The sequence below is a fragment of the Carassius gibelio genome, chromosome B12 (genome assembly GCF_023724105.1).
Source record: "Carassius gibelio isolate Cgi1373 ecotype wild population from Czech Republic chromosome B12, carGib1.2-hapl.c, whole genome shotgun sequence".
NCBI classification, from domain to species: domain Eukaryota; kingdom Metazoa; phylum Chordata; class Actinopteri; order Cypriniformes; family Cyprinidae; genus Carassius; species Carassius gibelio.
Window position 1 is genome coordinate 7,727,356 of NC_068407.1, and position 108,670 is coordinate 7,836,025.

General features: G+C 36.6%; 7 protein-coding genes across 12 annotated transcripts; 3 read left to right on the top strand and 4 right to left on the bottom strand.

Annotated features, from left to right (window-relative positions):
• Positions 1 to 15,633: 15,633 nt before the first annotated feature.
• On the top strand, positions 15,634 to 16,997 carry LOC127969460 (gamma-crystallin M2-like). Its single transcript, XM_052571460.1, has 3 exons — positions 15,634 to 15,671; positions 15,966 to 16,208; positions 16,673 to 16,997. Exons 1-3 carry the CDS (start codon positions 15,663 to 15,665, stop codon positions 16,949 to 16,951), a joined length of 531 nt encoding a protein of 176 aa, XP_052427420.1. The 5' UTR covers positions 15,634 to 15,662; the 3' UTR covers positions 16,952 to 16,997.
• Positions 16,998 to 17,576: 579 nt separating this feature from the next.
• Positions 17,577 to 19,559, top strand: LOC127969457 (gamma-crystallin S-1-like). The gene is made up of 3 exons (XM_052571455.1): positions 17,577 to 17,641; positions 18,452 to 18,694; positions 19,026 to 19,559. The coding sequence occupies exons 1-3, from the start codon at positions 17,603 to 17,605 to the stop codon at positions 19,299 to 19,301; spliced, it is 558 nt and encodes a 185-aa protein (XP_052427415.1). The 5' UTR covers positions 17,577 to 17,602; the 3' UTR covers positions 19,302 to 19,559.
• Positions 19,560 to 21,535: 1,976 nt separating this feature from the next.
• Positions 21,536 to 30,555, bottom strand: LOC127969450 (delta-1-pyrroline-5-carboxylate synthase). Of its 4 annotated transcripts, none has more exons than XM_052571449.1 (18): positions 30,398 to 30,555; positions 29,718 to 29,827; positions 28,146 to 28,297; positions 27,877 to 28,026; positions 27,301 to 27,405; positions 27,069 to 27,221; positions 26,505 to 26,595; positions 26,160 to 26,284; positions 25,916 to 26,060; positions 25,722 to 25,795; positions 25,454 to 25,553; positions 25,097 to 25,317; positions 24,721 to 24,858; positions 24,114 to 24,309; positions 23,868 to 23,989; positions 23,192 to 23,378; positions 22,828 to 22,923; positions 21,536 to 22,738 (listed from the first exon to the last, which is right to left on the bottom strand). In XM_052571449.1, exons 2-18 carry the CDS (start codon positions 29,806 to 29,808, stop codon positions 22,542 to 22,544), a joined length of 2,343 nt encoding a protein of 780 aa, XP_052427409.1. In that variant the 5' UTR covers positions 29,809 to 29,827; positions 30,398 to 30,555; the 3' UTR covers positions 21,536 to 22,541. The 4 variants fall into 4 exon arrangements, with proteins under 4 accessions (XP_052427409.1, XP_052427408.1, XP_052427407.1 ...); XM_052571448.1 differs by having other exon boundaries at positions 27,063 to 27,221; XM_052571447.1 differs by having other exon boundaries at positions 28,146 to 28,366.
• Positions 30,556 to 33,989: 3,434 nt separating this feature from the next.
• On the top strand, positions 33,990 to 54,237 carry LOC127969316 (ectonucleoside triphosphate diphosphohydrolase 1). The gene is made up of 11 exons (XM_052571176.1): positions 33,990 to 35,113; positions 36,103 to 38,802; positions 49,585 to 49,700; positions 49,791 to 49,908; positions 50,408 to 50,558; positions 51,169 to 51,328; positions 51,523 to 51,741; positions 52,266 to 52,517; positions 52,612 to 52,719; positions 52,828 to 52,965; positions 53,165 to 54,237. Exons 2-11 carry the CDS (start codon positions 38,787 to 38,789, stop codon positions 53,372 to 53,374), a joined length of 1,488 nt encoding a protein of 495 aa, XP_052427136.1. The 5' UTR covers positions 33,990 to 35,113; positions 36,103 to 38,786; the 3' UTR covers positions 53,375 to 54,237.
• Positions 54,238 to 54,625: 388 nt separating this feature from the next.
• Positions 54,626 to 62,779, bottom strand: slc35f3a (solute carrier family 35 member F3a). 2 transcript variants are annotated; one of them, XM_052571178.1, is made up of 8 exons: positions 62,083 to 62,779; positions 58,960 to 59,067; positions 58,722 to 58,878; positions 57,389 to 57,608; positions 57,135 to 57,260; positions 56,792 to 56,984; positions 56,464 to 56,553; positions 54,626 to 55,507 (listed from the first exon to the last, which is right to left on the bottom strand). In XM_052571178.1, the coding sequence occupies exons 1-8, from the start codon at positions 62,285 to 62,287 to the stop codon at positions 55,257 to 55,259; spliced, it is 1,350 nt and encodes a 449-aa protein (XP_052427138.1). In that variant the 5' UTR covers positions 62,288 to 62,779; the 3' UTR covers positions 54,626 to 55,256. The 2 variants fall into 2 exon arrangements, with proteins under 2 accessions (XP_052427138.1, XP_052427137.1); XM_052571177.1 differs by having other exon boundaries at positions 58,722 to 59,067; positions 62,083 to 62,778.
• A 3,486-nt stretch (positions 62,780 to 66,265) lies between these two features.
• Positions 66,266 to 71,031, bottom strand: LOC127968783 (potassium channel subfamily K member 1). The gene is made up of 3 exons (XM_052570118.1): positions 70,351 to 71,031; positions 68,232 to 68,627; positions 66,266 to 67,634 (listed from the first exon to the last, which is right to left on the bottom strand). The coding sequence occupies exons 1-3, from the start codon at positions 70,703 to 70,705 to the stop codon at positions 67,369 to 67,371; spliced, it is 1,017 nt and encodes a 338-aa protein (XP_052426078.1). The 5' UTR covers positions 70,706 to 71,031; the 3' UTR covers positions 66,266 to 67,368.
• Positions 71,032 to 81,407: 10,376 nt separating this feature from the next.
• On the bottom strand, positions 81,408 to 97,371 carry LOC127969458 (thrombospondin-2-like). 2 transcript variants are annotated; one of them, XM_052571456.1, is made up of 21 exons: positions 97,012 to 97,351; positions 96,274 to 96,344; positions 95,127 to 95,683; positions 94,746 to 94,830; positions 92,489 to 92,700; positions 91,811 to 92,045; positions 91,537 to 91,707; positions 91,281 to 91,457; positions 90,138 to 90,311; positions 89,905 to 90,032; positions 88,230 to 88,382; positions 87,855 to 88,073; positions 86,294 to 86,401; positions 86,044 to 86,203; positions 85,829 to 85,947; positions 85,514 to 85,748; positions 83,722 to 83,949; positions 83,362 to 83,633; positions 83,113 to 83,210; positions 82,752 to 82,891; positions 81,408 to 82,628 (listed from the first exon to the last, which is right to left on the bottom strand). In XM_052571456.1, the coding sequence occupies exons 2-21, from the start codon at positions 96,338 to 96,340 to the stop codon at positions 82,621 to 82,623; spliced, it is 3,546 nt and encodes a 1,181-aa protein (XP_052427416.1). In that variant the 5' UTR covers positions 96,341 to 96,344; positions 97,012 to 97,351; the 3' UTR covers positions 81,408 to 82,620. The 2 variants fall into 2 exon arrangements, with proteins under 2 accessions (XP_052427416.1, XP_052427417.1); XM_052571457.1 differs by having other exon boundaries at positions 81,408 to 82,891; positions 97,012 to 97,371.
• Between the last annotated feature and the right edge of the window lie 11,299 nt (positions 97,372 to 108,670).

Sequence of the window (108,670 nt, forward strand, 5' to 3'; positions counted from 1 at the left end):
AATTACCTGTCATGAAATGTGATGTGGAAAGTAAGAGTAGTGGATTGAGTTTTTGATGCAAACAACCCAAGTTTGAATATAGCATTTTCCGAAGCCAGTCTTCTCCCTTTTCCCTTTTCATATTAGCTCAGAGAGGATCTGTTTTAACTAAAAATCAAAAGGAGGTAGTACACAGTGCTAATTTAAACAGTTTAGACATATCCAATTTACATTTCATACATTTGGCATGTACTTTTAAGTGACTTACTCCACATTCAATTTAGGAATTTTATTAGTTCTTACAGTTCTTGGGAATCGAACCCATAACCTTGTCACTGCTAGTGCCAAGCTGTTTCAACCTTTATAACACAGTTTAATGCTTTAACATTTTTTTAAATTATAAAATAAATTGAAATTGATTGTATATAAATATACATTTTCAAATACTGACCATATAAAGTTGCTCTCTTATCATAATCTAAGCATCTTAAAATTAATGAGATTCTGATCTTCAAACTGTCACTCAGACAGTAATGTTTGGCTTGATGGTATTGACCACAATATTAGAGACAGTGATTCTTAGTGATAAAATGTACACATAAATGCCAAATGAAATGAAAATGCAATATGAATTATGATAGAAAGCAACAATAAAAGTGCAGGAATTTAATACTTTTTATACCTGTATTATACAAAAGTTAAAAAGTCTACTTTAGCATTTAAAAAAATACATATTTAAAAAAATAAGAAGCTGTTGTAATCTATTCTTTAAGAAAAGATCTTCTAAAAATCGCATTCACTTATGTCAGTTCGATCTAATAAATGTCAACTAGTCTATTAAAATACGATATTTGTAAACACTCCAGCTGGAATGGATTTCTGAGATAACACCACAGCAACCCTAATGTTTATACGCTGACCCGCATACATTTATTGGCAGATTCGATCCAAGAATATTTCCATGCTGTTGCTCACATGGGACTGTGAGAGAGCGTGAAAGAGTCGGACAGACAAAAAGAATGAGAGACAGAGTTGTTCCTTGCTTAATATGACCGAAGTGTGCCCTCTGCGAGCTTGTGCATGCTCACTCTCTCACTTTGTCTATCTCCAGTGCCCTCAAACTTCCCCAAAGAAAGCACAGCAGAAGAGAGCCTCTGCAGCTTTGATAGGGAGGGGGGCTGTTGTGTAAATATTTTGTGTGAAAGAATGCCTTTTGAGCGTCTTAATCGTGTGTTGGGTGATCTCTCTCGAGCGGCACGGCGGGTGCTGGCTTTCATACCCACTCCCGGCTGGTGATGGGGTCTCTGTACTTCCAGGAGTGCTGGGAGCGAGAGTTCACTACGGGGGCGTTAAGTGTGTCAAGAAGAACGGTTCCCCCCATTGCAAGCCCCAGGCCCTCTCCGCAAACATTAAAAAGCATAAACAGTCAATACCGAGCGTTACAGTCGGGGAAAAAAAGACAGAGTATGAGTTAGGAACATTGGCTTTCTGAAGAGTTACACAACATGGCGAGATCAGAGTGGAGCTTTGGCTCTGCTGCATGGCTTTTTCACCGTGCTCCACACTCTTGGGGAGGGAAAGCGCTTGTTCTCGCAGTGAATCATTCATACCAGGGGGTGTGGAGGGTGGGGGCACTGCAAATAGAGGAAGAGGGGGATCAAGGAAACCCACACCTGGTGCAAAGAAGAGGTCAAAGCATCCAGAGGAAAAAAAAGAATAAAGACGAGGAAGAATTGCTCTGCGTCATTCCTTCAAGTATCGTCCGCTCTCCATCGTACACGGCAGCAACTCGGCAGTATTTAAGCACACACGGTGAATAGACAGGCTGTCTATTATCGAACTGACATCGAAAGCTGCCTTTCATGATAAGTGAGAACAGTGATGATGAAAAAAGAATCACACATCCACGTCTGAGAGTTTCCTTTTGAAATGTGAAGGTTTGTTTATCTGTTGTGTGTTGCGAGCGAGTTCTAAGTGAGAGGCTTTACAAGTGAGGAATAGAAATCTGTCTTCCACACACACACACACACACACACACACGCACATACACTCAAATAATTTCTCAAAAAATTGACACCTGCCTCCTGACTCACGATCTGTAATAAGTGGAAGTCCGGATGTTTTTGTTGGGGGTTGGGGGGGGTTCTGTTCTGACATATTTTTTTGTTTTCGACAGAGGCCCTTTCATATGAAGAAAGAAGGTGCAATTGATGTGAATTCCAGTGAAATCTCTTCAATATTGACTGAGTGCATCAGATTTTAGTTGTGCTCTGTGTTCCTGTGCACTGACTCAGCTGCGCGGCGTAAGCTTGTGCTTCTGCTGAATTGCTGATTAGTGAATAATACTTCTACCACATTTAATATTCTTTGTTCAATGATACAAAAAGTGAATCAAAGATAAGTCTGAAAAGAACATTGTGAAATTGACATCTGAAAAAACAACAACATCAGGGAGGACTCTTTTCTAACTTTAATAAGATAATTAAACATTAAAAGTCAAAATATAAAACATCTACAGCAAGCATTTGGATATTTATTTATTTATTGTATATTAAATGCACGTCCTGATTTTGCCAAGTCCGATGTGTTCCTAGGTCAACATATTTTGTTGACCCTGGAACAACATTTTACTCCAAAAATATATTCTTAACCATATCCCTACACCTAAACCTAACCTTAACCATGAGTAATCCCTAAAATCAGAGGAAATGATAGATGAATGACACTGATGTACAAGCACCAAAAACTGATTTTAAGCATAAACTTCACAAAATCTATAAACTGGTTCTTCAAATCTGATTGGTTAATCACAATGTTGTTCCAGGGTCAACAACGATGTTGTCCCAGTAACATGTCTCACTTGGTAAAATCAGGTTAGGCATATTAAATGCTGTTCTTTTTTAACTATTCCTAACAAAATGGTTATTAAAAAAAATAAAAAAATCATCCTATCAGCATATTAGAATGATGAATCATGTAACACTGAAGAGTGCAGAAATGACTGCCGAAAATTGGTAACTCTGGAATAAATATATTACATTTATTCTCATGGAATTAAAATACTAAAAATAAAATAGTTATTTTAGCAATATGTCACTAGATTCCTTTTTACTGTACTTTTGATCAAACAAATGTATCCTTGGTGAGCATAATTTTTTTTTTTTAATGATCCAAAATTTGGTGGCAACAAAATGCACAGTTCCTGACACATACAATAACATGATTATATGCATAGTAGCAAGATGAACAGGTGTTTTATATAAAAGCTTTTACTATTTTAAGGTGGCCCATTTTAGCTAGGTCTTGACTAGTCATCCAGGACCAGAAATATCAGTTTCTTGATGGTATTTATCATATCATCTAACAACTGTACATACAGGCTTATAGTGTAGCAAAAGAAAAGGAAGGCGCTGGTGACTCTCTGGGATTCAGACACTTTCCTTTTGTTGTCAAACAGAATCATTAAACATGCTCATATCCCATAATACCCTGGTGCAGTGTTATTAATTTATCACTTTGGAGTTAACTGTGCTCTTATACACGTGGCCTTAGATGAATGGCAATGTGTTAAATTTTGTTTGAATTTGGCTGCTATAAATTATGAAACCATGGAGACTGGAAGCTTTGTTGCTTCTTTTAAGAGTAACCCTCACTGGAGAAACTCACATACATAATGCGATCCCTGCTTTACTTTTATAACGAGGGTGCAAGGTGATGACCAGGAAGCGGTTTCATCCTGTTTTCCTGATATTCTGGCTCTGTCGTGACTGACAGAGTGTCACGATCGCTTCCCTCCATCCGTGAGACAAAAACAACCCGCCGCTTCTCTGAGGAAAGTGGGGCACTTCATCCCATCATGGTTTAGCTCTGGTGTTAGCTGTGATGTCTCAACAGGCTGGTTTACAAAATAAATAAATAAAATGAATAAATAAAAAAGGGGGCGGCGGCAGCGCTATCAGAAGTTGATCGTTGTGGCTAAGGCAGTCTTTGATAGGCTTCTGAGGAGTGACAGGACTATTTTTCCCCAATGCTGCTCCTCTAGACGGCTCGAAGAAAAGAAAAGTCTGCTTCATTTGATTGGTCTGAACAGACTGTCAAATGTCAAGACGTTATCAAATGCAAGATGTGTTTCTATTTAAAAAGATCCCAGACAGGGTGCTAGACACTCAGGCATCATGTGTGGCCCCCAAAACTGGTAAAAAGACCCCTTGCATTAAAGTTTAGTCCTACCAATGAAGTTTCAAATATTTAATGTGGAAATAAGATGTGCCATAATTGCAAGAACTTGACCTAAAAGTCTGTTATACCCTTTTAGACATAAAAGTTTTAAATAAATAAATAAATAAATTCATAATTTTATTCAACATGTAATCACATGAAATACATTAAATATTTGAATATATAAAAAAAAATTATAGAAAACAGCTATTTTATATTGTAATATTATTTCGCAGTATTGCTGTTTTTACTGTATTTTTCATAAAAATAAAATGCTTGGTGAGCATAAGCATCTTTCAAAAACATATAAAAATCTAACCAACCGCAAACTATTGAACACATAAAGGAAACAACATAAAACGAAACATAACAAATAGAAATGACCCTGGGAATTTTTTTTATTTTTATTGGAGCCATCATTTTTCTAAAGCCTTGAAGTGACCCATCCCTTTTTTGAAATGTAATAGAATGGAATGTAAGAAGCAATCAGTGACATAGAAATATAAAGAAATACAGCTGGGTGAAAAAAGACATCCACTGTAGTTATTTTTCATAAAAGAATCATTTCAACCAGCATCACAAACCACACTGAATCCACACTGCTCTAAAAGAACCCAACAAAAATGAATTTCAAAAGAGGCAGTAAAAACTATATTCTGTGGCTTTTGGTTTTTGATTAAAATAAGTGAAATGAAATGACTCAAATCCCATGTTGCAAGGACAACTCCATACTGTTAGGATTTTGAGTGCAGTTGTGAACTCCTTGTCCGCTCTTTTCATTCTCAAACAGTTATGACTAGTGTGGATACATGCACAGAGATGAACTGGCTCGCGGCGGTCCTGTCAGAATCCTGACACTCCAAAGACTGTCCTACTCAGTGTTTACATTAGAGGAGCCTCATGTCTTCATCTCACCGGACTGGGAGAGACAAAACAGAGAAATTGATCTGCAAATGAAGAGTTCAGATGAAAAAGCCTCTAAGTGACATCTGAAATGTTCTTCTAAAATTAGCATTTTCTTATCAGGCTCCTATATTTATGTTCAGTTATTTCACTTTAATGGCATAGAAAAGGACCTATACATTGCCATTAAAGTACAATTACTGAACCTAAACATAGGAGCCTGATAAAAATGCAAATTTTAGAAGAACATTTCAGACGGCACTTGCATCTGAACTCTTCAGATACACTTCTAAGATTCTTTCGAGTCTGCAGAAAGACCATCTAAGGCCATGAATATAACTGCTTATGTAAGCACATGATGTATTGTGTCAGCTCGGTTGATGCTCAAATAGCCTCAAGTAGCTACTAATATGGTTTTCATGCTATCTAGATAAATATAGCAAAACATATATCTAGAGGAGTGGATGATATATGTGACCCTGGAGCACAAAACCAGTTTTAAGTCGCTGGGTAATATTTTATAGCAATAGCCAAAAAAAAACAAACAAAAAAAAAAACATTGTATGGGTCAAAATTACGATTTTTCTTTTATGCCAAAACTCATTGGGATATTAAGTAAAGATCATGCTCCATTAGGCTATTTTGTACATTTTCTATCGTAAATATATCAAAACGTAATTTTTGATTAGTAATATGCCTTGCTAAGAACTTCATTTGGACAACTTTTAAGGTGATTGTGTCAGTATTTCTCATATTATATATTGCAAAATAGTATCTCCAACCTATGTTTATCACGTTTTCTTCTCCACTTTTCCAAGAGAGTTATGCTCTGAACTGGATCTCCGTTTTAGAACAAAAGGAAATATTAAGATTCCATTTCCATATATGAAAAAGCTCAATGTTAAGATTGGTTTAATTGAATCTCTTTTGAAAAGTCTAAGTGGGTGTTTTATTTATGTGTGTTTTTTCCTCCTCTTCTCCTTTCTTTGTTGCTTCTCTTCGCTCTCTCTGACAAAAGACGCCAGCCTGCCAAGCAGGGCTGCTCTGGGACGAACCTGTCAATCACAGCTGACGGCACCCTGACAACATGTACGTTAAAAATTAAACTAGCTCTCAAAGCCAGCGCGTGACAGCCGAGCCTTTGAAAGTGGCTGCAGTGCTCAGCGACAGAAAAGGCGGAACGAGAGAAAAACATACTAAGAAAACAACAGTGTGATGGGAGTAGAGAGAGAGAGAGCGAAAGAAGGGGAAAACAAAAGTTAAAAGCAAAAAGAATAAGAACCACGGTATTGATGGTGGGAATTGGTGTTATTTTCCTGCCTTTTTTAATTTGGTGATCTTCTCGGAGGACCCGCAGGCATTTCCAGGGATGCTGCTGCAAGTCGCTCTTGATTCTTCAGGCCTTTCAAACAATCTCAAACTTCTAACCAGTTCACCAACTGAGACTCAGCTTCTGCTTACACACACAGTCATGACCCGGACCAGTGTCAGTCTTTCAAATGACATGAAAGCATTGCAGCTCTTAAAACAATCATAGCAGTTCCATTTATCGAAATAACAGGGATAATGTTTTCATGAAAGCATACCCTAAGATAGGAAACAAATCTGCGGACACACGCCTAATTTTCCAAAGCCATTAGTATGTTAAAGCCAAGACAATCATAGTAGCAAAACCAAAATAATTAGCATGCTAACATAACACTAAAATATGTTCATTTTCTCTATGCTTGGCCTAACCATATCACATATTAACTTTGGCATATATAGCTCTGGCATATAATATACGACATTGCAATGCGTGACACATGAAAACCAGCAGTAATAGTTTTGCTAAAAACCACAAAGTTCATAAAATTAGATTTAAAAAGCAGTGATCTTTTTGGACACCACATTCACTGAATTGCACATGCAATGTTATGAGGTCATTTAACAAATGAAGTGAGTGCAGTGCACTACCTAGTAGCATACTAAAATACAAAAATATATCTTTAAAATGTTAAATGTTAATTAAAAATTGTTACTCAAAACTGATTTGTGTAAAATATTTTGTCTCAACTTTGGAGGTAAAGAATAGACCTTATCAAATTTAATGCTGATGAAAACGAGGCTGTGAGGAACAACAAACTTTACAATGCAACAGCACTGTAAAAAGGTCCTAAATCCCACAACTGTCAAAACTCACAACAATTAAAACTTGGTAAAACAACGAAAAATTGATAGACTATTGTTGGTAAACAACAGTAGGCTAGTATCCATTGAACATACTATAAGGCTTATATTTAATTTCTGTCAAAAAAAATAAATATGCTGCTGTCTTAACTAATGAATATTTTATTCTCTGCATTTAAATAATTATGATATAATTCACTCTGTCAGAATCAGAACTTCTTGTTCATATAAGGTCATATGACTACAATGAACTAGACCACACTGTCGAATATCAAAGGCTACTAACATAGTTTACTATTCTTTCTGACATACAAAGATATAACATTTTTATTATTTGAAATATATGTTAATGTACAATTAAAAAATATACTCAAAACTAGGTTGTGTAAAATATTTTGTCTCAACTTTGGCGGTAAAGACCTTATAGAAAGCTGTCTTTACAATGTAACGCACCTTTAAAAGGTCCCAAATCACGTATGATTTTTACAACTTTCAACTTTTAAAACTCTTCAATAGAGTTTTTGTCTACAAAAAGTTGGTTTGCTGGTTGGTAAACATCACTGACCACACTCTTCACAGCTTCTTTTTAATTTCTGTCAAAAATTAAGCTCTATTGTTATGGAAATATTTAATTTTATTCCTTGTATTTAAATAATTATGACGTGATCTACGCTGTCAGCATCAGCATTCACTGGAAATAAACAGGATTGCTGCGATTGTAATAAGTATTATTTTTAATTATCTATTTATATTTCTCATTAAAGGGTTTTACGTACAGTCTCGTGTCCGCGTATATACTCAGCATGGAACACACTAGAATATTGTAGCACCAAAACAAAAGGCTTTTACATATGTGCACGTGTGCTGTGTGTGCACATATCTTTGTTTGTGTGTGTATGAATGGCCTGTGCTCCAGGTCAGCTCCCTCACAGCTGCTGTTTTAAACGACCTGAGCCCAGCGCAGCACCTGCTGCAGCTGATAGGATTTACAGCACAGAGAGATGACACAGCCAGTAAATACATATCTGCCTGCACACTTCTTCCAGGAATTATCTGACAAATAAAGAGAGAGACCGTGGAGAGAGGGATAGCGGGGAGCACATTTAAAGCTCTACTGCCCTCTAGTGGTGAGAAAGGGAAACGGTTTAAAGTGTTCAAACGATGCAGCAGCAGCAGATTGACGTGACTGATTACATCATTTTAATAATTATTTAGTCATTATGTATTCTTCTTCTAACCTTATAAACTTCATTATGTAATTAGCATTCTTTATTATGTAGTCTAAATTCTCTGCATCTTCACATCAATCTTACATTGCATGCCTCATACAAACACAATAAAAATACAAAGACGTAAATCAATAATTGGCCAGGTCACAATTAGTAATGACTATTGTAGTAATATTTCAGATTAAAAATAAAATAAAAATATACTATATTTAAAAAATAAATAAATAAATCAAGTATACTATTTAAAAATGACATGCTCCAGACTTTTTTTTTTTTCAGTATATCATATTAATTTTTGTTGTTGTGTAGTTAATCTTGTTATCACTTTGTCACACTATGTCATTCTAATTTAACCAGACTGAAGGCATTTACAGAACAGAGTTTAATCTGTGCAGCACCTTTGGGTGTTAAAACGGAGGGGAAGAGTTTCATCAGTACAGTTTCATCATTATCGATATGGGGACGAGCCACACACCCCATTAAGCGTCCTCCTGTGTATTATTAATGTGATGCGTAAGGTTTTTCAAACATTCTTTGAGAGATATGGTGCACCAGCTCGAAGGTGAACAAAACATTTCATTTCAAACGCTACTTCATTTCAAACCACTCAAAAGGAATTTCACACTGCTCTCTATTTTCTTTTATTTCTCCATGCCTTCACTTGCTCCCATATGAATGCCCTATTTTTCTTCAAGCCTTCCGCTGCTCACAAGAACTGCTGCATCCCTTTGAAATAAACAGTGTTATTTTCTGCTGGTTACAAAGCAGAGTGGCTTCTTCCACTACCATCGACTGCATTTTTTACTCAGAAACTCCTAGTGAATGTCACAGTTACAAAGTAAGTTAATTAACACAATGAAACATGATATTTTATAGTAGTATTTTCTTGTAAAATGTACTCCAATAATCTGTTTTATTTTTCCCAAAGTTGTAAATAAAACAGAGATTTTATGCATGCAATGCATCCAGCATTTGTCAGGAGTTTATGCAAGGTGGAAATTATTTAATTAATTTAATACATTTCACATTTTTATTACAGATTATATTACAAGCATAACAACAGTTTGAGTGAAAAGTAACACAAATGTCGTACTTGTGTTTGACGGTAGCAATTGATCTGTATGAACTTCCATTTAAATCTGATGCTCATGTTCTTCAGCATGATTTGAAATGATCCAGAGGACTGAAAGGAGATCACATGATCAATGTCACACTTTGTCCTACAAATAGAATCTGGAATGTGTGAAACATGTTTTGGAAAGACAAGGCTCAGTTTCTCCTGGTTTTGATTAGATTTCGAATCTCTGATTTTCTGATGTCGTATCTGTGGATTTTGGTCCCTACTGTACTTTCCAATTCAGTTTTGTTATTTTAATCAGAGATGATTTCAAAATATTGTTGTTGTGAAACTGAACCAGCTTCTCAGCTTCATTAATTTGACAAAGAAAGCAAGCGTGGAGGAGAGACAGCTTAAAGTTGTGATTATCCTGAGTGGCTTGGTTCGGCAGTGATACCTGCTGGGACACAAGCGCAGGGCTTCTAAATAAATTGCAAGTGGCCTTGGGCAAAGAGAAGAACTCTCTTTTGATCTCCTTTACGAGTGAACGAAGAGAATTTGCAGGCTGTCAATCAAACTCATAAGTCTTCAGAACAATGGGACGACCTTTATCTATTTTTTTTTTTATTTAGTAAAAAATCACACATTTCATTATGACAATGCTCCCTCTCTTTCTTTCAGGTCGAGAGCCGCACGATCAATAATTGATACGGTGTGGTACGGCCGACTTTCCTCTTTTCCTTTGGAGCCCTTGTCACTAACTGTTGTCAGAACACATTTACTTTGATGCCAAATTTGAAGAAGCAAAAAATGGCATCATATGTGATTATATATTTAAGGCTGTAGAAAGGTTGGGGTAGATCGGCAGCTCGGGTGCACCTTTTCCCCGTGTGTTCAAGGCGCTCTATTGAAGTTGCGTGTGTTGTTGCCAGCCTCTGCCTTAAACACACGGATGCATCATAAGGAGATTCCTCCTTCTAGAAGAGGAGATAAAAAGATCTGAGGTTTTTTTTTTTGTCATGTGTCAGTAAACACAGAGACTGTTTTGAGATGAGGGCAGATCACACAAAAGAAACTTACTCTTTAAACTCTAAGCCATGGGACGGTTGGGGGAACGTCACGTGAGAGGGTTGTCTTTACCTGGACCGCTCTGTTTCATCTGAAAAGGAGATGTGAGAAAGACAAACCCAGTAACCCATAATGCATACTCGTGTTTGATTTTGGATCTGAGCATATTAACCTGGGATAAGTTTTGGAGAATAGCTAAAATATGAGGACCACCTGAATTTAGGAAACAATGTGGCTCATTAGAATACATGAGCATAATCAAAGGGTAAAACAAGGTTAAAGACCCCCTTAAGGAAAATTTGATTTATTTATTTACTTTTTTTGTCCTGGTCCCAGAATATGACAATAAAATTATATCTATTTTTTATAAATTAAACAAAATTTATCAATAAATGGTAAAAAAGGCACAATTTCTTAAATTCAATATCAATATATTTTTATTATAACATTTAAGTATTATCTATAATAAAATTTAAATAAATACCAATTTATGTATGTTGGAATATCTCAAAAGCTACTAAAGATTAAAAAAAATATTCTATTATATAAAATGACATCAAAATCAGCTATTTAGTTTTTTTAGGGCTATTTTATTCACAAAAATTTTAACCAGGAAAACTATTTTTAACGATGATAATAATAAAAGAATGTTTCTTAGTCTCATATAAGAATGAGTTCTGAAATATCAAGTGACAAGACTGAAATAATAGCTGCTAAAAATGTATTTGTATCATCACAGGAATATATTATATTTTAAAATATATTAAAAAGAGTTATTTTAAATTGTTAAAACAGTTAAATGTTTCACTGCATTTCATAAATAAATCAAATAAATCCAGCCTGGGTGAACATGAGATAGATATATTTCCCACACACACACACAAAAAAGTGTTAAAAGTGTTCAAACTTATGTAGTGTTAAATGAACAAATTAAATAATGAATGAACAAACGAACGGATGGCTCATATGTTAGGTGAAATCTGGGGCTAAAGTCATCTTTAGACCCTCTAAGGAAAAGTTTTATAAAACTAAAAAAAGGAGAGAGAGAGAGTGAGAGACACAAAATATGTAAACAAATTATAAACTAAATAATAACCACATCCATTATTTGAATGGCTTCAGAAGCGTCCCCAGTTCCTTCCTTCTTCAGTGTATATTCCACAACGATTTCCTCTTTTAATTATCCTCCAAAACAAAAGATGGAGCACATCAGACACATCTTCACAAAGCCGTCCCTGGCACGCTCTCAGAGTGGCCGGCAAGCGTAGGCAGCGTCTGGCGCAGCCGATAGCGAGGCTGGTGCGCTGGCAGGGACAGACAGGGCCCGTCTGCGGCTCTGCACATCAACAGGAGGATGATCTCTCAGTCTTCCTCCCCCTCACACACGAGGCTCTGCCTCACCCAGCCACATCACACTGTCTTCAACAGCAGATTAAGGCCTGTTCTTACAAACTCACAAGGCTAATTGGAGAGAAGCGGCAGCTGCCATTCACTAGGGCAGAGCTTTTGTCCTAGAACCATAAAGTACTTGAAATTACACATTTCCTGTATAAGAACCCACACCAATAGTTTCTTTAAATTCGCATATCTGGGACTGCAAAGTCCACTGCATATTGTCTTCAACCATGAAATAATAAAAATGAATTATGTTTACTTGGGTGCTGTGTGCTGCCTAATTCTAGATTATACATACAATTCCAATTTAATGCCATAATCAAGAAACTAACAGTGTATTTGTTTGCCATTTTGTCTATCAAGCATTAAAAGAGTCTTCTTAGCCTTTCCTGTAATGTCACTAAATTAGACCATTTTCGTTTTTGTCAGTTTCAAAGTCCTTTAAGTTTTTAGATGAGATTAGATTTAAAAAAATAGCCAGGTTCATAGCTACCGAACAAAAGTCTGTGACCAAACTGTTATACATGTTGAAAAAAATAAATATAAATAAATTATATAATATATATAAGATTCTGTACTATTTCTAGGTTACTAACGAAGTAAATAAATAAATAAATAATGATGATAATTAATAAATTAGCTGTTTGTACATAATTTTACCTCATTGTAAATAAATGAAATTAGTGTATCTTCCACATTTGTGACCCTGGAGTACAAAACTTATTATATATTTGTAGCAATAGCCAAAAATACATTGTATGGGTCACAAAAATAAAAAAAAAATTATGCCAAAAACCATTAGGATATTAAGTAAAGATCATGTTCCATGAGGATATTTTTTAATTTCCTATCGTAAATATATAAAAACTTCATTTTCGATTAATAATATGCATTTATAAGAACTTAATTTGGACAACTTTAAAGGCGATTTTCTCAGTATTTTGATTTTTTTTTTTGGCACCCTCAGATTCATGATTTTTAAATAGTTGTATCTTGGCCAAATATTGTACTAAAAAAAACAATCACATCAATGGAAAGCTTATTTTTTCAGATTTCAGGTGATGTATGAATCTAATTATTTTCTTTTTATTCACTGTTATAACTGTTTTTGTGGTCCAGTGTCATGTTTGATCACCTCACAATAAAAATAATTTTATGTGATAACACTGTACTGTTGCGTTCTGTCTCTGTCCAAAGCAACTCTCTCCATTTCTCTCTCTCTCCTCATCTCTCTCAACCGGAGAGGCAGCAAAAGATCTTAAGTGTTGGCTTTTTGTTCTCCGGGGGGAACCAAGAGAGAAAGCTTGGGCTTATTTGAAGTATTTCGCCCCGTGTGGGGATGAAATGTCTTGTAGTGCTTTCAAGATTACTATTTGCAAGCCTGTGATGTGAGAGAACCATTCCTGTAGTGTAGAGTACAGTAATCGCCAAGTAAGCCAAGAAAAAAGCTGAGAAGAGGAGGAGACCGAAAGTTGGATTAAAAGAAAATTTCTCACAAAAGATATAACACAAGTCAATCATTTATACAATTGGGTCTAAAAAGTCTGAGACCACTAGTGGCAATGCTAATTTTATTGTTCTAATTTAATACCCCCCCCCCCCCAACACACACACACACACAAAATATATACAGCACATTGCCAGTCAAAAGTTTCTTATGCTTACAAAAATGTTTTGTAGTCAGACGTCTCTTATGCTTACAGAGGCTGCATTTATTTAATCAGTAAAATGTATTGTGAAATATTATTACAATTTAAAATAACTTTTCTATTTTATCTTAGTTTAAAATTAAAATTATTCCTGTGAGGAGCTAAGATAATGTTTTTACATCCATTATTCCATATGATTACACCACATGTATGATAACAACTATTTTTATTGAGCACTAAATCATTGTATAAGAATGATTTCTGAAGGATTATGTGACACTGAAGACTGGATTAATTGCTGCTAAAAAAAAAAAAAAAAAAAAATCACTTTTGACACTTTTAGCAGGTAGTGTATTTACAAAAGTTTTATTGTAGAAATTACAGCACCAGTATAAAATAACGAGTGGAAATGTTCCACTCAAAAGTTGAAATGAATTTCAGAATTTCTTGAGATATCGGCATTTTGTCCACCTTCTGCTTTAAAACTTTAATTTTGTCTAAAATACATTTAAAAAAATTTTACGTTGTCGATGTCATAAATTTGCTTATTAGTTAAGTGATCTATAAATAGAACAGTATCTTAAATATATCTTCTTTAAATATATCTACTGTATTTACTAATTACTACATTTTAATAATCCATTTGATGTCATAAAGTTTCTTTTTTTTTATTTTTTCAAATCCTAAAACGCTCTGTTTATCTCCAGGTTTAAAATAGATTTTCAGTGTGATCTCTGAAGATCAGTCTTTAGACTTTTTACATATTTGAGATCAGACACGTTTATAATGTTTGTGACTGTCAGCTCAAGCCACTGAAAGATAAAGAAACAAAGCGCTAACTATAACTTCTCTCACTCTCTGAGCTGCGTTTTAAAATGATGCCAGAGTGGCTATCAAAGAACAGCATGGCTATTGTTTTACAAAAGCTGTCTTTCTCTTGAATAAATCCGGCACAAAAAAACAATACAGAAAACAGAGCGTTGCTCCTCATCTTGATGAAAGGAGAGATGTGGAGGGTGAAGCTCAGCTTTGAAAAGAATAGAAACACAAGGCCAACACTCTTTGGCCTTTTGCCTGTCAGCTGAGGGATTTGTTACATGCCAGAGTCGACTGTCCTAGAGTTGAAACAACCATCACACAATAACACAAACACAAACACATGAAATGTATAACCCTCCCCAACACAGCCTTATGAAAACCTTGCATCAGAGCGACTCTTCAGGCTATGGAAGCAAAAGAAGGCAACATATTGTCGGAGGTTATGTCAACACATTGCAGAACAATCAATAGTGTCAGAATCACTTAGATAAGCACCTGAAATGCACATGCCTGGAAAAATAGACACGAGTAGGACTATAATGTGTGCTGTGATGAAACCACTCTCAACTGCTCTGTGATTAGTATTTAAAAATGAATAATTCAATAAAAATCTCCAGACCAACTGGTTGACAAAATCTGGTTTGCCTCAATCTAAACAGAAGGTGACAGTTGTGTTTCAAAACCTTTTCAAACCTGTGATGTACGTTTGCTTTATCGGTCTCGACAGGAATGCAGTTCACATGAACAAACAGAGGACTCACTGTTTTAGGGTTACTTGTGCATACTGTTAAATTTGTTTACATGCCATTTTTACTCCACATTGTGCCATATACAGAAAGGCCTGCTTATAATGCCTCCTGATCCTTTTGTGGCCAGTTATGAAAAGAGCACATCACCAGGTCATGGGTGAACAAGGCTTGGCGTGCTGGTGAGGCTCATGAGGTGAGGGGAATTTGTATAGGTAAACTCTAGCGTTCGGGAATAATGGGAGTGTGGCTTTAGTTGTCTTTAGAGAAATGAATAATGGAAAGGTATGTGACGTTTACAAAGGTAAACTCTAGTTTCTGTGACGTGCCTCTGGCAGTAGTGTGTATACGTCTGATGAAGAGTATAAAAGGTCCACCAGGACCTCGATGGCAGTACGGCAGAACGGCGTGGACATCCTGCTCTGCAGCCATGGGAAAGGTAGGCGTTGTCAGTTGTAGCTTGATTCTTAATGTTTAGAATTGGTATTTTCACAAGACATCATTTGCTACATTAGGGACATGAACTTGGAACAACCTGAAGACCATATAGTCTGAAATAAAGTTCAAAATTCAAACTAGATAGACGAATGGTAGACCATCCATGGATGTTTTGCCATTACAGCTTTCTATGTTACTTTCACATAAGACTGGATAAAATAAGCATATTCATTCACGACTTCCAAAGATTATTTCCTCTGTTCCTTGCTAACATACTCTTTCCTTCTGTCCTCAGATCATCTTCTATGAAGGCTCCAACTTCCAGGGGCGCTCTTATGAGTGCTCTGCTGACTGCACTGACACCTTTAGATACTTTAACTGCTGCAACTCCATTCGGGTCATGGGGGGTCACTGGGTGGGCTATGAGAAGCCCTATTATATGGGATATCAGTACGTCCTGGGCCGTGGGGAGTATCCTAACTTTCACCACTGGATGGGCTTCAACAGTTGTATCAGATCTTGTCAGATGTTCTCCCCAGTAAGTCAATCAAAATGATAGGTTTTATTTCACGCAGTCAGACACCTTTAAAAAAAGCAACGTCAATCAACGAGCCCTTTGAAGTAATTCATATATGCAGGGAAAAACAGGTTCACAGGTCCACCAGGAGGGTTAGTTATTTGAAATGGAGCAAGACGCACTCCGATGACTGCGCAGCTCATCATAATTCCATTCATCTCTGTTTTTGGCAGTGGAAGAATCATGACACTGTCACTAGAGTTTGTTCGAACGAAAATGACTAAACGTCTACTTGAAAATCTTTGAAAGTTGCACGTTTACAGCAGGAAGTCATGTTCAAAGGCTCAGTCTCAACAGCGACATCAAGACTGTTCAAGGTTTTCTCCCAAACGTTCTGACAACTGGTCTCTCAAATGTCTCTGCGTTGCCCTGATTATTGATTCCTCTAAAGCCCTAACTGCAGTTTTTTTCTCCCCACACAACAGTACAGAGGTGCCTACCGCATGAGAATCTACAACAGACCTGAAATGCACGGACACATGATGGAGTTCACAGATGACTGCCCCAATGTCTTCGACCGTTTTGGCTACCACGGCATCTACTCCTGTAACTGTATGGAGGGCTACTGGATCTTTTACGAGCACCCCAATTACAGAGGCCGTCAGTATTTCCTGCGGCCCGGAGAGTACAGAGCCTGCAGCGAATGGGGTTGCATGAATCCCATGATTGGCTCCTTTAGGAGAATGAGGAGCAGTTTAATGTAAACAGTGTCTTTTTTATGACCATTAAAGACATAAAAACTGATTAAAATGGTTCTTCTATGCTATGTTTTCTTCATGACACTTTGAATTATTTGGTAGCGTAGGAAACAGAAAGTTTCTTCAGCTTGCCAGTTGTTTTTTGAATAAGGATCCATTGATGCATTGCCCAGTACACATCAAAATGAAGACAAGCATGTCAGTTTCAAGCCAAACTCAACTTTATAAATCTGATGTGGCTGAAGAATTCATTTTATTCACATTACAAACCATAAAACAAGCTGATAAAAAAGAACTGTGCTTAGGCAGGACAGTTTTAATGAAGTCACTTCATATCCCAGATTCATATTAGCCTTTTAACTTCGTGTATATATCCCTGCCAGTCCATGGCTTTTACATGTAAAGCCCTGAAGCTACTAAAAGCAGAGTTCGCAAATTTTTTTGTCAAGCACTGAAAAGTGCAGTGGTGCTGTCTTTGGAGAGAGAGAGAGAGAGAGAGAGAGAGAAACTTGCAAAGACACAAAAGGGGGCACACACTGGCTGATCTACAGTTGCATCTACTCTATAGAACACATTGTGCTGAGCAGACAGAGTTTTGTGAGTCACACACAAAGCCCTGATCCATGCCGGGTCTATAAAGAGGTCCTGACCTCAGAAATGGTTTTGTCTGCTCAGAGAACAGTCACAATGGCCAAGGTAAGTGACTAAATTGTGTTTGTAAATGATATAGATTGTGGTTCTAGGATATATATGCTTTTAGCTCTTAAAAACAAATATATATATATCTATCTATCTATCTATACATACATATATATATATATATATATATATATATATATATATATATATATATATATATTTTTTTTTTTTTTTTTTTTTTTTTTTTTTTTAATAATACATTTTGAAAAACCATGATAAAAAAATGGTTTATAAATATTTTCTTTGAATGGTAATCCTGTTATATATGCTTTCACTAAGGGAACATTCTCAGAAAAAAATATATATACTCAACCGGGGCGATACCCTTTCAAAAGATACTAATATGTACACTTTAGATATGTATTTTTAAAGTAATAATATTGTCCCCACCCTTAATTGTACAAAAAAAGTGTTCTTGACTGTATCCATCCTATTCTGTTATTAAAAGCCATGGTTCCAAGCATCTTAAGATGATCAATTGCTTTAAATATTCATTCCAACAATGAAGCGAGAGAGAAACAGAGAAACTGCTTTTTGCCCAAAGTTGCTCTGTTGAGTTCAGTTAATATGTTTAAGATTAAATCTGTATAGTGTAGACTTTAGTGTCATACAAAAGACAAATAATAATAATAATAATAAATAATAAAGACAATAAAATATTCACTTTTTAAAATAGTTATATTAAAAAATTATTAGGTTTTCTGAATATAACTTACAAAAAATCTGACGCAGTAAGAAGAATGGTAACTTCAGACTTAAAGTGTACCTGTAATCATGTATTTTTCTTTCTCTACATCCATCCAACAGATTACTTTCTTTGAAGACAAAAAGTTCCAGGGCCGTCACTATGAGTGCACTGGAGACTGCACTGACATGCAGGCCCACTTTTCTCGCTGCAACTCCATTCGAGTAGAAAGTGGAAGCTGGGTGGTCTATGAGAAGCCCAACTATGCTGGATACCAGTACATGCTGTCCAAGGGTGAATACCCTGATTTCCAGCACTGGGCTGGATTTAACGACTGCATTCGCTCCTGCTGCATGGTTCCTCCTGTGAGTCTTTACTCTTCAGTCAGTCAGCAGAAGTAGAAAACAGAATTATGGTGGCTAGGCTATGAGAATCTAGCTCATTGAAAATAATGGCTGTTCTTTGAATATTGTGTAATTGTCTCTTTTTTTTCTGTTGTCTTAAAAGCATAACATACAGATTTCTCAAACACTCACTTCATCTGCCATTGTTCAGCTGAATAGAGAGTCCCACCCCAAACTCACACTATTGGCTCATCCATTGTTGCTATGTTAGGCAACAATGCCTTGTATTTGTACTTTAAAAAAAAAAATATATATATATATATATATATAACACCAATTACTTCTTCCCCAGTACACTGGAAACTACAGGATGAAGATCTTCGAGCGCTCCGATTTTGGTGGTCAGGAAATGGAGCTGAACGAAGATTGCCCTGATCTACGACATCGATTCCACAATGGGGACATCTCTTCAGCCAATGTCATGGAAGGCTACTGGATCCTCCATGAGCACCCCAACTACACTGGCCGCCAGTTTTTCCTGCGCCCTGGTGAATACAGGAGGTACATCGAGTGGGGAAGTCCCAGCCCTACCATGGGCTCTCTGCGACGCGTGACTGACCTCAAATGAAGATCCAAATCACTCAACCACCTCTCCCAATGTGTCAACGGCAATGTCTGTCATTGCAGCGACTACGTCTGACCTTCGGGCTTGTGGATCTGTTATGCTGAATGTATTTGTGATGGTGGCTTTATACTAGCATAATTTAATTAGGGCTATCAGTCTCTTTTAGTAATGTTGACTGAGCAAACTGTATTTTATCAGCACCTTTCCCTTCCCAACTTCAACTGGAAATAAAGAAAAATTTGATTAAACTCAAACATATAGCCTTTTGTATATATATATATATATATATATATATATTTTTTTTTTTTAGTTAATCTTTAAACTAAAATAAGTAACCACTTTTAAGGTTCTTTTACACTGAACAAAAGTCATGCTTTTCCTGATTAGTTTTGTCTTGTTTTCAAATGTCAAAAAAAAAAAAAAAAATCATCATAGATGCAATGATGATATAAATCTTGTTTTCTGAGAAATGCAAATCTGTGATTAAAAAAAGGAAAAATATCTACCAATGGGCTTTGAAGAATCACCATTATTCATAGGTTAAATAACTTTGACACACCATTTCCACCCTATTTGTTCTTGTTATAAGCATAAACTCACTTCATGTTGTGTGTGTATATATATATATATATATATATATATATACATACATATATATATCATATCTTCATTTTGTATCCGAAGCAAAATTATCCTAAATTTAGGATGTTTAGGTTGGAAAAGAAGGCAAAAATACTAACAAAGATATTATTTTTTATATATTGTTTTTTTTTTAAGTTCATGCAACATCTAATGCCATGATTTTACGAATTTATTTATTGTAAATAGGGCAAACTAAGACTTTTAAAGACCATTTTAAACCCCACAAAAATCTAGTATTAAACATGTCAAAATGTTGTTGCATGCAAGGTGTCCATCGGCTTGATAACACATGACGTCATCTCCTGCCTGAGAGACAAAAGAAAATTATTAAGGAAACCGCTTGTTCTTTGAACTTAGTTATTAAAGAACAAAAAAGGGGGTATCTGAGGATGGTAGAGTAGAAGACTTTTATAAGATCACATGATGTCTAGCAGACGCTTTGGGCCCTTGAAAGAGGCCCTATATTAGCAGCACATCATAGGGCAACGCAAACTCAAAGAGGAAAAGTCAAAGTGGCCTGGTCTTAGCCCCGAGCATGCGGCTCTCTCAGAACACAAAACAAAACCAAGTCCATATCTCAGCTCATGTATTTTTCATAAGGTATGGATACCAGTCTCTTTCAGAGATAAATATCAATAATTGAAATTGTTAATTAGAAGCCCATAATTGGCAAAGATACAAATGAATAAATAACTTTGACCATTAATTATTGATTTGAAAAAATTAAGCTCTGCAGGGAGCACATTTGAGTCTCTAAAGATCAAGGAAGCACACGAAATATGAGTTTTGGCCTCAAGTAATGTTCAATCAAAGATGTACTGACTGTGAAAGTCCGACGGCTCTTTTAACTTTCACATCCAAATTTCTTAAACTGTCAGACATGTAAATATCGCGTGCAGGCTGATGTACAGAAGTAACAAAATAAGAATTATTTAGCAGTCATAATTTAAAATAAAACTGCACTGACAAAATACATCTAAAAGCAGAGTTTTAGGGTCGACACTTTGCAACCTCTGTTTCGCGTGTTAGTTATAATTTTGCTTCTTATACAACTGCACCTGTATTTCTGTGTCCTCATTTAAGCATTTTTAACCCCTTTCATCCAAACAGTCATTGATCACAGATCTTAGGCAGTAAAGTTGGATCACAATAAGAGATGAATGAGACTTCGTTTCTCTTCATCTCTGGATCTTTTGAGTTTCTGATGAAGGCTCATTGAGCGTAAACCGCACATTTTGGAGAATAAAAAGAAGTTGCGAGTCAAAAGGCACTGGCACTTTCATGGCAAGCCTCAGTCTTCTCGCAGCCTCTTCTTTCCTAATAGCAACATAATTAATCCTCTGTAGTATTGTTTTCACTCTTCCGCGTCCCACTTAGTGCTTGGCAAGTCTCTCTCTCCCTACAGAACAGCCTCTTGATGTTTTCCACACTGAACTGTACTTAAGAAAGATATTTAATCAAGTTCAAAATGGCCCCAATACTTGTCGGTTTCCTCCCTAAATCCTTCTCCAAACATCTTTCAGGTACAAATTCATTCAACTTTTAGGTCTTTGTCAGAGGCATCGAATGTACCCAGAAGGATTTCAAAAGTAAAAAAAAAAAAAAAAGATTTTTATTCTACATACAAAAAATGTGAACATTTTCAGACTACCTTTCATACTATTAAGCATCATTATTTTGTTGAGCATTACAGCACTTTAAAGTACAGATAACAAGGTATTTTTGAAGCAGTTCAGGTCAAAAGCTAAAGAGAATTCTACAGCAGCAACACAGAAATGTATACAGGTCTGCACATTATTCATGATTAAAAAAAGCAGTGAGCATAAATAAAAAAAATGCAAAATGAGGAAGGTAATGCACGGAAAAATAGTTTTCCGGTTTTCTTTTCAATAATAATAATAATAAAAAACAGACAGAGCAGCTTGAAAATACTAGTTTTCCTTTTCAATTAATTGGTTTTCTTATTTTGGACTGTATATGACTAGCACTATGTAAAATGAAAAATATATTTTTCAGATAAGATGTTGTATATGACAAGCACTATGCCACATAAAAAAAAAGAATTTACCCATTAAAGCTTAAGTTGTTATGTGTACACAAATTATTTTTAATGCTCAAAATAGTGCTCAGAAATGTTCATTTCAGAATCCCTATTGCATTTTCCACACATTAAATATGACAAATATATAACATGGGCAGTTCGGGGAGGCCTCTTTTCATTCACTCCATACTGGAGTGAAGCGGTCATTATTTTTTACCACATTTTTCTACTCAAAATAACAATACAATGCACAAATTACAAAAACAATAAGATGGACCACGGCTTTAAGCAAAATTCCTTGATGTCTCTGTAGTTATACAGCAAGCTCAACAGGTTCTTTCAGAGAACAAGACACACTTGACTAAAATATGTGCATTTGGAAAAATTTAAATGTATGAGCTCACTGAACAGCTCTCGATCCACAGATGATCTTCCTTGTATTCATACTTACTCCAAACACACTGCCTGATGGGAGTTTTGAAACCGGTTTAAAGTGAGTGAGTAAGCTTTTACTTCAGATGGATTTGATTCTTGATTGTAGATGCTTTTATTTCATGACCCTAGCTGGTGGTCCTTCGTCCAGGAAGAACCTGTGCCACTGGAAGATTCTCGTGCAGATACGTCATGCTGCCCTGCTCAGAGAAATCTGCAGCTGTGTGGCCCTCGCCCCGTAAAACCCATTTGGTAGTGAGAAGCCCGTCTAACCCCACAGGCCCACGGGCATGAATACGGGCCGTGCTGATGCCAACCTCCGCACCTACAAAGCACCACAGGGTCATTATGAGATTAAAAGGGAAAAATGTTAAGTTCATGGGTGAAAAAAAGAAGAAGAAAAAAGACACCTACCGAGACCAAACCGATATCCGTCAGCAAACCGTGAGCTGGCGTTCCAAAAGACACAGGCACTATCTAATTGCTGAAGAAACTGCTCTGCTGTGTCCTCTACACACAGTATGTTAAAGATGAATGAATTAATGAAAAAAACAAAATAAAAATGAAGATTCAATGTTTGAAAGCAATATCAATCTTCCCACTAAATGGCACTACAACACTTTGTTCAAAGTAGCATTTAAAGGTAAAGCGTGTCATTTTATTTTTATATTATTAAAGCACCTAAATACTTCAACAAAAACACAGCTTGCAACTAATGTTAACGCAAATTGTCTAGATTTATGATACACGATTGTCCACCACTATAGGGCAGTCTTACCATTTTCAGTGACAATAACATCAGTGTGGGAACTGCCATATTTATGAATGTGATCAACAGCCTCCTGCATACTGTCCACAACCTCGATGCAGCACTCCAGATCCCCATACTCCGTGCGCAGAGACTTCACCTCTGACGGACTAAAGGTCAGGTAAGACGCAAACTTGGGGCCGGCATGGATCTTCACCTACAAAGGTCAAATCACCAATAATTACAAGCACAGAGTATTATTTTAAAATATGCAGAAGTATATGAGGGGATTTTCTTGAGCATCAAAATAGCATAAGCTCTGAAGATTCATGTGACACTGAAGACTGAGTGATGGGTTCTGAAACATGAATTTTATTTAATTTCAAATTTCAAAATATATTAAAATAGGAAAGGAAACCACATTTTTAATGTTTCACTTTATTTTTGTTTAAATAGATACAGCCTTGGTGAGAGAGAGACTTCTTTCAAAAAACATTTTTTATAATCTTCAACCCCAAACTTTTGAAGTAATGGTATGCATTTGCATTTTTTATTTTTATTTTTTTACCCTGAGGCAGAAAGCAGCTTCAACAGAAACACTATATTATTATTTTTTTCTAGACCAAAGACAGATTCGGTTACAGTCCTCAGAGTGTAAGCCTAATTAAGTATGAATGACATACTGTGAATATATATGCGGTCTTACATGTTCGGTCCTCAGCATGTCGATGATCTGATCAAACAATGGGCTTCTGAGAAGTTCTCGATGCACCAGCAGGGTTTCCATGGCATTACAAGCTGCAGGATAGTCGCATTTGGAGTCTCGGACTAGAGAGATAAAACATAACCAGTGTAATTTAAACCATTATAAAGCACAATGGTTGTTCATGGAGTGCACCTATGTGGAAATAAAAAAACATCTACATTCATAAATCTTCACTGGCAGTCTTACTGATCTTGATGGCTTTGTCAACACTGGCCTCATGGTCCACATAAACATGGCAGATCCCCTCACTATGGCCAAGAACAGGGATGCCCTTCGCCGCGCGCTGAATATCTCTGACTAGCTGAGAGGAGCCACGAGGAATGATCAAATCAATCATCTTCTCCAGACGGCACAGATCCTCCACCTCTTCACGCGTGCTCACCTGCCACATATCACATCGGTTAGGTGACTACATATCCACACATGCACAACCAAACAAAAGTTGTTTTTTTTTTGCTTTATTTTAGTTATTAATTTTATACAGCAAGATGCATTCAATTTATCAAAAGTGATAGTAAAAACATGTTATAAAAGATTTCTATTTCAAATATATGCTGCTCTTTGGCACCTTATATTCATCAAAGTATCTTTAAAAAGTGATCCACAAACATATTAAGCATCACAACTTTTCTTCAGCATTGATAACAATAAGAAATCTTTATATGCATCAAACTTCTAAAGGATCATGTGACAATGAAGACTTACAAATTAAATTGTAATAATACTTCACAATATTGCTATTTTTACCTGGAGTTCTGATCAAATAAATGCAGCCTTGGCAAGCTTTATTTACCAGCTGGATGGCGTCTTTGACTCCATGGATGGACAGAGCCTCCTGGGCAAGCTCATGCAGGATGCGATTCGTGTTGGCCGCCTCTTTGCCACCTTTCAACAAAAGTGCATTTCCACTGGCAATGGCTAAAGCAGAAACCTGTTGGGATTTAAAAAATATAAATAAAAAGTAAATAATGTAGACATTTAGCAGATGTTTACACTAAATTACTTGAAGTACACAGACACATTTGAATCAACAACCTTTCAGTTTACAGCCCAGATCATTAACCACCACCCACTGGCCCAAACATAAAAATGCTCACATACAGGAAAACTAAAACAATGAGCTAAAAGTTACACTATTTATGTAGATGCATGCATTTTGTGCACCTGACCTGAGGAAGGCAGTCTGGTCGTGACTCAAAGATGACCAGCAGTACTCCTATGGGGACAGTGATCTGCTCCAGCTCCAGGTTGTTTGCCACACGAGTCCTGCGCAGAACCCTGCCAACGCTGTCCTGAGAGGACACAGCGATCTGACGCAGACCAATGGATAGACTGTTCAGTTTAGATGATGATAAACTGAGTCGCTTCAGCATGGCCGGAGACAGACGACCTGTAACATAACAGATTGAGATTGAGTGCGCCAAAAAAAAAAAAAAACAATAACGCCTTTGTGATACACGGCTTCAGTGGGGGAAAAATGGTCTGGTTTGCACATGGTCTGGAGAGTAGCAATTAATTCCTGATACCCGTGCTGACAGCATGCTCCATGTCCTTTTTGTTGGCAGATAAGATTTCGTCTTTCCTCTCAGTAAGGAGATCAGCCAATGCGCAGATGATGTCACTTCTCTGTGGACAAACAGATTGATATGACACAGACGCTGTCTAAACATGTTAAGATGAAAATAACCCAGAATATTCCTTTTTCTAAATATAATAATTCTACCGTTTCTGGTAAAATATGTGCAGATGATTTCAGAAAGTCATTTAAAATACCGGTTTAAAAGTTCAGCTAACCTGCTCTGGTTCAAGGGAAGCAAGAGTCCTCCCAGCAGAGCGAGCCATTTCTGTCTGCTGCTCGACCGTGGGACCTGTGGATGAAGAAAAGTGGCATCTGAGGTCTTTCAACAAACAGAGGTAAATGAATCACATTAGAAGAAAAGTAATAGAAGAAAAGTAAAACTGAATCAGTAGAACATGTGGTAACTCACCAGCTGGCTTGACCTCTGAGAAGAAGGTTCCTACTTTCTTGCCCTCAACAATGTCAGTGATCACATGACCTGTGACTTTGGGGTGCGTGCCGTTAGCAATGACAACGGACGTCCCACCTTGGAGAGCCCAGAGAGCAGCTTTAACCTAAAGTTTATTAAACACAGACTGTCAGTTTTAGTTAATGATCCTAACAAAAGCTGTATAGTACGAGTGTACATCTCAGATAATCTTTCTGTAATTAACCTTAGCTTCCATTCCTCCAATGCCAACCCTGGACTTTGTGCCATAGGTTATGGAATGCTGGTCCCCAGGGTAAAATGTGTCCAGGAGCTTGGCATCGTCTGACCCTGGTGGGCTGTCGTAAAGGCCTGTAAAGTGTGAGAAAGGTATGTAAAATGGCTTGAGTATAATTATTAGTTTACTCAAATATTAAAAGCATGTTACTATTTACTATGGAAAGCTTTAGACTGCATCAAAAAGAGTGAGAATCAGTCTTTAAACCTTTCCTGTAGTTATTTTTAATATATATTTAGTAACTTATGGTACCTTATGGATTCACTGATTGATATTCAAACTGAAATCTCTCACCTTCTACATCAGAGAGAGCGATGAGAAGATCTGCCCTCATCTCCACGGCAAGCCGCGCTGCAAGACTATCGTTATCCTTGATACTGATAACCTGCAGTATGAAAAAGAGAAAAGAGTCTCAAAAATTACTCAAATGAGAGAAATCGGCCCTTGTCTTTTAAAACCCACAAAGGCAGATATCAGCACTATATTTTATGCTCCCATGAGCATTTATCTCTTAACTATGGCATTAAAATGGGTGTGATGAATGACTCTGTCTAGTCCATGAAAAGGCAGAATTCCACATGAAACCACATTTGAAGCCGCAGCGCGTGCAAAACAGAGCAAGCATAAATGAGCCCAGAAAGTAAGCGACAGAATGTTAATTTCTTTCCAGTTTCTACAGGAATGGAAAGAACCCTCAGGCTGCAACGGTGCAGGAGACAAAGATCAAGCCTCTGCATTGCTCTGACTCCCAGCATGCATCTGTAAAAGCCCCTCCCAGCATGCAGTTCCAAAAGGAAGAGGAAGGGTGGCAAGGCTGCTGGGCAGACTCTCTCTCTCTCTCCCAATACCCACATTTACCCCCTGTAGGTCACTGTTGGGTTCTGGGGGAGGCACCACAGCGTCGTTGGTGTTGATGATGGGCACGATGTTCATACGCAGCAGCTCATGCAGAGTGCTGTTTAAGTTCCGTCTTTTCTGGTCATCGTGGAAGTCCAGGTTTGTTACAAGGATCTGAAGCAACAAAAAAATAAAATATGAATAAGAGTGCATCTTGTAGCTTCAGCATGCATATGCTAGAGCCTGTGTGTACCTGGGCAGTACAGGTGCTGTATTGAGTGAACATAGCCTCATACAGAGCCATAAGTCCACTTTGTCCCGCAGCGGCACACGCTCTCGCCTCTAGAACTGGTAATGACTGACAAAGAAAACACATCCAACTTAAGCTTCGTAATATTTTTTCAAGTTAAAAGATTGGTTTACTCTGCTGAAAAATGCTTGGTTGCTGCACAGGAACCAATAAGGATTGTTTCTCAAATGTCAAGCAAATACAGTAGCTTGTGTTTACCATATTTGATGTGCTCCAGGTATGTGCTTTGATCAATGTTTATATGTGAATTAAAGCCTATATTAAATCGGTTCATAAAAAGTGATTGATAAACAGATGTGTGATGTGCATTCTTTTTGGCTCATTAAAAATGAATCTTTTTGCCACATTCTGGATTAATTGTAAAGGTTTGATAGAACTGGCTTATTGGGAGATATAGAGTGACAACTTATATTTATATACATTTTATGTAAATAGGCTGTTATACCGATATAAAGCTAATGCTGAACTGTTTTTTTTTTTAATGAAAAATACTTTTAACAAATATATATATGCCCTCACCATATCTTTGAGCTGATTCTGGCCTGAGTGGAGGGCTTGTCTGACACTCTGTGAGAGAAGAATTTCGTGCCTCAGCCTTTGTTTTCCGAATGCTACAGCACCACTGGTCACAATCATCATCTCTCTGCCCTGATTCTGAAGCATGGCCACCTTAAACAATCAAAATGCATAAGTTATAATGTTCCATTTTTTAAATTTATTTTTTTACAGCATCACGTTAGTACAATTTTGTATTTATGTGCAAATCGTTAAGTTTTTATCATCTTTACCTGTTCTACAATTGAAGCGAGTCGGCCCAAAGCGAGGCCGCACTCGTCGCCGCGGGTTACAACAGCACTCCCCAACTTGACGAGGATTCTCTTGGCCTGGCGCAGATCACTGCGGTGGGCAAATGACTTACCGTGCGCCCGTGCCAACGGCACTGTAAAAAAAGGCACGTTACTCCACTGACGCACAGCATGGAGTGTGAGAAATGTGGAGGAAGAGGGATCTGCATGGAGAGAGAGCCGGGAAAGCACCCAATGAGGAGCATGCCATGCAGGAAAGCCAGTGAGTGATGGATAAAAAGACTGTGTTAGTGTGCACTGACTGTATCACCGATGAACATTAGGATAATGAGGAGGATGGATATGAAAGGAAATGGTAAAAGACAAGCAGAGAAAACAGGAAGTATGAAGAGCATGTCTATAATGTAACAAATGGCACTGAATAATATAAAAGTACATTAGCTGTGACAAATTGCTTTCATTAATCTCTTATACAGTCAGAATCTTTGAATATGCAAAAATGTAAACAAATTAACCCCATGCTACTGCCCACAAAATTCATCAAATGCATGCTCTTATAATCTATAATGGAATAACTGTTTTTTTTCTACTGATGTAACCAAAGCCACATGGGCAGAATAACAATAATAATAATAATAATATCATCACAGTCCAACTTTCATGATCCAATCACCTTCTAATGAATCCTATTCTAACTATTTATTTTGTAATCAAAAATATCACCATGTTTAAAAGATTATTATAAAAGTTGAACAATAAAATGTATAAATACAAAAAGTGTACAGTAATGTATAGTATGACAATGTGTCTTTTTAAATTAAAAAGTAATTTAAGGTGTTTAACATTTAGTACCTTTTTTGTGTAAAATCTGAATCTGAAATCTCATCCAATACATAAGAGGGAGTAATGCATATGTAAACAAATTAACTTTATGCCAGTGTATATGGGATTCTAGACAATTCAGACCAATTGATTTAAAGTTCAATATTAAATTAAATATTAATTTTTTTATTTTTTTATATTGATTATTTTTACTTATGAAATAGCACTGGTCTTATTATGCAAAATTCATCAATAACTAATGTCAATGCAGACAAAAAGTGATCTGTAAATCAAACAGATGAAGTGAACAGAAATCTGGGACAGGCCATTCACAAAGCTGTGAGCTTATGAAGTTCAGCGCCCACCAAAACCTTGCCACATTCTTTATGAAAGAAAATAACACAGTAAAAGGTGCCAAATCAGCAAAGTCAGACAGCACAGCCAAACGCTGACAGGACAGAACTCAAAGAGGAGCACCGACCCAGTGAATGAGAGAGACACGAGAGAGACAGACATGCTGTGAATTAAGAGCAAACATCATGAATGGAAACAACTTGTTGCATCTCCATATTTAAAGCTCGGCCTTTGATTTTAATAAAAATATACTGTACAGTATCCACTCTGATATAAATCAGTTTCACAATCCATAAACTTTACTTTATAGTACCCTGCATATTTTTCTTTCTTTCACGGGGTATGTGATACAACATATTGAAAAGCATAAAAACTTACTTTTGCCTTGTGAAGCAGCTCTTTTGAATGTTTGCAGAGCATTTGGTCTCGCTAACAGCTGAGAACAGGAGAACATCTTCTGGAGATACATGGTGTCCTGATTTGAACAACTGAAATATAAAGCATATATTTATATCAAAATGCAGTTGATCGAATCAATGTAGTTAGATCTTTCAGGCTAGTTCCCAACATAAATAAATTATGAAAGATATTATGTGAGATCATACATGATAATAGTTTATTTATCTTGGTGTAAATGTAAACAAAAGCTAAATCTACATCCAACTGAGCTCACGTTACATTCAGTTCAGCAAGTCTCATCACTGTGCAAAACGTTTAAGAAAAAAAAGTAGCCAGATTTGGATGTGTTTGTTACATGAATCCATTTAATAATGAGTAGGCATTATTTATATTGTATAAGATGCATGCTCTGCGTAAAAAAAAAAAATATTTAACTATACGCTACTAAAAACATGAAACCAACACTTACCACAGCACCATAACAAACAAATCAATACTAACAGCCATTAAAGATTAAAAAAAAAAATACTTTTTCTCTGTAAACTTTCTTTAGAAACACGTTGGCTGATGCAAGAAGGAAGATTAAATTGGCCTAGCGTGACATTTCTCATGCAAAACAAATGAGTAAAGCGGTATCGTGTAAAAGTCATTTTACATACCTTAATCTACAAAATAAATGTGATTTTATTAAGCTCAAGTTTAATGCCGCCGCTACTCTTCAGTGCCACATCAACTCATCAACTCCGGTTAGCTGCTCTCATGGATTCAGCCATGTTGACGTACATCCACGTAGTTACGCAACGTGCGCACGCACTGATGGTTGTTTTAAGGTTCGTTTGAATCTCAGCTTCCAGCACTAGAGGGCGGTGTGTAATCTGTGACGGATCATCTGCATTCCAAGAACAGAACATAGAGACAACAGTCCATTCTTAATGCTGGTGTTTTGCATAGTTTTCTTAGGTCTTTGTAAAGGCCATTGTAAAATCATTATTCTAAATAGAAAACAGTTTATGAGCAGCGGGCAGCCAATCTAATAGAATGTTTTGTCTTGTTCATTAAAACTGAATATTAGGCCTACTCATTTTCTGTTATCTCTGTAATGCAATTAACAGCTCTTAAATTTATTAAATATTACATTTGTAGACTTTCATATTTATGCTGTGGTCATGCTTTGGCACATAACAGCAAGAAAATGAACAGCATATAAATAAATGCGAGTTATTGAGAGTCAGGTTATCTTACATATACTTTTGGATTTTTTTTTAATCTTTTTTTTTTTTACAGAATTAATTAGGTAAATCCAGCTAAAATTAATACTAGGATGCAAAGTGATATATGCAACATATTTTACATGTCAAAAAACATCCCCTCAAACCAATTTTGTTATCTCAGTGCATACTGCAATTAAATAAATCTTACTTGATTTCCATATTTAATAACTGTGTGTTTGAAACATATGGCAATGTCACAATAATTATATGAACACGTGAAAAAGTACTGCACAACAGCATTGACTCATACAGCCTTATCTAATCTATTCACAATGTTTCATGAATTTGCTAAATTTAAAAAAAAAGCAAGTCATCAACAAGGACACCTTAAACAACACAAGCCAGATGTTCAGACAGGTTTTATTCATTTTCCACATTCCACAGTCTATTAGTTAAAAGCTCTTAACCCATGACTAAATCAAAGACAAGTCCCAGAGTGTTTTTGGCATCGGTAAGAAGATGGTAAGAAACACCTAGCATGTCTCATGTGTTTATCTGTGTAAGCAAAACCCTTTATCTTCTGCTATTGAGACCTGATCTGACAGGTTAAAAATATCATGGTGTTTTTTACATCCATATAATGCAGTTTATAGTATAAAAGTGAATAAATGGTTCCCTTTGTAAAGTGGGGAATGATAGTAGGGTATGCTAAGTCTATAAAAGATGCAAAAGCACTGAACAGCTCTTTAATGTCTTTAAATAACCAGAGAGGAGCCTATCCACTCACGACCCACAGAAAGCATCTCATTCAGCTGAAACATAACATTATGCATGCTTTTATCTTTAGAAATCAAATGAAGTGCTGAGTGTTCTTTAATGAGACTTGACTTCTTATAAGAAATAGAATTATTGCACAAGAATATGAAGAGTTACTTGGATTATCTGCATTTTTACTCATTCTGAAAGACAAAAAAAAAAAAAACTAAAAATGCATTCCATACCATATTTTTCCATATTTTTTGGGAGACACAGAATCCAGCACTCCAGAATGCTTTGAAAGTTGCATTATGAAGCTGTTCTGCAGCATTTGTGATGAGCTCAAAATGTATCAATACATAACTGACTTATTGTTCAAGATGTGTACCACAAAGTTATTGTTCAAGATGTGTACCACAAACATCCTTTTTCATGTGCAGCAGGAAACCTTTTGGAGGGAAATGTTTCTCCAAAAGGGTAGCAGATGGTAGCTATTATAGTGAGACTGCTGGCTTTGAGTCATCATCGGCAAAGTGCAAAGTTCACAAAGTTTACTTTTTTAAGATTGGTTAGTACCATTAGAATCATTGGGGTTGATTTAATAATACTTTGTCAGTTACACTTTTGACCTCATGCTAAAACAACTTATTTCTTACACTCATTTATTTGGCGTCTTGGAAATAATCAATGAGAATTAAAATCAATAATTCAAAATGAGAAACTCCTTTATTAGATAAGCTCATACAAAATAGGCTTTGGGGTGAGACAACCACTGAAATCCACAGGGCATATTTATGGGAAGGTCTCAGACAAAATAAGACAAAGGTTTGTGTTGTCGACCGTAACACTGAATGACTCCATATCCTGAGAACGTAAAATGATTGATATGCTCTCGGTTAAATAACACATGTGTTATTTTTGCTCCATCCAGGAAAAAAATAAATAAATAAAAAATCACACGGAAACAAGACGAGGCACTTGACTATGTTGTTATTATTCAAATACAGGGGATATAAACACGCACCAGGAAACAGCTTTCTGAAGGTTTAATTTAAGGAGTATGCTGTTTAGTTCTGTTTCGGGGGCCCCAGGAAGTTATGCAGACGATGCATTTTCTTGTAAGGAAAGTTCTATAGAGATCAAATGTTCAAAAAAGTTATGTATTATGCATTTGGTATCACAGAGGTCTTTTGTGCGTTCTATATTTAAAAGGGCAACTAGTTTCCACTCAGACTGACCATGGTTCCAATGCATTTCCACTGTTGTGTAATTGCATCAAAGACTTTTATTGTTACACATATGAAATATCTCTCACAAATCTTAAATAAAAGCCCCAAACTGCATATTATAATTATGTGTGCCTTTGATCTTGAGCTTAATCTTTTTAGCAAGCATTACTCACTGTATCTGACAAAGATATTCACTGCAATGCAATAAAAGATTGCAAAGATGAAAGTGACTCTAGATACAACATGAGAATGATAGAATTTTTTGGGGGGTGAACTATCCCTTTGATTAGCAACAGCTGATCTCAGGAAAGCTGTGTATGCACTGCTCTTCCACGAATGCCTAGGACAGACTAGCATCTGTGTTTCTTAGCATTCAAAAGGAAACCATTTATAAATTGCGACATAATTGTTCTCTTGGCCACACACCTACTTTAAAGTGGTTTGTCATTTGGTTTCCCTGGTTGAGGAAGTGAAAATGCTGCAAAATGGTTTTCTTTTCCCATTTTCTTGAAAACAGCAGGCTTGCATGGTTTTTAGTGTCAGCAGATCATAATTACTAACATTAATACTAATATCAGCAAAAGATTACGTATCGAGAGGCATCACAAGATATATGTGCACAACATTATATACATACATATTTACATATACATACATACATATATATATATATATATATATATATATATATATATATATATATATATATATATATATATATACTGTATTTACATTTAGTCACTTAGCAGACGTTTTTTTCCAAAGGGACTTCTATAAAATGGAAGCAATCAATGCAACAAAAGAGCAATGATATACAAGTGCTATAGCAAGTCTCAGTAAGCTTAGCAAAGGCTTTTTAAATAATATAATACATAAAAATAAAACAGACAGAATAGAAAAATAATAGAGCAAGCTAGTGTTAGAGGTCTTTTTTTGCTTTTGTAAATTTTATAATGAATTAAAAGAAAACAGACAGAATGCTAAAATATTAGAAAGCTAGTTCCTTTTTTTGTTAAGAAAACAAGCAGCAAAGTATAATTTTTTTTTTTTTTTAAAGAATATAATTAGAATAGAGAGTGCTAGAGTTAGAGGATCAAATACAGATGGAAAAAATTAGTTTTTAGCCGATTCTTGAAGATGGCTAGGACTCAGCTGCTCGGATTGATTTGGGCAGGTCATTCCACCAGGAGGGAATATTTAATTTAAAAGTCCGTAAAAGTGACTTTTTGCTTCTTTTGGGTGGCACAATTCTGAGTGAAAGCAAACACGTTCCGGGATTGATTCAGGGACAGATCCCGGTTAGGGGACCTAGTAACATTGCACGTTATCGCGCAACTTTTTTACCATGTGTTTTGAAGGAAGATCAACGTTCGAGACAAAAAAATATGTGCAAACTGTAATGAATCAGAGACCATTTAGTTCCTAACGTGTCATCACGGGACCTTTACGGGTTCTGTGTGAAAGCAAGCACATATTCCGGGTAATCACTGGCAGTGTGAAAGTGCAAAATCTAGCGACCCGGGAACAATTGCCAGGACACATTAGCCGTGTTTTTACCGGAATCACAGTGTGAAAGGGGCTCAAGATACTTTGAAGGATCATCTGATAGGTAAGACTCAAACCACTGGAGTCCGGTTCCTGAGATTCCTTTTGCCAGTAGGGTTGACGGGAGGATCTGGGGGTTAACTGTGTCAAAAGCAGCGGACAGATCAAGCATGGAAAATGTGGGAAAGTCGTCAGAGTTCATGCAGGACAAATGAGCGAGGAAAATGTTTTAAAAAGCATGTTAATTTTGTTATGGTACTACAGGTATGTCCTTTAAGCGGTGTAGTGATTAGCAGAGAAGAAAGAGAGGAGCGATGGATACACATTAAAGTCAGTAATACTTTTGGATCTGCACCACAACCTTTCAGCAGCTCTAAGCTTAGAACAATGTTCACGGAGAACCTCAGATAACCAAGGGACTGGAGGGGTGGTATGGGAGACAAGGGGCAAACAGTGTCTAAACAAGATGTAAAAGTGCAGCAGAAAGTATCAGTAGCACTATTAGCATCAAAAGATGATAACAGTTTAGGGGAAGGAAGTGAAGATGAAACCATAGCAGATAGCCAGGAGGGTAAGAGTGAGCGTTGGTTACGCCAAAAGATGGCATCATGTGAAGGGCTATGTGTTGTGTCAGGTAGAGGTGGGCAGATCGATACTTATATCGATAATATCGATACCAACGTTGGTATCGGTATTGATCGATACCAACGGGAAAATATCGATACTTAAGTTTCAGTTTCTCTCGTTTTGCGACCTGGCCGTGTTTGTCAAAATGCTGCTGCTGTCACAGAGCAGAGCAAGCTCTCAAGAGTGCTGCTCGTGCTCGACACTGCTCTCCGCCCCCTCTCCTGTGTTGTACCGTCACGTGACTCACCACTAGCGCTACCACCAGCAGTCAGGCGCGCGCACCGCTCAGCCGCGCATTTCTAACAGCAGTCGGTCAGAGGCAGAGAAAGAGGAGCGTTGTATGGCTGTATTTTCAGGCCGATCTACCCTTTTTGTGTTAGCTGTGAAAGGGATACTAGTTTCTATATTTAAATTTCACCTAGATGTGTACCAGACTTAATTATTTTTATTATTTTTCAATAGCTGATTCTCCAAGAGCAGTGGATATTACAAGGCGCCTATCAGAAATGATTGTGAAGGACCTGCAGCCTCTTTCCATAGTGGAAGATGTCGGCTTCAGGAATTTTGTATAAGGAGAATTTGTTTTATATTGTGAAGTAAAACTTTGTGACTTTAAGAAAAAAATACTGAAAAGAAGTGCACTAAAGAGGAGAAAATTTTTTTTTATTAACATGCTACTTGAAAAGAGAATTTGTTTTTACATTTTTTATATTTGTGAAGTAATCATTTTGTAACTTTGTTTATTTAAATAAATCAGAAGTAACCAAAAGTTGTTTCTGAACAAAAGCTTTTGTAGTACTGATTAATAACCCAAAATGCAAATCACATAAACAAATTAAAAGTCATGAAAATTAATTTAGATTTAGGTTGAAGACACATCCACCTTAATTATTAAAAAGTATCGATATTGGTATCGGTATCGGCGATACTGGCCCTGTATTTACTTGGTATCGGATCGATACCAAATCTAGCGGTATCGCACACCTCTAGTGTCAGGAGGTTGAGGTTAAGAGTGAGGAGGAAGTGTGCAGTGGTGTTACCAGTACATGATCAGTGGAGCAGTGTCGTGTGTAAACAAGGTCCATTTGTTTGCCTGATTTGTGAGTAGCAGAAGTTGGCACTCGGTTGAGATCAAAAGAGGCAAGCAGAGTGTGAAAGTCTGCAGATGGAGGTTTATCTAGGTGGATGTTGAAGTCTCCAAACGTAGCTAGAGGAGTGCCATCCTCAGGAAAGGTTGAGAGCAGCACATGTAATAGGGCTTGGGCGTCGTGACGTCATTACTTGGCGTGGCCGCCACGTTGAATGCTTCCTTTACTGCCACTCGGACTACTGCGCAGTGTTTAGACATACTCCCTCTCATCCGTGTGTCTTAATTTGATGAATTAAAAATCTATTTTAACCATTTTCAACCGTTGCTGTATTGTGGGGTGTAATAGCGCAACACATAATAGCCATGGGGAAAATAAAATGAGAATGGATTAACTTTACACCGCTTTCCTGCTTGGAGGCGTGACTACGGAGACCATAACATCTGAATATTAATTTATATAGCTTGAGTCAACATTGAAAATAAGGGAAATTTCTTGAGTTACTCATCCAAAATACGGGTAATTTCAACATTCATCTTTTTGTTGCTATCCCTCTGCTGACAGCAAAAATTTGTACTATAATAATGCTGCATTAACTAACGTTAAGCGATTTGTGAAGCTAGGTCTCACGTGACTTTAGTTACAGACTGGCGTGAAATCGTGCTCTCACAACAACAACGCTATCTTAAAAAGCCCAACATCACGCTAAGGTTGCTTTCAAGGAATCAAAACGATGCTTTGAAAACATCTGTTTCACTGGAAGGACAAGGAGTAGCAACAGGAAAACAACACAGAGACTTGACAGGTCTGATGGAGGGGCTAACGGGATATTTTACAGGAAAATACTAAAACGGGAAGACAGCGGGAAAACAGCTCAAATACGTGAGAACCCCGGAAAAACGGGAGGGTGGACAGCTACTAACTACACTTTTGAAACACATTGTTAAAACTCCATGTGTGAATGGTTGTTAGCACTAACGGTTACTGAACTAGCAGCTAGGTAACGTTAGAGCGCAGCTCACCGGATTACTGTATACTGTTTTGCCGCTGTTCCGTTTTGCAGCTCCTGAACCCATCCATTTGTGAACTGTACATGAGACTTGACTTGTAGCTTTGGAACTATTCTGAAGTGTAGGCGCTCACAAAACAAACACGGTAGCCGAAGATATCTGTAATGCAAACGTGCGGCAAAAAGTCTCCGTCGGTACTCCACTATTTGTTGAGAATTTCATATGGATCCAAACCGTTAATAGAGCCGATTTTGTCCACATACCGGTCCCTGGCATCCCTATTTAGCCTATCCCTATAAATCCCACAACCTTTTCACGATTTTGACATCTTTTTTTCTTTCTACCAACTCTGCTCTTCTCGTTCAACTGGCTGTATGTTTACATTCGCGAAGCTGGCAACATGGCCGCCACGTCCCAGAATGCAACTTGGCGCCCAAGCCCTATTCATCCAAAAAGTTACCTAATGATCCTGGGGTCGATAACAAATACAAAATGCATTTTAAGAGGGTAGGTAATAGTACAGTAACTGAATGAGATTCAAAGGAGCTGTTGACACCCACAGATGGTAAATGATTACATTTCAAATCATTAGAGATAGGCAGACCAGTACCTCCACCTCTTCCAGTCAAACTGAGAGAGTGCTGCAGGGGTGGCAGTGTCCTCTGGTTTGATCCAGGTCTCTGTCAGGGCCATTAGATTGAGCTTTGAATGACTAATAATAAATGACTTTGTTTACAGCGGACTGGCAATTCCAGAGAGCAATAGGAATAGAGAGAAGTGTATTAAAAGACATGTTAGGCAAAGTATTTAATTAATTACCCTCCTGTCATTCCAAATCTGCATGACAATCTGGAATACAAAATTAGATATTTAGCAGAATGACAGCACATTTACATACTGTAACTATCTCTACTAACATGCTGTACTATCGAAGATAATCCTCAATAAGTTTCATATTTCTCACTTCCTATGTCAATGATATTATTTATTTTCACAAACACCTGTTCCTGCCCCCAGGGCAACACCTGCGTGAAAGACCCAGACACAAACAGAGAGAACAAAAAAAAAAGTAGAGAACAAAACATGACTTTTGTTGTGTGTTGATGTTTTTTATGACAACCGAGAGTGACAGAGCTAGTTGTAACCCAGAGAGAAACAAAAAATGTTGCAAAAGTGGTTAACGGTTAGTCGGAAGTCTCTCTCTCTCTCTCTCCTCTCTCTCTCTCTCTTTTACACACAAACACACACAAACACACACATACACACACACACACACACTCACACACACACACTCTTTTTCATTGTCTTTCTCTCTCTCTTCACACACAGTTGAGAACAGAGAGGTAACAGGCAGATTGTTAACATGGTTGGTGGTGGAGGAAGGGAAGGAGGGAGGGAGGGAGAAAGCTTGGCGTCTGTCCCGCCCACTCATGCCCCCTTATAAAGCCTCATAAAGAACCTCAAGAATGGAAAAGACCCTCTAAGAGAGCTGAGCCAAACACCCTAAACAGCACTTAGAGTTGGTACGAGTCAGAAAGAGGGCGAGAGAGAAAGAGAGAAAGGATTATAGGACGCTGCATTCATGGATGAACAAGGAGGTGAGTCTATGACATCCACTCACATGAACACACACTTCACCATATTGGGTTCACGGCAGGGCAGGATGTAATTTGGAAAGGAGTGCACAAAGGAAGGAAGAAGAAAAAACAATGCAGGATCACTATAAAAACACTCAAAATTATCTGATTTTGTGGAGGTTTCTTCTGCTAAATCAACCTTTCTTAATATTAAGATTAACTTTAAAATATGGTTCTGTGGATATTGATTGTCCTTATCCATGTTTGTGTGTTAACTTTAGACAGACAGTTCAAGAACCATATGGTTTCACAATGTTTTTTAAATTACAGATCTGTTGTGCGCTGCTAAATAATGAACTAATGCAGTATTTCAAAAACATTTGCATTGTTTAAATCAGTGACATGCTCTCTATAAAAATTCCAGATAGACATCATACATTCTCAGTTAAGCCTACACGCTTTAAAGAATCCTTTGAAGCATGCAGTTTGTATTAACCTGATGAACTACCTGTCAAAAAGTTTAAAAGTTCGTGCATCGGATTTATTTACGACCTCGAAGAAACGCTATTGTAGATCAGGAACTGGTAGAAGTGTGCTCGATAATCCAGTATTGTTCGGTACATTCGGTTTAGACATGTAAACAGATTATACGAAACAATGTAAATAAAGGAAAATAAAAAAAATACAGGAATCCACTGTAGGCTATGTGATCATCAGAGGCATCGGGTTTCAGCATCTGGTGTTCATCTAACTGCTTTAGCAGCAGAAGCCTGTGAGAGTTTGTGCAGGACTGAGAGCGCCGAGGCATCGTCAAAAAGAGGAAGAGTGAGAGAAAGATTATTACATAACACCAGAGGATTTCTTCCTGAGATTGGACAGAACATCTGGTAGTAACAAAACATCCCCCAATGTAACCATGTCTAAAATGTATTTAAGTAAGTTGCAGCTGCATTATATCTGGATATATATGGAGTTGTGCATTCTTGCACGAGGCATAGAAATACTGCAATGTTTTCATTAAGAAAAATACTATTCTGTTTTCGCATGCAAAAATTAGAAAACTCATGTAATCCCTGTGCCATCTTCCTTTACCTGCAGTTAGTGCCTTGAGCAAATTAAACTTCCTGTAGCTGGCACAGCAAGGTCAGTGCAGACATTCTTCATTATTCCAGTAATGTGCACTTGAGGAAGTCCCACCCCACCCACACATGGAGTATTTTTTGGAAATCTGCATGAAGGGATTCCCTTTTATTTATAGGGCCATTTCAAGAATCTTAGTTAAATAAAACATGAATTTTCATTGGTAGTTCATGCAATCTTAGGTCCAATAAATCCTATATATTTATCCCTGCTTCAGTAACACTTTAGTAAAGAGACCAGTTAACTGCTTATTGGCATCCCAACTAATAACATATTGGCTGTTTATTACATATAAAGCACATATTCTGTATGACTATATTCTACATCCCAAACCTAATAACCAAAGTTGACCAACTATGTTACTAAATATTAATAAGTGGCAGATTAGGAGTGTACTGAGGCAAAAGTTGCAGTTAATGGTTTGTTAATAGCGAGAACTGGACCGTAAAGTGTGACCAAAATTTTTTTTTTTAAATGTAAATGTTATGTAAATACGTTTTGATGCATAGTTTTAGGACCACAGGTTTTGTGTGTGTGTGTGTCTTTTGGGTTAATGTGCATGAGCTAGCATTAATACATCCTCAAAAAATTTTATGTATGTAGTTGTAAACTAATGTAAATTTTACCAAATATGGTCTGATATTAGTTAAGCATTTACATATTTAAATTAGACTTGAAACAGGGCATATATAGGAAAATATTGCAAAATGCAAATATGCAAAATGGCTTCTTTGTACCCTCATAATGAAGTACAATGCGTGTCATCGTAAATGGCTTGTGTGAGAACAGGGCTCTGCAATCACACCTCACTAAGGTTTTGCACTACATACTGAAGGTCTGTGAGTGGAATGTAGGCTGTGTGAGTCAGACCCCAAACCACAGTCCCAAGTGCTAATTGCCAGAATGTGGTCTACTCATGACAGTATCTGAGAGAACAATTGTCATAGATAAAATGTGCACCTTATCACTTTAAAATCTATTTAGAGGAACATTATTAAATTTTTTATAATATAGTAATATAGAAATTCCTAATAAATGCATGCTGAACTTACCTCAGCTCAGCAATATGATTCCTGAGATAACTGCCCATATGATAGCTGTACCTTTACAAACATGAAATGTGTGAATCATTGTGAGATTTTCGACTGAGTAATACAAGAATCTTTACTGAAAGTTCAAGTTATCTCCAACCACAAACAACTCATCAGAAGCTGACTATCACGCACGTCCTGATTTTGCCAAGTCCGATGTGTTCCTAGGTCAACATATTTTGTTGACCCTGGAACAACATTTTACTCCAAAAATATATTCTTAACCATATCCCTACACCTAAACCTAACCTTAACCATGAGTAATCCTTAAAATCAGAGGAAATTATAGATGAATGACACTGATGTACAAGCACCAAACACTGATTTTAAGCATAAACTTCACAAAATCTATAAACTGGTTCTTCAAATCTGATTGGTTAATCACAATGTTGTTCCAGGGTCAACAACGATGTTGTCCCAGGAACATGTCTCACTTGGTAAAATCAGGTTAGGCGACTATCACCAGGTTTTAGTAGTTAAGACCAAGTCAGCTTCTGGTTATCAGTTAGTTTGCTGCCAAATAAAACAAATTCAGTCAAAGTTTCCTCTTTGAAATATAAAAATGTCCCACACGTGTATTTCAAAAATCTGATGTGTATCTTAATGAATGAATTAATTAATGAATGTATGAAGGAATTAATGAAATTAACTGTGGCATTATATCTGTTGCTGAAGCACCAGCTTTCAAATGAATGACTCTGCGATGAGCAGTTGCAAAAAACTCTTATGAACCTTTCTTGCTTAATCAAACATTTGGCATCAGACCCATCTGACTGCCAGGAAAAAGCCCATTCCATGTGTCCCTGGAGCATCTCTATAGAACGCAGTGCTTCCACTGTTGCTTTAAATAAATCAATCAAAGTCACTGGATTAGCAGTGTTGTTAACATGCTCAAACAGATTGCAAGTGTTAACTTACACAACAGTGAAGAAGGCATGCATTTAAGTGGGTGATTGTGAAGTGGAAATGAATGAGAAAACTATGATAAAACAAAAACAAAATAATTCCGGACTATTCCTAATGCAGGAACTGCAGAGCTGTGTTTGGGCTTGGCTGGTCATGTCTGAGCAAAAGAAAGATGCCACAGTAAAGGAAATATGTTCCTGGTTGTCGAAGATTAATTATAATTCTTTCACAGTTTGTCTTTCTTTGAGCTTATTGGTTGATATATTAGTTACATTGATGAATTCACTTTTGTGTGTCACTCAAAATGTTTTGTTAGTGTTAAGAGATTAAATTGTCTGTGTTCCACACAGGAAAGTCTGTTATTTTCCATATTGATTAATTTGTGATTGACATTATATTTATATACACATATTTTGGATAGATGTATTTAAATTGAAAATCTATTTAAAAAAATGTCCAATAAGTATGGTATAATGGAAGATAATATATCTCTTTAAAGATGGCATAATGGAAGATAATACATCTCTTTAAAAATATATTTATCCAAATATTTGTTAAATGTATCTGTACTTTTAAAAAATAGATACTTTTTGCAGTTTGGACCGTCTAGTCATTAGTCATTTCACAACTCACAGCTCACTTCCTCTAACCTTTAAAATTGCGCACAGCAGTTGAAATAAACATCCTTTTTCTAGTTGAACAAACATTCATTGAAGACCATCCTGAAATATATACATCACACGTGGTCACTTCAGTTCATACACTGCATTGAGAATATTACACATACAGGATGTGTAGTAATAACTCCATATAATATAGTGTCTCCTAAAACAAATAATGCATGTCAACTACGCCTTTCCTGTTAAGATGAAAACAACATTATCTTTGTTTATTTTGAAGTTCAAAGCACAGATCTAAACCACTTTCCCCAAACAATAATTCTAAAGAAGAACACTTAAGACTGAGCTTTTTTTTATTTAATTTTTTTTTTTACATATCTCTCTTTTCTAGAAGTTTAGTTGAAGACAGATTCAAATACATCTGCTGATAATCGTTCCTCTTCGCACATGTGTTTGCGCTGACAAGCCTAAGCTGACCACATGTTTCAAGGGTGTGACAAATGCTGTTCCCTCTGATGGAAAGTATGAGTGCAAATTCTCTAGACCACTAAACCTAATGCTTCTTGGATCATTTCTTGTCTTTATCAGTCTTTAAGACTGAATAAACTACATATTGTGTAACCTAATCCCATTTATCTAAAAAGGCTTCTTGGCTCTAACATAATAAAACGGTCTGATTGCTTTCAAATGGACTTTACACTATAGCAAAGAGGCAAGAAAGGCAGTTTATTTGATTATCTTTCTAAAAAAAAGCATCACAGATGAATGGGAAATGAACAATCAATGGGAAAGCATTTGTTACTGTAAATCTTGAATGACTGCAAGCTAAAAGCCTAAAGCACGTTCAAAATACTTGTCATGATGAAAATATTGTAAAATGTCATCAGTTTGAGTTTTGGATGAGGCATTATTCACGCCCTTCACTTTTGGCTGATGGTGCTGTTTGTGGGATTCACACCTGCCAGCTGAGAATTCGTTTCCAGATATTCTTTAACATTCATTTAAAGCTATCTGTGCAACACACTGAGGACATACCAAAGGGTCAAGCTTTGTCCAGTTAGCCCCTGCTAGTAGATGCAATAATTGACATATCTTGACCATTTCTCCAGGTAATTAGAATAACATTATGGCCACTCCTTTCCTGGTAAAAACTTAATTCCATTAAATAAGTGCAAAGAACTACACAAAAAGCAATTCAAATGTCTCCATCATATTTTATAACACACACACACACACACACACACAAACAGTTCACCCTTAATGCACATTATCACGTCTGTCATGTTGGCCCTCGAGGAGCCTGATTGCAGCCTCTGGCCTAATTATGCATGTTCCTCATTTTCTCCAACATCTCAGTTGTTTAAAAGATTATGGCAATTTTTTAAGTCTGATTTTATATTATTATAGCAAATGTTCTGCAAGCTCATAAGTAAAATTTAAAATCACTAAACCATCTTATACACTACCTCCAGATACTACAGAACTCCTTGAGCAATATGCATATTAACAATCATTGTCTTTGTAATATAATCCATATTTAAAGGAGGGATAGACTTTCATTCTTTCATTTTCTGAAAGGCAAGCTACCGTCAAACACAAAACATCCTGAAGACATACCTTCCTGACACCTTTGATAACACGCTTTCTCGCAAATGTAATTATCATGTTACTTAAATGTATCTTTTATAAAATTAAAATAATAATAAAAATGTTATTTTACATTTAGTTTTAAAATCTTAAAATAAAAAAATGATGGAGAATAGAATTTCTTCCGTCATTGTTTGAAAGAAAAGCTACTGTCTATGTGGACACCCCTGATATCCTGCCTTCTCACGATTGTGTTGCAAGAAACGCTTTCAGAGTTCACTATGTAGGGTGTGAAGTGGCATGTACCATTATTTACCATGTTTCAAGAGTGTCACATTGACTTGGATTACCTCATACAAGCTTACTCAGGCACCTAGGGCATGTTAGCGCAGGTGAGGGTAACAGAGAAGACATTAAACCTGAAGTAACATGCTTAGTCATGGATTTGGACTACAGTGACTCTTCAGGCTGATAAGACTAATAAACTCTGTCAGTGAGATACTATGTTTTCAAAGGATTTAGTAGATGATGACAGTGTCTCAACTTTGGCTGATCTATGCAGAAATCTAGAGGAACACCCCAGGTAGACAGAAAATCTGTTTACTTGGCAGCATGAGTGTGCATTGACGTCTCTGTGGTGTTCCAGTCAATAAAAGATTCACAGCTGAGACATGTAGGTTGCTATGTAAACATCCTTTGAAAGAAGGTCATTTCACAAAGAAAGCTTTTTTTGAGTTTCCCTTTACTCAAGAGGAAACGCAACTTTGTTTCATAATGAAGACTGGTTAAGTAAAGCAAGAGACATGCCACTGATCCTGGAGATAGTTTTTTAGAGAGCGCTGTACAACCTTTTTAGGTTATGAGTTAGATTCTCTAAACATTAGGCCACGACTTTCCCATTTTGCTATTTTTTTCTTTTCATTTTGTCACTGGTATGAAGCATTCCTATGGATTATGGACTCAATTTGCCTTGTTTCTTTGTACAGCTGTTCTCCTTAAACACTGTCTTGATCTGTGCATTGTGCAATATGACATGTAACAAATGTTTAGATTTAAATCTGCTTAGTCTGCTCAGTCTTTACATAAAAAGACCAGCGAGGACTGGATATTTTCATGTTATATCCTATATCTTTCATCTTACATCTTATATCCTTTTCATCTCATATCCTCATAGTATATCTTATGTCTCCATTTTGATGTGGGTTTGGATATTTAGCACGATCTCTTGTTGTTTAAACACTTGGCAGTGTTCCCTTGTAAATACCATTGTATTATAGCTTTAATATACAACAGACAGAAACAGGTAAAAGACCTTCACTTGTATTCAAGAGTTTGTGGTCAGTAATTAATCTTTTTATTCAGCAAGGTCGCATTCAGTACGTGCATTGTAACAAAGGATTTTAAATAAAAGCTGCTCTTTTCAACTTTCTATTGATCACAGAATCTGAAAAAAAATATTTGTTTCCACGAACAAACAATAAGCAGCACAACTGTTTTCAGCCTTGCATATTAGAATAATTTCTGAAGGATTGTGTGACACTGAAGATTTGAGTAATGGCTATATATTTCAGCTTTGTCATCACATGAATAAATTACATTTTAAAATATATTACAATACAAAATGTTTTTGATCAAATGAAATATAAGTGAATATAAGAGAATATAAGAGACTTAAAAAAATTGAAAAACATTTTGAATAATCTTATCTTAAAACCCTCTTATATAACAGAGTGTTTTCATTGTGTCCAGGTTAAACTGCAAATTATCCAAAAGTTATGAACTTCTTCAATTCAGGGAAGGAAACCAAGGAACCTTAAATAACATATGGATAACAAATAGACTGAGACTGATCACCTCAAGTCATCTAAAGACTATTAAGGACCCTGATGCAGCAAGTAAAATATTTGGATGGAATAATGTCTTACAAGGACAACAGACAAAGTTGTCCGAAGAAAGTATCTTCCGTATGTGTCAAAAGAATAATAGTCTGTGTTCATTCAATCACCCCCATGTTTTTCCAAACCTGCATGACCTTCTTCTACAGAACACATAAGGGAACTCATGGCTGTAGCCAGGCTTGAAAAATTTGTATTGTTCGGGAGTGTGTGTTGGTGTTAAAGAATTGTGCTATAATAACTCAAATACATCTCATTATATACACTTTAAACTTTTAAATGAGACAGACATGAAAGTGAGTGAGTGTCCTGACATACAGCCAAGTATTGTGAGCCATACCCAGAATTCGTGCAGACATGTAAGTGTTCGTGAAAGATGTTTTCTTTGTTTTGTAGGGATGATCATTTTTAAATCATATTGCATCAAAGTGTGTTAATAATCTATAGTAAAATATAGTTTTTATTAATGACCATTGTTCTGATAACGTTGTCTAGTGTTCTTATGAATGTTTATGGCATTATTTGTGAAAATGTAACTACTGAATGAATTACATAGCATAGACTTCTTCATGGCTGGTGTGTAACCTACTTGTTCTACAGATCTTTACTAGTGTTAAATGCTACTGTTTTTGACCACTTCTCTGACAGATAATATCAGGATGTTTTTGCGTTTCCTTTATCAGATGTACTATGCTTTCAGCAATAACCTGTGCATGTCGACGATGCAGTATTGCCACCAGACATCGTTATAAAAACAGCCAAAAAAAACAAACTAACAATAGGTCTAAAAATAAACAGTAATGATTTAAACATTTTTGCAAATAAGATAAGATAAATATATTGCTGACCCCAAACTGCAATTTCAAACTGTACTTACTTAGTTTTAAATTTAAAACTAAAAAGTTTTATTATTAATACTATTTATTATAGCATTAACTGATGTAAAACTAGAATGCTGGATTTTTATGAAAGATCCAGAAAAATCCCTTTTCCCATCAAATGGAATGGGGAATTGGGGCTGTCAAGCAATAAAATTACATATAACTGTCATAAAGGTTTCCAAATATCTCATGCTTTTGAGAAACAGAAAATAATTTCTGTCATTTTATTTATTGCTTTGTGAGAACAGCTGCTATTTGTTCTGGAAAATAACATCTGCATGCCTTAAATTCAGTGCATGTTAAATTTAAAAGCGAGTTCATTTCTATACCTCATTTCTGATATATGTGTTTAACTCCTGCATGAACTGGACACATCTTTCATCCATTGTGTCCTCTAATGAAGACTTTTTAATGAAAGAAAAAAATTTAATTCTGAGAAATAAAATGTAAATATTGCATTAAGATGCAGTTTATAGTCTTCAGACCAGAACACTTGAATGCCAAAGACAAAAGCTTCAGTACCAGAGGCTGATCAGTATGCAGCTCACACATGGTTTCCAAAGTGGTGCAGTCCCCAAACGGGTGCACAAGGGAACTCTTCTCCCGCCCGCCTGTAACGTCACTTGGAGCCTGGCTCCACTTGCACAAAGGGTGTTTCCCCAAAATAACACGAAATCACTTGTGCCAAGCAAAGCCAGAACTATGCACACATGTGTGATTGATCGTTACTTAAACAAATCCAAAGTAACTAACTCACAAGACTAGGCTGTAATTCAGCGGGCAGGAATCAATTACAGTAATAATATGTTAAATGGGACTTAACAACATTAACTGAAAAAAAAAAAAACAGTTTTTTCCAGTAAGAGAAGCCAGCGCATGTCCTGATGGGTTGGTAAAAAGCGCAGTGAGGCGCGTTGATTTAAATGTTTCATTGCTGCATATACAGTACTGCTTTACTTACATTAAACTTAATGAAATGTGGCTTGCTTGAGCTTGCAAGAACTAGAAGTAAACTCGATATAAGGGAGATGTGTAATGTGTATGTCTTCTTTACATGTCATAAACACTCAATAATTTCCATATGCTACAAAATAAGGTAGAAAACTAACAATACGTAGAAATATAAATTAGTGAATCACACATAATGCTTGACAAGAGCTGAAATACTAACTGAAAACATTATTTTATTTCTTGTGGTAATCAGATTTACTTGTTCAAATGGATTATGGTAACCCATTATACCCTTATTTTTTTATTTAAAAAAAATATATATTTCAAAAGAGTAGCCTAAATATGCTGGAGAAATTTGTAGAAAGTTTGTGTTAATGTTATATAACATACAGATTTATATTTGACCAGTTCTGTAATTTAATATCAATTGCATGATCAAAAAGTAAATTATTATTATCATTATTTTAATGTGTGAACTTCAGGAGTGTGGTGGTCCTGTTTGATAATGATTTTTTTGATTGGTCGAACTAAAGGTGTTACATCTCACCCATCACTGCACTGGTGTACAATGTTGAGTATGAATTAGATTAACAAACCATCAATTCACGAGTTCACCCTTACATCTAATCTGAAGGCGAATAGTAGGCATATTTTGGCGCGCTGTCCTGGGGGAGGGGTCAGGGCCCGGAGCATAGCCCGAACCCAAATAACTCCCCCTATCCCTAATTTGGGATAAATAGATTAGAAGTGAGGAGTTGGGGTGGAGGAGGGATGCCGAAAAACTGTTGTGGGACAGGAGGTAGGAAGACTGGATATATATATGCTTGTGTGCTAGTTAAGATGATTAGCTAAACGAGATGCACCTGTGCCAAATTGGATGATTATCTGATCGTGCTCCTCCCGAACTTTCTTAATAAAACCACATAATGAGAGCATCTCAATTGTTCCATAAACACGCATTCATAAAACACATAATAAAGCATTTTAAAATAATTTTATACTAAAAATGATTTAATCAGTGACCCTGAACACAAAATTCACATTATTTCACAGGAAGAATGTTCCCTTTAACCACAAGTATTCTTATAAATTCTAATTATACTTATAAAATTAAGCCGAAATTGTCCAATCCATAAATCCATCCATTCTCCAGGCAGCATTTCCAACAGGGACGTGGGAATGCCAGAGCCTATCCCAGCATCTGTGACCACAGAAAACAAAAACTGGATATTTTCCTAAACTCTGAGATATTCACTAAAGTGAAAATTCTCATGATCTGTAAAAATTCTACATCAGACCTGAACACACGAAAGGCCTCTGGCTTTATTGTGGACACCATGGGGAGACAGCTGTAATGCCCAGCAGAATACACCGTGCCATCATGCTTTCAAACTCTGTTTGTTTTTCCGTTAAACTGACATTACATGTTAGTGTCTACTAAATATTTTTTAAACCACAAAAAGCCTCACCACAAGGCAAACAATAGCTAGAATTTGCTTCACAATTATTATTTAGTCTAGTTTAGAGATAACAAACACATGGATTCAGTTTACAGTTTGCATTGAATCCAAACACTCTGTACTGTTGTTAATAATTTAAAATGCTATATTGTTATGGAATATGGAAAGTACATACAGTATATGCTTACACTAGAAACAAAAAGTACAGAAGCATTTAAAAATAGTGCAAGTTTTCAACCTGCTTTCTTTATTTTCTCTTTTTAAAACAAAAGGTAAGAACTCGTGGAACAGGCCAGTGGCCATCTTTCTGGCTGCTATCGCTGCGGTGATCATCATCATGGTGGCCATTTCTGTCGTCCAGAACAAGCCTTTACACCAGAAATACAAAGTATGACTAACATTTTAAGTGAACCAGTTATTGTTATACACTAGATTTGTACAGATTTCACTGATGCAATGGTCCTTGTGCACTTGACAGTATGGAATAGTTCTGGATGCAGGCTCCTCCCACACTTCTGTGTTCATCTATGAATGGCCAGCCGAGAAGGAGAACAACACTGGCATGGTACGACAGAAACACACCTGTAACGTGAAAGGTACGTAATCCCTAATTTGCAGAGAGAAATACTTATAGTTACATGTTTTGGATAGTGTTTTTCCTTGTCCTTTTTTCAGTATGCTAAAGGAATTGTCCACTCAAAATATATAATTATAATCTTTTCTCACTCCTCCATGTATTTAAAATCGAACTTTCCTTCTCTATGGAAGCAAAGCTGCTGTTTTCCATATAGTGACCGCAACTGTCAAGCATGATTTCCATTAAATAAAGAGCTACTGTATGGCTTCAGGGGACTTTAAATGTAGATAATGAAATGTAAGTCATATGGACTACTATTATGATACCTCAGCTCAGACATTCAGATAAAACATAAGAAAGAAAGTAAATCATGACAGACATGTAACTTTTGGGTGAACCCTCTATCCAAAAGTTATGTAAACATACCACATTATTTCCAACAGCATTTACATACTGAAAAAAAGCCTTTAGGCAATAATCTTGAAAAACTTTTTTCTGTTTTTATTACTGCCCTGTAGGCAAAGGCATTTCCAGTTACTCTGCTAATCCACAGGGGGCTGGTGCATCCCTGTATGAGTGCATGGAGGAAGCCAAGCAGAAAATACCAGCACACAGACACCCCGAAACCCCTGTGTACCTGGGAGCCACAGCAGGCATGAGACTGCTCAGGTAATCAATTCTCAATATTCTCATTTCACAAGAATCAAATAGTGAGTATAGAGTGGCCAAGAATAATTTAGAATATAACTCACCTGTCAAAAGTGTGGAATAAGATTTATCAAAATGGTTTTGAAAGAGGTCTCTTATGCTCACATATTGCGAAATATATCAATTTTAAAATAACTATTTTAAAATATTTTAAAACATAATTTATTCCTGTGATGGCAAACTGATTTTTCAGCTTTCATTCTAATATGCTCATTTGATTTTCATTATTTTAATCAATTATTACTGGTGCTCAACTATTAATTATAGTTCTTATTATCAGTGTTAAACATATTGTCAGCATGAATAATGATAAGAAACTTTTCTTGTGCACCAAAGTGTTACTCTCAACTAAGCTAGTGTAACATCACAGGAATAAATAACAACTGGTAGAAAAAAAATTTATTTGAAACTGTAATATAATTTCACAGTGTTTTAAATTAAATAAAAAACATTTAAATCCAACTAAACTAACTTTAAAAAATTGTTTTAAACTGTTTAAGTGGTAAGGCTGTTTAAGGTAACAATCTAATTGTTGAGTGGTAAAAGCTAATCATATTTTATTTTCTTTAAGGATGGAGGATGAAAAAGCTTCAGATAAGGTACTGGCCTCAGTAGCACAATCACTGAAGAGCTACCCCTTCTCCTATCGGGGAGCTCGTATCATCTCAGGCCAAGAAGAGGGAGCTTTCGGATGGATTACAGTCAATTACCTGAGCGAAAACTTGAGAAAGGTATGGTGCTTTTTAACCAGATTTAGCAATGTTTCACATTTTTAATTTTGATTTATAATTTTTTACCTAAAGTCCTTTTTTAAAGAACTGCAGTGCTGAATATATACAGTGTATACTTTATATCTAGTATAAGAATGATTATTGAAAGAGTTTCAGTGTGAAAAGGCCAATTGTCAGATGTGTTTATCATGCAGCCCACAGGGACGCTTGGAGCTCTGGACCTTGGTGGAGCGTCTACTCAGATAACCTTCGTACCTCAACAGAATATTGAATCAAAAGACAATTCTATTGACTTCAGGCTGTACGGAAACGATTATCACCTGTACACCCACAGCTTTCTCTGTTACGGGAAGGACCAAGCTCTCAAGATTTCTATGAGCAAGATATTAGAGTCAGCAGATAAAGCTTCAAAGGTATGCTTGTCATTGCAGTTGACGCTGTACAGACCAGGACTCTATGGAAATTTATACTTATTCTTTACAATAAAGTGGTGCATTGAAGCAATATTGCACTGACAAAAAACTGTGCCGTTTCCACTACTAGTAAATATCACAAATAATTACAAAGAATAAGCAAGTAACACTAAATTAAATGTGTAAATTTAAAGTAGAAAGACTGTAATACTATAATTCTTTGTAAATCCTATTCCTATAATCAGTTTCTTTTTATTTACAACTTTTTGCCTTGTGTGTATAGTAGAATATTAATGCATTTACTACACACACTTTATGAGGCATACTTTTCAAAGCAAATAAAATATTATTATGGCTGTCATTGTTCAATTTGACAAGACATTCTTTGTTAGGAACAAGCTTCTTGTAGCTTTGATTAAATTTAACTATTGTATTTTTATTTAATGCATGTCTAAAGATATAGACCACACTTGACACTTATGCAATTGTATCTTATATTTTTAAATGTTTTTTTCCTCCCTAAGACAGACCCCATTGAGTTAAGAGATCCTTGCTTTCACCCTGGATATAACGACAGCAAGACAGTTTCAAGTTTCTTCAATTCACCCTGTGTGAAAGAAGCGAAACCGGCAAATGAAAACTTCGTCCATGTGGGGCTTGGGAATTGGTCTCAGTGCCAACAATCAATCAGAAAGATTTTTAATACAGGCAATTGTCTTTACACAAGATGCTCTTTTAATGGTGTTTTCCAGCCTTCTGTCTATGGAGATTTTGGGGTAAGAAACGATGTACACAGTTTATTTGAAACATTTTAAATGGCTGGTTGTAAGTCATAACTAGTGCTAATAAGTATGCCATTTGACTCTCTAGGCCTTTTCAGCTTTCTTCTTTGTGATGGACTTTTTAAATCTGACAAGTGGTACTTTAACCACTACAAAGAAGAAGCTAGAAGCGTACTGTTCTACACCATGGGACCAGGTCAAATGCTTTATTAACTCTCTCTGAAGGATGTTCAGAATGGTTGCATTTTTGTTGGAATATGATGTCTAAATTATCTTTTTTGTTGTTTTTGTTTTGCTTTTGTAGATTGTTAAAAATCATCCCCAAGTATATAAGAAGTACCTTTCAGAATACTGCTTCTCAGCAACCTACATTCTCACCCTTCTGGAAGACGGATACAATTTCACCTCCGACAACTGGAAAGACATCAGGTTCATTAAGAAGGTAAGTATGATGTTATTAAAAAACGTTACATTATTCCTCATTAAAAGTATTCAGACAGGTAAGATGTTAGATTTTATGTAGGTTAAAAATAGAGTGATAAAACAATATATATATTGTTCAAAATGAAGTATTGAGAAACTTTTATTTTGGGGCCAGTGAATATGGAAACTGATTGAGATTATTGTGTCAACTGCTGCAGATAGGAGACAGTGATGCAGGCTGGACATTAGGTTACATGCTTAACCTGACCAACATGATCCCCGCTGAAGCTCCAGACACGCCGCTGATGCCTTATGAGGGATATGTCACATTTATTATCCTCTTCTTACTTCTGATACTTTTTCTTCTTGTTCTGGTCTATTTCTATTTCCATCGGTCCACTAGAACAGCTCAGAAAGACATAATTTAAATATGGATATTATTCTTTGGTCTCTGTATATTGAATGTTTGTGTCTGCAGAACAAAATGTCAGTAAATCCAAAAAAGTTTTACATTTCAAATAAATTGGAAATCATACCTCATGTGAAGGATAAACAGGTTTTTGGAGAGAGATGGGTTACAGGTTCCACTGCAGCTGAAGGGACTTCAGACTCTTTTCCAATTCTTCTGTGTTTTTGTGACCACTCAAAGTCTTCTTTAAAAGTCATGAGTACAGGTTTTAGCTTTTGGGAGGCTGGGTTAAAGCTTCCTTAAAAGAAAAAGTGCACTGAGACTCAATATATCATGTGCTTTTAAGTCTTTAATTAACCTTGCCATTTTATGTATAGAAAAGCACATCTTCTTGATGCCAGTATCTTTATTTTTAATTTTTTACTTATTATAAAGAATGTCTGTGAGAGTCAAAATATTCTTCTTTTTTTTTACATTATGGACATATGAAAATCACTGGATATCACTGTATAAAAAGAGCTTTCAGCAATTCAGCATAGCACATTTATTAATAAATTGCTAAATGAAAGTCTGTCATTGCATGCTTTTTTCTTGTTTTGTATTGCAATAATTTTTTAGTAACAAGAGAGTTGAAATAATCATTAAGTAAGTGAAATAATCATTTTTCCTAAAAAAAAACATTCTGTATATGAAATCCCTATGGCTCTGAATTGATGTGTAAAATTATGTGAAATTGTTTTTATATATTTAAACAAAACCTGTAGCAAATTTCTATTAAAATTAGAAATGGCTGATTGTGTATGTTTTATTTATAAATGCATGGCTATTTGAAAGAAGAATGCTCACCAATTTATTTGATTAAAAATACACTAAAAAGAGTAATCATATGGAATAGTATTATCATTTTAAAATGTTTTTGAAATGTAATTTATTTTTCTGATAGCACAACTGAATTCTCAGCAGCCATTATGTCTCATGATCCTTCAGAAATCATAAAATATGCTGATTTATTGCAAGTAACATTTCAACATTTCAAAAATGCAAACTGTTGTGCTGCATAACATTTTTGTGCATACTTTCAGCGTTCTTTGATTAGAAAGTTCAGAATAACAGAATTTATTTTATAATTTATGTAATGTGTCCCTGGTGATTAATAGCTTTTATTTTTAAAATGGTAATTTTTTTAATGTGAGTGTTTGTATCCATCCATCCATCCATCCATCCATCCATGTTTCTAGCTATATTAAGGAATGCGACAATATGCATAGGATATACATTCATTATTTATTATTGCTATTAAGAAGTAACAAATATCCTTACAAAGGATTACATTTAAGCCTTAATTCCACAGGAATATATGAACCAAGTATTGCCACTGAAAGAGATATAATGCTAGATATTATTCTGAGGAATCTGTGGGTTTAGCCTTTCTTTCAGATTATATAAGGCCATAACACTGTCAAAAATGCAGAGTATAGAGAACCAGTATGAGATTACAGTTCATATCAGAAGTATTATGTTATGCTGAAGAGTGTGACAATGTGTCAGCAGTGGGGATACTGGCAATAGCCTATACAAAGGTACTTCATTCAACACACGAAGCTACAATGAAATATACAAATCTACACATTTCCACCACTCTCACACAGTGGCACTTTAAAATGAATCAAAAGCGTGCTCATAATTAACTCAATAACTGTGTAACAGGTGAACCAATTGAATCCTAAAGCTCTGCATAGAATTATCTTCCGATCTTTAGTACCCTCCTTTACAGATCTCTAACAACTTTCATCCATCTAATCAATCAGTAATGATGTGCAGTACATCGAAATTGCCTCATAAATGAGGAAGACAGTCATTTGGTGCCTGTTGGGAGCTTTTGCAATGAATAAAATGCAGAGTCAGTGGATACTGGGAGTAGTTTTGGAGTTGCAGTTCTTGGCCTCTCTCGGCCTGATGTGAAGCGTCTCTGAGTGTTTGTCTCTGACGCTCTCTTGTGGTTCTTCTCGGTTGTACAGCATTGATCGTAACTGTGGCAGACTCTGGTCCCAGTCCTCAGGCAGTAAGAGCAAAAGGAAGCCCAAACAAATGATGGACACCGCAATGATGCGTACACTGTTGAGCTGGATCTCACACATGTAGCGATCTATGACTGGAGTATGAAAGATGTTCAACGTGTTGAAACACCAAGATGCTAATGTAATCAGGGCTATTTGGAACATATGAAATCTGTGATATTTACACTACATTTTTTTATATAGTTTAATACTTAATACTCAGCAAGGATGCATTAAATTGATCAAAAGTGACAACATTTATAATGTTGTAAAAAATATATTTCAAATAAATTCTAATTTATTAGAAAATAGGTTTGTTGGTTTCCACAAAAATATGAGACAGCACAACAGGTTTCTGCACTGTTAATAAGAAGAAATGTTTCATGAGCACTAAATTAGCATATTATAATGATTTTTTTACAGGTCATGTGACACTGAAGACTTGAGTTATGGCTGTAGATTCGAGATCAAAGGAATAAATTATTTTTAATGGTTATCTTAATTGTTAAGAAAATATGAATATTTATACTAATATGAGTAATTAACTGCACTAATATTACTGTTTTTGTATTTATTTGTATTTTGCTATTTGCTGTTTACTGTATTTTTTGATCAAATAAATGCAGCCTTGGTGTGCATAGGAGACATCTCTCATATTACTGAACCCAGACTTGAACAGTAGTTTATATTATGGGGTAAAGGAGTAAAATAATGATTTAAAAAGTCTTTAAGTCAGAAATAATTTATTCCTCCTCATGTTGTTCCAGACCTGTATGGCTTGCTTTCTTCCGTGAAACACAAAAGGAAATGTTTAACAGGATGCTGATGCTGACTTTTTTTTATACAATGGAAATAAATGGTGATCAAGGGCTGTCAAACTCCAAGAATAACACCCACACCCAACATTGACGACCCCTGGTCAACAATTACAGTCAATGTAAAGAAAAGTTAACATAATGCCTAACATCACCTTCTGTGGATTACAGAAGAAAGGCTCATTTCTAACAACATGAATCTTTACAAAAAAACAACTGGCTCTATTATGACTCACCAGCATTGAGAGGCACACTGAGGACGACGCCAAGAGAAATCAGAGTCGGAAGTGTTATCAGAACACCAAAATTCAAGAGGAAGTTGAACACTAAAGGAGCAGCCAAAGAAAAGAGTCAGAAGTGAAACATATTAACGGTGGATTTGTTTCTTACAAACACACAGCTTTTCACTTCAGGAGACGTTAACTGCTAGACTGGAGTCGTGTGGATCACTTGTGGATTATTGTGATATTTTACCAGTTGCTTGAACTCTCATTCTCATGGCACACATTCAATCTGTGTAGATAAGAGAAGTTTGTGTCTGTGTATTTGTGTCCATCCTCTTACCCAGCAGAAGAGCGGACATGCCACAGATGCTTGGCCATGGCAAATCTCGAGGTGAAACAAAGTCCTCAGCCCCCATGAGAAGCAGGATCAAAGGAACAGCGCTAATGAAGACCAAATTTGCTCCACCGAGGACAGTAAGATACACAGCTGCTTCACCCAGTTTTGCACTACCCAGAACAAGCTTGAACAGAACCTGAAGAAATATATTTACACTTATGGATTTCTCTACAGCAAAAGAGAGTATTAAATAATTACATGTTCATTTTAAACATTTCTGAAATAGCAGGTCATTGGTGTATGACAGTCTAAAATGTGTTTGTTGTGCTTTGAAATCCCATCTTACTTTGTATATAGCTGCTGTTGATGCAGAACCAACCACGAGGGAGATGCCTATCACAGAATAGCTGTGGAAACCATCGGCATATGTCATCATAACAATGCCCCCAATGGCTAAGATGGCTGCCACAATCTGTGATTAGATAGAGCAAAGTACATTATGATAAAAAAGTAAAAATCCATTATAGACTTATTTGCAACTAAGCATAATTAAAGCTTTTTATAGATCAATATATATATATATATATATCAAAGACTCACCCGCACTCCCATAAAGCGATCCCGCAGGACTATCCAGGATATTAGGAAGGCAAAGGCACGACTACAGCAGAAAAGGGCACAGGCATCAGTGGCAGGGATTCTGCGAAGGCCTTGCAGGTACAGGTAGCTGGTGAGAGTCCACAGCACTCCAAAAGGAGCTACGCGAGAGAGCAGCATCCTCAGTGACAGCACGTCATCTCCCAGGAACTGACAGCACTCTCTGTCGTGAATCCACACACATGCAAATAATGTATCACACTGTAATTTATCATACCCGCATTTCCAATACACATTTATGTAACAGAGTGCAAAATGTTTAGATTCTATTGATATTAAAGATGTTTGATCTAAAGTCTAGTTCTTAATTTTCTAAATAATTAAATATTCAAGTCAATAATCAAGTCTTATGCAAAATTATTTTGTAGATGCATATCTATAAATGAATCTCTTTACAGTATAAAACTTATATTTTGATAGATTTTTTTGACATTGGAGTGAAAAACAAAACAAAAACAAATGTCTAACACCACCATCTAAAGGTTTAGGTTCAGTAAGCTAAAAAAGAGAAAATAAATAATAATAAAAAAAGAAAAATTATAATTTTATACAGCAAGGACACGATAAACTGATTTAAACAGAGTATAGACATTTGCAGTATAAAGTAAACTAGTTCTTTTGAAAATGATTATTTACATACACAAATATGTTGTGTTATGGTGTTTGGCTTAGCGTCTTAGCATCTGATAAATGACAAATAAATATATATATATATATATATATATATATATATATATATATATATATATATATATATATATATATATATATATATATATATAAACATTTTTTTTCCAAAATTAGCAAAAAATTTTGTATCCTTGTAATTGAAATGATGACTGCAATAAAATGTGCACATTGAAACATGGAACTTATGAAGTAAATAGGTTTTGATTTTATGATGATTCTACAAAGCAGACCAAGTAACTAGATGAACATTACAAGACCAGCTATCCAATTAGGGAAACCCAGCTTTCATTAAATTACACTGACTTACAAAATTCCTGCTCAGTTAAACTTTAAAAATATTTTGTGCTGAACTCACAAAAGGCGAAAAAATGCCATGGGACATTGTTAATGAAATTAGGTTAGTGTCAAGTCCTCTAAGCAGCCTAGCCCCAAGAACCTGCAAAGTCAACAAAAGGTGTTTGCATAAAACCGAACTATTACACAGTGCAAAAATTTTTGCAAAGAGTTCTCATTTTGAAATGCGGTGAAGTTTCATAGGTCACACTGTCAGATCTCCTTGCATGAAATGAAACACAACCCGTCTCACCTGAAGCGCTGTCTGGGAGTCTGTCTGTCCTTGCAACAGCACAGGTGACCCAGGTAGTAAAGAGGGAAGATGGCACAGTTCCAGGAAGTGGAGAACCAAGTGAGGGTGAATGGGACATTCAAGCGTCCGACAGTTATTTTGGCCAACTGAGTGCAGCCTGTCCAAGAAACGCAGATGCAGATCACGACAGCGACACCCCACAGTGCCCTGCGCATGTGGACTGCAGTCATATACATACAGCAGCAAAGTCTCTGCAGTCTGTTCCCACAATCTGATTTGACTGTATCTGAGGCAGAATGGCCATCTATCTTCACTTCCACCTTCTCGCTGTTGGGCTGGTCCTCCCCTTCAGATACAGACAATATAATTGCATAATACAAAGCCATAAGTAGAGCCATCGGCATTTAATCACATCAACCCCTCATTTTTTAGCAATAAATTTCCATGCAGAACATACAGGTGAAATTTGAATAACAAAAATGACACTGACAAATCTGAAATGCAGTACATAAGAGATACGTAATAATATAATTTCAGTACTGTAACTTTAGCAGGACAACTCACAGGAAGCACCTTTGTAATGTTGAAAACATCTGAAATTCAAACAATGCTCTGGAGTCAGTAGACATTAAGCACTTTTTTAGGGCATTGTTTTTTTTATGATAATAAAGTATGTAATTATAGATGCACTATTATTTAAAATGTTGTGGTCGGTAAGAATATGTTAATGTTTATAAAAGAAGTCTCTTACTGTATGTAAAATATAGTTACAACTGTGAGATATATATATGTATATGTATATGTATATATATATATATATATATATATATATATATATATATATATATATATATATATATATATATATATGTATGTATATATATATATATATATATATATATATATATATATATATATATATATACATATACATATACATATATATATACAGTAATATACTTCTTTCAAAAACATTAACAAATTCTATATGTTCTTTTTATTTTATTTAATAAAAATTTAAAAATATATATATTCTTTTTTTATTTTATTTTTTAAGAAATACAGTCAAAGTGTTATTAGGGTGGAAACAGACATCTATATTTGTGGCATAATGTCAGTCATCACAGACCAGATTTCTGACTTGTCCTTACACTTTTTTTGAAGTAAGACATAGTTATACAACATTATCAAGCAAGATACAATAACATTAGTTTGCATGAAGCAATACGCAAGATATATGTAGAGTGTATTGCTGTCCATGGTACTGAAGATGCAACGTAGTTTTCCCTGCTATATATATATATGCATTAATTTGATTACAAATATTCTAATTTCCCTTTTGTATACCATACTTTTGCCCCTTATGGCCTGTAAGAGGACATTTAGCATGTAATGTCAAGAACCTGCCTGATCTGAAGGACAGAACTGTCAGTGCAAAAATGACAAGGAGGCAGACAGACTGTTCCCTAGAAGCAGTCAGTCAACAGAACAAGTGTCTCATAATCATAGTCACACCACTGACCAAAGTTTGGGAAAGTTAATAATGTGATCTGTGTGCCAGCTCAGTGCTGCAAACATCTATCAAGCTATCAGTTTGAAGGTGATGGTGAAGTAGTTAAAGAATTGACTTTTAAATTCAACCCTATACAGTGACAATATGTGAAATAAAACCATACTGACCTGCCCAATTACAATTGTGAAATGAAAATGTATGGGCTAAATGGATTGCACAAATCAATCAAATCCATTTATTTGGCATTTATGGGCAGGTTCAATGAACATCCATCTGACTATCTCTCCATCGACTGCTGTATGATGTTAAACAGCAATGTCAAACCATTGATTTTATTGCACACAAGTGCCAGAGCTGGAGGAATTATTTTCTCACTATTACATTACATAAAGATGCTCTGTTGCATCATCTGAACTCCAACATTGAGAATGGATGATCTACTTACTTCAAATGCTCTAAACAAAAGTCTCAGAATTTTTACTTTACTACTAAGCATTATTTTGGAACAATCTGTTAATACCGAATATTTGTATCTGTTGCAACTGCATTCACAGAAGACTTTTTACTTCATTACAATTTCATGTAGACTAGTATAACATCGGTAAAGTATATGTTATACTGTCACTATGTCATCTTTCCTCATCAATATAAAAATAAAATCAGATTTTTTTTCTTAATCCCAATGTGACTAACTAAATTTAATTTATGCATGAGAGTGCACACAAATCTTATGCTATGATGCAGTCAGTGGAGGAATGGAAATGAGAAATGAGAGAGACCTCATCTGCCCCTGATGACTCAGCAAAAAACTGGGCTCTGACTCAGTTACCTTCTCATGCATAGTAGAATAACTGACAGAGCTGCAAGTCGTAATTCAGGCTACTGTGCTCAGCTCAAATACAACAATAGATACATCAGGGGTCCCATTTGCTAAACGGATATCTTTATCTTATTTTTTTTACTAAAAGGTATCATAATTTTTTTTCCTGTGTAAAGTATTTACATATAGAAATAACTGAAGGGGCTCTTTGTTTACAATGATTTGAAGTTTACATGATCTGACTCAGCTGTTTGTCAAATGGGTGATAGATTTTGTCGGCTATGCCAGTGTCAACAGTATTTTACAAAGAAATATTTGTGCGTGGGGTTGCAGAGGAGCTCAAATTGATGCAGGGGTGTGAAGGTGGTCTTTGATGGATGTGTACATTATAAAGCATAGATTTTCCGCTCAAATATAAAAAAATAAATAAATAACAAATAAAAAAGATCAAAGAATGTATAGATGGGACTAGCAACTTTGATGAAAAGCAAGAAGAAACAATCCTTGCTGTAAGATTTAAGCCACATTTAAATTTTTAATGAAGGAGTTAATCAGATTTTTTCAAGTGTCAAGCAATGCAAAGTACATCTAAGCATCAGACTTACATATGCATGTAAAAGTTAAATAATGCAATATAATGAAATTCATGTAATACTATTTTATTTCTATATACTGTAGTATAATTTAAAAGTGAAAAGTATATCTTAAAATATCATCATTCCGTCACCCTTACTAACCTGTCTACATTTCTTTCTTCTATGGAACACAAGAGAAGATATTTTGAGGAATTTTCATGATCTGGTTACCAAACATTCTTCAATTTATTTTTATGTTTCAAACATGAACATCATACCAGTAAGTTGAGGTGAGTGAACCATGAAATAATTTCCATTTTTGGTTGGATCCCTTTAAGGGGAAAGAACCATATGGGCACCCTTTTAGTTCTATGCCCTAAACTACTTTACTCCTAAACTATTCATTAAATTCTTTACATTTTAACTTATTAAAACAGCATAAATCAAGTGTACCTCTATTAGATGCGTTCCAGGACTCATAGTAACCAGTGATCCTCAGGATCCGCTCTTCTATTGATGCATTGTTGATGTACTCGACCGATCTCGATGACTTCAGTTCTTCACTTAGATCTTCATCAATGACGAGGGCTTTCAGCTGGCTGATCTGAGGACTGATGTCTGACAGGCGGCGCGGACTCATGTCTGAAGTCTTCCTCATTCCTCTGAAGTTAAAGAAGAGACAGCAGAGCACAATGGATCTCTGTGGAAACGTATAGCTTAGAAGAACCAACCTGCGTGTAAACACACCGTCCACAGCGGAAACTAGAGGCACGACACGACGCAACGCGACAAAACGCCGCCAATCAATGTGTACAAAACTATGAGTGTGCGCGCGGCGCGCAAGCGTTTTTAGTTGAACTTGCAGTTGCGTTGAACTGCTGTCCTACTGTGTTAACTTGTTTATGGTACAGCCAACTGCAAGCTAGACGAAGGCATTTAAACAGATTAAAAGGATGCTCACGCGCTCATTTTTATTTATTTATTTATTTGTGGCCATGAAATGCATCCAGAAACTCCATCTGAGGTGTTCTGTTTCTTTCAGCACTCTGATAAGCCCATTTAAATAAGCAGCTATAGAATCATTGTAAAAAGTCAGAAGGAGATCCAGAGCAGCACTGCCGCCGACACGACCACCTGTGCACGCACGGCGCATGCGCAGACACCCTCTCTAAGTTATGAGCTTCAATTCCACCAGTAGTGCTGGAGTTATCCACGTCGACCACCAATAAACTCTTTTTAAAACACACCTTTCACACTAATTTAATTTGGTAAGCAACAATATGTGCATAATTCCTTAGAAAACATTTTAAAGTCATGAGCATTCAGTGGTAGACTCGTGTCTAACTATACAGAATATCTCTAGCTATACATACATATTGCATTATTATACGCAGAAACAAAAACTGTTGGCTCACTAACTGTACTAAGACTAGTTTTTATGATAATTTCTACATACTTCCTGTTTTGCTCTTGTTACACACATTAAAGTTAGCATGCTTGGTATCTTTCTTAGGTGAACAGGTAAATTGCAGCAAACACCGCAGCACAGCCCATCTGTCTGGCACAGCAGAGATTGCAGGGTGTTGCAGGGGAAAAGAAGGAAACTGGCCAAGAGTAGATAAGCAAGGAAGTGGCTTTGTGTGAACAACCCAGGAAGAATGCATCTGTTTTCACTGGGTCTTTCAGTATCTTTAAATTAGCTTTAAATATGTTTTAGACCCATCCTAATACACATATGCAAAATCTAATAATGTAATTGCTCATGATATGCATTAGATTTTTACATTTCAGATGAAAACAAAAGTATTTTTTTGTCCATCTTGGGTGTTTTCCAAGATGTTGCAATGCAATAACTAATGCGCTCTGTAATGACATAAATCTTGCTATGTGCTTATGAGCATTTTTTGGATGGCTGCATATTATTCGGACCACCAAATTTCTAGGACATTTTTGTTCCTACGTAAACCTGGGGTCAATTTAATGTCTATTTAATCCTTCCATGTATGTAGATAGCCTATGAGATTTGATTGTGGACGGGGGCGAAAATCTTATTTTTGATCGCCAAGAAAAGTATGATGACAGCAATCTTATCAACAAGCCACCCAATTTGACAAATCATTCATGTCATTATTTACATTAGCATACCAAATGCATAATTACATTTCTAATTCTAATATGAGAAATTATAAGCAAGCACCATAAGGTATGGTAATTTTCATACTTAATGTACGTGTGCTAGTTCATAAATAAATGCACCTTATATTCATAGTATACATAGTATATAGTATCACATGTAATCCATTATAGTTTATGGCATTTTCATTGATGATCTTAAAAAAAAAACTTTTTTAATTTCCAATGCATATTATAGCCTGTACATAAACAAAATTGTTGGTTCGAAAAACCCTGTAAAAATGCTGTCTATTATAAAACCAAAAACAAAACAAAAAATATTTCTAAATTAGACTGCAGTGCAAAGAACTGTAACACTATGCTTGGTAATCAAATGTGTCTTCTTAAAAGCATCATTATGCCATTAGGTCACTCATATTAGCTTTTCCGCACTTAATCAGATGTAAAATGTTCTACCTGTCTTTCGGAGGACACTGTTGAACACATGGCGCAGGAGTCTCGTCCTCTTTCTGCATTGCGCCGGCACATCATGTGTGGGGATCCTGTCCCTGCAGCTTCACGGTCCACAGCCAGCTTTTGAAAGATGGCTAGCAGTGGGGGTGTGAGCCACTGTGTGTGTTTCTGTGTGTGTGGTGAGCGAAGGGGAGTTCATTGTAACTGGTTGGCACCTATCGATCGGAAGGGCCGTCTCCACCCCAGCACAAGCCCCAGTCAGGTGACCTGTGCTTAGCTAAGCAAAAACTTCTGACAGTGCCATCAATACCCTCCCGACACCTTCCACCGGAGAACGCCGGTGGGAGAATCCATGAGGTCTGCACTCCATGTGCTTAACTCAAAATTGAACTTGGCACACACTGTAGCGGGACTTGACATCTAATGAGGCAGACTGGCTTGGATAAACACAGGCCATGGGAGAGAGAGTTTAATAGAAAAATCTTGGGTGAGAACTATCGAAGTGCTCTGGTGCAGATTATTCACATTTACCAAGGACACACCAAAGGCAAGGTTAAAAAGGAGACATTTATAAATAACAACTGCAAGAATTCAATAGTTTGTTCTCTTCAAGGACAATAGTAGAGTATTACATGCCCCACAGGACAAGATGACACTTCCTTTTTTATCTCTTAACCATAGATGGTTCTTAAACTCATTTCAACACATTTAATAAATGGGTATGGATAGGTTCAATTATATAATTTTGTGTTTCTGGAAAATAGTTATGTATAACATTGCATAATGCTGAATTATGATTTCTATTTTTTAATGGGGTATCTGTGGAGTAAAAATACTGTTTTTATTTTAAGGTTAAAAGGTAAAATTAGACTATTGGGCTAGCATGGCTCCCCCATGGGTTAACTATTCAGTAATTCAATAAATTATATGTACATTTTAGACATCTTTGCTGTTCATGCAGTGTGAAATGATTCAGTTTTATTTCAAAGTGTTGCTACTATGACGTTACTTTCAATTTTTTATATTAATATAATATATTTTTTCAATATAATAAATAAAATAATATATTATACACACAATTATTAACAAGTAAATTCTCAAATAAGCCATACAAAATAGCTTTATCTCTGTACAAAACATATAATTTCCCATAGGGAAGAAAACTCACGAGATTTCTTTAATATCTTGTTCTTTCTCCTAAATAGCAATGAGACCGAAATAAGTTCAAATGGAGATTATCGATCTTGCACTTATTTAAATTAATTTAAATATTAGCTACAATATTCACATTAATATTGAGCTCTGTACTTTAACTGTTTAACTATTTTAATTTTTATGACAAAAATCTCATATAACGTCAATACCTCTATAGTCTTTATAATTAAACATTACAGAGACCTCCATCAAGGTTTGAAAGGAAAATAAAACTGCCATCTAAATAATAGAATTGGCATCATTCATTCATTCAATGCTTCATTCATCAATACCTAAACCAACAGATATTAACATGAAATAATTCCATATATACTCAAAAAGAGCATTTTCCCAAGATACAAAGGAATTGTTCACCTTTGGAGAAGCCCTGAAATATAACCTCTAATATTGCCTCATCGAATTCTGAGATGATAATGTATGTGACATTTAGATGAATATCCATGGGAACTCAAGAAGGTCTCTTATAGTTTCATGTGCTCAACTTATTGAAATGTGTCTTGGTCAAGTTTAACAAGGTGAGCACAGCTGCAGGGCCTTGTTAACATAACCTCGGCTCAATTTCAGCACCACTATTACAGGATGGCATCAGATTGACTTTCAAACAGCAGAGTAAATATCTCTTTTAACAGCACTGAGCAGGCATCCTGTTAACAGACTGTCCAGCTGCTCAGGGGTTTAACACACCTATATAGACACACAAAATGAGCAAAGTAAACAACTCTGAGAGGCGAAGGAGATGTGTTTGGATTACATTTGATGTGTGCTGCAAGTTCTATTTTGGTTCTTATGTACAGCGTCTTGCTACTCACACAATATAATTACAACATCTACAGAATAACCAAAATCTCCAGTTTATTCTGTTTAGTTAAAGTGCGACTTTTGACATGTGCAATAATTCAAATTCAAATATAAAAACCAAAACTACAAATTAATGATAAAATAATATTAATTTCCTTCAGCAATATACCCAGTCACTCATTAGATTGTACTGATGCACTGACTCATGTTCTTGACTTACAATACAGCAGTAATGGCACTCTGTGCACAACAGCACCTTTAGGTGGTGACAATGTCTAATGCAACTGCAGAAGATCCAACATGAATAAAGCTGTAAACATAAAGAAATTACATAAAATACATATTTTTGATTGTCTGATGCCTCTACTAAAAATATACATATTTTAAATTCCCTTAATGAGTTAATTTGCAGTTTGCAGACTTTGAATAGAGTTAAGGCTGGAATATACTATACAGTTGTGCTCCTTATTGCTGACAAATGAAAACAATGTGTTCTAAAATCGGCAACAAAATATCAAACATTTTATATTCTCAGATTGGATGGAATCTTAAGTCTGTGCCCATCATACATAACACAATTTTCAGTGAAATCTATCGACTCTGACTGCCTAAAATCAGACTGATAGCATTGACTTGTCCTGACAACAAATCATGCAGTGTATTCTGGTCTTAAGCAATATCTACAAATTTAGTAAACTGAAAACATGATTTCCATTAATACATCTGCAAACTATAATACAGGATATGGATCCCTGCATGTCACCTAACAAGAACAGCATATGAATTATGTAATGCTAGTCTATGACCACTTACCAGTTAAATATTTATAAATAGAAGTCATGGATGGATTTATCATTTACATACACACGCCCACACAAAACCCTGGTCACAAAATGTTTTTCTGTTCAGCAATAGCATGAACCATTATGTCCTATGATATTATGTATTCTAGAAATTCATACAATTCTTTTCCACATTACATTACCTTTAGCCTGTGTTTCAAGTATTCATATCTATGGAAGGTTTCAGTTAACCTGACAGCAGGTTACACTAATAAATTACAATACATTTATGCTCTTAGCAGAGATGTTTCAGAAACATTGATGTGTCAGGTTTCTGGACATAGAATTTTAGGATGCATCATCGGTCCATTGGTCCATTGGAGGTAGTAGTAGGTGAGGCAGAGACAATGTCACCAGGAAACATATCAGTTTTATCCTCCCTAAAAGAGGCTGCTCGGTCAGACACAGAGGCGAATGAGAGGTGATCATGATCCACAATGTTTAGCTGGTCTTCTGTTTTTTCTTTTCTCAGGTAGAATATTTTCCTGAGCTTCTTCAGCTGCTGAAGTTCACAGAAGGTTTCCAGAACCACCAGCATCGCGATCAAGCCCAATATCAGGTACACTGTAGGAGAGAGGCAGGTGGGGTTAAAGAGGGCCAGAGAGCCTTATGGGGTTTGTGGTGATACTACAGGGGTGTTATGAAAAATGTATGTTTAAAAAATGTCACAGTGCAAAGGCTAAGTTAACAAAGCAACCTAAGATAAAGTTCAAACAAATATAAAGCAACTACAGTTAAAGTCCAAAGTTAAAGTTCTGCTACTGTACATCTTTAATTGTTTCTATTACATACCATTCAAAAGTTTGGGGTCAGTTCATTTTTCTTTTTATTATTATTAAATTATTTCTAATGTTTATCAAAATGCATTTACTTATTCAAAAGTCAAGAATGTTAAAAATGGTAAAAAAAAATATATTTCAAATAAATGCTGTTCTTTTGATCTTATGAAAGAATCCTGAAAAAATTGCATTATGGTATCTATAAAAATGTCAACAGCATAACCATCTAAATGCAGCATGAGCATAAAAGCCTTTGTTCAAACCCATTTAAAAAACTTTCCAATCCTAAACTTTTAAACAGTAGAGCATGTCTAAATGCAAGAAAGTAAAAATCTAATGTATATATGTACATAAATAATGTTTAAATGAACTGTGCACTTACATGTAATGCCCAATTTGTAGAGTTCTCTGAACCTCTGATGGTAGCCCTCTCCTGGTACATAGTCGCCTAAGCCAATAGTACTAAGAGAGACGAAGCAGAAATAGAAGGACTCCAGAAAATTCCAGTCCTCTTCCAGTACTGAAAAGATGATGGCAGGTATGAGGAAGAAGCAGGAGAAGGTTATAATGGCCAGCAGGGAGGCGTGCAAGGCGGCCAGCAGAGGTTTGGACATGCCCCAGCGCCGGTGCAGGTACTCCACGGGCCTGCGGGCACTGAACTCCATGATCCTCTGGACCACTGCAGTCAGGAACAGCAAGGTGAAGGGGATTCCCACCACTGAGTAAATGATGCAGAAGGCCTTACCACCATCTGAGAGAGGAGCGGCATGGCCATATCCTGGAAAAAAAACAAAAAAAAAAACACATGAAGCTCTTTGAAGGAGTCTTTTCATTTCACAGGTTGATTTTTTCCTGTGGGTTAAAGGTCATAAAAATGTATACAACTAAAAAAGTACTCAAAAATTTAATGTTTCTAGATGATGAGCTTGTAAGAGAGCGACACTGGTTGGGAGACATTGCATTCCTGTGAACTCCTTAATTAAAACACTGTTGGATTGTGATTGTATTTATGATTACTACACTGAAGAAAAATATTTTAAAAAAACAATTAGTTTTCATCCAAAAAAATGATTAAGAAATAGCAAGTAACACATTGAATTTTACAAGAAATTTGTAAAACATACTCCAATAAACTTAAAAAAATAATTTACAGTCTACAGTATAGTGATTTTCAGGCTGTAATTGTGTATAAAGCATAATAGTAACTGTAAATATGCATTTAGCCTAATCGTGACATTTAATGTTTAAATATTTGAGATTCATTATCACTGGGCTAGTTCTGGATATTTTTGACTGCCCCGGCAATTTTTGTTTTGCAGACCTGGCAATCCTCATCTAATCTAGCATTTTACACAAATTAACCAGTTCATTTTGTTTTAAACACCATCCTAATCACACAAATGAAAAGTTACCAGGAATATCAAGGGTGTAAATATGTAAACATATTTATTTTGCTTTATTTGTAAGAGTGTCTTAATAAATACAGTAACATCTCTAAAAATTGACTTGTGAAGATAATCATCATCATTAATACAAAAAGATTCAAAAGTGCACCAATTACAATTATGTTTTGTCTATAGTATTATATAGTGTATTTTGGTATCATATTTTTTGCTGCTTTTTGGTTTATGTTTAATAGATCCTGATGTTAATGTTACTGTTATTAATAGAATAGTTATTAACAGTTATAGTTATTAACAGTAACAGTAAACTGCATAACATTGCTGGTCATTTGAAACAATGAAGCCCATTATAAGCAATTTGGTCTATGTAGAATAATACTTTTTTTCTAAAAGACTTATATATTTTTGTTTCATGTGTTTGTATATTATTTTGCAGAAGTGCTGATTATTTATTTCTGTAAAACTTGTTTAAAGACCAAATAAATTACTGCAAATTTTTTCTTAGAAGGATATGCTAAATACATTGTTTGTGTGTGTAAAATTCCCAGAGTATCCTAATTTATTTAACTTATTTATTTTCCCCTTTGCAGTATGTTAAGAAAAAATATTATTTTCCTTTATTCATAGTCTGTAAAGTTTGTACAAGATCTTAATATATTGCAAGGCCCATAAAGCTTTGTTGACTTTTGACTCATTATGAAGGAAGGGAGAGAGACTGTTCTAACCCATTAAACACAGTCGGCAGGTCTCACCCTGTTTCATCCTTGTTTTAAAGCATATTTAGTCCATATAAAAATATTATTATAATTGTTGGGCTGTTTAAAAAGGCCACATCACCCTGTACAAGCTTTTGAACCTTCACATGCGTCAGCTAATGCTTTTATCAGAGATCTCGGAGAGGACAGGTCGACCTTACAAACTAAACGACACCACACCGGTTTTTTTTCTACCATTGCAGCCGCTCTAATGATACCAAAGAAGGATTTACAGGACTACAGACAGTAAATTATATCGTGTAAATCAACAACTGGCTTAGAAGAACACAACAACAGTCCAGTTATGGTTATTTAACGCTGTCAAGAGAAAGTCTGTTCTCACCTGTCGTGGTCAGCACAGTGCTGGCGAAGAAGAGGGATGATGTGAAATCCCAGTTCCAGTTATCAGTAGCGTTATTGAGAACCGAAACACCGTAATTACTCGCCTCTAAAGCCCTGGTGAGGAACTCCTCCAGTTTTTCTTCGGACATACATTCATTATCATTTAGAAACTGCTGCTTCACGGTCCGAAGCTCTTCCCGAAGCTGCTCTTCATACGGCAGCTCCACCGCAGAAAACACTAAAGTACCGAATATCAGATATAACACATACACCAATACCAAAACCACGAAATACCACGTAGACTTGTAACCGTCTATGACACGCAAACACGAACTTCCAGACAGACACTGAAGCATTGTCTCTGCGGGAGAATGAATACAGGTAACGTTAACTTAGAAAAAGAGAGCAAAGACTCAACAAACTCAACAAAACAGCTGTCTTTAGATTATAATTTCCTGTTTGTCCCCGGCCGGTGTCGAGGAGCTGATGTGACGGATGATTGATCGCGAAAAGTTTACTAATCGTACTATGGCGAATAGTTTTATAAATATTAATGAATCCACCATTCGCCTGTAGAAGGTAACAACAACGTCCGCGCTGCTCAATTAATATTTATAAGACGAGGCATCGCCATTGGATGGTTACAACGGGCGTCAGAGGTATCTGATGAATATTCATGAGATTGCCTTCGCTGTAGTAGGATTTATATTTTTGCGTCACGCTTGTCTTGTTTCTCCACGCCTCACCTTACGCAGGTCAGCTCTATTCATTACAGTTATCACGGTAGGGCGCACCCAGTACGGTAAACCTGAGTAATTTGCGTTTAGAAGACAGATAGAGTTAAGCAGCTGTCTCAATGAGAGGACACTATAAGCTAAATGAAAGTGACCCAGTGTCAGCCGCAACTGCTTCAGAGACATACATATTCTGTTACTTGGTAGAACAGGTTTGACCAGGTGATGATAGGATGGTCTTAAGGGATGACAAAAGATTTGAAAAGTGACCTCAAACAAAAGTGTTGTTGGAGCTTCCCATGTTTCCTCCTGTATCAAAAAGCTTTCATGTGTAGCAATGAATGGCCAAAACTCTTGTCTGGTTTCTGTGAAGGGCAGTAGTGAAGTGGTCTTTCTGCATTAAAGAGTTCAGTGACCTGTTTCAGTCTATCATCTGATCAATAAATGTAAATGAAGCCAAGCCAGAGTAGCTTAGGAAAGCACCATGTAAAAATATCATAAAGGTTTATATAACTATATTTCTAATTTCTTGAATCCATTAGCTGTATGACAAACAAAATGTCATAATGAGATCAATATGATTGACAAATGAATCATTTAGACTGGTTTTGCTATTCAACTGATATATTCCACTAAAGAGAACTATTCAGTCACAAAACTTGAAATTGCCAGTTCATGGTTTCTGATTGAATTTTTATTTTGAGTCAGAAATATTAAATACAAGACTGAATAATTCATATGTGAATCAAACTGATCTTGTCCTCGAACCTCAAGAAGAGCTAGGAGGGATGTCAAGATTTTCATAAGAATAATGATGTAATTTATTCATTTCCTTACAAAAAGCTATTGTATGACTTCAGGGCACACAGAATTTGGCACACAAGTTGCATCAATCACTTTTATCATAATTTTATTCAGGTATGAGTTCAACAGCCCCTGTCCTCATTCACTTCAAAAATTCACCTTGCATGTTCCACAAAAGAATAAAACTCATGCAAGTTTGGAACAACAAATGTATTTATATTTTTTTTGGTGAGCTACCCCTTTAAAGCATCAGATTGTTTGCGTTTGGACAGTTTCTGCATTTTAAAAGCATCACTCCACCTTGCACAGGCATTACACAGCAGGAGATGATTATCTCAGTAAACAGGTCTGTGCACATTTCGGCGGCTGATGCACAATAGCAGTGGTTAATACATCGAAGATCAATAGACTGCGTACGTGGATAGTGTCACTGTGTGTCATAGCCTACTCAATTCTTTTTAAACATTTACTGTACAATGCTCTTGTTCACATTTAGTTTTAATGCCAGATTTCATGAGTGCCTGGACAGTCTGACATGACAGCTGTATTTCCTGTGCCTCTTGCCATTCTGCAGTTTTGCTGCATCATTGGATGACTGTATGCTTCATTTCTGGAACTGAACAGAAGTTACACTCTGAGAGCTTCCTTTTTTATATTCTGTTCTGCTCCTTTGGGTTATTTCTGGATGATCGAGTGAAATGTGAGACCTCTGGCCAGACCTGAGCGCCAATGTAGTCAAGGTTGTTGCTCTCAAACAGAGGCACACGGCCGTGACACAGAGCCAATGTTATTGTTACACTGCTAGTGACATGTTAAAACTAATCTGGTATGACTATTATTTACTTAAATGTCACTGACAATAAGATTAATAGGGAGTTATGTTACTGTAGTAGGAAATCGAATGATTCTGCACAATGAAGCTAACCTGATTTTTAAAATAAAAACATTAAATTATTTAACAAAATGTTAAGCTACTTTTTGTTTTGATAAACATGCACGAAATACAACAGAAAAAAAAGACATTAACACAATATTGGAAAAGACACATCCTTGCCAATATATTTAGATTTCTGGTTCAACGTGGGGTTTTCAGTAACTGAACTTTAAATTATTGCATTTGATCTCCTGAGTACTTAATATGCAGTAGCATCCTTTTATGCAAGCTCCTTTTAGGAACACTAGAGGGTACTGTGACTCCAAAAACTGGAAAAATCGTAGAAGTTAAGAAATTGTGGAAGTGTGGTGTTTCTAAGGTCAGATCCAGTCTTTGGAAAAGTGTCTAAAACCTGGTCTGGTTATTTTCCAGACCATGTTTTTTCAAAAGCATAGCAAACTCTTTCAGTTACCTTAACACTTATATTTGCATTCCTCTACTTTGAGTGGAACAAAAAATAGAAGTTTAAACCTGCCACATCTGTAGAGTTATAGTCCTTTAAAGTGCATCTAGAACACTGTCAATCTTACACCTGGGAATAATTTATCGCTCCTGTTTCACAGCCACAGACCTTTGATGTTTCTCGGTCTACTGTACTTCTCTGCCTACTGAGTAAGAGTTATATTTTAAAAGCTTGTGATTTCCATGTTTAGCCACTTTAAAAACAGAGGAAGTTGTTTGGTATGTTTTAAATTGTGTACTTTCTGTTTTACGAGGTTACCATCAGTTTATCACCTACCGCTTAAAGTCATTTTCACATGCTTATTCCATTATTCAAATAAGGAATGCTATTTCAATTACTCTCTTGTGCCTTAATAGTATTTTTTAGATCTCGTTAAGACTTGTGATATTTCTTACATCAAAGGAAGGACAGAGAATAAAGATTAATCGGTGGCTTTGTCAACACCTATGATCTACACCTGTGCGCATATAGGAACGGAGTAGCATAAATGCTTCAAAGCATTCCAACTTTGTTTTAGTGCTTCACAGAAGGCTGTTTTCTTTCAGTTACTGGCTTAAAGGAAAGACAGATGAAATGTCAACACGCACATAGGAACTAAATGTCCTGTTTGTTGAAAACAAGAACTTCCCAAAATCCAACATGAGGTTACTTCATAAATCAAAGGAGATCATGTTGTTAGTCTCCACCTAACCTTGTCTTTAGTCTATCATTTGTCTCTGGCGTGGTACAGCCTGCTTATATTATTCACTGTAACCATGGCATAGCCTCTCAGACAGGAAGCGGACACGTGCAGAGATATCCAGCCAGAGTCAGCTTTATGTCTCAATCGTTGGCATTTGTGTTTGGGTTGTTTTGGACTGTCCCCGGGCTGTTGACCAGTTCCCAGGATTATGTTGCAATAGTGCTGAAATTGAGATCAGGACAAATCTGACAGCTGGCCTCAGTTTGTCATTCTTTTGTGACGCACAAAGGCCCCTGACGCTATGTGCCCGCCAGGCAGCCGCTTGTTAGCCGGTTGCGTGCTTTGGCAGGAACTGCCACTTAGTGTGTACGTTCTCAGCTGTACTTTTTTGGGTCACGTCATTGATTGGGGCCACATGCTGCGTTTACGTGCATATGTTTCAGGTTGAGTGCAGGAGGAACCTCCTGGCCTAACAAGTTCTGCAGTTCACTTTGGACATGTAGGCTGTAGTCCGGACTCAGAAAAGACATCCCTGCCGGCATCTGGAAAAGCCATCCCTGCCGGCAGGTCCACCCCACAGAGGCTCTTACACTGGGTCCAGTCCATGAAGAGCTGTGGTAAGCAAACTGCATTCTGCATTCTCAGACTCCTCTGAGAATAAAGTCTGCATTACCTCCCCTGATTTATATCAGCCATTTGTAGACCACTGGCAGAAAACTCAATGGCATTCTTGTAAGCACTTTGCTGTGCAAGTAATGTTAGAAAGACCAAATAAAGAACAACTAAAAAAAGTCATATGAATAACAACTCATTTGGGTATATTTCAAGCTATTCTGCTGGCTACATTATCTCTATCTGTCTGTCTATCTGTATATCTATCTATCTATCTATCTATCTATCTATCTATCTATCTATCTATCTATCTATCTGTCTGTCTGTCTGTCTGTCTGTCTATCTGTCTGTCTGTCTGTCTGTCCATATGAATGAACTTGAGTCGTTTTGAATGTCTGAATGGCTCAAAAGAGTCATTTGTATGTGAATCGGTCAATGTATATGCTGTTGATTCACTGAAAAGAATCAGTTCATAAGTGTCATCTGCTTCTGAACCAGACTTCACAAGTTACACTATATGTTACTGCGTGCAGCCTGTGATGATTACTGAATAAAAACGTGATTTTATTGCCAATATTTCACAATGCATGTGCTTAATCTCACACTTAATTTGAATGCCAAACTTTGGTAACAATGACTTGTGTCGCAGCTGAAGATAAAATAATGTTTTAGATTTAGCAGCACACGTGTGTCACAGCTGAAGCACAATCGGTATACAGTAAAAAAGATTAAGCTTGAAATATTATTAATATTGAGATGAAAATGAGTTCAAATAAAGATTTTATGGAGCCCTTAAGGGGACATGGTGGTGAAAAAAAAGACATGAGAAGGAAAATTCTATTTCAATGCTTTTGTGTTCTCTTACAAAAGCATTGCATTCACCCAAGAAACTCTCTTGCAAAACATTTGTGTTTACTCACATATAGTTTTTTCTGCCACTGCCTATGATTGTCATCACAAAAATTGAAATAGAATTTTCCATCCCATCTAATTTTTTTAACCATTTCCATGTCCCTTTAGGAGCTTCAACTGCAATTAATCTGAAAACGTATATTTTTTATCCAGTCCTGTCTATAATATCTGACTGCTGGCTTTTAAATGTATCAAAGGAACATATTTAAAACATGAAGGAGAAAAAATAAGAGGCTGGAGAATTTGACTGTTTAAAACAGCAGCACCCCACAGAGATTTGCCCATGAAGTTAATAACTCTTAACACTTTGAGAGCCTGCTTTATGTAAAGCTTTCCTAATTTAATCTGCCATCTTCCTTCATGACCTCAACACAATTTTTGGTGTTTTGAGTGCAGAGCTAATCGGCTTTGCCTCTCAGACAGATGATTGGCTGAGTACACAGAAATGTGAAAGTGGCTGGTGTTTGAAATGTGCTGAACTTCCTCCATGAGCTCATCTCATGGCCAGCATGTGCCAGTGTTAATATCCTCTTGATCTACCCTGAAACATACATCATCAATTTGCCATTCCTCTGTGCGACAACTGAAAAGATGCATCTGTAATTTGCTCTGAAATGAATCCTTGGTCTTGTGGTCCCTCTATTTTCAAAACATTGAAACTGGCACCCTTGTTTAAGTTGTTTGTACTCACATCAAATGCATTTAAAATAAGCATGTTACCTTTGCAGATGACTTACACCTTTATGTGAATGAATGAAACAGACTGGGTTTTTCCATGTGGTTCCTTAACGAGCTGAGGAGATTTGGAACAAGCTGTTTTAAATTGTAATCAAACTTCATTGGTCATAAAAAAGGGAACGGCATGTATTTTGACACTGAATCTTGATGAAGGTGTTGTTAAGATGTAAACATGAGAAAGCAGTTTTACTGACCTTTGGATTAATGTAAAACAACAATTTTGAACTCCTTTCCCATTTTTTTCTATCTTATATAAAAAAATAGTCTGCCTGTCAGTAAAGTATGATTAATGAAGGTAACTAATGATGTGTCTCTGCTTTTTGTGAAGATGTTTAGATAACATGAAATAGTTAACACATTTATGGGTCAAGAGATTTAACTGGCAAAACTGGTGTGATATGCAAAGCTTTGCTTGAAATAAACTTAGACCTATAGGATAAATATGCATATGAGTAAGCCAATGTTATTAAGCATGTAATGGCCACAGAGTGTGATTAGTGAGAGCTCAGCCATTGTTTTGACAGTTCAGTTCCTCTTGCTCTATGGGTATCTGTGAAACAAGCTGTTGTTTTTGGCCACAACATTAGTATCTGTTAGATGAACCAATAGCAGAACATGTGTGAAAGACATTAAGTCTGCTAACTGGTCACACATTTCTGCCAATTTTAAGACAATTGATTTGTTTTTGAAAAAAAATTTTCACCTTAGGGGACCTTATAGTAGTAAAAAAAAAAAAAAAAAAAAAAAAAAAAAAAATATATATATATATATATATATATATATATATATATATATATTTTTTTTTTTTTTTTATGACGTAGAATGTTTTTGTCCATGCACTGAAAGTCAGTGGGGATCCAAAACACAAATGAACCCAATGACTTTGGACAAAAAAAATTAAAATTTTGATGTTTGTATTTGATAAGTGGAGTCATGTGGATTATTTAGATATAATAGCGCAGCTATTCAAACTCTCATTCTCATCCATTAATGAGAAAGTAATGTAGTGCTACATTTCTCCAAATCTGTTTTGATGAAGAAACAAACACACATGCAACTAAGATTGTGTGAGGGTAAGTACATTTACAACAAATTTTAATTTTGAGGGTTACTATTCCTTTAAGGAATAAGCCTCCGTTGTGTTCTTTCGAGGAAAACTTGTTAACATTCTTACATTGTGCGTTAATTAGTTTGCTCATCATCCAAATATTGAGGTCACTAAAAAACAACCGGGCGGCCCACATTACATCAATTTATTGCATTTTATGTAATCACTGCATCTTTTATGTGTTCACTGCAGATGATATAGTAGTCAATAAACTTTGAACTTTGCCCCCCAATTTCCATAAAAGATTTTTATTGCATCATGGGTCCATCCTGCCACATATGGAAGGCTTGGGTCTTGAAAGAGGAATTATAAAAACATGGAAAATGGAAAATGTTTTAGTTTCCGCCTTCTTGGCCTCTGCAATACTCTTCCAAAAAGGATGAGAGTAATATTTTAAGAGATGATTATAATTAATGAACTTTTTAATGCAGGTAGTCATTTGGGGTCTTGAGAGAGGAAATGCACTGCTAAGATGGATGTGCAATAATGTTCAAAAACAGCACTGGGCCGTTCTACTCACCATGACCTATTAGTCTTCCACACTTTACCCCTGCTGGAACTACAATGACTACAGCAGACAAAATCATTTAAAAAACATACTCATGTGATAAAAGAGTTCTCATCGCTCTTTCTGCACACATTTGACCTGCAACAATATCTCTAGGCCAGTTTTCCAGTTTTGTAGGACTATAGGGATTACTGGAAATGGCTTTGCTTCAGTAGTTTGGCTTTGCACTCATTTGCACAGTCACACGGTGTACAGGAGATAAAGGTCAGTGTCAAACTTTCCATTTTTGCTACTGAACATCTGAACCATCTCTTCCCAAATAATATCAAATTCTGAAAGGCTTGCTGTTCAAGTGGGCCTCCAAAAAATTGATCATTAGCATGTGTTTTTTATATGTTTTCAACATTGATAATAATAAGAAATGTTTCTTGAGCAGCAAATTAGCATATTAGAATCATTTCTGAAGGATCATGTGACACGAACTGGAGTAATGAATGCTGAAAATTCAGCTTTTCCTTCACTGGAATAAATTACATTTTAAAACATTTTTTTTTTTTTTTTTGTAGTAATATTTGACAATATTAATGTTTTTATTCTTTCAAATAAATGCAGCTTCGGTAAGTATAAAATTATTTCTTAAAAAAAATTTAAAATAAATTTTAGTCACCCAAACATTAGTAACAGTATAAGTACCCCACTTTATATTTGTATTATTTATTTAAAAATGGTTAATTACATGTATATGTAAATATTTAAGCAAAATAAATTGAATTTTTGTCTCGAAGAAAAAGAGGTAACTATTTCTGGCCTGTCCAGGTCATAAATTTCAGCTACTGGATTTCTTGCATTTTATCACTTTATTTATATATTTCTGTCATTACAGTTATTTTTCATACTGATGGATATGTCAATAAAGAGTGAGATGCAGTAATGCATTAAAATGTATTTTACAGTTAAGGCAAGATGCCTTAAATTCAAACCCTAATCCTAAAATGTTGTCAGATTATTGGCTTTTGTAAATTTCACTTAAGAAAATCTCCACTACAGAAATCACAAGAACATACCATAATATTGAATTGGCTTTGACTGAATTGGATAATTTTTCAGTGTTTTTATTTTATTTTATTGTATCTCCTTCTATGTTTTATGTCTTATTTTATATATATATATATATATATATATATATATATATATATATATATATATATATATATATATATATATATATATATATATATATATATATATATATATATATATAGATACATAGATAGATAGATAGATAGATAGATAGATAGATAGATAGATAGATAGATATGGACCATGACACAGTGTTTTTGCTCAAACACTGTGGTCCTGCAATATCTCAAGTGTTTTATTTTATTACCTAGATGCTTCAATCATACAAAATATTGCAAAAGCTTTAATAATGTTTTTAATGATGCTTTCCAGAAACAGACACTTAACAGCATTTTTAGAAGCTTACTCTGAGATTTATCTCTTCCTTTCTTACTGTTTTGTGCCTGTCCCTGGAACAAGAACTGCATCTGACGTCTCCTCAGAAGACACATTGCTCAGCTTCCTCCACGTGAAAATTACAGCAGAAGCATAAAGTTCATAATGCTGTCTGTGTGACTGGGTTTGCAGTGTACCGTGAGCACAGCTGGATCTGTTTATAGGCCTACTAAATAATGGTAACACAACATCCAAGCTTTAGAGAGCCTCATTCATGTGCATCAAGATGACATATTTCATGATGTTCTCCAGTGTCTAAAAATCCTCTGCTTTCAAGAACCACAGATTCCCCACATGAAAGATAATAGAATCAGCTTCAGATACTTCACATGCACGTCTCTGTGTCTGTTTTTTTTTTTATCTGTTTTTCCCCTGTTGCTATGTGGCCCGATCATTAGATTTAACACAGCACTTCCCCTTAATTATCCCCTAATTGCACAGTTGTGTCAGCTGAAAACACACTCATGCTCGCATATCTTTACCACATCAGCATGCAAAATGCTCTGTAGCATCTGAAAGCAGTGAAATGTGGGCACTCTTTCAGAGACAAGAATTACTCTAGGACAGCATGCTGCCTTAATTTCACCAAGCACTGTTTTCCTCTAAATGCTCCAAAGAGAGCCCAGAGGATTACCAGATGGAAGACAGAAAAAGACTACCAAAATTGGACATGGTTAGCTCATTTGTAATGGTTTTTAGGAGTCCATGCCTCTGTTTGCATTAATGAATTTAGGCTTACGTTGAATTAAGAATAGATTCATTAAAGATGCACTTAGTAGTGTTTTTTATGTTGCACCGACAACTTGCTCTTAGCAGCATGGATCACTTAGAAAAAGAAGCTAGTTTTTGGTTCCCTTGGTTCCCAGTGCCATTGCCATTGAAATCTGCTAAAAAGTAAACGTTTAATTTGATCACTTATGTGATTTCAACATATTGCGCTCATGAGGTGTCCCAGACTCATATCTTAAATTTAAGATTTATGTATTTGAATAGATATTGCATTTAATTATTTCCCATCAATTTGAATTACACAATTCTAAAATGAAAATTTTATGTTTATCTGCTTACCCCCAGGGCACCCAAGATGTGGGTGACTTGTTTCTTCAGTAGAATCCAAACGAAGATTTTTAGCTCAACCGTTGCAGTCTGTCAGTCTTATAATGGAGGTGAATGGGAATCACAGCTAAAACATAAACTAAAACAACAACAACCAAACATAGACAAGCAAAGCCAAATTAAACCCTGCAGCTTGTGACAATACATTGATGTGTAAAGACACAAAACGATCGGCCTGTGCAAGAAACTGAATAGTATTTATTTAGTTTTTTACCTCTGATTCATGCGATCTCCAAACTGTTAGAACTCTACTAAGCGTGTTCTCATGTGCACATTCTTCTTCTTGCTTTACAGCGCATGGCAGACTTATAAGTGCATTACCGCCACCAATCTCTCAAATGGACCAATTACACTCTATTTACAATCTCAATTAGGAGTGTCAATGGTCCACTTGAGAGACTGGTGGTGGTAATCCACTTACCTGTGAGGCAAGAAGAAGAAGAAGATGCCCCATGCGCCTGCTGCTGAGAACGTGCTCAGGAGGACGCGCTTTGGAGAGTTCTAACAGTTCGGACATTGCGTGAATCAGAGGTAAAAAACGATATAAATACGGTTTAGTTTCTTGCACAGACCAATCGTTTTGTGTCTTTACACGTCAATGTATCATCACGAGCCACAAGGTTTAATTTTGTTTTGTTTGTGTATGTTTTTTTAAGACTATAAGACTGACAGACTGAAAAAAAATATTTTTGTGTTAAAAATCTTTGTTGGCGTTCTGCTGAAGAAACAAAGGTCACCTACATCTTGGATGCCCTGGGGATAAGCAGATACACATAAAATTTAAATTTTTGGGTGGACTACCCCTTTAAGCTGATCAGTTTATATTAAAAAGGATGAAAATGTTATATGCATTTAAAACACATTACTCTCAAATTTAGTCTTTTAAAAAGGCAACTGAAATCTTAAAAAAAACTAGAATTTTTAGAATCATGTCATTTTTTTATAGAATTTTATTGACAAAAGTTATTTCATCACATATTTGCCATGAAAACGCTTATGAGTAATCAAAATATCAAAACAACTGTTTGTTAGTTAAAAAAAAAAAAGTATGATACCGAGAAATGTGATTAGCAGCAAGCCATACACTGTAGATTAATTTTAAATTTAACATCTAATGAAGTGCTCTGTGTTGAACGGTGAATGAAACCACTGTAAATGAAACAAGTTGAGTTTTTAAAGCAGGTACATGAGAGGCGTAATATATATTCCTTTATCAGCTCATAAAAATATGAAATTTATATTAAATTTCTCACTGAATGGTGCTTCTTAGTGAATATGCAAAGCAAAAGAGGGTGCAGGTAGAATGAATATCTGAAAAATTGCTGGTTCAATGCCAAGTTAGGGTGATCTAGAAACTGCAGAGGTGCTGAGATCACAATCCTGGTTTGTCACCATTGTACCTATGAGAGCAAGAAAAGTCTCTGCGGCTGGGGTCACAGAGGACCGGTGTTAAGCGATGGTTACTTACATGCACTCTCTGTAGTAAAAAAAAAAGACACTTCTGAAATGTTCAGGAATATTACATTACACTTCCTCTTGTCACATACTGTACAGTAATGGCCAATGACCAAGCCTTACTGACATGAATGCAATTTGATAACATATGCAAGACATTCTTTTTAACCTCATCTGTAAAAAATTGTCAATGTAAACGAATAAATAAGTATTTACAATTAGTCAGCAAGGGATACATTACAAAAGGAATGATAACTAATAAACAGAAAAAAAGACAAATAAGTTACAGTAGATAGTGGAAAAAGGTCAGAATATAATACATCTCCCCTAAACATTGCAAAAAAAAGAAAAAAAAGATAGAAAAAAAGGTTCTCCACATGAATGACTTGAAAGACATATAAAAGAATAAAGTATATGAAAAGAAAAATGATAAACCCTCAACACTCATAATTTGTGCAACATTTAACTGAGACTCTAAAGCAATGCAGACCAAATATTGATTTCCTTTCATACTTGTCCAGCAGGAGGTATATTCACCTCTTGAAGGCACCTCTGGTCTGTAGATCTGGCTTTTATACAGGCACTTATTGCAGAAAGTCTCATTTTTATCTTTTACTAAGGCACTACACTGATCCAGTTTTGCTTTGATCAAAATAGTCCATGACAATAGATACAGCACTCCAGCCACACTCACTTATCTGACAAAAAAAAAAAACAATGAAAAAGAAAAGAAAAATGAAACAAAAAGAAAATATCTTAATAATAGGAAGAGGAGGGATGTTTAAATGTTTTCATCTCTAACTAAAGTCATATTTGTTCACCTCTGCATTCATATTTGAGGTCAGAGAAGAAGACGGCCTCCTGCGAGAAAACGAATAACCCGAGTCTTCCACCTGCAAACGTTTTGTCATAAATGGGGCCTGAGTCTGCCATGATCTGCTTGCCTTCATACACAACAACTCTGGAGGAGAAAGACATATTTTTATAAATATTACATGTTCACAGTATTTTATTTATGTTTGTTTTTTCTTTTTCTTTTTTTTTATAAAATGTATAAAATATTAAAACATTATTGATAGAATGTAACTTTTTTATATCATTTTATAAAACATACATTTTTTATTCTATTAAAATAAATTCCATGCATATCACAAAAATGCAAGATGGAGTCTAAGTCTATACCTAATGAATCCAGTCTTCGGCCTGTGGATGAGATGCCAGCGGTAGGCGGTATAGTCTTTCCAGCCAATATTCTTCGGGTCGTGCCACAGAGTGCGCACCTAAAAGATATTGGAAAGCCATCCATCGTTTTAAGCACTAAGACAGACAGCACTGCTTTGAATCATGGGAATTTATTGGACAGTTTATTGTTAGTAATGGCACGAAAAGAGAAATCTGTCAGGGATAATAAAAGTGAAGGAGAGAGTTCACCTGCTGCTTGGTGTTGCCTGTGTGCCATAATGCATTGCGTAAATTTTCCCCAGTGCCTGTGGTGGAGTTGACCACCTTAAGAGAGACGCCAGAGATGCCAAACGCCTTCGATGGCTTGTCTTCCCAGTACGTCTGCGTGATCTGTTTCCACATGACTACGTAAAAGCGTCGGCTAGACTGGTATCCGAACACAAAGCCTGCATAATCATCATCCCTGTCTGTATTCACATAGAAGGTCCCGCTGAAATCCACAGCGCCGAACTCATCAAAGCCTGTTATTGTGAAAAAAAAACAATCCACAAATCAATGCTGGCACGTTTTAACTTATGCATGGAAACGTTTGCGTTACAGCTCACTTACCCACTGCGATTCCAGGGTCGGAGTTGGCAGTTTGCACAAGCTCTTTGCCCTGGTTTCGGACCACCCAGTTTGGATCGATCTGTGTGGTTCCCTTAGGGTCGAGGTGAACCATTTGAAACTTCCGGAAATCTGTGACGCTGATTGCACTGTTTTCCGGGCATGCATCAAAGATATCCGGGACCTTGTCATTGTCGAAATCATTCTCACAGGCATCACCACGGCCATCACCTGAGAGAAAATATGTGAACGGTAAACCAGCTGCTGAGTGGATGTCAAAAGTAGATTAAACTAGACAAATAATTATAAACAAATCATTACGAGCTTATGAGGTCATAGAAAGCCATTTACGCCAGTCGTGTTAAGACTATCAGTATAACCACTTCATAAAATACTCCAAAGCCACTGACCTAGAAAATTCAAATCTAAGCTTCAAAACATTCAATCATTTGATCTGCAAACTACTGGCATCATAGTGTAGCCTTAGCCAAGAAGTACTAAGGAAAACTGGAAAACAATGGCTTTTCCCAAAGCTTTAGGATTGTATCTCTAAGCCAACAAAACCTCAAAGATCTCCAATCTCCCCATAGACCGTGACAGCTTCAGCTAGCACTTGGAGTTCAGAGGGCTGCCGAAATGAGCACCCTTTGGAATGCCAAGGCAAATTTCACCCCACTTAAATTTCAAATCAACTTTATAGAAGAGAACGCATGCAGTAAGCATGGCCTGACAACAGAGAACTTATTCAACCATTATACCATTTAGGCTTAATGTCAAGCTGCGTATATCTGTGTCTAAAATACCTCATAAAACACAAAGAGATGTGGAGCACTACCCTGGGATGCAACTCCTCAGCATTTCTGATGCCAGCGAGACATTTATGCATTTCTTATCTGCATGCTTTTTATGCCTTGTCTTTGATTTTCTGTTTTATGGGACAGATTCTTGGACGACCCTCATAGGAAATATGAACAACGTCCAAAACAATAGACTCTTGCATGACATACAAAAATTGAATGCAGGATTGTGTATTAAGACAAACAGGTGTGAGGACCCCAGAGGAAAATTCTTAACGTTGTTTATCAGTTTCCTCAGTTCTCTGGTAATCAGCAGAACAACCGTGCACATCATGCCGTATATCAATAATTAGTCACATCATTATTTCAACACATTCCTTATTCTGGAGTGAAATGGTAAAGACCAGAAACGAGATATGATATATGAAGCGAGATATGAAGAGTTCTGTAAGAAGTGTTAGTGTAGTGATTCAAAACGCAAAGTAATATTTGTTATGCAAATATATTAAAGTTTTCCTAAAATGTTCATAGATTTGTGTTCTTAACATTGTTTATGCAAATAATTTTAAAGATAAACTAGGATCTACAATACAATAATCATGCAATGTAATTATCAAAGACAAAATACCTTGGTAAAGCATGTATTAATCTTAGTTATTGTTCATTTCAAAATGTATTAATACTTTATTGAAATCTAAATAATAGTTTATCTGCTAATATTCTGAAATGAACCTCTGCTAACGATGAAAAGTTGTTATTTAACATTACTAAAGATTAATAAGTCCTGAAACAAATGAATTGCTCATTGTGAGTTAATGCATTGACTAACATTAATTAATAGGAACTTGTTGTAAAGGACGTAAATGATCAATTTAATATAGTGGAAAGAAAAACAAGATACAAATGAATGATAAATAATAGATTCTTTTCAGGACTATAATCAGAGACCAAAATAAGAGGGTGTTTTTTTAATAAAGTACATATAACACTGTTTTTACCATCAGAGTCCATTTGGTCTATGTTGGAAACTAGTCTGCAGTTATCCCGGTCATCAGGAATGCCATCATTATCATCATCATGATCACAAGCGTCTCCTTTCCCGTCTCCGTCGTGGTCGGCTTGGTTTGCATTGGGTATGTACGGGCAGTTATCCATGTTATTTTGATGGCCATCTTCATCTATGTCCTGGTTATCATCACACTGGTCTCCAATTAGATCATTATCTGCATCCGTCTGCAAAAACAAAATGGTACATTCTTTAAAACAATGAATAAAGAAGTTGAATCTGCAAAAGCACTCAGTTTTCTCCAGACCTGCTGTGGGTTGTGGACTAAGGGGCAGTTATCACACTGGTCTCCGACACCATCTAAATCAGTGTCTTTCTGGTCTGTGTTGTAAATGAGAGGGCAGTTGTCTCGCTCGTTTAGAATCTCTAAGAATAGAAATAAGAAAAGGATATGTGAGTCACATCTGTTGCAATCCAAAATGATTCACATGGATTATAAATGACAATCAAAGCTTCCTGTACCATCTCCATCCATATCAATAGAACAGGCGTCTCCTTCCCCATTGTTGTCAGTGTCGGTCTGAGCAGGGTTATGTTCATATGGGCAGTTATCACAACGGTCTCCGACATCATCCTTGTCATAGTCATACTGCCTGGGGTTGTACATCAGGGGGCAGTTGTCCTGGAATCAATATATCATATACATGTGTTTATATGAACAGCACACACTCTTACAAATCCATAAACCTCACATGTACTAAATCTACCTTACCCTTTCATCCACAATTTCATCATTATCATCATCTTTATCACAGGCATCTCCTTGCCCATCATTGTCAAAGTCCTCCTGACCAGAGTTGGGCAGTGTTGGGCAGTTGTCCTGCAGAAAGAAAGAAAAAAAAAGTTAAACACAGGCTTGTTTCACAGGGAAAGCATAAACTGTGCATGTTGATCTGTAAAAATCATAATCTGACAAAAACTGAAGACTACTTAAATGTGACTTAATAATGTCTATTAAAGAAAACATCCTTTTGCAACCTGCACATCCTCCACAGCGGAAAATGTAACATCATAAATTGCATGTGGTGCATGTGGTAACACATCTGTAGAAAATATCAAAATAAGCCACCACAACACACACAGTGAATATTTTTTTTTAAAAATAATATCTATGAACAAATATATGTGTCATGGTTTCCACAAAAACATTCAGCAGCACAACTGCTTACAAACATTTACAATAATATGGAATGTTTCAACATACACTATTAGAATGATTTCTGATAGATCACGTGACTGGAGTAATGGCTTTGCCATCACAGGAATAAATAATGCTTTCATATAAAGAAAACAGCTATTTAATATTGTAATAATACCCCCCCACACACACACAATATTACTTTGTTTATTTTATTTTTTAAGAAATTAATGCAGTCTTTATGAGCATAATATACTTCTTAAAAAACTTCTCAATGATGGCATACATATGTGGTTTTTGATTATTATAACTAACTTTTTTCATGAAATAATTCTTGAAGCAATTATTTTAGTTAATTTTGGGCCCAGGCTATCACACTACTGCTTCACTGAGGTGTGCAGTGTAAAACAAGGCCTTATTCCAGAAATCTGACACTAATAGTTATCCATATCAAATGAACCGCATCAAATCAACCACATATAGTACTAAGAATTTCAAGCTTCTTCTGCTATGATATCTCAATTTTTCATTTTGTGCATTACCAATATTTTCCTTTATTTATTATGTGCACGTATTTTATCCTTTATTGCTTTCTCGCTTGGCTCTCATTGCTTCCCAGGCTTCAGATCCATGATGTTTTGCAGATTCTGGTCCTGGTTTTTCTCCACGGTGTATCATGACATAATCAAGCAATTATCCATCACAGGAGAAGAATGATGTAATTATTACTTTTGTTCTCCCTCCCTTTGGCTAAACACCTCACCACAAAGACGTTTAAGGGATATAAAATATACGATTCCAAAAAGGCACGATAGACAGTAAACACTGGGCCAAATCAATACATTCCTCTAGTTCATGGTCACTGGGCCCCCTGCCTGAGTTGATGCCATTGTCCTGTGGGGTTTATTAAGGTGAAAAATATTTCTTTCCATTTTATATTCCTTAGAAACCCACTCAAAGCAGTCCTCAGCTAAATCTTAAGGTCTGGATTGCATTAAATTCAACCAATGCAGAGACATCTTGAGTCTCAGCATTTTTTCTCAGTATATTCACATGTTCTATAATTTTTTTCTATTCAGTTGACACATCAATCCAAATGAGGGGCAAAACACTGGTTAATGTAGCTATGTAGTACCTTTTTGCAATGGTAGGTGGCATTTGCTCCACACACAAGATCCTGGTTTGGCCATCCATCCAGATCAAAGTCCTCTCCACAGATGATGCCATCTCCAGCATAACCGATACGGCACTCGCACTTGTACATTGGGTCACTGAAGTGACTAAGGAAGATGCATTCAGCATACTTGTGGCAACTGTGGCTGTTGTCCTTGCAGGGGTTGTAGGGTTCACACACCTATTCATAAGGAAAAAACAACAGATACTAAAACTTTGTCTATTTAAACACACATGACCCAGAACGTTGAGAACTTGTTGAGGTTATCTGCTGGGAGGCTGGACGTAAATTAGCTACTCGGTAAGTGGTATGCGGGGTGATGTATATATGACTGACCTGTTTGTTGGTTTTAGCTGACTCCACTCCCATGCCGTAGGGCTGAGTCCCTTTGTAGCGTGGGGGGCAGGGGAGACAGTGGAATCCGGGGTCTGTATTCACACATTGCTGTAGGCCACCCACCTTATGACACAGATCTGATACCATATCGCACTGCACACCACAGAATGCAAAAAGAGAGAAAGAGGAAAACAGTACAAGGATCAGAATTGACAGATATGTACTGCATATACATACTGCAGTTTCTTGACCGTGTAAAATTCATCGACATGGTACCAAGGCATTGCTATGGGGTTCCTAGGGTGTCCTGGGTAGTTGCTAGAGTATTGTTTGGTGGTTGCCATGTTAAAATAACTGGCCCCTAGTCTCCATGATATTCTGGTCTATAGATATGGTTTGGTCTTCAGTGGAATATATGGGATTTAGTTTTATTATAGTTTAGTCAGTGCACATCTAGAAAAGTCAATTCACAATGCACATCCGTTTACATTTACATTTATTCATTTAGCAGACGCTTTTATCCAAAGCGACATACAAATGAGGACAGTGGAAGCAATCAAAAACAACAAAAAGAGCAATGCTATAACAAGTCTCAGTTAGGTTAACACAGTACACGTAGCATGGGCTTATAAATAAAAAGAAAACAGATAGAATAAAAAAAAGAATAGAGCAAGCTAGTGTTAAAGGTCTTTACACAAACACACACACACACACACACACACACACAATTGCATAATAAATGAAATTATTAATTTATTAAACATCCAACATTTAAAGGGATAGTTTGCCCCAAAAAATACAAATTCTGTCATTGATTACTCACCCTCATGTTCTTCCAAACATGTAAGACCTTTGTTCATCTTCGGAACACAAATTAAGATATATTTGATGAAATCCGAAAGCCTTCAAGACACCAAGGGTACTACTATGTTCAAGGCCCAGAAAGGTAGTGAAGCCATGGTTAAAATAGTCTATGTGTCATCACTGGTTCAGCCTTAATTTTATGAAGCTATGAGATCTTTTTGTGCACAAAGAAAATAAACATAACGACTTTATTCAACAATCATTCTCTTTCTTGCCATTCTCTACCATGAATTCACGAGAGTACCACTGATGCAGGAACTGGTGTTCTGACGTAGAACCTGGATGTGCTGTGCCTTGTTTACAAGCTGAGGAATGCCCACAGATACATCAATGTACTGTCGTGAACGTGTGTCAATATATGATTATACGTTATTTTTACGTTATTTATACGTTATTGTTTTCATTTTGTACAAAAACTGTCATAGCTTTTTAAAATTACTATTGAGCCACTGACTATTTTAATGATGACCTTACTACCTTTCTGGGCCTTGAACGCGTCAGCTACATTGCTGTCTATACAGGGTCAGAAAGCTCTTGGATTTCATCAAAAAATATCTTAATTTGTTTTCCAGGATGAAGGTCTTGCGTGTTTGAAACGACAAGAGGGTGAGCAATTAATGACAGAATATTCATTTTTGGGTGAACTATCCCTTATTCATATCTGTAGCACAAACATGCAGAACAAGTGCAGTCATATTTACCATTGTTCGATGAATTTTCACAGGCAAAATCCAGTCCCAATTTTAATAGGAATCCATGAGATCATGAGATTTTGCATCAGATCAGTTGGTTATGTGAATTCACTGCTCACCTCATTGACATCTTCACAGGAAGTTCCATTGCCACGATAACCATTCGGACAGGGTCCACACTCCCAGGATCCATCAGAACCTGTGATACACTCAACTCCGGAGAAGCAAGGGTTCGAAAGACAGCCATCTATCAAATCAACAGAGCACTGTTTAAGTATAAAACATCATATATTGAAGCACTGTTAAAGGACATACATGCAACATATTTTGTTCATACGTTTGTTTTTCTTACCAACAGGACACTCCTGTCGGTTGCATACTTCATTTTCAGTGGAGTCTCCCAGACACTTCCTTCCTCCATGCTGTGGTTCAGGGCTGTTACATTCCCTAACACGACTCTTCAGACCCCCTCCACATGTAGCCGAACACATTGCCCAGGGAGACCATGGACCCCATCCACCATCGACTTAATGGCATAACGTGGGATACATTTGCATTTATTAGTTATAACACCCTAAAAGTTTGATTCACAAATCTGTTCATAGAGTGACTCAATGCCCCCAGATGGCATGTACAGTCAGCATCTGTTTTGTGACCTAATGAAATTAGTGTTTATATAATTATATAATATAAAGTACTGTTCTTTGTTTTTAAAGTGACAAAGTCCATCTGCTTGTTATTATGTTTTTGTTACATATCAAAGTGGATTTTATTTAGTTTTATTGTGCCATTGTTCAGCTTATGCAATTTTAAGAAAACCAAATGCAGATATTCTAGTGCAGTCTTCAAAGAACCGATAATGATGTAATGAAACTAACTAATAAAGCTAAAAAACATTTTTAGATATGAATTAACTTGGATTTCATTTTGGACTAAATGTTATGCAATGGCTCTAATATATTGCAGTCTGTGTGCTTGCACATTCCTGGCTAATGTGGAAATAACACATAAACTGCCAAAACAAGCAGGCACAATGCACATAGCTTGCCCTCTTCTTGCAGTGCTTTTCAGAAACTAAAAGTTAGCCCAGATCCTAAACATTCAATAGCCCCTGACCTAAAAAATGTCAGGGTGTTCCCAGCCATCTGCCGTGTCTCCGATGTGAATCTCATTCATCAGGCATTTCATAAGCATCTTTGCCATAATTCTCTGATTGAACAAATTGCCCAAATTTGTGTACCCTCCCTGTTCTAATGATAATATAAGCCTTGGAAAGAATGACATCACCCTCTCAATGTTTTCCAGTTAAGATCTGAACAGCAGGGTGGATGAGATGGTTTTTGAGTGAGCATGTGTGTGGTTGGGCTCAATTTGGGGTTGAGCTTTAAATTTTGTAGCACTGTCAAAGTTACCATTTAACAGCATAAAGTTTTTTGAAATGCAGCTATTACAATATTTTATATTTAACTGTGGTGATTAAATATGCAATACTCACTTGGACAGGGTTCCAAGCTGCAGCTTTGTGTCTCTCGTCCATCACCTTCACAGTCTTTTCCACCTCTTTGTGGAACAGGAGCATTGCAGTGACGGATACGTGTGATCAGACCATCTCCACACGTCACTGAGCAGGATGACCATGGAGACCATAAGCTCCAGCCACCATCCTGACGGACTGCAAAACACAGTGTTAGTATAAGTGTGCTACAATGGCTCACTTCCAGCTATCACACATAAAGTTATTGTATTCATACCTCTGCGGTCACATTTTCCCAAACTGCATTTGCGTGTCTGAATTGAGGGTCCAGAACATGTATTGCTTGTGTCATCACAAGAGCGCCCCCTCTGTTGTGTGCCACTTCCACATGTGACTGTGCACTGAGTCCATTCTGACCATGGAGACCAGCCATCTTCACTGTCCATTGCTAGACAAAGACATACAGTACCATGTTAAAAGTCTCTCCTAAGCTAAAAACGAAAGACAAATTTGGTTGCAATTTATCTCTGTATGTTTGTGCTTCCACTTACGAAGGCAAACTGGACAGCATTCGCCATCAATGAAGGAAGGATTGGCACATGCCACCGGAGGACAAGTAATTTGACGGCAAACCACTTTTCCTTCTTGGCAGGTACATTTAGTACAGCTATCCACAATCCAGTCCTCTTTGTCCTCAAACATACGGCCATCTTGCCAACACATAGTCTGCTCTGAAAGACTCTGCATCTTGTTTAGTGCTTCCTTCATCGCCGTGTTTTCTTCTGTCTAAAAAGTCAGTTTGAATTTAAATGAATCAAACAGTTGTTCATCTTCATGCTGCAATAAGACCTCATTCACTCTTTCCACACATTTAAACATATCCAGCAGTCAAAATAACTATACATTTTCATGCATTGAAAATGTTAGATGTTTTCCAACAGAAAACATCTAACATGGTGATTTACTGAGCTCACATTCCTGCCACGATTATGTCTGTAGATAACAAATTATGGTCCAACTATCCCGTTCATGTGCCCACAAACATAACTGCCCTCACATTTTTTAAACATCTGACAAAATCAGTTAACATCAACAATATGGCATGCTCTATCTGCGTGTGAGATCTAAGAGGCTCTTTTCTAAATTACAGAAGTTATACACTAGGTGCCTAGTCTTGTTAAGGCATGATAAAGTGTAGGGTTGCATTTGGATGTTACATAAGGACTCACCACTTTCTGCAGACCATCTATGAGGTTGCTAACAACAACTCTGAGACCCTTGAGTTCCTGGAAGAGGTTGGCCAGTTCTTCACAGGAACGTTCACACATCAGTTCTGAGGAGCTGGTTGCTGGAACATCTGTATTCTGGCCTATCACATTGGTGGCAATTGAAGATGGAACCTCCACAACCTCTGCATTCTCGCTGACTACATTTGTCTCCTCTGAGGAAAGAGAGAAGACAATCTAATTAGACGTAGACATCTATAATTAACACATGAATTCAGATAGGATGGTTCAAAAGCCATGGCACAACAATTCAATGTGTGAGACTCTTTACAATAATTTATGTACATAGTGACCAGAGTTCTCCAAAATGAGCAAAAAAAAACATAAATAACACTGTACACTATGTTCCAAATCTTCTAAAGCCACTCAATGGCTTTGTGTGATGAACAGACTGGTCCCTCATGGGTGACCATAACAGACTTCTTTCACAAATCTTACCATTCAAAAACTTTTGAAGTAGTGTATACTATAATATCCCATCTATAACAGAATGTTTAAAGGGATAGTTCACCCAAAAATGAAAATTCTGTCATCATTTACTCACCCCCATGTTGTTCCAAACCTGTATGAGTTGCTTTTTTCTTTTGATAAGAAAGCAACTCATACAGGTTTGGAGCAACATGAGGGTGAGTAAATGATGACAGAATTTTCATTTTTGGGTGAACTATCCCTTTAAGCAAAAATAAAAGACAAAAAAAGCATCTGTCACTGGTCACAGAACTGGAACATTGTGTAAGGTTGGTTGAGATGTTTTGATAGACACACAGCGTTTACACTTTTCAGAGGAATGTCAAACTACAAATGGGTTTCTTATAGCTATTTGAGCAAGGTGGGAGAAGAAAAAGGCTTTTAATGTTGGAAAAATGATACATTTCACCTTTAAGGCAAGTACAAAGATGGAGAATGCAGACATTGGGTATCTCACAGCATGACAACTAAACCTGTTTGCAATAAAGCCTCTTTATACACGACACACAGGCGCTTGAAGATTGCAATAGGAAGCCAAATGAAAACGTTTCATTGGCCCCTGTGATATAACACACATGTAACCGCGAGCAAACTATTTCTAAGCACACAGACCTATCTCAGCACTTCTTGGTTGCCCTCTTTAGAAGCAAAATTTTTTGAAGTTATTTTTAAGTAGTTCAGGAGGAGCGGTATAATATTAAAGCCTGGGTGGGGCAGTACTGTGAGGTACCCCAATAAACTATTATTAAAAGTCTAACATAAAAAACCACTCAGTTTTTAGATTAGACACTTGTAAATATCTTCACTTGTTTGCTTTGTTATTGCCCGATAACAAATATGACTGGATATATGATGTAGATTACCATCATGTGTAAAGAGTTATACATTGAACATATTCTAGACACTCAAAACATTTTTTAACCATGGTGTTATTTTGGTTTGAACTCAATTATGTGAAACCAGGACTGTTTTTCTATATCTGTAGAACTCATTTAATCCTCAAGTGACTATAAGTGTGTTTCTGTGTATGTGTGTGGTAGTGTGAGTGTGTGGTTGCATTCATGTTTCAACTTAACTACCCATCCTTCTTGGCCTTATGACCTACTGACCCATCTATGTGACCCCACACATGGTCCCTTTGCTTCTAACAAGTTAAAATCATTTCAATATAAGCTAAAAATGAGCTAAATACAATATTTGTACATTTATAACAACATAACAAGCTTAAAACTAAATCGTGAGTGTTGATGTACATTGAAAAACACTTACGAAACCAAACCAGATTGATGGATGGCCTACTTAGGCAAATACAGGCTTGTAATACACGCACATTATGGCAATTCAAAGCTAATAATTTCTTCAGTCACGGTGGTTGCTGCTAATCTGAGTGAGTGTGCACAGGTCTCCACAAGCGTGAGCCCCTCTAAGCATATTTATTTAGAAAGCTAAGTGTCAAGTGCCAAAAACCTTCCCCTGAGCGAAATATGTCTAAAGCCTGCAGTTTAAGAACAAATTCTTTCCACAGCCACCATTCGGCTGACATTGAAGAAAACCAAAACACAGAATATTCCAACAAAATGGACATCATTACAGAACGAATCCCTTCCTGTCTGTGAGTTACATATTCCGCACAGCAGTTCCAATCAAACACGAACTTCATCTTGATCCCACAAATCTTTTTTGGCTGGCTAAAAGTGTTAAAATAATGTTAAGACTCACAAGCCCCTCCTACCTGGGTTTCCAAGATCACATCCCCTGCTCTCCAGAATGTCCTCAAGTGGGGTGTCAAAGATAAAACGTACATTCTGCAGCAAGCCCTGAAAGAAACAACAGCTGCTGTCAGGCAAACTTTGCCAATTTTCAACCGTTCACATATATCTCCCATGACTGGGAAGTTGGGTTGGATTTACAAAACACTAGAGGATCAGCTGTGATTTATTACTCAGTTTCCAGCAACTTGCTTGGCATGCACTGCAACTACTAATGCAAAATAAATTGCCTTACAAAGAGCAAAAATGCATTAGTCCCTATTCTTGATATCCTGTAGCTTATGTCCTAATGCATTCAACTGGCATGCACTTTACTTTTCTCGATAATGTAAAGTCAAACATACCCTAAAGTGGCTTTCTCGTGTGGCCCCTTTTGCCACATACATACGACCGCCTGTGGCGCTCAGGTGTTCATAGAAAGGTTCATCAAGAATAAAGCTATCAATGAGTCCACAACCAATGTACAAAGTTGCTGTCTCTCCATGTACATGAAGCGTTACATTCTTCCACTGTGAATCCGAGAGGTCTACATCCTCAAAAGAGATCACATTGCGTGAGCCATCAGCCCACCAGTAGACCAAATCTAAAGTGTTGGTTCTTCCATCCGAAACAATTTCAAACTGCCTGCGCTCTCCAGGGCCTTCCAGTGCAAGAATGGTGCCACGGGATGTGCGGTCCTGGCGCAGAGTGGCTGTTAGAATGAAGCCTTCGTTGTTTTGTATCTGCAAAAGAAGTTTTTGTACCGCTGTGGAGCTGACCGAGGGGAGCTGGTCAAAACGGATGAAGCGGTATGCTGGAGCATCGCTATCCAAACCCTTGAAAAGCTTCACACCGATAGTCTTGCGTGTGATCCCACTGGTTTCAAACAGGTCAAAAACCGTCTCATCTCCCAGTTGTGCATCTAAAAATGGGTACATGTTTTAAGTTATTTTACATTTGGTTATTCTACGTATATTCAAATTGTCACTACGTAGAAAATCTGAGTCCATGTTTATTGAGCTACATATAATATATAAATAAAAATTATAATAATATTTTAAACAGGACCATTTAAAATAAAGGCAAAAAAGATTGTGTAACACTGAATTAATCATAGGACTTAAGAAACTCACTTTCCATTCTCTCTCTCTGTGTGTGTGTGTGTGTGTGTGTGTTTGTGTGTGTGTGTGTGTGTGTGTGTGTGTGTGTGTGTGTGTGTGTGTGTATATATATATATATACACACACACACACACACACACACACACACACACACACACACACACACACACACATATATATATATATATATATATATATATATATATACATATATATATATAAACCTAGCACAGAATGACTAAAAATAAAACATGCAGGCTATATAGTTGTTATAGTACAACAACATGACTCATATGATAAGGTCAGGTCATGTCCAGGTGATACACACTCAAATATGTAGTGACAAAGATTATTTAGATACAAAATATCAAGAAAAAATATACAGTACTACCTTGAGATTTTACGAAGGTGAAGAGAAGCAAAAGGGTCAACATTCTGAGACATCTTCTGAGAATCATTCTTCTGTGGATAACAATGGTAACCAAATATTAATTTTTCACGTTAATTAAGTTACCTGCACCACAGTGGCTCTGTTCTGCTGAAAAACAGGAAGACCTCATCTAGCATTAAAAATACATTATTAGACGTGCTCAAATCCACTGAATTTATCATTAGCTGTTTGTCCGCTTGCATGCGCAACTGAGAAACTGTTCCAAATGAGCGAGTTTGTAGTATATACTGTAATAATACTGTAAAATGTGCTTTAGCACAAGCATACAAACACAGAAACTTCTGTGGAGAATCATAGCCTACAATTTCTTTCCAAAAGAATTTCCGTAAGGGCACATTGCTTTTAGATTTCAGTCGAGCAACCAAAATTCTCTATTGGCGCACATAGAAACGTTTTTATTATTAAGTCTACCATATGTACATACAATAAAGTATTTTACCGATGTATGCGCTGCAATGGTTAGCTCTTTACGCGCCTGCAACGCGAGCGTCTACACGTCGCAAAAAAAAAAAAAAAAAAAAAAAAAAAAAAAAAAAAAACATAAACGGCAAAAACACTGTTAGCAAACGCACGTATAGTCCGCGTAAAAAGAATACAAATTTTTAAGAACCCACGCCATATTTGTTTTGCCTTCTGATAAACCAGCAACGATAGAAAAGTGACAAGCACCTCACTTACCCGAACCAAAGGTGAACTCCGTGAAATATAGTAAAAAAAAAAATACTAGCCTAACAAAAACAAATATATGTACAAGAGTAAAATAACTATCCGCTCTACTCCCCAGTCAGTTCCACAATGGTAAACCCAGGATAATGATCAAAAATGCATTGCGTAAAACCTGGAGATGCCACGGGTACCCAAGCACAAAGTTTAAAATTCGCGCACGAAGCGAGTTAGACAGTTCACAGAGGAAGGCAGTCAATCATGAGGTGTTACTGAACAATGTCTTAATGTTCCAAAGCTGATACGTGATAAATCCAGATGATGCCGGACTCGCGGGCTCCCTCCTCATAACTGATCTCTCTTGGCGCATATTTGGTTTCAAAGGGGAGGGTTTGGGGGGCTGGAGGATGGTTGCGCTGGACTGGAGAGGTGCGGGTTGTTGCAGTGACAGCACGTCATGACAGTTTTCATTAGCTAATGCAGTTCTGAATCGCGCCTGGGGCTGTTGGGGTAAGGGTGAAGACCTAAATGTGAGCATAGGTATGTGAGAAGGTCAAGACTAAAGTCATGTTTATACTAAAAAGCACTAGAAAAGAAGTGTCAATGGACAAATGCCAGATCAAACCAAAAAAAAACTTCACACCAAAAAAAACGTAAAAACTTGTTAGTGAGATACAGAGACAGTTTACATATGTACAGTACAAATAAAACAATAGAGAAATAATATAGTACTATAATATAATGCATAATCCTTTCCATCCTGTAATTCTATAGCCCAATATCAAATACAATATATAGTATGTCCCATAAATATTCAGACAGACAGACAGACAGAGATAGATAGATAGATAGATAGATAGATAGATAGATAGATAGATAGATAGATAGATAGATAGATAGATAGATAGATAGATAGATAGATAGATAGATAGACCTCACAGCACAACGTGGCATTTACCATTTAAGATGTATGACTTTAATTTGACCTGTTCTCTCAAGAGCTTTACATTCCTTTGAAAATATGCTCCATCCCTTTCTGAAAACAGAAAGGAAGACATTCCATCAATTTTTTGTCTAGTGGAAACATCTTACGAAAACACATAAAGTGGAGATATACTACAGCAGATGAGACAGATGATGTACATGTTTACAGCATGCCCTAGGTGAAGCAAATCAGAGAGCTCTCGCAAAATCTGGCCTCAGCAGAGGGTTAAAAGCATGACATCATTGTATATTTCACTACTTTATGCTGGAAATGACATTATATCCTGTATACGTCCAAAATGAGAAAGTATCCCCATGAGTGCCGCCCTCTTTAAAGTGCCTGATTAGAGTAAGCAGAATAATCATTCATCCTTCCTTTGACTGCACTGATGTGTCCGTGGAGTCTAAATTACAGTTCCAGGTTTTTCAAACAAATTTGATGTTGTTTTGCCAAAATGTGTATTTTACAATCAGCTCTTGAGAAAGGTTCCTCGTTAATTACATAATGCACACAGAACAGGGATGTCTGCCAAAGCACATGCATCACGTGATCACGAGCTTACCTTTTTATGTGTGGCTATAAGTTAATAAGTCAGTTTTGCTCTTAAATGCCAAATGCAGCATTAAAAACTTTTATAATAGCTTCTTTTTATGTATTACAGAACTATCACTTTGATGTAGAGAAAAGAGCATGTCATTGCAAATGGTTTCTGAACTGTTCAATAAACATATGATCAAAGTGTGAAAACATTGCTTTTTTTGTCGACTGTAAGCCTAGCAATCATAACCTGGAGAGAAGGACATTTTGACCACTAGACTGTCCCAGTGGGGTTACCGGGACGCTTACCAGACTGATTGTGATCCAATATGTTCCGAGTTCAAAGCAAATCTCAGGGAGAATCATCAATCAATCTTCTTTTTATTTTTTGTTGTCTTTTGACCACCTCTTTTACAGAAAATAAAAACTATGATACTTAGAAATAGAAACAATTTCTGGAAAAATTGTCTTTAAAACAAGTTGAATAAAAGCAAACTTATGGTAAACTAATGCACATAATATACCTCATAAAAATGGATAGGAGTTCTGGGGATTTTTTTTCTATGTACTAAGTTTCTATATTTATTCTGCATTTTTTAATATATGTATAGAATGGTTTTGCATGTACATATTTGCTTAATAGTCCTAAATAAACATGCTTTAACCACATTGCCCTTCATCTATCCAAAGTGATGATGCACATTTTAGTAACTCTAGTCTCCACAGCAATCAAAGCATAACCCACACAAAATTTATAGCAAAGCCTCTGATCCGCTTCACGTCACAGAATCTAATGCCCACATTACATAATCTAATCCCTTCCCCTCTCCTCACCTCCCAAAGTATTCATATATCTGTCATTAAAACGGAACATTTAGCTAATGACTTCCAGACTGACATTGCACTCCATGAGCTAACAATGAGAGAATGCTAGACGAAGTCCTTAGAATTCCCATTTTATCTCAGCCATTTTATGTCTTAGGCCCCAAAGAAATCTTTTTTTTATTGTTATAATATACTTTTTTTTGTTTCTCTCACTTTGTTACCAATTTATTTTTTATGTTCCTTTCCGCTTGGGCAATTTACACAGTTTCCAATCTTGTAAAAGTCAGAAACGGGAATGCATGTGTGATTTAATTTTTGGGAATAATGCAAAGTGAAAGGCACCAAATGTCATGGGCTATGTGAGACAATACAATTACAAAATTTGCTCGCGTTTCCCACTGAATGATTAACCTTAATGATTTTGTTTCTTCTGAAGAAAAAAAAGGTAGGTTTTTCCCTCAAGGCATTATGCATTAAAGAAGTGCACTGCAGACTCATGCTAGAAATAACAGTTTGCCATATTTTCTTATTGGAAACTCTTAAAGTGGGAGAATGATTACATTACAGAAAACAGTACAGGTTATGTATCAATATAAAATACTGAGATGTCCAATAAACAGATTGTTTCTACTGACTGTTCCCTGTTTATAATAGAAAGCACAGAATTATTTTTAGTCTCCAGTTTCATAGTAGGAATCCCTTGTTCAAACTGTGTGACAGGCAACATCTATAAATCAGACTTATGGGTAATATTTCTTTGTCAGGAAAAGAGAGATGATGTCACTGGATCAGTCAGTAAGATAAATCTGGTTTCCTTGCTGAAGTGGAAAAGTGTGGCCTGTGGTGGTTCATTTATATTTAGACTTCTCTGAATTCTCCATTTGACTAGTAAAAGTGGCTTAAAACACTGCCACTATGGTTAAGAAACCATGCTCTAAATTAGCTCTAGATTTAAAAGGAAATTTTATTTAATCACTTGATTGATTTTCTGTGGACAATGCCACAAGTGTAGTGTAAAAAATAGAATTATCTGACTACTTACTAAAAGAAAGAAAAAAAAAAGAAGTAAACTGAAATCAAGTAGTCAGTGTGGCCATTCAAGCATGAAACACATTCAGAGTTTTTAGACAACCTTTTTTGGTGTTTGTGGTTTCCCCACATCATTTCAAGGTATTTAGGTCACTGAAATCAATTTATATTCCCTCTATTCAATTTCCTAGATCATTTGATATTATTTATTTTTATTTTCGTCTATTTTTAAATAATCTCACAGTAATTTTTTTCTTCTCACGGCCAATGACTATAAAGCTAAGAAACACCTTAATATCCTACCAGGCCATTCTTGGAGAAGATATTCTAAAAATAAATGGATAACACTTCAGATTACTGTTCCATCATTAATAAAATAACTACACAAGAACACATGAGTAATGGAATATTAGCACTAATGCATTATTACTGTTCCAGTTTTACTGTTATAAATAAGATAGAATTATTATTATTATTATTTTTTTTTTTTTTTTTATGTAGTCTTAAGACTTTTGGAGCTCACTGCATGATAACTGAGACAGAAGAAGAAATGAATAAACAGTGGGAGAGGCAGTCATTCCATTTTTCAAAAGTACTCTGAACAGAAGTGAGACTGACAGGCGAACCGCTGCATTATATTATTCCTTGTTTTGCTTATTTTACCTCCTTACTGCGCATGCATTCCTAGCCTTGCCCTTGGGCTTCTAAAATACTTTCTCAAAAGTCATTTACTGGTTCAAGGTTCAGCTGGTTTAGAACACTTGCCCCTGGATGCAGGTGGCTTGTGTCTCAATTCTTGTGCAAACTCATGTACTCATTTCACATGAACAAAGAACATGTCAAACAACCTTTGATAAAGTCAGATATTTTTTTTTGTCAGAAATGTGGCCAGACATTTTTCCATGATAAGATCAGATTTCTGATGGTAAATGAGCTCAGTAGAAGTCATTCCGTTATCCCGGGGTTTCATTTGTCAAAGACCTCATGGAGGAATTTGAACCAGACGACCTTCAGCCAAACCTTTGATCCTTCCAGACACACTTGATCTTACTTGCAATGACTGATTTAATTCAGATGAAATAAAACAAAGCTTTCCTCATGAATGACACAATATTCAACTTTCCTTGCATCTGCCCAGACCCAGAATGACCCCATTGAGCAAAAGTTCGTTCTGAGCTGTGGCCTTTTCAAATTGGGCTAAGGATTCATTCCTCTTCTTGGACATTGAATACATCCCTAACCTCACTCAGTGTTTGATGGGAATCCTACCCAAAACAATAACACAGGTTCATGAGAGAAATTCCCCAGGAATTGTTCCCTCCTCTCTGCAGGGACTGTTTAAATTGGGTTAATTGGAACTAACCAAACCCAGATGCTACCTTTTCCTGGTAGAAGAACTCACAAATAAATCCAGCAGAGGACTGGTCTTCAAGATCCAATATTGTTTTCTCTGTTGAGAGATTTGAAAATCCAGGAGAATATAAAACTGTGCTGCTCACGTGTACAACTCACCCCTTTGCATGCGTTCTGACTGAACCGTTCTGATAGTTCACCCATAAATTGAAAATACTGTCTTCATTTACTCACCTTCATGTCATTCCAAACCCATATGACATTATTTCTTCTGTAGAACAACAAAAGAAGACAATTCAATGTCCGTACAATGAAAGATAATGGGGTCCAAAACAACACTATAAGCCACAAAAATTGTATTTTATGGACAAAAAAAACCACACGTTCCACAGAAAAACTAAATGTGGTTTATATAGACTACCTGTGTGAAGACACTGGTCTGATCTGGATTTGTTTTTGTTGTGTTCTGGTCTGTCTAGAGCACATGGCTGTCAGTTGGTATTTGTGTTTGACATGCTTTATTGTGTATTGTTACCCTGCCTCTCTTGTTACCTGATTATCTTGTTAGGGTGAACATCTGTTTTCAGATCATTAAAGGTCACCCTTTATATGCCCCTCTTGTTTTTTGTCCTGTGCCAGTTTGAATCTCTGCTCTGCTGAGTTAACATGGCTTTTGTCTCTGTTGACTGCGAACCTGTTCTTAATCTAGTCTAGTCTAGTATAGTTTCCATTTGCATTTATTTGATACTTTTTTATATTATTATATTTATATTTTTAGATTTGGTTCTGTGCCATCTATCTAGTTGCTATCTAGTTCCATGTTTTTATGAGCTCCTACCTTTTAGTTTTGTTTTTGTTTTTCCCCTTCACCCTTTTTTGCTCCCCAGCTCCACCACTGGCTCCGACTGCTGGACTCCCTACAGCCTGCCACCTCCCTCCCATCCCTTGCTAACCTGTGCTACCTTCTTCCCTGTCCTTCCTGTTCCTTCCATCAGGCTGCTCTGCTAATATCAGTCTTGTCCCGCAGGTTTAGAACATTTTCACTTCCACAGACCTGGCTGGAATCTCTCCTGGTTAGCCTCTCGGACAGTGGCTTAGCTCCCGAGTTCCTGTCCTGTGTTTGCAACTCAAATCTCTGTTATCCCTGAAACTGATTCCTCTTCCTTTACCACCCTGACAACCTATTTTCTAATTTGTTGGCATGTTCATAAGCTCTCTAGTTGGTTCTTCTGGCCTACATTCTGTCTTCCATGTGTGACTATGATGAGAAAAAAAAACACAAATAGCACAATAACACTCCTTTTCTTGAGGTCTTTGAAACCAGCATAAGTGGAAAGCAGGTGAGAAGTTGGTTAACCAGGCTTTAACAGCTGATGTGTCACACCAAAAAGGGTTCCAGCACTGAGATTCAGGGAATCAAGCTCCATCTCCACATCCAGATGTGAATTCAGCCTCACAGAGAGGTAGAGGAACATTCCTGTGGAGAGGCACTGGAGATGGTGAGTCATGGCTTTCACAGCCTGACGCACCCAAATGACTAGCCACGATATAGGCACGTTCAGTGGAAAATGGCTGTGTAGACTAAGAGAAAGAAATTATTTTCAGTATGTTTTTGATCCTCCTGTCAGAGGTTATTGGTACAACAGATCATACATTTAAACTTGCATCAGTTGATTGATAGCATCAAGCTTAAACATATAGTTAAACACAAGCTTTAATATTCCATTCGTTCTTTAGGGACCTCTTCTTCTTTAAGTACATGTCTGCTCAGGCCAAACATGAGATCAGTCTCCATTTCCCATAATCAGCACCAGCTTCCTGTGGTGATACCCAAATCTCTGCAGACCGGCATATTTTGAGTGACAGCTCTCCCTCCAGGGCTCCACCACAAATAAAGGAAATCAGAGGCCCTGCTCCACGGCTTGTTCCACAAATGTGCCCCAGTGAAGCTCTTTAACACACTTAACCAGAAAGATGTGAAGGTTTGCATGAACACAATGGTGAGAGACATGCCTAAATCCCTAGCAGGATTCTTATTATCTAATGGTATATTACATCGTTGTGTTTTCTGAAACTCATTCTCTTATTCAGAAAAAGCTGCTAGGCTCTGCTGAATTCTGTGGTTTAAACATAATGTGTTAAATGAGGCTGAAAGTACTACAGTAAATGATAATGGTAGCTGAGAGCAAAATCAAACTAGGCATAGTTTTATACAGGTGTATCTCAATAAATAAGAATTTTGTGGAAAAGACTGAAGTAGTTTAAGTCTTTCGTTCTTTTAATTGTGATGATTTTGGTTCACATTTAAAAAAAAAAAAACACCAATTCCAAGCAAATTCCACCAATTCCAAAAAAAAAATCTCAGCAAATTAGAATATGGTGACATGCCAATCAGCAAATCAACTCAAAACACCTGCAAAGGTTTCCTGAGCCTTCAAAATGGTCTCTCGGTTTGGTTCACTAGGCTACACAATCATGTGGAAGACTGCTAATTTTACAGTTGTCCAGAAGACACCATTTGACACCCGTCACAAGGATGGTAAACCACAAACATTCACCGAGTGCTGTATCCAAGCATGTTAACAGAAAGTTGAGTGGGAAAAAAAAGTGTGGAAGAAAAAGATGTACAACCAACCGAGAGAACCACAGCCTTATAAAGATTGTCAAGCAAAATCGATTCAAGAATCAAAGAGAAGACACAAAGAAGAGTCACAAGGAATGGACTGAGGCTGGCATCGAGAACTACCACGCTCAGTTGTGTCAAGGAATTTGGCTACAGTTGTTGTATTCCTCTTGTTAAGCCACTCCTGAACCACAGACAACGTCAGAGGCATCTTACCTGGGCTAAGGAGAAGAAGAACCGAACTGTTGTGGTTCAAAGTCCTCTTTTCAGATGAGAGCAAGTTTTGTATTTCATTTGGAAACCAAGGTCCTAGAGTCTGGAGGAATGGTGGAGAAGCTCATAGCCCAAGCTGCTTGAAGTCCAGTGTTAGGTTTCCACAGTCTGTGATGATTTGGGGCGCAATGTCATCTGCTGGTGTCAGTCCATTGTGTTTTTTTGAAAAGTCACTGCACCAGTTTACCAATAAATTTTGAAGCTCTTCATACTTCCTTCTGTTGACCATCTTTTTGAAGATACTGATTTAATTTTCTGACAGGATTTGGCACCTGCCCACACTGCCAAAAGGACCAAAAGTTGGTTAAATGACCATGGTGTTGGTGTGCTTGACTGGCCCGTAAATTCACCAGACCTGAACCCCATAGAGAATCCATGGAGTATTTTCAAGAGAAAAATGACAAACGAGACCATGCAGATGAGCTGAAGGCCACAGTCAAAGAAACCTGGGCTTCCATACCACCTCCGAATTGAGGCAGTAATTAAAGCAAAAGGAGCCCCCTACCAAGCATTGAGTACATGTACAGTAAATTACTGTAGAGTTGAATTACTGAAATAAATGAACTTTTCCACAACATTCTAATTTATTGAGATGCACCTATACATAGATTAGTTTAATAACAATAACATTCATCTTAAATTACACTGTACATTATTTTGTGAAAGAGCAAAACCATACCTCAAACCAGTTCGCAAAACGTAAAACAAACCAATGGTGCTGAGCCAAAACTTTCCCCAATATCTCTAATATTTTGGCCTCCCCAATAGGAAAAAGTGCACAAAAAAGCATGTAAATTTGTCAAGATGTAAAAACTATTTAACAAAGAAAGAAAATGTATTATACTATATAATAACTTTAGCAAAACAAATGTATATATATATATATATATATTGATGTAAGCCTGCTTTTTTATAAAAGTGCCTAAACTTGTGCAGAGTGTCATATTTGTTCAGAAATGATCTGTATTGTTATAATAAACATTATTTCTCTATTTCAAGCAGTTAACAATTCTTAACAAATCAGTCCACAATGCATAACTCTGTCCCCTATTATCTGGATGTAAATGGAGGCCTAAAAATGTATGTGAACTTTGACTCTGATAAACTGTGAAAGTAAATGGAAAGATCCAGAAGTAGTTTGAGGCGCTTTTAAATTTATGATCATTCAACTTCAACAATGCTTTTGCAAAATGTGTCACAGAAATAAAGTACTACTTACATGCTACTGATGTAGGGCTTCAGGATACTGAGCCTTAGCCAAAATATCTAATAAACGAACACTCAAGGACCAGCATAGAACTTTGGGAGCATCACACGTTCCAATTTTTCAGAAATTTGCAGATCACATGGGCTTAGATGATGCAGCCCAGGGGACAGGCCTGTAAAAAAATTAAAATAAAAGAGAAAGAAAAAAGACTGAAGGTCTTCTCTTTTCTCATCGATGCAGTGTCTAGACTGTCACATTTGCATTCCTAATTGGAACACGACTAGGACCTGTTGTACTTTCTTGTGGACTGTTTAGGAGCATTAAGCCATCAACACTTTTGCAAATTTAGTTTATTAGACCATCGAAGCCAGCTGAAACAGTTTCGAAAGTTTTAAGAATATGGTCTTTATTTCTGTTTCTCAAACTTGGCTGTTTTTGTAAATCATAAGTGCAAACCATCTAAATTTATGAAGTGATTTGTATAAACACATACTGCCAAACTTATCAAAATTTTCAGCAATCTAAAGTTCTTTTGGGTATTGTTATCCTGCAAAACTGATTTACTGTACAAGCCTTGAAATATTATAAGTTAGAATATTCACAAATAATCAGCCTTGCAGGTGACATGCATACTGGACAGCTTTTAAAACAGACATTGCCAATACTTGATGCAGCCTACTGGCTGTCGGAAGAGTTCAGTCTTTGGGTCAAACTGCACATGTAATACTGGTTAAAACTAGCTTGGAGCACATCGTAAATCAGGGATGGTGAGAATCATCTTTTATAAGCATTTGTACATAAGAATGGGAAGCCAGATCTCACTCTACAATTCCAGTAAAAGCTAAGAAATTCTTAGACAATGCAGGTGTCAGATCCAAGGACTGTTTGTTGTGTTTTCTTCCCTCATGTGCTCATGTTTGACCTAAGCCCTATTAGCAAGGGATTTATATTATCTTGGGACCTAGTATCATTTTGAAATACCCCCCCCCCCATCTGAATTTCGTGTGGTGGATTCGCATGGGATAAGCGTAGCCTGTGATTTTACTCCATTTTAATGACTTATCTCCCAGATGTCAAGGCTTTGAGAATCCCATTCTATGGTACGGTTAGATGGATTTAAAAAAAGAAACTAATATAGTCTCGTGCGCTTTGTCATTTACATTTCACCAGGTTAAAATAATATCTCAAGCTTTATGCTTGATTTACTTGTAATACATTAACCTCAAAACCTTTTTAGCTTTCCCTTTCTGCAAATGTAATGGTGTAGCGATATGACAGCACCCAAAATACTCTAAAATATTACAACACAGCTCCTTTCTTAGCGAAAGATGGATAAAAAGGCGCTGCCAAATATGACCTGCCAAATCCAGGCCAAACCACAGAGATGCCGATGCGCACGGGACTAATATTATCACAGGACCTCTGTGTTTGGTGACAAATGGGGGGAATTTTTACTTTACAAATCACAGACATGGCCGATTCACACTCGATTACAATCAAAGACAACCTCCGCAATTATTACAAATGACTGGAGGTCACCAGGTAATACTAATCCCGTGTGAATAGGGCTCTAGTTTCGGTCTGTCTGATTGTATCATTTGGTTTATGTGTGTCTCATTAATTATCCTCATTTGCCAATGTATTTAGTTCTAGTCTGTTCCTGTGTTTCGTCGTCCAGTGTTAAAGTTAAAGTTGTGCATGTGATTCCAGGCTGCCTTTTGTGGATACCCTCTGTGTGGATAATTAAAGACCGTTTACAGTGACTGACAAGCTATCACCTAATGGAGTGACAGAGCTGAGGATTGGCCCTGATGCCAAAGCCTGTGATGTCAGACCAGTTGTAAGAGCTGGCTACAGTGCTCGCTATGGCGGACAGCGCTATGGACAGTGAGACTGCGGAGGGAAACTCTGTCCACTGCATCATTTCTGTGGTTGAGATGAGCTCATTGGACTGTAATTAGGATTTATATGCAGACATGGCCCCTCTTCTCCTGCCTTCATCTGAACTCTCTGTCAGTCCTGGTTCAGCAATGAAGGCCGTTTGTGAACCATCTGCCTGCCCTGAACTGTCTGCTTGTACAGAAATGACCACGGAGGTCGTTCCCCTATCGTTGGCACTCCTGGTGCTGGGAGTGGCCTTGTGGACTGTGTGGGCAGCACACACCATTGCTAAGCTCCCAAAACATCCTGAACTCCCGCTTGGCCTCCCTCTCCCACCTCCTCTGTATCAGTCCTTGCCATCACCACCACTGTCTCTTGGCAGTTCCTCTGGCATCGTGGCTGGATGATCCCTTGTCTATGCCTTCATCCTCTGAGTCCTGAGCTCCACCATGGCTCCTAGCTCCCTCCTCACTACCATGGCCCATCAGTCCACCAACTCCACTGGGCTCCCTAATTCTTCTGGCTCCACTTTGGTCTGTTATCGACCATCTGCTACCTTGGTACTCCACTCCTCCATCTACACCACATCCCTCCAGCTCTGTCAGGCTACTCCCTCCCACTCCTTACCTCCGCCTTGGTCACAGTAGCCATCTGCTCCACCTTGGACCTCCGGCTCCTCACTGTCAACATGGCTCATCTGCTCTCCGTCTCAGCCTCAGGCTCTACCTCCACCTGCTCCACCACCTTCAGTCAGCCCCCTGGAGTCGTCGACCCTTCCTCCACCATGGCTCCCCCCTCCGTCAGCTCCTCCATGGGCTGCAATCATGGCTGTGGCCTTGGTTCTTCCTGCTCCCTCCAGGCTTCTCCCTGGCTCCGCTCCAATGGAACAACTACCAGTCTTGCCTGGCTGCCTTCCTGCCAACCCTTTGCTGTTCCCTGTCACCATCCTTTCTCCACTCAT

What these genes read in the sequence shown, in the direction of transcription:
- LOC127969460 (XM_052571460.1), top strand. An exon ending in CTTGTCAGATGTTCTCCCCA is followed by an intron (nt 16,209 to 16,672) that starts GTAAGTCAATCA and finishes CCCACACAACAG; the next exon opens with TACAGAGGTGCCTACCGCAT.
- LOC127969457 (XM_052571455.1), top strand. Translation starts at nt 17,603, where the DNA reads ATGGTTTTGTCTGCTCAGAGAACAGTCACAATGGCCAAG. An exon ending in GAACAGTCACAATGGCCAAG is followed by an intron (nt 17,642 to 18,451) that starts GTAAGTGACTAA and finishes TCCATCCAACAG; the next exon opens with ATTACTTTCTTTGAAGACAA. An exon ending in CCTGCTGCATGGTTCCTCCT is followed by an intron (nt 18,695 to 19,025) that starts GTGAGTCTTTAC and finishes CTTCTTCCCCAG; the next exon opens with TACACTGGAAACTACAGGAT.
- LOC127969450 (XM_052571446.1), bottom strand. Translation starts at nt 29,808, where the DNA reads ATGTATCTCCAGAAGATGTTCTCCTGTTCTCAGCTGTTAGCGAGACCA. An exon ending in AGCTGCTTCACAAGGCAAAA is followed by an intron (nt 28,367 to 29,717) that starts GTAAGTTTTTAT and finishes CTCTCCATGCAG; the next exon opens with ATCCCTCTTCCTCCACATTT. An exon ending in TTGGAGGAATGGAAGCTAAG is followed by an intron (nt 26,061 to 26,159) that starts GTTAATTACAGA and finishes AATAAACTTTAG; the next exon opens with GTTAAAGCTGCTCTCTGGGC.
- LOC127969316 (XM_052571176.1), top strand. An exon ending in CTTTACACCAGAAATACAAA is followed by an intron (nt 49,701 to 49,790) that starts GTATGACTAACA and finishes TGCACTTGACAG; the next exon opens with TATGGAATAGTTCTGGATGC. An exon ending in CAGCAGATAAAGCTTCAAAG is followed by an intron (nt 51,742 to 52,265) that starts GTATGCTTGTCA and finishes TTCCTCCCTAAG; the next exon opens with ACAGACCCCATTGAGTTAAG.
- slc35f3a (XM_052571177.1), bottom strand. Translation starts at nt 62,287, where the DNA reads ATGAGGAAGACTTCAGACATGAGTCCGCGCCGCCTGTCAGACATCAGT. An exon ending in ACTCCCAGACAGCGCTTCAG is followed by an intron (nt 57,609 to 58,721) that starts GTGAGACGGGTT and finishes GATTCACGACAG; the next exon opens with AGAGTGCTGTCAGTTCCTGG. An exon ending in ATCGCTTTATGGGAGTGCGG is followed by an intron (nt 57,261 to 57,388) that starts GTGAGTCTTTGA and finishes ATCTAATCACAG; the next exon opens with ATTGTGGCAGCCATCTTAGC.
- LOC127968783 (XM_052570118.1), bottom strand. Translation starts at nt 70,705, where the DNA reads ATGCTTCAGTGTCTGTCTGGAAGTTCGTGTTTGCGTGTCATAGACGGT. An exon ending in CACTGTGCTGACCACGACAG is followed by an intron (nt 68,628 to 70,350) that starts GTGAGAACAGAC and finishes TTTTTTTTCCAG; the next exon opens with GATATGGCCATGCCGCTCCT. An exon ending in CTACAAATTGGGCATTACAT is followed by an intron (nt 67,635 to 68,231) that starts GTAAGTGCACAG and finishes TCTCTCCTACAG; the next exon opens with TGTACCTGATATTGGGCTTG.
- LOC127969458 (XM_052571457.1), bottom strand. Translation starts at nt 96,340, where the DNA reads ATGATTCTCAGAAGATGTCTCAGAATGTTGACCCTTTTGCTTCTCTTC. An exon ending in GGGAAAATGTGACCGCAGAG is followed by an intron (nt 91,458 to 91,536) that starts GTATGAATACAA and finishes TGTGTTTTGCAG; the next exon opens with TCCGTCAGGATGGTGGCTGG. An exon ending in CCGAAGACTGGATTCATTAG is followed by an intron (nt 82,892 to 83,112) that starts GTATAGACTTAG and finishes TTTCTCCTCCAG; the next exon opens with AGTTGTTGTGTATGAAGGCA.